The sequence below is a fragment of the Bos grunniens genome, chromosome 15, assembly GCF_055505025.1.
Source record: "Bos grunniens cultivar Pamir isolate PY7600 chromosome 15, Bosgru_T2T1.0, whole genome shotgun sequence".
Taxonomy (NCBI): Eukaryota; Metazoa; Chordata; class Mammalia; order Artiodactyla; family Bovidae; genus Bos; species Bos grunniens.
This window is the reverse complement of record NC_141179.1, coordinates 3,652,675-3,796,853: the sequence shown is the minus strand read 5'-3', so window position 1 is coordinate 3,796,853 and position 144,179 is coordinate 3,652,675. Positions and strand designations below refer to the sequence as shown.

Here is a 144,179-nt window from a genome sequence, read left to right as displayed (position 1 = left end):
CGGAGTTCACTGAGACTCACGTCCATCGAGTCAGTGATGCTATCCAGCCATCTCATCCTCTGTCGTCCCCTTCTCCTCTTGCCCCCAATCCCTCCCAGCATCAGAGTCTTTTCCAATGAGTCAACTCTTCGCATGAGGTGGCCAAAGTACTGGAGTTTCAGCTTTAGCATCATTCCTTCCAAAGAAATCCCAGGGCTGATCTCCTTCAGAATGGACTGGTTGGATCTCCTTGCAGTCCAAGGGACTCTCAAGAGTCTTCTCCAACACCACAGTTCAAAAGCAGCAATTCTTCGGTGTTCAGCCTTCTTCACAGTCCAACTCTCACATCCATACATGACCACAGGAAAAACCGTAGCCTTGATTAGATGAACCTTTGTTGGTAAAGTAATGTCTCTGCTTTTGAATATGCTATCTAGGTTGGACTTAACTTTCCTTCCAAGCAGTAAGCGTCTTTTAATTTCATGGCTGCAGTCACCATCTGTAGTGATTTTGGAGCTCAGAAAAATAAATTCTGACACTGTTTCCACTGTTTCCCCATCTATTTCCCATGAAGTGATGGGACCGGATGCCATGATCTTCGTTTTCTGAATGTTGAGCTTTAAGCCAACTTTTTCACTCTCCACTTTCACTTTCATCAAGAGGCTTTTTAGTTCCTCATCACCTTCTGCCATAAGGGTGGTGTAATCTGCATATCTGAGGTTATTGATATTTCTCCTGGCAATCTTGATTCCAGCTTGTGCTTCTTCCAGTCCAGCGTTTCTCATAATGTACTCTGCATATAAGTTAAATAAACAGGGTGACAAAATACAGTCTTGACATACTCCTTTTCCTGTTTGGAACCAGTCTGTTGTTCCATGTCCAGTTCTAACTGTTGCTTCCTGACCTGCATACAAGTTTTTCAAGAGGCAGATCAGGTGGTCTGATACTCCCATCTCTTTCAGAATTTTCCACAGTTTATTATAATCCACACATTCAAAGGCTTTGGCATAGTCAATAAAGCAGAAATAGATGTTTTTCTGGAACTCTTTTGCATTTTCTGTGATCCAGCGGATGTTAGCAATTTGATCTCTAGTTCCTCTGCCTTTTCTAAAACCAGCTTGAACATCAGGAAGTTCACGGTTCACGTATTACTGAAGACTGGCTTGGAGAATTTTGAGCATTACTTTACTAGCGTATGAGATGAGTGCAATTGTGCAGTAGTTTGAGCATTCTTTGGCATTGCCTTTCTTTGGGATTGGAATGAAAACTGACCTTTTCTAGTCCTGTGGCCACTGCTGAGTTTTCCAAATTTGCTAGCATATTGAGTGCAGTACTTTCACAGTATCATCTTTCAGGATTTGAAATAGCTCAACTGGAATTCCATCACCTCCACTAGCTTTGTTCGTAGTGATGCTTTCTAAGGCCCATTTGACCTCACACTCCCGGATGTCTGGCTCTAGGTCAGTGATCACACCATCATGATTATCTGGGTCGTGAAGATCTTTTTTGTACAATTCTTCTGTGTATTCTTGCCATCTCTTCTTAATATCTTCTGCGTCTGTTAGGTCCATACCATTTCTGTCCTTTATCGAGCCCATCTTTGCATGAAATGTTCCTTTGGTATCTGATTTTCTTGAAGAGATCCCTAGTCTTTCCCATTCTGTTGTTTTCCTCTATTTCTTTGCATTGATTGCTGAAGGCTTTCTTATCTCTTCTTGCTATTCTTTGGATCTCTGCATTCAGATGTTTATATCTTTCCTTTTCTCCTTTGCTTTTCGCTTCTCTTCTTTTCACAGCTATTTGTAAGGCCTCCCCAGACAGCCATTTTCCTTTTTTGCATTTCTTTTCCATGGGAATGGTCTTGATCCCTGTCTCCTGTACAATGTCACGAACCTCATTCCATAGTTCATCAGGCAGTCTATCTATCAGATCTAGGCCCTTACATCTATTTCTCACTTCCATTGTATTATCATAAAGGATTTGATTTAGGTCATACCTGAATGGTCTAGTGGTTTTCCCTACTTTCTTCAATTTAAGTCTTCATTAAGCAATATGTAATATCTTCATAAGATTAAAAATAATAAAATTAAAAAGGCCTGCTATATTAAGCTCATGTTAAATAGCCCTGTTTCTTTTTTTTGCATTCTTCCTACTCTCATCCTTCTTTCTAACTTTTCCTTATTCAAATAATAGCCTGAGTAATCTTAAATTGAAATACAAAATCCTTAACAGAACTTCCTGACTTCTCTAGTGAATACTGTTCATTTTACAATGATTTTTGTTGCTGCTTTTGTTTGTTTATTTTAGATTCTTTTCCCACATAGCCCATTACAGAGTATTGACTAGAGTTCCCAATGTTATAGAGCAGGATTTTATTAGTTATCTGGTTTATATACAGTTGTAGAAGGAAATAGCAACTCACTCCAGTACTCTTGCCTGGAAAATCCCATGGACGGAGGAGCCTGGTAGGCTACAGTCCCTGGGGTCGCAAAGAGTTGGACACGACTGAGCATCTTCACTTTCACTATCACTTATTTACAGCAGTGTGTGTATGTCAGTCCCAATTTCCCAATTTATCCCTCACCCATGCTTATCTTCCAGTAACCATGTTTGTTTTCTACATCCAGAATTCTGCTTCTGTTTTATAAATGAATACTATGTACCTGTTTTCAGATTTCACATCTAAGTGACATCATATGATATTTATCTTTCGTGTCTGAATGTCACTCAGTATGAAAATCTCTAAAGTCCATCCCTGCTGTGACATATGGTGTTATTTTGCTCTTTTTTATGACTGAGTACTATTCCATTGTATATATATGCACCACATATTCTTTATCTGCTGATGAACGTTTAGGTGGTTTACATGTCCTGGCTATTTTAAGTAGTGCTGTAATGAACACTGAGGCACATGTATCTTTTGCAATTATGGTTTTCTCCAGGTATATGCCCAGAAGAAGGACTGTTGTGCCAGAATGTAGTTCTATTTTTAGTGTTTTTTAAGGAACCTCCATACTGTTCTCCACAGTGGCTATACCAATTTATGTTCTCACCAAGAGTATAGGAGGGTTCCCGTTTCTCCACACCCCTTACAGCATTTATTCTTTGGTGATTTTTTGATGATGGCCTTTCTGAATGATGGGAGATGATACCTCACTGTAGTTTTGTTTTGCATTTCTCTAATAATTAGTGATGTTATTTTTTTTTCTTTTATATGCTTTTTAGCCTGTATCTTTAATCCAATTTTAGCCTGTATCTTTAATCCAATTTTCTGTTGATGCACATGGCTGTGTTTCCTCCCTGTTGTTTGACCTGGGGCCAAACTATGGTGCAGGTAATGAAGATAATGGTGATCTCCCTCAAAATGCCCCATGCATGCACTGCTGCATTCAGTGCACCCAAACCTGCAGCAGGCCACTGCTGACCCACACCTCTCCTGGAGACTCCTGGACAAGTCTGGGTCAGTCTCTGTTGGGGGTTACTTCTCCTTTCTCTTTGGTCCTGGTGTACACACGGTTTTGTTTGTGCCCTCCACGAGTCTGTTTTCCCAGTCCTGTGTTGGTGGCTTCATGGTGGGGTTAATGGTGACCTCCTCCAAGAGGGCTTATGCCATACCCAGGTCTACTGAACCCAGAGTCCTTGCCCCTGCAGCAGTCCACTACTGGCCTGTACCTCCACAGGAGACATTCAGACACAGTTCTTGCTCAGTTTTTGTGGGGTCTCTGGATCCTGGTGCACACAAGGTTTGTTTGAGCACTCCAAGCATCTCTGGCATGTATGGGTTTTGATTCTAAATGCAATTTCGCCCCTCCTACCATCTTTCTGGGGCTTCTCCTTTGTCTTTGGATGTGGGGTATCTTTTTTTGGTGGGATCCAACATTCTCCTTTCTACAGTTGCTCAGCAAAGAGTTGTAATTTTGGACTTCTCACTCAGCAGTATCCCAATCCTTTGTGGGCTCTTTGTAGCCCACCAGACTCTTCTGTCCATGGATTTCTCCAGGCAAGAATACTGGAATGGGTTGCTGTTTCCTCTTCCAGGGGATCTTCCTGACCTAGGAATTGAATTCACCTTCTTGTGTCTCCTTCACTGCATGCAGATTCTTCACCACTGAGCCACCAAGCTTCCCAGGTGGCTCAGTGGTGAAGAACCTTCCTGCTCAAAAGCTTACCACATAGTGCAGAATCTTTCTGCCAATGCAGGAGGCATAGAAGACATGGATTTGATCCCTGGGTCAGGAAGATGTCCTGGAGGAGGTAATGACAACCCACCCCAATATTTTTCCTGGGCAAATCCTATGGATAGAGAAGCCAGGTAGGCTACAGTCCAATGAGTCACAAAGAGCCAGAACACTACTGAGCACACACACATGCACATTGAATTATAACTAAGCAGGAAGATGTCTTTAATCTCTGTATTCCCAATATCTAGAGTGATACCTGGTAGATTTAAAATACATAACACCTCATTAATGAATATTTTCACATACTTGAAGATAGCTGCCAACTATTTTCTGGTTTTACATTTTCCCCTAGGCAAGCAACCTTCTCCTCTTCCTAATATTTTTGCATAAGAATTTCATCATTGGAGATCAAAATGGTGGAAGAGTAGAAAAACTGGGGCATGGAGCTCATTTCTGCCCACAAATACAACAAAGATACATCTACTAATCGAACAATTCTCACAGAGGACCAGCTGAACACTTGTAGAGGACCTTGGACACCTAAAAGGAAAAAAAAAAAAAAAATCCCAGTAGGATGAAAGAAGGAAGAAGGGGAAAAGAAGAGGAGATGAAGAAGGATCAAAATGGCACCTCTGCAGAGGGAGGGTAGCTGAAGGTGAGGACAGCTTCCTGCATCAGAAGAAGCCCTTAACCCCTAACCGGATCAGTTGGGACAAAAGGGGAGCTTTGAGGGTTATCAGAAGAGAGGGAAACAACTTAGATTGGGAGTCAGGACAGAGTGATACCTACACAGATGGTCTGCACTACAGTCCTGCACACCCCAACCTTTAGACAGGTGTCTACCTGTGCATGTAAGACTGGGTGTTGGAATGTGTGGTTTAGAGATTAAACCCAGGAAAGGAACTGCTGTTGGCTGGAAGAATACAGTCTGAGGTGACAGAAGTGAGGAAATCTACAACCAGGAATGTTTCTGGAGAAAACCCAGACAACCATAGATGCAAAGTTCCATTATTGAATGACACATAAGGAAGATAACTGTCATTGCAGCCTGTCTTTCCACACACTGGCCTGTTACTTCTCAGGCACTAGGAAGTGCCCACACCAGAGCTGACTCTTGCATGCCCATGACCACTGGCTCCTCAGGTGACTGTCACCACCAGGGCTCCTAAGACATGGGCTGTTATGCTGTTTCCAAGCATTCAAAAAAATTGACAGATTCTTAGAAAGTTACAACCTTTCAAGACAACCAGGAAGAAACAGAAGGTGGGATCAGACAAATCACAAATACTGAAATTGAAATTATGATTAAAAACTTCCAATAAACTAACATCCAGGACCAGATGGCTTCATAGGTGAATTCTATCAACATTTAGAAAAGAGTTAACACCTAACTTCTTCAAACTATTTCAAAAATTGCAGGAGAAAGAACACTCCCAAGCTTATTCAACAAGGCTACCATCACCTTGATCTCAAAACCAGAAAAAGATATCACATACACAGAAAAAAAATTACAAGCCAATATCACTGATTAACATGGACCCAAAAAATTCCAAAAAATAATACTAATGAACCAAATCCAGTAGCACATTAAAATGATCATACACTGGGGCCAATTCAGATGTATCCCCAGGATGCATGGATTCTTCAACATACATAAGTCAATGAATGTGCACCACCATATTAATAAACTGAAGAATAAAAAACAATCATCTCAATAGGTGTATGAAAATCTTTTGAGAAAATCCAAACCCACTAGGAATTAAAAACTCTCAAGAAAATGGACATAGAGGGAGCCTACCACAACAAAACAAAAGCCATATATGAAAAACTCATGGAAAATATCATTCTCAATCATGACAAACTGAAAGCATTTCCTGTAGGATCAGGAACAAGGCATGAATATCCACTGTCTCCACTTGTATTTAACATAGTTTTGGTGTTCCTAGCCATAGCAATCAGAAAATAAAAATAAATTTTAAAAAATCCAAATTGGAAAAGAAGCAAAAGTGTCATTGTTTGCAGATGATATGGTACTATATATAGAAAATCCTAAACATGCTCCAAGAAAGGTACTAGAGATCATCAATGAATTTGGTAAAGTTTTAGAATACAAAATTTATACACAGAAATCCCTTGTATTTCTACACACTAACTACAAAAGATTAGAAAGATAAATTAAGGAAATGATCCCATTTACTGACAAATCAAGAAGAGTAAAATATCTAGGAATAATCCTATCTAAGGAGGCAAAATACTTATACTCAGAAAAATATAGACACTAATGAAATAAATCAAAGACAACACACACAGATGGAGAGACAGACCATGTTCTTGAATTGGAAGAATCAATATTGTCAAAATGACTACACTATCCAAAGTAATCTATAGATTCAATGTAATCCCTATCAAATTACCAACAGCATTTTTCACAGAATTAGAACAACAACAAAAATTGCAACTTATATGGAAACAAAAAAGACATGGCCAAGGCAATCTTAAGGAAAAACAAAAACAAACAACAAAAAAGAAAGAGCTGGATAAATCAAACCCTTGACTTCAGACTATACTAGAGATCTCTAGTAATCAAAGTAGTATGGTACTGGCATAAAAAATAGAAATATAGATCAGCAAAATAGGATAGAAATTTCAGAAATAAACCCATGCACATTCAGCCACCTAATCTATGACAAGGAGGCAAGAACATATTACAGGAAAATGACAGTCTCTTCAATAAGTGGTGCTGGGAAAATTGGATAGTTACATGTAAAGGAATACAATTAGAATATTCTCTGACACCATTCACAAAAATACATTCAAATGGATTAAAGACCTAAATGCAAGACCAGATACTATAAAAGTCATAGAGAAAAATATAGGCAGAACACTCTTGGACATAAATCATGAGATCTTTTTTTGATTCCCTTTGAGACTGAAAATAACAACAAAAATAAACAAGTGTGATCTAATTAAACTTAGCTTTTGTACAGTAAACAAAACCATCAACAAAGGAAAAAAAAATGAAAACCCAGAGATTATGAGAGAAAATCTCTGAAGAGGAAGCAACTGAGTGATTAATCTGCAAAATATAAAAACAGCAGATGAAGTTCAAAAAAAAAAAAAAAAATCAGAAAGTGTGCAGAACACCTTAATGGACACTTCTCCAAAGAAGACATATAGATGGCCAAAAGACACATGAAAAGATGCTCAATATCACTATAGAAAGGCAAATCAAAACTTGATTTTGATTTGCAATGAAATATCACTTTACGCCAGTTGAGATGGCTATCATTAAAGAATCTACAAACAATAAATTCTGGAGAGGTTGTGGAGATAAGAGAACCCTCCTACACCATTGGTGGGAATGTACATTGGCAGAGCCACTATGGAGAATAGTATTGAGATTTCTTCAAACACTAAAAACAGAACTGTCATATGATCCAATAATCCCAAATCTGAAGATATATTTGGAGAAAACAATAATTCAGAAGTGTTCAGTGCAACACTATTTTCAATGGCGAGAACATGGAAGCAACCTAAATGTCTGTGGATAGAGTATGGATAAAGAAGATGTGATACATATATAGAATGGAATATTACTCAGCCATAAAAAAGAATTAATTCAATTTTGAATGACAATGGATATATCTAGAAATTGTCATATTGAGTGAAGTAAGTCAGACAGAGATAGACACATATATGATATCACTTATATGTACAATCTAAAGACATGGTACAAATGAACCTATTTACAAAACAGTTATTGAATCACAGATGTATATAAAAAACTTGTGATTCCCAGAAGGGAAAGGTAGGGAGTGATAAATTGGGAGATTGGGATTGACATATACACAGTACTATATATAGAAGAGATAACTAATACAATAACTATAATACTGCATACAGCACAGGGAACTCTACTCAATACTCTGTAATGACCTATATGGGAATAGAATCTAAAAAAGTGTTGATATATATGAATGCATAACTGAGTCACCTTGCTGTACAGTGAAACTAACACAACACTGCAAATCAACTATACTCCACAAAGTTAAAAATAAACAAGTAAACATTAGAGAATGAACTTTTGATGAATGGGAGTTGAGGGGAAGGGTGGTGGGAGATTGTGACTAACATGCACACATTGGTATATTGTAAGTGGATAACCAACAAGGAGAGGGAACTCTGCTCAACAAAGAAAATGGGAAAAGATTTTTTAAAAAGAATAGATAAATGTATATATAATAAATAAATAATATCACATCAAAAAAGAATGATTCCATTCTTTTAATCAAAAAATTCATCAAGTTATCTATGTCTCTACCCACCTACTTGTTTGTCCCCTCCTTCTGAAAAGAAAGGTAATTCTTCCTCTGATCTGAGGGTGATACCACCGCTTACACTCTGAGTCCCATTCTGTCTCACACACAGAAATTTTACTCAAGCATTTATTCCACCACGCTTTCTACAGTGTCAGTTTCTCCCTCTCTCCCTTCTGTGTCGTTCCCATTGGCATATCAACATGCTTTAGTGTTAATTTTATCCTTTGAAAGCACTTTCCCTTGACTATGTTTTCCCTCCAGTTATTTCCCATTGCTCTGCTCCTCTTCTTAACACAAGTCCTTAAAGGCATTTTCTGTTTTCACGGTTTTTGTTTTTCCAACTCTTATTTTTTTTTAAATGCAAAAGAATGACCATTATCTTCACCAGTTAAATAAAAATACTTGCTATAAAGGTTACCACTGACTACTTTTTGCTTTCTTAGCATTTAACATGGTGGGACACATCTTTCTCGAAAAATGCTCTCTACACTTCTGTGATGCTGCATTTTTAAGCCATTCTTTCTAAATCTGTCTGTCTACATTGCTGGCTTTTCCTCTTCTGTCAGACATCTAAAAGTGAGATTACTTATATTGGAGCCTCTGTTTTTCTTTATCAACCTCTCCTTAGGTGGCCTCTTTTAGGTGGTACCATCATCTTAATATTACCTACATGCTGATTCCTCCATGATTTCACTAGTTGTATATCATTTGTTTATTCAACATTTTCTCTTGGATGTACCATTTTCTAAACTAAAGATACATAGAAGGACTTCTGATATCGTCTTCTATAAATCTGATTTTCCTAAGGTTTCTCTCACCACAAGTGTGCTCTGCCTCAGTAATTAATACATTTCACCCAGTTGCCAAGCCAAAAACCTAGAATTATTTTTGATTCCTTCATCTCTTTGTTATCCCACATCCAATCCATCTGTAGTTTCTATTGACTCTTTTTTTTTTTTTTGAGGGGGGGGGATATTCTCTTTAATTTTTTTAAGCTGAAATGTAGTTGGTTTACAATGTTGTCTTAATTTCTGCTGCATAGCAAAGTGATTCGGTTACACATCTATATATTTTTTTCACTTTCTATTCCATTATGGCATATCACTCTTATCTCCAATAACTACTTGCTATCATCTTTATTACTACAACCCCAACCTAAAAGCTGTTATCTCTTAACTGAAACATTTAAATAGCTTAGAAGTAGACTTTCTGATTCTATGCATATCACTACTTTGCTTAAATAATTTTAATGGATTTCTATTGCAAATAAAATCCAAATTCTTTCTCATTCTCTGCTGTGCTGCTGCTGCTGCTAAGTCGCTTCAGTCGTGTCCGACTATGTGCGACCCCATAGATGGCAGCCCACAAGGCTCCCCCATCCTTGGGATTCTCCAGGCAAGAACACTGGAGTGGGTTGCCATTTCCTTGCCCCAAATAGTATGGCAGTCTTTCTCTGACTTTTTAACAGATTCTCCACCCAGTTCCCCCTCATTTCCTGGTCTCCAGAAAAACTAGCTTTTCCTGGCTCATAGCCTTTGTTCTTGCTTTCTCTTTCCACAGAATGCTTTTACTTTAAAACTTGACACAATTCCCTCTCTGTTATTCAGGTATATATACTGAAATATCACCCCAAAAAGTTCTCATAACTGTTCACTCTGACTCATGTGAGTGCTTCCCCCCAACAGTATCTGTTTCTATAGTCTAATCCTCTTTCTTGTGTACATTCCCTCAAAATATACTGTTTACTTTTGCATGTTTATTGGATAGCTACATCCACTACACTGTATGAAAGCAGAAAATTTATCTTGCTTACTGCTATAAACCTACTTTATAGATTTTCATTTAATATATAAATATATAATGTATCAGTACTGTTCAGTTCAGTCACTCAGTCAAGTCTGACTCTTTGAGACCCCATGGACTGCAGCATGTCAGGCCTCCCTGTCCATCACAAACTACCGGAGTTTACCCAAACTCATGCCCATTGAGTCGGTGATGTCATCCAACCATTTCATCCTCTGTTATCCCCTTCTCCTACCAACTTCAATCTTTCCCAGAAGCAGGGTCTTTTCAAATGAATCAGTTTTTTGAATGAGGTGGCCAAAGTATTGGAGTTTCAGCTTCAACATCAGCCCTTCCAATCAATATTTAGGACTGACTTCCTTTAGGATGGACTAGTTGGATCTCCTTGGAGTCCAAGGGCCTCTCAAAAGTCATCTCCAACACAACAGTTCAAAAGCATCAATTCTTTGGCACTCAGCTTTGTTTATAGTCCAACTCTCACATTCATACATGACTACTGGAAAAACCATAGACTTGACTAGACAGACCTTTGTTGGCAAAGTAATGTCTCTGCTTTTTAATATGCTGTCTAGGTTGGTCATAACTTTTCTTCCAAGGAGCAAGAGTCTTTTAGTGTCATGGCTGCAATCACAATCTGCAGTGATTTTGGAGCCCCCCCAAAAATAGCCTGTCACTTTTTCCACTGTTTCTCCATTTGCCATGAAATGATGGGACCGGATGCCATGATTTTAGTTTTTTGAATGCTGAGTTTTAAGCCAGTTTTTTCACTCTCCTCTTTCACTTTCATCAAGAAGCTCTTCAGTTCCTCTTCACTTTCTGCCTTAAGGGTGGTGTCATCTACATATCTGAAGTTATTTATATATCTGTCTGCAAACTTGATTCTACCTTGTGCTTCATTCAGCCCAGCATTTCACATAATGTACTCTGCACATAAATAAGCAGAGTGATAATATGCAGCCTTGATGTGCTCCTTTCCTGATTTGGAACCAATTTGTTTTTCCATGTACAATTTTACTTGACCTGCATATGGATTTCTTAGGAGGCAGGTAAGGTGATCTGGTATTCCCATCTCTTTAAGAATTTTCCAGTTTGTTGTGGTCCACACAGTCAAAGGCTCTAGCATAGTCAATAAAACAGAAGTAGATGTTTTTTTGGAACTCTTTCACTTTTTCAATGATCCATTGGATGTTGGCAATTTGATCTCTGGTTCCTCTGCCTTTTCTAAAAGCAGCTTGAACATCTGGGAGTTCACGGTTCACATATTGCTGAAGCCTGGCTTGGAAAATTTTGAGCATTACTTTACTAGTGTGTGAGATGAGTGCAACTGTATAGTAGTTCAAGCATTCTTTAGCATTGTCTTATTTGGGGATTGAAATGAAAACTGACCTTTGCCAGTTCTGTGGCCACTGTTGAGTTTTCCAAATTTGCTGGCATACTGAGTGCAGCACTTTCACAGTATAATCTTTTAGGACTTAAAATAGCTCAACTGAAATTCCATTATGTCCACTAGCTTTGTTTTTATTGATGCTTCCTAAGGCAGTTTGACTTCACATTACAGGATGTCTGGCTCTAGGTGAGTAATGACACCATCGTGATTATTTGGGTCGTGAAAATCTTTTTTGTGTAATTCTTCTGTGTATTCCTGCCACCACTTCTTAATATCTTCTGCTTCAGTGTCACTATAAATCCAAAGAAAAATCTAAAATCACCAAGAAACTTAAGATCATATGTCCAGATTTTCTATATTTTCCCATTCTCCAATAAGTTGTAATATATTATCTAAAGCACTTTGTTACTGCTGGTGGTGCTAAGTTGCTTCAGTGTGTCCTACTCCATGCAACCCCATAGATGGCAGCCACCAAGATCTTCTGTCCCTGGGATTCTCCAGGCAAGAATACTGGAGTGGGTTGCCATTTTCTCCAAAAGCACTTTGTTAGCATACTCATTACTGTGCTCCAAGGTGCCATCCTTTATGATCTGAGTAAATTAGTCATTTCTGATGTGTGCTTCTTTCATGGCTCCTTCTCTTTTCTGCTACACTTTCCTCCTGAGCTGTTACTGAAGCATAGTCATAAACAACAGAAAAACTGGAACAACTCCCCAGCAACTTCCTGGGCAGTGAAAATGAAAGCAGTTGCTTTCTTTATTCTCAGTGGACTAGTATGCTGATATTAACATAGCAGTAAACTTAACTGCTCAAATTCCCTTGCTCTTTGCTTGAATAAAATATGATTTTTTCCTCTGATATTTAGCTTCTCTCCTTTAGAAAACAGAAAGTGAATACTTTCTTTTCTCCTTACTGTAACAAAGTTACCAGAATGAAATATATACATGCATATTTACAAACAGGCATAAATACACACACAGAGGCATAAACTTAAGTTTCTATATTCTGCCTTCCAGTTTACTTTTAACACAATAAGTCAAATCAACCTTATTTGTCACTATGCCACCTCTTTGCCACTAAATGGTAGGGATGCCTCACTTTACTGATGCCTGCTCAACCCCAGAAGTGAAGTATGAACTTGGAAGACTTTGTGGGGGAAGGGGGGGGGGGGCAAGAAACTGACTGAACTGCCAAACAGTTTTAAAACTTCAGATAAAGAATCTCTTTACTTCTCTCCTCATCTGCTATTTGTCAGTTCTAGTTATTGTTTATCCATGAGATTCGTGTGTATATTTTTATTTACTAAATACACAAAGGACCCTTTAAAATTTCTTAGAATAATTGATAGATGTTTATTTGAAAATTAAGCAATAAAAATATTGTGAAATGCAGTAGATACAACTTTCTTAATTTCATGCTACAAATATATAATACTATAAACATATAGCATAATAATATGTTCAGTTTGCATCTTTGTGAATATTTTCTATAATTTTAAAAAACACATAATACAATACCAATTTTATTGATAGCTGCAATCATTGGCTTCTTTGTATCCATGTCTTTTGCTCTGACTCCAGACTGGCCTTGTAACTTGGTTTTGGCCAGCATGATGTAGCAGAGGGACACTGTGCGATTCTGAGCCCAGGTCTTCAGAAGCATTGTGCACTTCTCCATCTTGGATACCTGAACCTCCATTTGAATAAATCTGGCCTAGATTAGTAGAGAATAAGAAACATGATGTGGCAGAGAACACACTTGTCTCAGCCAAGGTCATGTTAGACCAACTTTAAACTTTCCAAAATCATATGCTTTCCAAAAATATAAGTGGTCCCACCAGTGTCAGTAGACATGCTTGCACTATGTGCAAATGATTTCAGACACATGAATAATCCCAGAGATAGGAAACACCCAGTTAACTGGTCAACTCTTGAATAATAGTCAGTGCTTATTGTTTTAAGCCACTGAGTTTTGGGGTAGTTTGTTACTCAGTAATAGATAACTGACAAACATATATTTACCCATAACTTCCTTTCCATATTATTAATAATTGTTTTTTAAAAATTTGACAGTGTATGAAAAAACCTTAAAAAAGTCAGTTCATTAAGAACTATCTCATTTTTTATGGCTATACCATATTTAAGTGTGGATAAATTATCATTTTAAAATGTTTTATCAAATTAAAGAATACCTAAGGCAACTATCCCAGTAGTATAGGGTTAAATAACAACTATATTCTCCAGTACATCTCTCATCTCTCCCCGTCTTATATCTGTATCCTATATGTCACTTTCTTAGATTATGTGTTTTGTTATTTCCTAGTGATAATCTTCAGAATTCTCTATAACATGAGAATTTTTGTTTATCTGTTTTATCATCTGTTTTCTTATAAATCAAATACAAAAAATGATGTAGATTTCCTCATGAAAACTGAGATGCTGCTCACTCACACCTCCCCATTCATTGTCTATTCTACCGAATATGTGATGATACCATAACTTCAGTTCTTTTAATTCATTTTATATTAAATTATATATTAACCCTCATTTCCACTTTCATCAGTACCACTTCGTTCTCTTCTACGTAAATTGAAGATAGTTGCCCTCATACAATTTCCTACATCTTTTCTCACCTCCAGTCATACCAGTATCTTTAACCCAGATTTTTATTTAATATTATCAACTTCTTAATATTTTCATTTTCTTCAACATCCACAACCAAATCTTCTGAGCTTTGTCCATATGATATTAATAACTTAATGGTAAAGAACCAATGAAAAATATTTGCATTATTTTTGGCTATATACACATTACAATCTATCTGGAAAAGTGGTATGCTAGAACAACATTTCCTTCTCTTTGGGCCAAATCTCCCAAATAATTTCACCCCAAAGAATGAAGATCTACTGACTTACAATTACCTAGTATTCTATACTTGGCCTTTACTTCTATAATTCTATCTAATGCTAAGCCATCACTTTTTTCATTCTATTTTCTCACTCTTACCTACTGAAGTATATTGTTTAACAATAGTGCCATTGCTTTCTTATATCATTGATTTTCCCACTTAATCATATCATTACCTATGTGTGCTGAATTTCTCAGTCATGTCTGACTCTTTGTGGCCTCATGGACTAAAGCCTGCCAGACTCCTCTGCCTATGGAATTTTCCAGGCAAGAATAATGGAGTGGGGTTCCATACCCTCCTCCAGGGAATCCTCCTAACCCAGGGATTGAACCTTCATATCTTACACTTCTGCCTTAGTAGGCATATTCCTTATCAGTAGCACTGCCTGGGAAGCCCAATCATCATCACTCTATCTATAAAAATGCATTATAATATCTTTTATTAAAAAGAATCCTCTTGATCCTAATTGCCTATAGCTCCTCTAAAAACATTGCCTGTCTTTGAGATCTCCAAACGTACTTTATTCTATCTTGAACCAACTCCAATCACCCTTTTGTCTCTAGCTCCCTACCAAACAGTTCCTGTTAATTTAACCAGTGATTTGTCAAATTAAATGTTTAATCCCCAGTAGCTTTTTTAACCTATAGAAGCATTTCAGAGTAACATTTGAAGATATTCTAGAAACTCTTCATTCATTTACCTTTCAAATAGCAACCCTATCTTGATTCTCCTGCTACTTCACAGGCTGGCTACTTTTCCTAGTAACCCTTGCAAAGTTAACTAATATCTTTAGTCTTTGCTCTGTTTTTTCTCACTTATTTAGCAGCCTCCTCTAGTGCCTTGGTTTTCATTGCTATTTTAAATAGGAAAGCTCTAGAAATTTTAATGTTCAGCCTATGCTTGTTCCCTGAATATCACATAGCCAGTATCAACAGGTATCCATTTGAATGCTGGGTAAATACCTAAATATTTTGTTTTTAAACTTTTTGTTTTATATTGGGATATATATAGTTAACAGTGTTGTGATAGTTTCAGGTGGACAACAAAGGGCCTCCACCATACATATATACGTATCCATTCTCTCCCAAACTGCCCTCCCAATCAGGCTACCAAATAACATTGAACAGAATTCCTTGTGCTATTCAGTAGGATCTTGTTAATTATCTATTTTAAATATAGCAGTGTGTACCTGCCCATCCCTAACTCCCTAACTATCTCTTCCCATGTTTCCCTCATGGCAACCATAATTTTTACCCCCCTCTGTGTCTGTGAGTCTATTTCTGTTTTGCAAACAAATTCAGCTCACATGCTCGTGCAACCCACATCAAGTGGTGGCTGAGTGCCCAGGTGATGGCTGCATTGGTGGTCCTTATGGAGAGGACTGGGTTGAAAGCCATGAGGACACTCTGAGGGGACTAATACAACATATCACAGGCAGAATGGGAGAAACCCAAGCTATGGGGATGCTAGAGAAACAAGAGCAAAGGACCTTCCCCCTGGGAAGGCTCTCACACAGCACTCTGACCCCTGGCACACTTACAGAACAAAGGGTCATGTCCTAGCAAATACCAAAGGAGAGTGAGTCTGCTGCCATTTACAGCCCTCCCTGGAGGCAGAGAGGCAGACGTGCAACAGCCAGGGGTGGAAGGCAAGGAGCTGCTACAAACTCAGCCCTAGAGACTGTATGTCCCGCCAAACTGTGAGCAGGCCGCCAGTTGTAACCACGTCTTATTGGGATCTTTGACAGTTCATATCTACTGAGAGTGTCACAGACTGAGACCTTGAGGAGATGCACAGCCCACCTGTGCCCTTTTAGCATACCTGGGAGCCTGAGGGGCTTGGACCTGGGAGGTTCATGCTGCCTTGGGCTGTGGCCACTCCTGTGTGTTCCATCCACTTCAGGCACTTCCTACACATGCCAGAGGTGTTTGTTTGCAGTTTCTCTCCTTCTCCACAGCACACCTGAGAAAGTGAGCTCAAGTAAGTGATCATTCCCCCAACCCCCTTTGGTATCAGGGCAGAGATCAGAAACTGGAGACTTGCAAGCAGAGGACAACCCAACCGAAAAAGAGGAGGGGGAATGGCCCCAGAAGCAGCAGGTGCAACAGATTAAAATCCTTCAGTTGAGCTGAGACTGTGCATTTGAGGAGCAACTGTAGACACTGAGAACAAGTACATGCCAGAACAAGAACATATCTGACACTGAACTGACCCCACACTGCCCACAACAGCTCCAGAGATTTTCCTAGGTATATATATTTCATTATCATTATTTTTTAATTTTATTGTTTTTAATTTCTTTAATTTTTATTCCATTTTTTCTCTTTGCTTTTTTCCCCTTTTTCACCACCACTTTTTCTTTTTTCCCTCATATTGTTCTAATATGGTTTTCTATTACTCCTTTAACTTTTATTTTTATAGCCTACTTTTATCTTTCTTACTATTTTTAAGTAAATTTCATATATATATATATATTTATTTATTTTTGTGTCAAAGTTCTTTGATATTGTACTTCTGAGAGTCTAATTTTCATTGTAGGTTTTTAATTTTTGCTTTGTTATCTTCTGTTATTAATTTTGTATCTTTAAGAGTTTAATTTTTATTATCTTTTTTTACTTAGGGATTTGATTACTGGCTTGATTGTTGTCTTCACTTTTGACTCTCCCTTTTCTCCTCCTGGTCACCTCTATCCCCTTCCTCCTTCTTCTCATCTCTATATAACTGTATGAATCTTTTTAGGCATTCCTGGCTATGAAGAGTTATTTCACCATTAACCTAGGGGTTTTGTCTTCTGTGTTGTGTGGATGGAGAAGTCTTGATGGAACTGTAAGTGGTTTGAACTGAAACTCAGGTACAGGAAGCTCAACTCCAGAACTTCATATAATTACAGAACTCCTGACCCAGGGAATATTAACATATACAAGAGCCAATCCAAAATCCTCCATGCCTACACTGAGACCAAACACCATCCAAGAGCCAGCAAGCTCCAGTGCAAGACACCCCATGCTAATCCTCCAGTAAAAAGAGAAACACAACCCTGGACATTAAAAGAAAGGATTCCCAAAACCACAGCAAACCCAGAGACACTCCAAAACTCTCTACTGGACTCTACACTTCCCTGCAAAGAGATGAGATCCAGCTCCATCCACCAGAACACAGAAACAAGTTCCCCTTAACAAGCCACTGGTCAAACGCTAAACACAGGGAACAGACTCTACAATTAAGAGGAACTACAAGCTTCTAGCCTGCAGAAAGGAGACTCTAAGCATAGAAAACTAAACAAAATGAAAAGGTAGAGAAATACCCAGCATGTGAAGGAACATGATAAAGCCCCCCAAACCAAACAAAAGAGGAGATAGGGAGTCTACCTGAAAACAGTATTCAGAGCAATGAGAGTAGACATGATCTAAAATCTTGAAAACAAAAGGAGAGAAAAATAAATGAACTAGAATCATGGATTGAGAAGATGCAAGAAATGTTTAAAAAGGATCCAGAAAAAATAAAGAATAGTCAATCAGTAATGAACAATGCAATAACTGAGATTAAAAACACTCTTGAGGGAACCAACAGTAGAGGAACTGAGACAGAAAAAGGATAAGTGAGCTGGAAGATAAAATGGTGGAAATAAATGAAGCAGAGTGGAGAAAAGAATAAAAATAAAAGAGGACAGCCTTAGAGACTTCTGGGACAATGTTAAGCACCCCAATATTCGAATTGTAGGCATTCCAGAAGAAGAAGACAAAAAGAAAAGGCATAAGAATATATTTGAGAAGATAATAGTCAAAAATTTCCCTAAAATGGGGATGGAAACAGCTGCCTAAGTCCAAGAAGCCCAGAGAATCCCATATAGGATAAACCCAAGGAGAAACATGCCAAAACACATATTAATCAAAATAGCAAAAATTAAACACAAAGAACAAATATTAAAATCAGCAAGGGAATAGTAACAAATAACATATATAGGGATCCCCATAGGGAAAACAGCTGATCTTTCAACAGAAACCTTGCAGGCCAGAAGGGAATGGCTGCTGCTGCTGCTACGTCACTTCAGTCGTGTCTGACTCTGTGTGATCCCATAGACGGCAGCCCACTAGGCTCCTCTGTCTCTGGGATTCTCCAGGCAAGAATACTGGAGTGGGTTGCCATTTCCTTCTCCAATGCATGAAAGTGAAAAGTGAAAGTGAGGTCACTCAGTCATGTCTAACTCTTAGCGACCCTATGGACTGGAGCCTACCAGGCTCCTCCAGGCAAGAGTACTGGAGTGGGGTGCCATTGCCTTCCCCAGAAGGGAATGGCAAGATACACTAAAAGTGAAGAAAGGGAAAAACCAACAACCAAGATTACTCTACCCAGCAAGGATCTCATTCAGAGTCAAAGGAGAAACCCAAAGCTTTATAGACAAGCAAAACCTAAGAGAATTAAGCACTACCAAAACAGCTCTTCAACAAATGCTAAAGGATCTTCTCTAGACAGGAAACACAGAAAAGTTTTATAAAAAGAATCCAAAACAATAAACTAAATGGTAACAGGATTATACATATCAATAATCACTTTAAATACAAATGGGTTAAACTATAAACACACCAACTATAAGACAAAAAATGGGTGAATGGATACAAAAACTAAGCTCCTATATATGCTGTCTACAAGCAACCTACCTCAAACTTAGGGACACATACAGCCTAAAAATATGACTAGCAAAAGATATTTCATGCAAGTGGAGACCAAAAGAAAGTTGGAGTATCAGTATTCATCAGATAAAATAGACTTTAAAATAAACACCATTATAAGAGATAAAGAAAAAACACAAAATAATCCAGACATCAATCAAGAAGATACAGCTATTATAAACATATATGTACCCAACATAGGAGCACCTAGGTATGTAGGGCAAATGCTAACAAATATTAAAGGGAAAATGGCAGTAATACAATAATAGTGGGGGCTTTATTTAATACACCATTCACATTAATGGACAGATCATACAGACAGAAAATTAACAATGAAACACAAGTTTTAATATATTGAACCAGTTAGACCTGGGCATAATTGAAATCTCTGGGCATTTCAAAAAATAATGAATTTCAATTTTTCTCAAGCACACATGGAACATTCTCCAGAATAGATCACATTCTAGGCCACAAATCTACCCTTCATTGTTGTTGTTTAGTTGCTCAGTCATGTCCAACTCTTGAGACCTCATGGACTGCAGCATGCAAGGCTTCACTGTCCTTCACCATCTCCTGGAGCTTGCTCTAACTCATGTCCATTGAGTTGGTGATGCCATCCAACCATCTCATCCTCTGTTGTCCCATTCCCCGCTTGCCTTCAATCTTCCCCAGCATCCAGATCTTTTATAATGAGTTTGCTTTCGAAAACTGTGACTTAAGCATTAGAGCTTTAGCTTTAGCATCAGTCCTTCCAAAGAATATTCAGGACTGATTTCCTTTAAGATAGACAAATTTAATATCCTTGCTGTCCAAGGGACTCTCAAGAGTCTTCTCCAACACCACAGTTCAAAAGCATCAATTCTTTGGCACTCAACCTTCTTTATGGTCCAGTTGCCACATCCATACACGACAACTTGAAAAACTATAGCTTTGACTATACAGACTTTTATTGGCAAAGTGATATCTCTGCTTTTTAATATACTGTTTAGGTTTATCATAGCTGTTCTTCCAAGGACAAGCATCTTTTAATTTCATGGATACAATCACCATCTACAGTGATTTTGAAGCCCAGGAAAATAAAGCCTGTCACTGTTTCCATTGTTTCACCATCTATTTGCCATGGAGTGATGGGACCATAAACCATGATCTTCACTTTTTGAATGTTGAGTTTTAAGTCAGCTTTTTCATTCTCCTCTTTCACCTTCATCAAGAGACTCTTTAGTTACTCTTCCCTTTCTGAAACAAGGTTAGAGTCATCTGCATACCTGAGGTTATTGATATGTCTCCTGGCAAACTTAATTCCCTTGTGCTTCATACAGTCTGGCGTTTCTCATGATGTACTCTGCATATAAATTAAATAAATAGAATGAAAATATACATGTTTTACATACTCCTTTTCCAATTTGGAACCAGTTCTTTTTTCCATGCCTGGTTGTAACTGTTGCTTTTTGACCTGTATACAGATTTCTCAGAAGGCAAATAAGGCATCCTGGTAGTCTCATCTCTTTAAAATTTTTCCACAATTTGTTCTGATCCACACAGTCAAAGGCTTTAGTGTAGTCAATGAAGCAGAAGTAGATGTTTTTCTGGAATTATCTTGCTTTTTCTATTATCCAAAGGATGTTGGCAATTTGATCTCTGGTAAATCTATGGTATTTTTTTTTAATGAAATAATTTCAAGCATCTATTCTGATAAGAATTCTGTAAGATTATATATCAACTACACACACACACACACAAATACTGTAATAAACACAAACATATGAAAGCTAGACAACACGATTCTGAATAACCAATAGATCACTGAAGAAATCAAAAAAGAAAATAAAAAATATTCATGGAAACAAATGATAATGAAAACAAGATGACCCCAAATCTGTTGGATTCAACAAGCAGTCATAAGAGGGAAGTTCATAGCAATACATGTCTACCTCAAGAAACAAGAGAAACATCAAATGAAAACCTAACCTTAAATTAAAAGCAACTAGAGAAAGAACAACAACAAAAAATAAACTTAGTAGAAGGAAAGAAATAATAAAAATCAGAGCAGAATTCAATGACCAAGAAATGAAGGAGACTATAGCAAAGGTCAGTAAAGCTAAAAGATGGTTCTTTGAGAAGTTAAACAAAATAGACAAACTGCCAGAATCACCAACAAGAAAAAGGGAGAAGACTCAAATCAATAAAATTAGAAATGAAAAAGGAGAAATTACAACAGCCAACACACAAATACAATCATAAGAGACTACTATGGGCAACTATATGCTAATATTATGGGCAACTTGGGAGAAATGGAGAAATTCTTAGAAAATTATAACTTTCCAGAACTAAAACAAGAAGAAATAGAATATGTGAACAGACCAATCACAAGCATGGGAATCAAAACCATACTCAAAAATTTTCCAACAAACAAAATCCCAGAACCAGATGGCTTCACAGGTGAATCCTACCAAAAATTTAGAAAAGTGCTAACACCTATTCTACTCAAACTCTTCTAGAATATTGCAGACTAAGGAAAAATCCTAAACTCATTCTATGAGACCATCATATTGATACCTAAATCAGACAAAAATGCTATAAAAAAGGAAAACTGCAGGCCAATATCACTCATGAACTTAGATGTCTCAAAAAATTCAAAACGTCAAAAAATTATAGTAGACAGAATCCAAGTACATATTAAAAAGCTCATATATCATGACCAATAGCTTTATTCCAGGGATACAAAGATTCTTCAATATTCACAAATCAATCAATGTGATACTGCATGTTAACAAATTGAGGGATAAAAGCCGTGATTATTTGAATAGATGCATAGAAAGCCTTTGACAAAATCCAACACCCATTTATGATACAAAATTCTATGAGAAAGTAGGTGTAGAAGGAACATAAATCAACGTAATGAAAGCCATATATGACAAACCCAACAGCAAACATTATTCTCAATTGCAAAAACTCAAAGCATTTCCTCCAAAATCAGGAACAAGACAAGGGTGACCATTCTCACCACTACTGTTCAACATAGTTTTAAATGTCCTAACCAGGGAAGAAAAAAAAATAGTAAAATGAATCTAGATTGGAAAAGAAGTAAAACTCACTGTTTCCAGATGAGATGTTCTTTACACAGAAACCCCCAAACATGCCACAAGAAAACCAATGAATACATTAAAGTTGCAGGATTAAATGAGTACACAGAAATCCCTTGAATTTCTATATGCTAACAATGAAATATCAGAAAGAGAAGTTAAGGAAACAATCACATTCACCATTGCAAAGAAAAGAATAAAATATTTTGGAATAAATTTACCTATGGAAACAAAAGATCTGTATCAGAAAACTATAAAACGCTGATGAATGAAGTCAAAGATGACACAAATAGATGGAGAAATATACCATTTTCTTGGATTGGAAGAATAAGCAAAATGAGTATTCTACTCAAAGCGATCTATAGATTCAGTGCAATCCCTATCAAATAATCAATGATACTTTTCACAGAACTAGAAAAAATAATTTCACAGTTTATATGGAAACACAACAGACCCTGAATAGCCAAAATAATCTTGAAAAAGAAGAATGCAACTGAAGGGAAACAATCTTCCCTATTTCAGGCTATAATGCAAAGCTACGGTCATCAAGACCATATGTTACTGGCACAAAGACAAAAAAATATGGGCAAACGGAACAAAGTAGAAAGCCCAGAGATAGGTTCAAACACCTATGGACACTTTATCTTTCACAAAATAGGCAAAAATATTCAATGGGAAAAGACAGTCTCTTCAACAAGTGGTGCTGGGCAAACTAGTCAACCATGTGTAAAAGAATGAAACTAGAACATTATCTAAAACCATACACAAAAATAAACTCAAAATGGATTAAGGACTTAAATGTATGACCCAAAACTATAATTGTTAGGAAAAAACAGGCAGAACACTCTGAAATAAATCACATCACTATCATCTATGATCTACCTCCCAGAGTAATGGAAATAAAAACAAAACTAAGCAAATAGGACCTAATTAAACATAAAATTTTTGCACAACTATAAGCAAGGTGAAAAAAACAGGCCTTGGAATGGGAGAAAATAATAGCAAACAAAACAGCTGACAAAGCATTAATCTCCAAAATATATGAACAGCTCGTACATCTAAATACCAGAAAAGCAAACAACCCACTCAAAAAAAGGGCAAAAGGCCTAAACAGACATTTCTCCAAAGAAGAAATACAGGTGACTAATAGGGACACAAAAAAATTATCAATATCACTCATTATTATAGAAATGTAAATCAAAACTCCAGTGAGGTATCATCTTGCATCAGTCAGAATGGCTGCTATCTCATCAAAAAGTCTACAAACAATAAATGCTGGAGAGGGTGTGGAGAAAAGGGAACCCTCTTACACTGTTGGTGGGAATGCAAATTGGTGCAGCCACTATGGAGAACAGTGTGAAAGTTTCTTTTAAAAAACTAGGAATAGAACTGCCATATGACCCAGCAATGACACTGCTGGGCATATACCCTGAGGAAACCTGAATTAAAAGAAACACATGTACCTCAATGTTCATTGCAGTACTATTTACAAAAGCTATGACATGGAAGCAACCTAGATGTCTATCAGCAGTTGAGTGGATAAGGAAGTTATGGTACAAATACACAATGGAATATCACTCAGATACAAAAATAAGTGTATTTGAGTCAATTCTAATAAGTTGGATGAATCTGTAGCCTATTATACAGAGTAAAGCAGGTCAGAAAGGAAAAGACAAATACTGTATATTAACACATATAAATGGAATTTACCACTGATTCCACATTCAGGGCAGCAGAGGAGACATAGATAAAAAGAACAGATTTTTGGACTCAACTGGAGAAGGTGAGGTTGGAATGATTTGAGAGAATAGTATTGAAACATAAACAGTACCATATGTAAAATAGATGACCAGTGTGAGTTTGATGCATGAAGTAGAGCAGCCAAAGCTGGTATACTGCGGCAACTTAAAGGGAAAAGGTGGGTAGAGAGGTGGGAAAGGGGTTCAAGATGAGGGGGACACATGTATACCTATGGCTGATTCATGTTTATGTATAGCAAAAACCATCACAATATTGTAAATTAATTATCCTCCAATTAAAATAAACAAATTAATTTTTTAAAGTATTTGGTTGTGTTTTGAAAACAAGATTGCTATTAAATGTTGTATATTGATCTCAGTTCTTGCAAATTAGAGGTTTATATTATTCCTTTAAAACATTTTCAATGAATAAAATCATATTTTCAGAAACAGTGATGGCTTTGTTTCTTGAGCTTCAAAAAGTTTTAGTTTATATTTTTAGCATGCATTTTATTATCTTGAAATCTAGTGCAAAATTGAATAGAATTTTTTAATCTCTTATTTTGATGAATGCTTCCATATATATTTTTATTAAACTATAACTTCATTCCCAGAGTAATTACTAGCTTATTAAAAAAATATCAGCAATGTTTCCTATTTGACTGGAATTGCTTTGCTAACATGTTGTTTATAATATTTACATCAATGCACCTGAAAAATCAGCTTGTATTTTTCTAACTTTGCCTCTACTTCTCTGGTTTTGTATCAGTTTTGTTAGTTAGTTTAGTTGCTAAGTTGTGTCTGACTCTTTGGACCCTATAGACTGTAGCCTGTCAGGCTCCTCTGTCTATGGGATTCTTCAGGCAAGAATATTGGAGTGGGTTGCCATTTCCTTCTCCAGTCAGTTTTGTACTAGCCCTGAAAAGAACTTAAGAAGTTTATTTCTCTTTTTATTATTTGGAAGTATTTATATAAAATTGAGCTTATCAATTCTTAAAAGCTTTGTAAGACACTTCTCTACAATCCTTTGGGTCTGTTCTTTTTTTTTTTTTTTCCAGTAAATATAGCAAAGAAAATTCACTGAATTTATTATTTATTGATTTATTTGTCTTTTCATTTCTTTATGTCCTCATTTGCTAATTTACTTTTTCTAGAATTCCATCACTGTTATGTACTATATTTTCTTGTGATTTTTCTGTGTTTATGTTGATCTCTATTTATTATATCTCTTTATCACTAATATTGTCTTTATGCTTATTCTATTTTTTCATACTCAATCCTGGTGAATGTCTGCTATTTAATGAGTCCATTTTAAAGGAAGAGGTGTGCTTAGTGGCTCAGATTGTAACAATCTTCCTGCAATGCAGGAGACCCGTGTTCAATCCCTGGATCAGGAAGATTCCCTAGAGAAGGAAATGGAAGTACATTCCAGTATTCTTGCCTGGAAAATTCCATGGACAGAGGAGACTTGCAAGCTACTGTCCATGGGGTCACAAAGAGTTGAATAGGACTGAGTGATTAACACTTTTACTTCATTTTTAAAGGAAAAGTTTTTTTCTTTCTTTTCTAAGAATCTGCTCAAAATTTGTGTTTTGTTCTGTTACTGTCTCATTATATATATATTTTTCTTTTTAATCTTTATAATTTACTCTTCTATTTTCTTAATGGTTCAGCATTTTTCTGACTTCTCAAGTTGAGTACTTAATTCATACTTTTTCCTTTCTTATTTTACATCTGTATGTATATTTATGTTTATATATGCATATACTATGTGCATGTGTTTTTATTTCTAATTATGTAGAAATTTGTTGCAGTCTTTATGTTACTGGGGTTTTAACATCATCATGCAGTAGTCAGAGAAGAAAGTTTGTCTCTGTATATTTTTGGATCATTGTGATGCGTTTTTGTATGTTTTTGGGTCTTTGGTTCCAAGTGGAGAAGTGAGGGACAGAAATATATACATCACAAGTCTTTGTACTGTTAGTTAAACATTACAATTCAAATTTCAGTTAACCCTTATAATTGAAAACCTGTACAATTTCAGTCTCTCCTTTTTTAGAGAGGTAGTGTGGTGCAGTGGTTAACAATCCAGATTTCAGAATAAATCTGGTTGCACTCAAATCCTGGTGTGGCCACCTACTTTATGTGTCACTTTAGGGACATCATTTAGGCTCTATTTTCTTTTGTTTCATTATTTATAAAATAGAAATATTAATAGTGATTACTTCATAAGATGGTTGTGAGGATTAAAGTAGTGACTTAAATATAAAATATCCCTTACAGTAATCAAAATCTTTCAAAGAATTCTGACAAACAATAACAAATATTACTTATCATGGTAGTATTTGATATCTAGAGAATCATTTTATTTGTAATACAGTTCAGCATGTCCTGATATATCTATTCAGCATTCTGCATGTATGTAATTGAAGTGGTACATCTCCTTAGTCAGTGGCTCAGATGGCCATGTTGCTAAAATTCCTCTACTGACATTCACTTTCCAGAAAATTTAACATTTTCTTTCCCATTGCTGACATTTCCCACACTCTTGGATGTTCTGTATCTAATAATGTCTGTCTTTCTATACAAGCACACCCAATTATACCATCTTAAATCAAAGGCCCAATTTATTTTAGACAATTACCAAGTGTTTGCTAAATAACAAAATTTTCCTGAAGCTTGGAAATCTGGAATGAAAAATCATCAACAAGAAAGCAAATTTATTTATGGATAAGAAGAAAGATACATAGGTACCATAACAACTTTCTGAAAAAAAATTGAACTTGACCTATGATGTTGGTTAAATAATAAATTAGAAATATTCTTCCAAATCATTCTAGTTGCAAGGTTTGATGAGTGATCAAAGGAGCAGGTGACCCAGTTTTTGGTCCTTGTCTCCAGATGTGCACCATCTCCTTTCACCCTGCTGCTGAGGGCAAGTCATGACTAGTTCTCTTCACTCAGTAAAGTGCAGGCATTATATGCAATATAACAAGAAAATCCAGTTTTCTTCTTCTACTTTATTTCCATCCATTCATTGTTTTAATTGAAATTCTATTCTTTCTTAGAGGACCCCAAAGAACAGTTCATATGTTTTCACTTTAATTGAAAGACAAAAGATTAAACATGGATGCTGTGCTGATAAAAATGCTTCTTGAAGCTGATAAATGGTTGAATTTCCTGTGATTTTCTGGAAAAGAGAAAAAGAACAGAAAATCAATATAGTAATCCCTGGAAGCCTTCAATTGAATTCTTACTGTGATTCTTTTTCTTATTTTCTTCCATATGCTTTTGCTATTTCCCCTACTTTCTGTTGGTGACCTTTGTAGCTATTTAGCAATAAGCAATCAGAGTGATCTTTGTAAAGTCTGAGTGAGATTTTACCATTTTCCTGAATTTCACTCTGCCATTTCTCCCACTCACGTTCTCTAGCCAGCTGTCTTTTTGCAGCATCTAACCAGCTTAAGCACATATCTGCCTCAGGAGCTTGCTTCCTGTTTCTGCTGTTGGGACGCATTTTCCACATAGAACCATGAGGTTCATCCCCTACTCTATTCGTTCTGATTTCAAATCATTTCATCACTCCAAACCAGCCTTTTCAAAGTGACCTATCTATAACAGTACAGGATCTATCTTTTTATGTCTTTTTAGCCTTTTTTATTTATTTATTTTCCCTTAGCTCATATCACTCTCTGACATATATCTACTTGCTTGTGTATTTAGAGTCTGTCTCCACTCACTAGAGTATGAGCTTTCTGAGAACAAGGATCCCATTTATCTTGTTCACTGGTATATTCTAAGCATCTATAATAGAACTTGGAACATAGTAAGTGCTTGATAAATATTAGTCAAATAAATAATTCAATCCCCAAATGTGGTTCCTAAAGGCTAATTAGAAACTAAAAGTTATTCTGCTGAAGTATCCATGGATTTATGTAACCAGAATGTCAGAAACCAGGAGTAGAAGATGGTAGGTAAATATTTCTAGCATTGAGATGAAGTTTACAATAAAATATAAGCTTTTTAAAACTTTATTTATTTATTTTAATTGGAGGCTATTTATTTTGCGATATTGTGGTGGTTTTTGCCATACATTGAGATGAATCAGCGACAGGTGTACAAGTGTCCCCCAATCCTGAACCATCCTCTCACTTACCTCCCCACCCCACCCCAGAGTTGTCCCAGAGCATGAGCTTTGAGTGTTCTGCTTCATGTATTAAAGTTACATTGGTCATCCTTTTTACCTATGGTAATGTGCATGTCTCAATGCTATTCTCTCTTATCATCCCACCCTTGCCTTTTCCCACAGAGGCCAAATATCTGTTCTTTACAACTGTGTCTCTTTTGCTGTTTGCATTTAGGGTCATCATTACCATATTTATAATTCCATTTATCTGCATTAACACACTGTATTGGTGTTTCTTTTTCTGACTTACTTCATTCTGTATAATAGGATCCAGTTTCATCCACCTCATTAGAACTGACTCAAATGTGTCCTTTTTTATAGCTGAGTAATATTCCATTTGCACATGTACCACAACTTGCTTATCCATTTGTCTGCTGATGGACATCTAGGTTGCTTCCATGTCCTGGCTACTATAAACAGTGCTGTGATGAACATTGGGGTGCATGTCTCTTTCAATTCTGATTTCCTTGCCGTGTAAACCCAGCAGTGGGATTGCTGAGTCACATGGCACTTCTATTTCCAGTTTTTTTAAGGAATATCAACACTGTTCTCCATAGTGGCTGTACTAGTTTGCATTCCCACTAACAGTGTAAGAGGGTTCCCTTTTCTCCGCACCCTCTCCAGCATTTATTGTTTGTAGCCTTTTGATGATGACCATTCTGACTGGCACAAGATGATACCTCATTGTGGTTTAGATTTGCATTTCTCTGATAATGAGTGATGTTGAGCATCTTTTCATGTGTTTTTTATCTATCTGTATGGCTTCTTTGGGGAGATGTCTGTTTAATTCTTTGGCATATTTTTTGATTGGGTCATTTATTTTTCTGGTATATAGCTTCATGAGCTGCTTGTATATTTTGGAGGTTATTTCTTTGTCAGTTGCTTCATTTGCTATTATTTTCTCCCACTCTGATGGCTGCCTTTTCACCTTGCTTATTCATTCCTTTATTGTGCAAAAATTTTAAGTTTATTTAGGTCCCATTTGTTTATTTTTATTTCCATTACTCTTGGAGGTGAATCATAGAGGATCTTGATGTGATTTATATCAGAGAGTGTTCGCCTATGTTTTCCTCTAAGAGTTTTATAGTTTCCAGTCTTACCTCTAGATCTTCAATCCATTTTGAGTTTATTTTTATGTATGGTGTTAGCAAGTGTCCTAGTTTCATTCTTTTACATATGGTTGGTCAGTTTTCCCAGCACCACTTGTTAAAGAGATTGTCTTTTCTCAATTGTATATTTTTGCCTCCTTTATCAAAGATAAGGTCTTCACAGATGAGTGGACTTATCTGTGGGATTTCTATTTTGTTCTATTGATCTATATTTCTGACTTCGTGCCAGTACCATACTGTCTTGATACCTGTAGCTTTGTAGTATAGTATGAAGTCAGGCAGATTGATTCCTCCAGTTCCATTCTTCTTTCTCAAGATTACTTTGGCTACTTGAGGTTTTTTGGTGTTACCATACAAACTGTGACATCATTTGTTCTATTTCTGTAGCTTGATATGGATTGCATTGAATCTGTAGATTGCTTCAGGTAGTATGCTCATTTTCACTATATTTATTCTTCCAATCCATGAACATATATACCATTTATATAGTGGTTTTCCCTAATTTCTTCAGTTTAACTCTGAATTTTGCAATAAGAGGCTCATGATCTGAGGTACAGTCAACTCCTAGTCTTGTTTTTGCTGACTGTATAGAGCTTCTCCATCTTTGGCTGCAACGAATATAATCAATCTGATTTTGGTATTGACCATCTGGTGATGTCCACATGTAGAGTCTCTTGTGTTGCTAGAAGAGGGTGTTTTCTATGACCAGTGCATTCTCTTGGCAAAACTCTGTTAGCCTTTACCCTGCTTCATTTTGTGCTCCAAGGTCAAACTTGCCTGTTACTCCAGGGATCTCTTGACTCCCTACTTTTGCATTCCAGTCCCCTCTGATGAAAATGACATCTTTTTTTCGTGTGTTAGTTCTAGAAGTGTTAACTAACTAACACTTCAACTTCAGCTTCTTTGGCATTAGTGATTGGAGCATAGACTTGGATTACTGTGATATTGAATTGTTTGCCTTGGAAGCATATATAGATCATTCTATCATTTTTGTGATTGCACCCAATACTGGATTTTGGACTCTTTTTGTTGTCTATGAGAGGAGGACCCAAATGCATATATAGAGAGTAAGCAAATAACAACATATTACCAAATTATATCAACAAGGAATACCAACTTACTAATTGACAACTAAAGCAATGAGCTGTCTTTGGTCCTCACTATTAATATCATTCTCCTATTTCTTTTGCCTGCCAACAACATCTCTTGACACTTACTATTTTCAGTTGCCAGGAAAGAGGTAGAAATATCTTGTCATAGAGAGTCGTTCAACAGTGGGCATCTGGGCTTTAACATTTGGTTTTTCAAATGATTGTTGTACCTAAAAACAAAAAGAGATTCTAGATGATACATATCTCTTATGCATCTCAGAAAATGTTTTGCAAAATAAGCCAAAGATTTTTTTTGAATGAAGGGTGCTCCTAGGATTGATGGAACCAAGCCCTTGGATATTTTAACTCCTTGTTGCTGCTATTCTACCTCTTAGATATGACACCCAATGTCAGAATAGTCTCTTTATCTCAAAATACATACCTAAGTCTCTCAGTCATGTCAGACTCTTGGTGGCCCCACAAAATTTTTGTCCATGGAATTTGCTAAGGGAGAATGTGATAAGTGCTATTCCCTTCTCCAGGGGATCTTCCTGACCCAGGGATGGAACCTGGGTCTCCTGCATTGCAAGCAGATTCTTTACCCTCTGAACCATCAAGGAAGCCCTATGCCTAAACTAAGTATTTTCAAATTTCATTTTCTCTACTTTCCATTTCTGATCTATAGATTTGATGATTAATTATCCCTTGGTGTTTTTTTCATGAGAACTGAAGCTCAGAGATCCTCTATCTTCTACCTCCAATAAGTCTAACTCTTCAATTTAATATTGCAGGGTTTTGTCCTTAAGGTCTGAATGATGAGCAAGATTCACAGTCTGAACACTAAGTTGATATTTGGGCCTTTTTTTTTTTCCCCCATAGATTTATCAGTGAAATCCTACTTACTTAGATCCACTATTTCTAATCTTTTCTAAGGAATTCCCTTGAAAATGTACTGTTTAAATCTTATTCTTTCAATAGGACTTAACTTCCTATGTTCTTATTCACTGAGACCCTGACTCATTTTATGTTACAATTTTCTCCAATTCATGAAAGGTATATTCTTTTTTTTTTTCCTACAGAAGTATTATTATTCTCTACGGTTTTAGTTTAAAAACAACCACAGTTTTCCATGTTTGTACCAATAACTTTCTTACTGAAAAAAGAGGAACATTTATTCACACACTCATGCATTTATTTCTTCAATGACTATTAATTCCTACCTGCTAGCATGTTGAGTATTCAATAAATCCCAGGTTTCATGAGCTTGCATTCAAGTAAGTAAATGAAGATAGCAAACAAACAAATATATATTATTTGGGTGGTGGTAAGAGTTATGGAGAAAAATAAACTAGGAAGGAGGGAGGAAATAGGGAATGTCCTGAGTTGGGGAATGAGAATCAAGCGTTCCCTTTTGGACCACTATATTCAAATAATTTTTTTCACCTCTGTTCTCTTTCAAATGTCCTTACTGTTCAGTCACTAAGTCATTGATATTCTTTGCAAGGTGTTCACATTTCCTAGGACCTTCTCCTCATGGATCCTATCACACTTGCATTACACTGTGTTTGTTGAAATATTTTTTAATGCCCATCTCTCTCATAAGAATGTAAGTTCTAGGTAGCCTTATATCACATGAGTCTCACTTACACCTGTGTCACAAAGATATAACCCATTACTAAGTAAACCACCATATATATATATATACTACATATATATTATATATATAATATATATATTTAAATGAAGCAGTGAAAATTAATCCAATATACTTTCCATTCTTTGAATTATAAGAAACTTATAGCCCATAAGATACAAGCTCATATTTTGTAGCATTTTGTTCTTCTGTGGTGCATTAATGCAGTCTTTTTGTAAATTGTATATTAAATACATGAATTACAGAAACCAAGTGCTACTCTACTTTTGTGTGCCTGAAAAAATCTTTTATTGTCACTTGAAAGGCAAATAATATTTAAGTTTTCCTTAACGAATTAATGATTAGAAAAGATGAACTTACCTTCCTAAATACTTCCTCAAGATGACAGCACCAAGCATATTTTTGGAAGCATGTGATGAGTCGTGTAATGAAGAGAGAACCTTTTTTTATGTCTCTCCAGGACACATTATCTATGATGATAAGAAGTGGTAAGCCTTGGGCTGTGGTGTTCATAATTTTTTTTTTCTTACTTTTTTTTTTTTTTGTCTTTTAAAACAAAAATGTATCTTGGGAATTATCCTGACATATTTAGGAGAAGAACTTACAACCTTCCATTAACTCATTTTCCAAAAGAAGTTCAACTAAAGAAGCAGATTATCACAACTTAAGTTCATTTCATAGAGATTGCATTGTCTTTTGGAGACTGACTCTCTACTATGTGTTTATGTTTATCCACTTGGCTTTGAAAAGAGGCTTGAGAGATGATTGTAATTATCCTATTTTACAGAGGAAGGAATACAGGTTCAGAAGGAAGAATTTCTCCATATTCATACAGGTGGTTGTTTACAGATTATAAATCATGATGTCTTTCACAATATAGTGAACAAAATAAATGAATGCTGCTGCTGCTGCTAAGTCACTTCAGTCGTGTCTGACTCTGTGTGACCCCATAGACGGCAGCCCACCAGGCTGCCCCATCCCTGGGATTCTCCAGGCAAGAACACTGGAGTGGGTTGCCATTTCTTTCTCCAATGCATGAAAGTGAAAAGTGAAAGTGAAGTCACTCTGTCATGCCCGACTCTTAGCGACCCCATGGACTGCAGCCTACCAGGCTCCTCCATCCATGGGATTTTCCAGGCAAGAGTACTGGAGTGGGTTGCCATTGCCTTCTCCTAAATAAATCAATAGATCTAATGAAACTTTTGGAAGGGAGGAATATGTTTTTGGTATAGATAGTGGTAACAGATAGTGGTATAGATAGTGGTATATACTTATCTCCTAACTCATTAAACTATATACATTAAACATGTACAGCTTTTTGTATGTTAATTATGCCTCAATAAAGTGATGAATGATTAAAATCTTCAAGTTAGAAATGCTCAGATACAAGGCCTCTCAAGATGATTATGTAGATTTGAAGAAATAAACGCTCTTCTCTTACTAGTAATAAGCCCCATTTTATCATTTGCTTCTTCCTCTAAAAGGATATGCACCTACTTGCTAGTGCATGTTTATGGTGCTGTTCTAAGAAGCACCAGATGAGAAATAATAGATAACATGAGTTGGAGTTGATAGTTTTTCAGAAAGGGCAGTCAGTCCTTAGATCCCAAAAACACTATACTCAAAATGTTACACGAATTTAATAGAAAACTGAATCAATAATCTGTTTGTAACCAGTGTGATAGTAAAGGGATTATTTTGTATTAGGTTGTTCTAATGGTTATGATACTTTTGGCTATAAAGTACAACAGATAATAAAAATAAATTTTTAAAAGTGAAGAAAAAGTAAAACATTTGACAGTATTCAAAATTTGTATCAAATCATTCTTACTCTTTTTTTTTTTTTTTTTAGGAATCATTCAGAGATAGCCTTAGACCCACAAATCCCTGTCTGCAACTGAAAGATACATACGTGGAGTTGAGGAACAGAAAGCAATGAAGTCCTTCTCTACATGGGTCTTGTAAACAGCATCCTCTTCCAGGTTCTCGGATGACTGTGAAAAGCTGTCTGCCAAGGCTGGTGGAGAGTCACTGACCCACAATTCCCCACGATTTGCTGTAGAGACATCAACTTTCTTCACACTGTCTCCCTCAGTGTGACTATTGCAATTACCTCATTATTTTACAATGTTTATTCTAACTAGTATTATACACAGAAGTACACACACAAATACACACAAGTGAGTGCATCTCCACCCAACACTGTCTTTTTCTTATGTCATTGAGCAATGTGCCAATTAATAGTAAAAACATGGTAAAACTGGAGGAATACATTTGCTGAGAGTAACAAAGGAGTTAAAGCCTTATCTGCATAATCTCAGAGCATATTTATCATTTTATAGCTAAATTATTTCTACTTTTCAACTTTAAAAACTGCTCTAAAAGTTAAAATGGCAATTGGGAGTCAAAAAAAAAGAAGAAGAAGGAAACAAAAGCATTTCCCTGAAATCCCAAGTTCCCTCATCTCCCAAGTCATTTCCATTTCAATAATCTATGAGGAAAAAAAGGAAAATGTATTGCTATTATTAATATCCCAACTTTCAAATGAAGTTCCTCTCAAGCCAGAGAACATCAAAATGTCTGTAAAAATTTACAAGCAAAGCAATCATTTAAATGATTTCATTCCAAGGTTAGAATATTTATGTCTAATTTTTTGAGGATTCTAGTGATCTCCTTAATCACTTACTTTAAATTGAATTTTTCAGTTAATTTATCAGAAATTTATCATCTAACAAGTCTCATGAGATCAGCCCCCTAAATGGAATTTCCTAATAATTCAATTTAGTTTAAGATTATTTCCCCTAGAAATAAAACATGCACTACAAACACCTTTATGATCTTTATGAACTTTGGATTTTCATCTCACAACTCACCACCTCTGCAGGCCTGGACAATGATGACTTTAGGTTTGTCCTTTAGACTGAGGCAATTACGGTTGTTGAATGTCCGGAAGATGGTATCATAAGGTAGCACATCTGGTTCTTCCTCACTGTGCATAGTCCCGCAGATCCCATCCAGGATGCCATGAGACATGAACACCAAGAATGTACTGTCTGAGGATTTGTGCTCTTCACGTGCAGCAAATTTCCACAGCACTGATTCCATGTCCTGAAAAGACCACAAAGTCTTATTTCAATGGGACAAGCATTAAAATTAAACTGACCTCCTATTTTTTATGATCAGTATAAGAAAGGTCTGCAACATTTCAGTCACAGTACCTTTACATAGTGGATACTCAATGATAATTTTATTTTTGTTTCTATAATGGATCAGTAGATTCAAATTTTGGTCCTGATATAACCTGTCCTCTTAATACATTTTACATTTGTTTATTGTCACTATATACTTTCCCTTTCAACTCTTTCCTTTCTCTCACTACTTAATAAGAAACTTGAATAATAAATGTATCAAACCATTTTCCTTCTAAAACACTCCCCATCATACTTAGAATAAAATAAAACTTCTGACATGAGCATACTTCTCCTTCTGACATTCTTCCTCCTCCTCTGGTTACACTGATCTTTTCCTACTTTTCATGTAACAGTTTCAAATTCAGTTCAGACTTTTCACTTGTAGTCATGCCTTCTTGGAATATATTTAATTCACATCTTTCTAGAGCTATCTTGTCTCTGATAGTCATGTGTCCAACAGCATATTATCTCTTCACAGATGTTTTTCTTGGTCAAGATGGAAACATTATTACTTATTATTATGTTATCAATAAAACAATCAAACATTATTACTCCCCATTCACCAATGTATTATTTTGTTTCCTTTTTTTCCTTTTCACTTTCTTTTCAATCTCAAAGACATACAGATACATCAAATTTCTGAAATGTTCTGTTTTGCTTATGGTTTGATCATTCCCTACCACCCAGCAAGTTAACCTACATCAGTGTGAGCTGGGAACCTTCTGTCTCATTTACTGACCCATCCCCCATGCCAGTATAGCCTTTGCCAGAGTCAGGATTCAGCATTTATGTGAATGCTGTAAATAGCAGTTCACTCCTGCTAGCATTCTTTACTCTAGAATTTTCTGGGAAATACTAGGGCTGAATCTCAACCTTCACACTTCAGAATTGTGTGGGTATACATGCCCATCAGTTTTTTTGTCAGGTTTTATGGAATTAAGGATATTTGAAACTCTAAAGAGACACAGATTTCACCTGTCTTAATATTTACTTTACAACACACATTCACACACTTAGACACACACATGCACATAAATGAGACCTATGATTATTAAAGCATTTGCTTGTATTGTAAAGTTCCCTTGCTAGTAGGAGGATCCATATGTATTGGATATGTGTTGAATATGTGTGTGTCAGGGTAGGTGAGGGACCCTTACCCTGGCTGTGAGTTTCTCTTCCACTTCCACAGTGTAGCCAAGACCCTCAAGCAGCTGCTTCATTCCAAGGATGTCAAGGGCAGCCCCATTCCTGGGAGGCAGATGATCAAACTCTGTGTTGCATATGATGAGAGCCAGACGAGTGCGGTCCTTTCTCTCCTTGATTGGATAGATCTACAGAAAATTGATATGCAATGAGTTTGATTTACCTAAATCTCTCTTAAACCTTCATATACCAATCACTGTTGCTATTAAGGGCTTGCATAGTTGTCTCCTCTCCTATCCTATACCAGAAGACACTGTCCTTCCTCTTTCTTACTTAATGGATTAAATTGACAATAGAAAAAAGTACAAATAGGAAGTGAATTGTCTTTCAAAAGCCCAGAACAGGATCCAAACATATTTGTAATGTTTACTCAAGAATCTTGAGGAGACTAGAACAACTCCTACCCTCTCCTTCTCGTCTTTCTTCTACACCTAGTCAAATCTTTCTAAATGTTCAAGATTCAGGTCAAATTTTGTAAAAACTAGGAGATATTTGCCATTGGCTCCAGCTAAAAATAAATACACCAAAGATTATTTGCCTTAGGTAACATTATTTTGTTACTATTTTTAATACTAATTTATTATGTTTTGCAGATGTTAACATTTTTTTTAACTAGAATGCAACCAATTATTACTCAGTCACGTTATTTCATAAATATTTTGATTCTGTGACTACAGCTAAAATTCTAATAAATCCCAAATATATTTGACAACAAATAAATGAAAAAATGACAGACATATTTTATCATAGGGAAAGAGAACTGGAATTTGTGTGAGGCCATGTGATTTCCTCCTGCTCAAAGTATTTATAAACAAAATTACCACTGTCCCCACCCTGCTGTTCTGTAACTAGCGCTTTAAGAAATTATGTATTTAGTGAAAGCAGTTGCTTCTCTTCCTCCCTTTCATGTACAGAACACAGCACCTCTCCAGCCCTTTCTTTACACAGTTTCAGGAATTCTTCATGAGGGCAAAGCTTGAGGGTAGCTGCAGATCCCACTGACTCATCTGGTCCAGCCACAGTTTCCTCAGGAGCTGCAGGATACATCACATGATATAATTGGTAATATATGTCCTTGTGACCCAGTTATCACCAAAGAAGACTGACAGAGAGGGGACAGTCTGGGGAAAAGATTTTAACACATTTGGTGATAGGAGATAGATGTATTATCACTGGGAAAGAAAGGAGAAATACTTGGTAGTAAAAGCAGAGCTACTAACAAATGCAATAACATATTCTGATATTGTGAAAAAAATAACCTTGATGATTTGGGATCAAATAACTTTGTTTCTTACTGAACAAAACAATTTTATTTTTCAAATAGTTTTATTCTAAGGTATTAATTATCTATGTGGACTTTCTGTTGTCTGAGCAAGAGCACATTGACTAAATATTCATCAGTATTATCTATTATAAATATAATTGAATCACATGTGCAATTTTAAATTTTCTAATGCCCACATTAAATAAATATAGTATCAATTAATTTAAAAATTAACATAATATATCAAAATTTTATCATTTTAATGTGTTACTAGACACAATTTATGCACATAAAAGCTAAGTCCGATATCCCAAGTCCATTCCTAATTCACACAACAAATACAGACACATACACCCCCAAATACTTAAAGGAATCTTGAATCTTGTATCACCCAGGTATTTTTTTTTCAACCTCAGCATGAGTTCTTAACCTTTCCAGAGAAAGTGAGCCTCAAGGATTCCTCATCAAGCTGTGAATTCAACTATTTAAAAGAGAAATGCTGTCTATTAACCATAGTACTGTACCCAGTGTCAAAAGGACAAATTTGTCAGAGATTCTACATTCTACATACTCTGAATGTCTGCCTCCAAATGCTGAATAACCAGCACTAGGTTTTCAACTCATATAGAGTAAATAACTTCTCCCTCTTGGAAATGATTGTTTCTGACTCATTCTGCCTTAATCCTTTGAGAAATGTAATATTTTCGGAAACTGGTTGGCCTCATTTGACTAAGATTGTGCAAGAGACTGGGAAAGTCCAAAGCCCTTCCTTTGAGAGGGAAGGAAGAGTGTCCTCATAAGCAAAAACCCGAAGAGAAATTTATCAAGAACTAATATAACAAGGTTTTTGTCTATGAAAGGAATAAACCTCTATGTTCATATACATGAACTAATCAATTTTTTTCTTATTAATTTGATATACATTAGAAAGCCAATATCATCTTCTATAATTATTTCATTTATTTTTTCCATTACTTTTTAAATACTGTTTTTTAAAATGTCTTTCTAAAAAGTATGCTAAAAATCTAAGCTCTGGAGAGGAAGCAAAGGGTACCAAACTCTCTGAACATTTATTTTCATAGATTATGTGAACATATCTACCTATTTCAGAAGATTCTGCCAATGTGAAGATGTCTGGGGTCCTGGGATAGTCTCTGGTCAGAAGGCATGTTTTGTCATTGAAAGTCTCCTGTTTTCAGGTAACTTACAGGTTTGGTGTACTCTCAAATTCAACAAATGTTATCTCCTAATGGCCATTATGTGTCTACATATAGAGGCAGCATTTACAAATAAAACTGAAAATTAGACTTTCTTATATCTAATAGTAAAATTAGCATGAATCATTTCAATACAGTGTAATAAATATAGTGTAGCCTGCTGTCCAAAGCCCATGGGCCTGACAGAACAGCAAAAAAAAAAAAGAAAAAGAAAAAAAAATTAGGAGTTTAGATAAAAAATTTTAATATCTCAGTTTTATCTGTTATCTAATGGTGTGCTGAGGAAATCTCTTAAACTGAAACAAAAATAAAGATACTGATACTAGATAAGACAAGCCATCTCCCTTGGCAAGTTAAGAATTTGAAAAAAAAAAAAAAAAGAATTTGAATAATTATCTTCCTGACTAAATAGCAGTTCCTGGTACATAGTCTGTATGAAAGTGAAAGTGTCACTCAGTTGTGTCCAACTCTTTACTACCCCATGGACTGTAGCCCACAAGGCTCCTCTGTCCATGGAATTCTCCAGAAAAGAAAATTAGAGTAGGTAGCCATTCTCTTCTCCAGGGGATCTTCCTGATCCAGGGATCAAACCCAGGTCTCCTGCATTGCAGGCAGATTAAGATAAAATAAAATAAAACAAAATAGGAGATAATTCAACAAATGGAAATCAGAATTGAAGTAATGGGAACTTCAAGATAATTTTAGCAATTGCAGGATCCAGAACAAATCTTCAACTGAAATAACATATCCTCTCAGAAGAGTCTGTGGCAGACAGGAGGCAAGTATAGACCTATTTGTTAAAACAAATAGCTTGGATTCTTCTTATCTCCCAACCCATTTCCTCAATACTATGCTAAGAACCCTCTATGCCCCAAAGGCCTAATATTCTAATATTGCACATTCTAATTGCCCAACTTACTCAGCTTCCTGATCTCCTAGACCAGGGTACTCTAGGTGTCCTAGGACTCTTCTGGAGGTTCCATGTACAGATAGAACTCAGGGGATGACTGGATACTTCATGAAAGGGTCTGCACCTGCCTCCTGCCTGCCACGGATTCTGCTGACAGGTTATTTCAATTTAAGATTCATTCTTGTTTCTGGGATTGCTAAAATCATTTTGAAGTTCCCATTATTTCAACTCTGATTCCTATTTGTTGAATTATCTCTGATTTTGTGTTGCCTTATTTTATCTTATATTTTCTATTCTTTTCCATCCTGGCTTATTACAGGATTTGAGTATAGTTCCCTGTGCTATACAGTAGGTCCTTGTTTATCCATTCTATATGTAATGGTTTGTATCTACTTAACCCCAAAATCCCAGTCAATCCTTCTCCCACACCTCTCCCCCTTGGAAATTACAAGTCTGCTCTCTGATTTTGTTTCTAAATCCAAATCATTTTTATCCCATCCCAGTTTAAGAGAAAATAATAAACTTGCACAAGGACCAACTTAAATATTAATGATAACATCTTGGATATCTATTAGAATAGTATGTACTTCCTGCTGGTGGTAGCATCCCTTCTACACAGTGAAAAGTTAAGTTAGGTCGCTCAGTCACGTCCAACTCTTTGCGACCAGGTGGACTGTAGCCCACCAGGCTCTTCCGTCAATGGAATTCTCCAGGCAAGAATACTGGAGTGGGTTGCCATTTCCATCTCCAGGGGATCTTCCCAACCCAGGGATAGAACCCAGGTCTCCCGCATTGCAGGCAGACACTTTAACCTCTGAGCCACCAGGGAAGGGCTTATTAAAAATACTTAGTTTCTCTAGTGAGGTCTCTACAATTGTGTGGCATTTCATTTATTACATCTTGATATTATTGATAAGCTCCAGTATTCTGGGCTGGAATTTCAGGTTAAATTATACCAAATTGAGTCCATCACTGGTGAACTTGGACCTGAGGATGTTTAGACTCTAGCGATATTTAGAATTCAATTAAAGTGAAGTTTTGAAAGAGGTTAAGATATTGGACACTTTATAGACATTCTCCTATTTTGTATACTCACAGGAATACATAAGCCTTGTAAAGGTATAAACATTATAAGCTAGAGAATAATTATGATAATTACTATTTATTACATGGATGAATCCAACTTTTATTATATGCCTTATAATATGCTTTATATATATGGTATATCCTTGGTACTCTGCTAGGAGCTATTATTCATTGGTGAAAAAAAAAAAAGTGAGCTGGATTAAGAAACTCAGTGGATTGTAGTCTTATTTAATGAGATAGGGGATGGAAGTGGAACAGATTTGATGGGGAGAATTAAGTATTTCATTTTTTGTATCTTAGCTTGTGAAGTCCATGGAGCAGTCAAGTGGAAATGTTGAATATGAAGCTAGAGCTAATCATATCTGGAGCTCAGAGGAGAATTCCAGATGGGAGCTAAAATATTAGGAATTGTCAGCCCATACCTGCCATTATGTTCCTGGCCTTACAAAATCTGTGACAAGGTTAGTGAAATTCTTCCCATTTCACAGATGCTCATATTGATGTTTATGAAGGATAAGAAACTTGAATGAAGACACATAGTGTCCAAAGTGACAGAAACCTAAGTTCAGGTTCAGATATTCCTTATTATAAAGTCTCTGTAGCTATCTCAATGAACAACCTAAACAGAAGACTCAGCTTCCCAGCTAATTGGAAATTGGACGCCCTCCCACAAGTGACAAAGTGGCCTCTAAAAGGGCAATGATAGATTTAATGAAAATTATACATTAGTAATAGGAGGATGAGGGAACTATAAACGACAGTGGAACAGCCTTAGAGTCAAGTAGATTCTAAAAAAATTAAGATATCCTTTGTAAAGAATTTCAGTCTTACCTTTTATACTGGTGGAATTTTTGTCTATGTTTAGGAAAGTTTGAACAAAGACTTGACCTGCCTCTTGGTTTTTCTGTCGTATAGAATCAACCAAGACCCGGGCTTTGTCTTGAAGTTTGGCATCATAAATTTTTTTCTTCTCCTCTTCCTCCAATTTCAGGACATTTTTTTCCACAAAGTCATCCAAAAGGCCAGAAATGAGTTCTTTGCCCAAAGATTCCAACATCTTAAGTGGGTTTTTGTTGTGTTTGTCTTCTGTTAGAAATACAAAGCTTCAACTTGATCTTGTCTCAAAATATTCAGAACTGAAAACAATCTGGTGGTTGATCTTTCAATATTATAGATTAGCCTGACACCAGGTTAATTTATTACTGTCTGGGATAATTTGAATTTTTGTCGGGAAATAAAGAAGTCAAATTACTAAATATTTTGTTGTAACACCATAGATATTATTTGAACATGTAGTGTATAGGAAGACAGAATATCTCACCAATCCTTAATTAAACCTACAAGAGAGTTATACAGTCCATCTAGAAATAAAGCTAACCTTGACACAAAATGACATAGTCTAAAAAAATTCACCAAGACATTGAACAAGAACTTTGGCCCAGAAGCATCAGCCTCATTGTTTATTTTAGCTTCAGGTATTCTTTCAATAAATGTATATTGGACAACTTTTATGAGAAAGAAACATGGAAATTAACAAAACATGAATAAAAAGTTTCCTAAAATCTGTTCACTTAATAATAGCTAACATCTCTTAAAAGATAAGTATAAAGCAATAGAAAATATTATTTACAAGTATACTAAGTAATTTATGAATATGAATATAATAGACACTCATAATCATCCAAAGAGATGGTTAATACTTTCCCTATTTTACAGATCATTTAAATAAAATGCTGGATCACATTTCTGTTCTTATGCCATATTCTATAAATTTAACCATAGCACAGCTTCAATAAATACAATTGATATTAATTAAGTCCCATTGGTCTCAAGTGCTTCATATGAATCTTCTCAAAGGTAATAAAAATTTCATGTAATAAATATTTTAAAATTTATATTATATGGTAAAAGAAACAAGCACAGAGCAGTTAGTTAAATATTTGACCAAAATTGTGTGAAGAGTAGCCATGTTAGTAAGAGGGCAGAGAGGGATTCAAAACTCAGAGGTTCAGAATCCAGAATCACAACTCTTAAATCATCAAACTACTTTACATGGTACTTGGGAAAGTGAAAGTGAAAGTTACTCAGTCTTGTCCAGTGTCTGACTCTTTGCTACCCCATAGACTGTATAGTACATGGAATTCTCCAGGCCAGAACACTGGAGTGGGTAGCCTTTCCTTCTCCAGGGGATCTTCCCAACCCTGGATTGAACTTGGTAAAGAGGTATTTAAGAGAACAGAAAGTAATTCAGGGACTCAGAAAAGACTGGACAAATTTCTTCAGGTGAGGGCGCAAAAGGCTGCTTCTCAGAAAAAGTCACAGTAACACTGGTCTTAGAGTACAGCAGACAGGTCATAACAGAGAATTTGAAGAATTACAAACAACATACAATTAATGTATGAGATGTTTACTCTGATGGGTTTCTGGGATTCTATTTCATTTATTTCTGCCCTCAACAAGGTTGAATGTTGACTGAATGAGTGGTACTAGGAGAAATACAGTAAACGATTAAAGATTTGTATAATTTTGGCATTACATCCGCTTATTATCTACAAGTACTCATGGCTTCAGTTATTGGCTTTAAATAATAAATTAATTATTCAAATAAATAATTTCTGAATTTATAGACCAGCCCAAAGATGGATCTCAATATTAAGGCTCATATAGTTATTTTTTCTCTGTATACCACAAACTCATAACTTCAACTTTTAAAAGCTGAACTGTTCATTTTTCATCACCTATACATACTAGTAAATGATATCTTACAGTCCAGTATACCAAATCAGTAAAAACTGGTGATATTGAACCTCTTCTACCATCTGTATTTTATTTTCCATCTCACATCAAACTGTATTGATTTTATGTACTAAGTATTTGAAGAATCTGATGGCTTTTCCTTTTCTAATAGTTCAGTACTCCAGTTCAGGCCAATATCTTTTCTTTTTAAATTACTCTAAGAATCAGATAAGTCTACTCTTGGACCTTTCTAATCAGTTCTTCACAATGAAGCAGAGTCAAAGTTCTAAAGATCATTTGAATAGATTTCACTGTGAAATGTCTCAGCTTAATGTAATCTAGGTTTTCTTGTTCAGCCTCACCCTCTGCTACCATACCCAACTTGCTCATTATATTTTGAACACTTTGCTCTTCATTCAGGTTCTAGAAAGTTATGTACAGTTTCTCACACCCAACATTCCTTATTCCTTTCTTTTTATCTTCAGGTCTCAAATGACATGCCATTTCCTTTTGGAAATTCTCCCTAATGCTTCAAACTAGATGGAGTGTCAGAGCTATATGCTCCCAGAGAAACTTGTTTCAACCTAAAGTAGCATATTTTTCCCCTATAGTTGTGTACTATTTAACAATGGCAACCAAACTCATTAGTGTATTGAATCACTCTACTAGTTTTTTTTTCAGTTTCTCATGTCTATTATCTAATGATGTCCTGATTCCAATTCAATATCCAGTGAAGTCATCCTGCCTAGCTAAAGATGCAGCCATGAGCGTGAATTTAAAATACTACTCCCCAGCCAAATGCTGTATTAGTATCCTGAAGAAGACACTAAGAAGATACTAGAAAACAGTCAATTCTCACATTTTAGGAGCTTAAATTAAACATGTGAAATGAGACAGAAACCTGGAAATAATTACCCTACAGGGAAAATGAAAGAAATAAAGAAACACAGTAGCAAGAAAGTATGAGTGGGGTGAATGCAATAAACATTTTTTAAGGAAACTGAAATCTTGCTTTAGAGAGATTAATGGAAGGGTGAATAAATATTAATATATTTTGAAAGGTACGAAAACCTGCCTGACAAGTTCAGACATTTTTGTTTGTTTGTTTGTTTGTTTTAATGGTAGTAAGGATCATTGCAATTAACTGAGTAAGAAAATCTAAGTTTAGATATCTAGAGCATAAGAACTGAAAGATAATGATCTCTTCTTTCCTAACAATGCTAATCTGCAGACAAACCTAATGCAGATACATAAGAATCATTTGTAGATCTTTAAAATATTATAAATTACAGCCTATTCATGATTGAGTAATTCAAGGTTGGGGGGGATAATCTAAATGTGTTAATGTCTACAGATTATTTAGATGTATTGTAAAGTTTAGAAATCATTGAATTAATTGAACCTCTTCCTTTTCAAACGAAGAAAATGAAGCAAAGAAATGATTTAAAGTACTTGAATATTAGCTGCATAAATAGCATGAATAATAGCTGCATAGATAGACTCCATTTCTTACACTCTTCAGCTTCTGTGTGTAAGATATGTGACCTGAAAGCAATATGCAAGATGGATTGGAAGATTAAATTCTGGAGAGAAGGAGACCAGTTAAAAACTGTGAGAACAGTCCAAGAAATAGTGTGCATGAGTAGTTAGCACCAGAGCTAGAAATGAGGAAAAAATGGAGTCACTTAATAAAGACCAAGAGCATAATTCAATATAGGAGATGGCAAGGGAAGGTGGGAATTCAAAGACTCACTTATCTGATCATGGAGAGAGTTTTATGGAATCAAGAGGAAGCCTAGAAGATATCATACAGTGTTTAAGAATTTTCAGAGTTTTCTCACATATAAAAATGTACTGTATTTGTCTTTTCCCACCCCTCATTTTGATTATCAGAAGCTGTAAAAACAGAATTAACTGCTTCCTGGCTCTGGGCTATCTGGAGATCATACTCTCCTTCAGTCTCTGAGGCAGAGTTCCCAGTTTAAGCTACACAGACCTAACAGGAAGAATGTAACTTTCACGGAATCTGCTCACTTCTCTTTTGTATATTTCTGTCTGTCACAGAGCAATTAATAAAGTGTTTTCTAAGACTCAAGTGTCTGACCCCTAGCTAGGAAAAAGACCCCTACTCACCAGCCATAGATAATAAGCTTAGTATCTTCCTACTGCCTTGAAGGAGCACAGTCTCGAAAATGAAAGTTACTGGGCATTTCCTCAGTACAGGGGGCTGGGACTTCTAACCACCGATTGGGAAATTCTTGTTCGGAACTTCCGGGTTCACTGTCGGGAAATCCCCTGTAGTCAGCAAATGAACCTCCCAACCCTTTGGGAAGAAATGTTTATTCATTTTGGAAGAAAAAAATTGAAATGACCAAACATTTTCTGATCTATGTTGGCACCTCTGTTTTGTTTTGTTTTCCCTTTCCTCAGTCCCCTACATCTTGTTTTCTTTGTTCTTCTCTCTCAGATATCTCAATGTTTAAAGGACTTAAAACTAACAAGTCCCATTTCGTTTCAGGATAAGGATTATCTGAATAACTTTTGCTTCCTTTTTAACTGTGCTAATAATGGCAATATCATCTCCTCTCTGTCTCCCTTTCCTTTTAAATATTTATTGGAAATAAATTCTGAATGCTTGTCTTGATTTCATGCTTTTTTTTTTTTACTGCCTAAGCTTCCCTAACATTTAATTTTTACTGAAAGTGAGAGTTCCTCTTTTTGTTATATCTGAACAAAGACTGACCACAGAAGCACTGCCAAGATGTAGTACAATGATCCTGTGATAACACAAAAGAGATAGATTCAGTTAGTGAAAGAAAAGAAAAATTGTGACGTGCTCAACTTTGAAGATTTTTAAAAGGTCAGAAGTTCTAGGCCCATCCATGTTGCTGCAAATCATACTACAGAAATAAGTCAGATAAGAAATACAAATATCATGTGATAACACTAATATTTGGAATTGAAAGACAGTGATACAAACAAATTTTTTTATGAAACAGAAACAGAGTCACAGATGTAGAAAATAAACTTATGCTTACCAAAAGCAAGCAGGGGGGAGGGAAAATTAGGAGACTGAGATTAACATATACATAACTATACAAAAAATAGATAATTAATACAAACCTTTTTATAGCACAGGGAACTCTATGCAATATTCTGTAATAACCTATGTGGGAAAATAATCTAAAAAGAGTAACTATATTATGTGTATAACTGATTAATTTTGCTATACACCTGAAACTGACAGAACATTGTAAGTCAACTATACTCCATATATATGTGGAGCCTGTTAGGCTGCAGTCCATGGGGTCGCTAAGAGTCGGACACGACTGAGCGACTTCACTTTCACTTTTCACTTTCATGCGTTGGAGAAGGAAATGGCAACCCACTCCAGTGTTCTTGCCTGGAGAATCCCAGGGATGGGGGAGCCTGGTGGGCTGCCGTCTATGGGGTCACACAGAGTCGGACATGACTGAAGTGACTTAGCATAGCATAGCATACTAATAAAAGTTGGAAAAAAAATCCCATTAAGTATATACTTGACAAGTCCAAATAAAACAAATGGTCAGAAATTAATCTTCACTTTTAATGGGTTAGGATTAGAAAGGGCTCATATGTGCAAATGAAAGAGTAGTTTTTCCAGTCATTTCTGGGTATAACCTTGCTAAGTAAAAATATTATCCCAAACTCATAGGAATACTTTTGCATGCATCTCACCCTAGCATTTATTTATAGGGTGTCATGCACTACATGCTGATTGTTTCATGTTTGTTGACTGTCTTGTCTTCTCAATGAGACTGTAAACTACTAGGTACCTAGATATACAATTATTTTGTGTTATGAAATGCTTTAAGGAAGGGCTAGAATTGTGTAAACAGTAGTCATGACTTTGTCAGTGATAAACTCTGAGATTTTGGATAAGTTACTTATCACATTACCTTCTCTGAATATCTCCTGTTGAGCTCAAAATTTGTTGAGGTCAGGTACCTACTGTAATTTATATCTGTATCCCTAAAGCAGAAAATCTAGCAAATGTTTTCTAGAAAGAATGGTGTGAGTAGCAAGTTCAATTCTTATGAAATCTGAAGACTTCAAATCTATTACTTTCTCCAAATTCCATCTCCCTACCTTCTCAGAGTAGTAAAAAAGAAACTGATGACCTTTCATTTCTATTTCTAATTTATTGAAATGTTTAAAGAAATGTCTGTTTTCTGCCAACAGGATTCCGAAGCAGTTATAGAATGACAGAACTCCTGGCTTCCTATGGAAAAGGAAGAGAAAGTAAAACAAGCATTAAAAAAGAATTCTGCTAAAATAAATGCAAGTTATAAAATGACTCCACCAAGTGATTACACACACTCCTAAGAATGAAGAACCCATGTTATGTCTCAATATTGCCCTGCTGAGGCAAAGGAGAGGAACGTCTAAAACTGAGCTTTCATCATCTTCTGGCCAAATCTCAATCTATATCAACTAACCTTGAGAAATGGCCATCTACCTCTGCAGAACCTTGAGGGAAGTGCAGTGTGCCCTGTACTAACCAGCAGAAAGGCTTTCAATATCCTTCCATTATCCCCTGTTTATTATACTAGACCTTGAGATCTTCACTAGGGGGTAGTTCAGCGCTCGTCCCGCAATTTTGCCCCACCCTTACCACATACACATCTATCCTTACAACTTACTTACTTTAATATCCTGGAAAGAGGTAGAAACATCTTGTCAAAGTCACTCTTTCAGCAGTCGGCATCTGTACCTTACCATCTGGCAGCTCAAATGAAAATCGAACCTAAAAGGAAAATAAGTTCTATAGATTCCACCTCTCTCCCGCCCCCGCCCCGAGTGAAAGGATTTTCACTTACGTTGGAAAAATAGTAGCAAAATAAATGATTAAAACAAAAAGATTTTCCTTTATACAAATCAGTAATATGCATGTCAAAGGATGGACTGACATGCTTTAAAATCTACTAAATCTAATAGTTTTGGACATTAGTAAATTAGAGTCCACTCATTTGTTTATTCAGGAAAGAGGGATGTTAAATGATTTTCTGGGGGTTGTTTTCTAGATCATAATATCTTGGAACTGGCTTCCGGGTTGGCTGACTCACCAAAGAAAACCTCAAAACTCATTTGAAAAGAAAGACATTTTTAGAAGAAAACATATCCAGAGCTGCTCCTTAGGTTGCCAGTTAGAATAGATAGGGAGGTAGCATTTCAGAAGTATCTTGCACATACCTTTCGGAAAATTTCCTCCAGGTCACAGGACCAGGCATATTCTTGAAAAGTTTCGATGAGTTTAATAATAAAAAGAGAGCCGAATATGGGATGTCTCCAGGAAACATTATCTGTGAAGAAAACACATTTCAAATTTCATGCAAGCTCTCTCACTTGGCTACAGAAATGGAGTCCTAGGATTTCTGTTTCAACTAAAGCAGACTGTTGAGTTTATGCTATTTCTTACAGTCTGTATGCCATCATTAAGTGACTCTATTCAACATTCAGTGTGTATATTTTCAGTGACACTTGACAGTTTTTAAAACCATATGAAGAATGCTGTATATGGTACAGACGTTATGCAGGATAATCTTTGAGGTTCAAAGAACCACAAATATAGTAGAGAAGGAGAGAAAGGCAGGTTGGAATGGAAGGGAGTGACTGGGCCTTGAGGAACAAATACCAGAGTGTGGACCCCAAGAGTGCCACTGACATACTTGATTTAAGTTAATTATACACTCTGAAATGCAGGCCTCGACTGTAATAGGGAAGGTAATAATTTCTGCCCCCAACATACATTTGCATATTAGATGTAATATGCATTACAAGGATCTGGAAGAATATACAAATGTAGTACCCAGTTTCGGAGAAGGCAATGGCACTCCACTCTAGTACTCTTGCCTGGAAAATCCCATGGACAGAGGAGCCTGGTAGGCTGTAGTCCATGGGGTCGCTAAGAGTCGGACATGACTGAGCGACGTCACTCTCACTTTTCACTTTCATGCATTGGAGAAGGAAATGGCAACCCACTCCAGTGTTCTTGCCTGGAGAATCCCAGGGATGGGGGAGCCTGGTGGGCTGCTGTCTATGGAGTCCCACAGAGTTGGACACAACTGAAGCGACTTAGCAGCAGCAGCAGTAGTACCCAGTTTATACAAGGAATTCATATTAATAAAATTTCTTTAAATTTATCTACCTTGTGATTTAATTAAAATCAAATAATATTGGTCATAAAGCATTTAGACAAAGAAATTACTAATTAAATATGAAAATGTTACCAACAGAAAAGAAGTCCATACTGAGAAAAGGCTTAAGAGGGAAAGATCATAAGACAAAACACTCTCATAGAAAAGATATATTAAAAAAAAAAAGAAAAGATATATTAAAAAAATAGTTATACAAAATAGTAGGACTTAGAAGTTATAAAGCCATTTTTAAATTATGCAAAGGAACATATAGGAAAATTATCAAAACATTTTAGCCAATAGAAATGGTAATAAAATGCATAATAGTAATAGATTAAAATCCTATCTAAAACTACAGCTGTCTTAATGAAGATGGCTTCAATTAAAGGAAGTAGGTGGGAGAGAATTGCAGGCCAATATATCTTCAAGTTCTTAGTGAAATTAGTTAGAGAATGGTTACTTTTCTTCATAAGAGTACTACAATGGAATTAATACCAGAGGATAAAAAGCTAGATTTACTCATAGAAACTCAAGGAAATTAACTGGAGTTTCTACGAATCATGTGGAAAGGAGTATGAGGAAAGTGAAAGAAAGTGAGACAAAAATCAACAAGACAGATGTCAAGAAGCCAAGGGGCCTATAAAGATTATAACACCTAGATGTAAATCTCTGTGGAAGACTGGGATCATTTTTTTTTTAATAGCTACATCTAGTAACGATAACCCCGTATGTGAGACACAAAAGAGACACAGATGTATAGAACAGTTTTTTGGACTCTGTGGGAGAGGGAGAGGGTGGGATGATTTGAGAGAATGGCATTGAAACATGTATAATATCATATATGAAAAGAATCGCCAGTCCAAGTTCAATGCATGATACTGGTTGCTTGGGCTTGGTGCACTGGGACAACCCAGAGGGATGGTACGGGGAGAGATGAGGGAGGAGGGTTCGGAATGGGGAACATGTGTATACCTGTGGTGGATTCACGTCGATGTATGGCAAAATCAATACAATATTGTAAAGTAATTAACCTCCAATTAAAATAAATAAATTTATATTTTAAAAAAAGTCTGTTAAATACACTCAAATTATAAATGTATGGAGGCTTTCCCTAGTGTCATTGTTTTCACTTTTGAAAAAAAAATTGATTTCTATTCTTTTTTTTTTTTTAATTTTAATTCTAATTTTAAAATGAATCCACCACAGGTATACATGTGTTCCCCATCCTGAACCCTCCTCCCTCCTCCCACCCCATACCATCCCTCTGGGTCGTCCCAGTGCACCTGCCCCAAGCATCCAGTATCGTGCATTGAACCTGGACTGGCATCTCGTTTCATACATGATATTTTACATGTTTCAATGCCATTCTCCCAAATCTTCCCACCCTCTCCCTCTCCCACAGAGTCCATAAGACTGTTCTATACATCAGTGTCTCTTTTGCTGTCTCATATACAGGGTTATCGTTACCATCTTTCTAAATTCCATATATATGCGTTAGTATACTGTATTGGTGTTTTTCCTTCTGGCTTACTTCATTCTGTATAATAGGCTCCAGTTTCATCCACCTCATTAGAACTGATTCAAATGTATTCTTTTTAATGCCTGAGTAATACTCCATTGTGTATATGTACCATAGCTTTCTTATCCATTCATCTGCTGATGGACATCTAGGTTGCTTCCATGTCCTGACTATTATAAACAGTGCTGCAATGAACATTGATTTCTTTTTCATGAAAAATTGATTTCTATATCAATATATGGTCAACACAATGCAAAAGCATGCTGTCTCCTGAGAGATGGTAACTCATTATAGAAAAAAATCTGTAAGTTAAACTATTTTATCAGGGGCAAATCTTTAGGCTGGAAGTAATCAAGAGAATCTTAATGTCCAAGAAATTCCAAACTATAGTGGATGACTTTTATTCAAACCTGGATATGGAAAGTAACTCAAGGTAAAAGCTTGAATTTAAGCTACAACTATTAATAAAACATCATTAATAGTGACAATAATTTAAAGTGTGCTTTATTCTATGTCATGCTTACTTAACATTCTGTATTTATTATTAAAATGCTTTCAGACTTATGACAATGACACATGTATTCGTATATATTAGTGAGGAATTCAAAGAAAGCCCAGAGAAGCTAAATAATTGGAACTAATTTACAAAGTACTAAGTGACAGAGTCATAATATAATTGACAGTACTCATAATCCAAAAACTTCTCCAAGCTAGGCTTCAGCAATATGTGAACCGTGAACTTCCAGATGTTCAAGTTGGTTTTAGAAAAGGCAGAGGAACCAGAGATCAAATTGTCAACATCTGCTGCATCATGGAAAAAGGAAGAGAGTTCCAGAAAAACATCTATTTCTGCTTCATTGACTATGCCAAAGCCTTTGACTGTGTGGATTATAATAAACTGTGGAAAATTCTGAAAGAGATGGGAATACCAGACCACCTAACCTGCCTCTTGAGAAACCTATATGCAGGTCAGGAAGCAACAGTTAGAACTGGACATGGAACAACAGACAGGTTCCAAATAGGAAAAGGAGTACATCAAGGCTGTATATTGTCACCCTGCTTATTTAACTTACATGCAGAGTACATCATGAGAAACACTGGGCTGGAAGAAGCACAATCTGGAATCAAGATTGCCAGGAGAAATATCAATAATCTCAGATACACAGATGATACCACCCTTATGGCAGAAAGTGAAGAGGAACTAAAAAGCCTCTTGATGAAAGTGAAAGAGGAGAGTGAAAAAGTTGGCTTAAAGCTCAACATTCAGAAAACGAATATCATGGTATCTGGTCCCATCACTTCATGGCAAATAGATGGGGAAACAATGGAAACAGTGTCAGACTTTATTTTTCTGGGATCCAAAATCCCTGCAGATGGTGATAGCAGCCATGAAATTAGAAGATGCTTACTCTTTGGAAGGTAAGTTATGACCAACCTAGATAGCATATTGAAAAGCAGAGACATTACTTTGCCAACAAAGGTCCGGCTAGTCAAGGCTATGGTTTTTCCAGTGGTCATGTATGGATGTGAGAGTTGGACTGTGAAGAAAGCTGAGCACCGAAGAATTGATGCTTTTGAACTGTGGTGTTGGAGAAGACTCTTGAGAGTCCCTTGGACTGCAAGGAGATCCAACCAGTCCATTCTGAAGGAGATCAGCCCTGGGATTTCTTTGGAAGGACTGATGCTAAAGCTGAAACTCCAGTATTTTGGCCACCTCATGCGAAGAGTTGACTCACTGGAAAAGACTCTGATGCTGGGAGGGATTGGCAGTAGGAGGACAAGGGAACAACAGAGGATGAGATGGCTGGATGGCATCACTGACTTGATGGAAATGAGTTTGAGTGAACTCCGGGAGTTGGTGTTGGACCAGGAAGCCTGGCGTGCTGCAATTCATGGGGTTGCAGAGCGACTGAACTTAACTGAACTGATAATCCAAAATCTAGGTTTAGAATCATTCAGTTTTTTCCTGTTTCATAAACTCCACACTTCTGTTTAAAATACCTTTACCACAGGGACTCAGTATACTTTGTTTGCTTTCCTGCCTCTCCCCTTTTATAAATATTCTTCTATAAATACATGTCTAGGCAAATTGAAATGTTAAGTGATGTCAACATGTGGACCTATCTATTTATTCCACAGAGTACAAAAATAATTTTGCAACATGGGAGTTTACTAAAATAAATGTATATTTACTTGGTTTCCATGGATAAGGAGAAATGAAGGTGTAACTGAGAGGAAGACTTGAATTAGTCTTCAAAAGTCTTATGAAAATTTTACCTGTGGTGGATTCATGTTGATATATGGCAAAACCAATACAATATTGTAAAGTTAAAAAATAAAATAAATATATTAATTTAAAAAAAGAAAAATTTAACACAGATATCCATTCTCTAATGTATTGATGCGAATTTCTGCATTGGTAATGCTCATAAAGGTGTTTTACACAGATACTCATTACCTGGTGTCGAAGAGCAGAAAGCAATAAAATCCTTCTCTATGTGGGCTTTCTTAATGGCATCAGACTCAAAATCTTCTGGGGCCACTAAGGAACAGTTTCCAGAAGCTGCTACTGAATCGTTTACCCATACCATCCCTTGCTTCTCTGAAAAGACAAGATTTGGTTTCTTGTTACTGCCAATAACCAAGAAAACTTTCTCCACTAAACATCTGTTCAACCATTTACTGATTTGTCAATAACTTTAATTCAGATACAGATGCACATATATATCTCAAAAACTATCTTAACAACTCTTGTCTCTCCTAACCCTCAAATTAATTCTTACAACATCAAAGTCTTAAGATTAAAAGTGATATTTCAGTTGAAAAAGGAACAAACATCTACCAACCAGTCATATAATTCACAGAAGCTATAATCCCTTTTGTAATGTCAAAGAATATCTACTTTTACCAAACAGGATGGTAGCTTTTCTTTGACATTGAAGAGTAAACTCAAAGGAATGGAAAAATACTGGACACACACAGATAATGAAATCAATACTTCAGGGCCCTGTGTTCTGACAGACATCAGCACTCACCACCACGGCAGGCCTGGATAATGATCACCTTGGGTTTGTCCTTCAAAGCTGGGCAGTTCCCGGTGTTCAAAATGTGAAAGATGTCATCAACTTTTAATATGTCTGGGACTTCTTCAGAGTATTTCTTCCCACAAATGCCAGCCCGAATTCCATGAGACATGAATACCAGAAAAGTACTGTCAGAGGTCCGGTGCTCTGAGTGAGCAGCAAATGCCTTCAGTTCTAAAATCATTTCCTGGAAGAGACATATTAATACCACTGGTGTTGAACTATGTGACTGGTTATCATGGCAGCTTAGAATCCAATAAAGAGACACTCTTGAATGATATGAAAATCAATGGAATACAAAAGGAACATTTAATTTTCAATTCATGGAAAGGTGAAAAAAGAGTTTCAGGGTGTAATTAAGGGATTTCTAGTGCAGAGAAAGGGACATTGATTATTTATTTATTTTTGTGGCCATAGACATATAATTGAATTAATGGAACATTTTCCAGGTAAAGGTTTCACCAGACTCTTGCTAAAAGATTCTAAGATAGAAGCATGAAATACCCTACAAGAACAAATTTGAATTTTAGACTATCAAGAGATTAAATTTCTGGTGCTACAACCAATCTTTCTAACATTCTTTAGGAGTAAAGGCCATGACCATTGTCTCTACATTATGACAAAATTTACCGAAGCAGTGAGATTTTCTTTCACATCCACCTTGTATCCCAGACCTTCTAGTAGCACCTTCATATTTCTGGTATCAACATCAGCTCCATCTCTTCTGGTAAGATTTTCAAACTCTGTGTTGCAGATAATAAGGGCAAGACGTGTGCGGTTCGACCTTTCCATTATTGGGTAAATCTGTAAGAAACACAGGTTGAACAAATAGCCTTGTCCTCTCTAATTAAATATTCATCTTGAGGATTTAACAGCTTCTCTTCCCTTATTTCGCTACAGAAACCCAAGCTCTTGAACCATAGGTAAAAATAAAGAGGGGAGAATGAGTCCTACCATAGGAGTGGAATGAAATCTGCGAATGTCCAGATGTCAGCTGAGCACTTGATTTTAATTACTTTTGAGAGGTAGGACTGAGGGAAATGAGCAGAATTAGGGCTACAATGACTCAATTTTAAAACTGATTCCTTGACTTACTGCTTAAGACACATTATTTCACAACTATTGCCTCAGTGTTATGATCTTTAAAATGGGCTATTTTGAGGGTTCAAGGTGTTATTATATGCAATATCCTCCAAACAGTGCCTGCCTCATATTATGTAGCTGTTTTTATTATTTTAACTGTTTTGTTTTTACTATTATAACTATTTTCTCAGGGGATCAGACTAAACTTGAAAATCTCTAAATAAACCAGGGAAATAGGAATTCTTTATGTAAGGGAAGAAGCAGGATGGTTTTCCAGAACCTGTCAAAGAAATTAGCTCTAAGAAAGAACCACTGCAGTTTAGAATTTTCTCCAGTGTGTCTTTCACCCAGATCCTTATGTTCCAAGCATAGCACCTCTCCTGATTTTTCTTTCCGTATTCTTTGGGCTGTTTCTGGGGGGCAAAGCTTGAGGTTCCTTCCTGGTCCTGAAGATGCAAGCTTAACTGGGTTATCCAGCATTGCCTGAGGAGCTGCAAGAGACAAAAAACATTATGAATAATGGCATTCCTGAGTATCCCATTTAGCGTACCTCCCAGAATCACCTGTGCATGAAGCCATGGAGGAAGGCATTAATCCTTAAGAAGATGATCCTGGTTACTCCTTACACCATTGAAAGCAACTCTGCTAAAGAAATATATTCCAAGTCGGAGATTTCCAGGGTGTGATACAGGCATCACATCCCTTCATCACTTAGAATTAGCATTTTACAAATGCTTTTAATTAAAAAGCAAAAGGGAGTTTTTCAAGACCATGCATTATAACACTCCCAGAAAACAGTATGTTAGATAAAAGAATTAAGCTATAAATATATTTCAAATAATTGAAATCTGAGATAACTGAAGTTGGCCTTAATGAATATATTTCAATGATTTGAAAATTCATGTTTATATATCTATTTATTTGCTTAACAGTTGAGAAAGTAGGCATTAGAGACTGCAAGGAATGAAGGAAGGTAAGAAGGAAAAGCCTTTGTCCTATACTTTAGGATCTCATTACTGTGTGTACATATAGGGAGAAAAAGAAGATATTGATACATGGACAAAAATGAATATGAAATAGAGTAATAAATCAAGGTGTACACCTAGAGGAATCCATACCACTAAATATTGATTGCACAAATATATGAAGAAGAATTCTCACAGTGGCTTATGTGAGAAAAGACTTGGGAGTTTATTTGATCACAAATTCAACATCATCCAATAATGTTACACATTTTCTAAATAAATAATGTAATCTTTGCTTCAAAATAGAAATAATTTTTATTGATGTTGAGATATTTTAGAAACTAAACTGTCAAACAAGAAAATTATATTCAATTTTGACAAAGAACTTGTAGAAACTGTAGTATATTCAGTTAGGTAAACTGATGTAGAGTGAAGTTCATTGACTACGGAGAAAGTAAGAGATAGTTAGAATGGATATAGTTGGGAAAAAAACTATAGAAATCATTATCACGTGGAAAAAATATTGCATTTCTTAAAAAAGGAGCCTGAAGAACAATAGAAAAATTATATAAATATTTGGACTATATTAGAGCTATATTATTGGAGAAGGAAATGGCAACCCACTCCAGTGTTCTTGCCTGGAGAATCCCATGGATGGAGAAGCCTGGTAGGCTGCAGTTCATGAGGTTGCACAGAGTCAGACACGACTGAAGTGACACAGCAGCAGAGCTATATTATATTATATATATTAGACTATATTATAGCATTTGGTTATATAATGAGTGTCCCAGATGACAAGAACTTTCTTGTCATCTGCGACCAAGGCATTCCTTGTGCTACCTTCAGTGCTATGTTGAATGAAAAGTTTTGTGTTTAAATTTTGTGGCTGAGACTGGTTAAATCTTCAATAAGACAATTCATTCTTTTTCCTGAAAACACAGCTAATCTATATAGCTAACAAGTCCAGTGATTAGGTATGGCCATATAACTAAGTTCTAGATTATAGAATGAAAGCTGATATACTATGTTATTCATCCAGACCAAGCCTAACAAAATCTCTTACAAATGATCCTACATATTCCTTCCAATGCCATTAATTTGATTGTTATTACCTCAATCATTTTGGCATTGTATGCTGCAGATATCAGAGCCATAGCCTGAAAGAGACCTAGATATCTAATTACCACCTGAAGGAAAGCTAAATCTGAAGAAAAACAAATGCCCATTTTAGAAATTCCTTGAATTGGAACAAAAGTTTCTATCATATCTAGCTATTATAAATATTTATCTCTGTTATAATATCATGTCACTGCCAGAGATATGTGTAGTGTCATTTTCATCCCCAAATTTTTGGCTGGCTTTATTTTGATGGTGGAGTTTCTTAAATGCCTATCCACTCACTATTCATATATTCAAGTAGTTTTAAGAAAAGAAGAAATCTTGCTTGTTTTATTCATTACTTTCTAAATAGTCCATAGAACAGGGTCTGTAGCACAATTGGCACATGCAAATATTTTCTAATGATTCTGCCCAAATTATTCAGTGAAATAGTCTTAACAAATATTAGTTGCATATATATTACAGGTTTACAGGTGAAATTCTATTAGAGGTGATCTATAAGCAAACATGTATGTTCAATTTCCTCATAAAGCTGAAAGTGCTATGAGGGAAAATAATGCATTTATTTTTAAAATTACAAGAAAAATATAGTGAAGTTATGACTGGAGAATTATGAAACACTCTTGGAATAGGGGCTCTGAAATCTAATAGTAGAAGTAGAAATGCAGAAACCAATCAGAATTTGTGAGAGGAAAATAAAATCTGGGTGCTGCTGAAATGTTGGAAGTCAGGGAGAAGAAATGGTCGAAGATAATTTCAGGTTTCTGGTTTGAATAACTGGGTGCTAGTGGTACCATTAATCAAGACAGAGGAAAGTGGAGGAGAGCCGAGGTCAGGGAGACATGGCAAGCTATCTCAGTTCACATGGTTGAAACTGACTGCAGGAGATGAATGCACATGTTCAGTGGATGCTTGAATAGCAAAATGTGGCACTCAAGTGGTTATTCAGGATTTGAGATACAGATTCAGAACTGTTAACATGATAGTGAAACTGTAGAAACAGCTTCTGCTAAAGCAGAATAGATAAAGAAGAGAAAAATGTATAGAATAAATCTGTAAATAAACCCATGGTCCTCTCACCCTGATTCATCCCATTAATCTGTAGTTAATGTCAAGGAAGGTGGCATTCAAAGAATGCTATTGCCTTGAGAGTACCATTACCTGGAAAAGGAGGGACCACTGCTTGGGGTTTTTGTCTAAGATAATTTTCAGACTGTGAACCTGAGGAAAGACAAAGGACATTAAAATAGTTACAATCTCTAAAGACTCTTACCCCAGTGTACTGGCTGCTCATTACTAAAGATACCTTCTATAGGTTTTAATCCTGCTCAAGATGTGACTCACCTGGAGCCATACTTATCACTGGGAAACAAAAGCTTCTACACGTGAACGACTGGACTTGTTAACTTAAGTAGTGGTAGAACAAAAGTGTCTGGAAGTGACTTCTTTAATTTATACTTTCTATGATGAAAATAAAATTGAAACAGCATCAGCTATAGAATCACATATATCTTAAGGTGGCTCCTGAGGTAATCAGTACTGCCTAACGAATGTGTATTCAAAGTGAAGTTGTCTAATTCAGAGTTGACCCGGACTTTGGAGAAAACTAACACTAAAAGGCATCTGTGCTTGGACACTTAGCCATGCCAAGATCTATCACAACAAAATGAGAAGGAAATTGAGGCCTATCCCCAATCAGTGTTAAGTGAATTTCCTAAGTCATATAACAAGAAGGTGGTAGAGCCAAGATTTGAATACAAAAATGTCTTGATTATCAATACTGGCCTCTTAATCACTAAGCTACTCTCTAGCCCACAAAGGGTTTTATACAATTATGCATATGACTGGAGCCCTGACCACAACCTGTAATCTGCACTTGTCTTACTCAATCAAATCTATCAATATGTTGTCTGAGGTTGCTAGACATTATGATTGTCAATTTCAAGCACAAGAATTGAAATTAACTTTATTTAAGGTTTTATAAATATCTCAGTGTAGCACAACCCACCTCAGAAACATATTCTAGAAACTTAAGTATCAGCATGAACCAATACTACTCCAAGTCATAGTACCTACTAAAGACAAGATTTCCATAGACAAATAATGGGCCATGTCTCTCCTGTGAATGGAGGAGAGCCTTAGGACATCCCACAATACTGCAAGTCCAAGACATAGGCTAAAATTTGTCCCATCCTTCCTATCTAGACTGCTGGACTAAATTAACCATTGATAAATTCAAGAACATTTTCTGGAGGAGGGCTTGTTATTGCCGTAGTTTATATGTCAAGAAATGTTTTTAGGTGTGTCCTCTTAGAGCAAATTTAAATATTATATCCAATTATCATACACTTGGGTCCTGAAGCAACTGCCAAATAGATGAGGAGGAACCAAAGCCTTTACAACCTTGACTGAGGAGGTATCATCCAACATCTGGAGAAACAGATTCCAGGAATTAGAGTTATCACAATGAGTTGCACAAGTGCTTCTAGGGTTCAAGGACTGTGAGTTAAATATGATAAGGAAGAAAAAGTTTTGACAATTATATAGATATTCTAAACCCTTATTTTTATTGACTGTCTTTAATTCTTGGAGGTGGGAGTTAATCTAAAAAATGTATCAAAAAAAATTCAACAACAACAACAACAAAAAAACATTTGCTGTCACTCAGAGGGGCACAGGCTCCTCTCAGTTCCTGAGGGACAAATGATGTCTTGTTTTCAAATAACATCTACTTTCCTTGAATGATTTTAGAAGCACAAAAGTGAAAGTTGCTCAGTCATGTCCGACTCCTTGCAGCTCCATGGACTGTACAGTGGGTAGATTTTCCCTTCTCCAGGGACTCTGAGCAGCTCAAAAGAAGCCAATAACTAGAAGCCCATCAGAGCTGCAGTCTTTTTTTGTGTGGAGAAGCTAGGGAACCATAGAAGGGGCAGCTCGGATGGCTGAGCCTGGACTGAGTCTTCAGGAGACAGAAAGAGAGGCGATGAGCCTCCCAGAATGGTGCACAGTAGAGTGCACAATTCTACTTGAAAGAAAATGCAAGGGGGCAATGAAAAGCAAGAGTCCACTTAAAATCTCTACTTTTCTGTAAGCAATTAATTTATTCTCTGAGTGTTCCATTCTCCCTGAAATATATTTTATTTCTCTTGGAGAGCAAAATTTTGGAGCGACATTATGCAAAGTATTTGATTACAGAGTTTAAACCTGTCAAATGACTACACATAGGTTTCTAGGGACCTTTAGACTATAACTAACTTACTAGATAAATCAATAGAGTACCTTGCAAGGATGGCTGGAGAATACAGTATGAAACTTTTCAAGGTTGTTCTCATGAATTTCAACAAATGAGCTACAACATACTCAGGATAGGAAATAAGCTTTAATCAAAAGAGAGACACTAAGGCCAAAAAACAGGACCAAAGAAGAAAAGAGACAGGGGGCATGCAATATGAGCACTGAAATACCTGAAGCCAGAGGTAAGGAAGTGGTCTGCAAGCTAATATGACCAATGAAGAAGTCAGATATTAGGTCTAATGACACAGGGCTTACATGAACTTCAGTCTGAGTCACAGACCCTTACCTGAAGTGAGCCCCAGTATTCCTGCCAGGTGGGAGTCTTCTTCACAAATATGGCTGATGCAGATTTGGCATGCCCGAGGTCCTTTACGAATAACAATGTCTATCAAAACTCGGGCTCTATCCATAGCTGTATCATTTTCATCTCTTACTTTTTCCATCTCCTCCTGGTTCAGCACTCTTTTTTCTAATAGCTCATCCAGCAAGCCATTTATCGTACCCTTGCTCACTGAATGAACAAACAGCTTCCTCTTCTCTTTCAGAAGCTTGTCTGTTGGAAACAAAAGAATGCCTCAAGTCATGAAAACAACCTCACTTTCCTTTCATCTCAGCAACTCAGAATAGCCTCGTTCAGATTTAATCAATAAAATGTGCCTTCCCACACAGTGTGGTAATCCTGAGGACGCTCACACCTCATTCCTCCTTCAGTATCATCCATGTGCTGACAGAGTGGCCCAAAGAATGAGATATACTACCGTCAAGATAGTACCTGAAAATCCTATGTTAACATGCTTCATGTTGATACAACTGTGCATAATAAAATAATGAAACAGTGATTTTCCATTTCCTTTGGGGAGAGCTGCTGGAACCCATTCTGTGCCAATTCTGCACCCTCTGTCAGAATTCAGTTAAGATTGCAAAATGACAGCCGGAGAGCAGCCAGTGAAGTTTGGTTCCTTTCTGTCCCTTACTGTTCCGCACCCCTTTCATTCTCTTTGCCCCTACCTGTCCCTCTCTTTGCACAAACACTCCCTCTTTGCACATTCATAGAACTTAATTATGGTTTCTGTAAGAGCCAGCCCCTTCCAAAACTATTCTTTCAAGAAGCTGTTTTCAGTAAAAAAAAAAAAAAAAACTCACCGGCCATGGCTTCCCCTTCTTAGCCTTGGTGTGTTATGAAACTGAAATCTTGTTCCACCTTCCTTTTCAACAGGGTGTGTACATATTGTGAAATACCCATGATGCATTTATATATATATGCATTTATTTTTGTTCTAAAGAGATTATCAGATAACTCCAACTTAGATCACATCAGGGATTGTATCCCTGGGAAATTTCCTTCACCACAATTTGAATCAGGTCAGGGTAGGCAGGAAATGAGGCTTACAGAATAAGAATATAATGAAGAAGTATATATACAATTAAATTCACACAATAATTAAGTGTAATCTGCAAAGCTAACTCATCCTTTGGTATCGTCATTCATTTAGGCTGCTGTAACAAAAAGTCACAGACTGGATATCATATAAACAAGAGAAATCTATTTCTCCCACTTTCAGAGGCTAGAAGTAAAAGATCAGGGTGCCAGCAGGGTTGGATAGTGGTGAAGTTCCTTACTTGGGTTGCAGACTGCCAACTTCTCACCATGTCCTCACATGGCAGAAAGGACAAAGTGTCTCTCTGATCTCTGACAGTGCACTGGTCTTGCCATGAAGGTTCTGCCCTTATGATCAATTCAACATCTAAAGATCCTGCCTCCTAATGCCATCAGCTTGGGCATTAGGTTTTGAACATGGGGATTTTGCACATTCATTATATAGTCTCTGGAGAAGTTAAACTACTATGACCCATTCCCCCCACTCCATGGCTCTGGATTGTGTCCTGGGGGCTATGTGTCCCTATGAGCTTTTAGGAAGGAAGCTTCCTAAAAGTTCTAATGAAAGAATTCCCTACATGTTCTGCTTTTAGGAAGGAAATATTTTTCACTGGAATCAAATGTAACACTCTTCCTTTTTAAGAGCCTCTGTTTTTAAGAACACTGTAGAGATAAAAGCACAAGCTTTGCACTTAGAATCTGAGACTTGGCATTTTAACTCTCTGTTCTTGGGTAAGGTATTGAACTTTTTCATGCCTTATTTCCTTTATTTGTAAAATACTTTAATTAATAGTGAATGCCTACATGGATTTGAGCATTAACTGAATGAAAGTGTGGAAACTTCATACGACATTTCCTGACACATGATAAGCAGACAATAAGTGGTGTTATTCTTTTTAATGTAAGTATTTCACACTAGAAAAATAGCCAAGCTTAATTATCTGCAGGTTTTCTTTTTAATTTTGTCTTTTGTACATCTCACTTATTCATTCATTTAGAAAATATATATGGATAGCCTTCATATCAAACTGTCCTAGCTGCCAGAGTTGAGACAAAACAGACGATGGTCCCTTGCCCCTATGTCCTCACATTGAATATGAAAAGACAAACATGAAACTCAACATGTGTAACTAGGATGTTCAGAATGTTAGACGCAGTAAGTACTAAAGAGGATAAATTAATTAGGGAAGTAGGTTATGAGTTTTGGAAAACTAATCAATACTGAAAACAGTGGAGTCTGGAAAGGCACAAGAAGTCATTGCTTTTGTAAACACATGTACAAATAATTATCCCAGAAATAAACTCAATGTGGCCAATTTGTTTTACATATATTTGATGAAAAAAGGCTAGTAACAATGCACAGATATTAGGCCTTCATGCTTATCACTTTACTTACTGAAAATACTTTCAGGGAATATAAATCGGTAGAACCACTATGGAGAACAGTATGGGGATTCTTTATAAAACTTAAACTAGAACTACCATATGATTTGGCATACAGTCCTGGGCATATATCCAGAGAAAACCATAATTTAAAAAGTTACCTGCACTCCAATGTTCATTGCAGTGCTATTCACAATAGCTAAGATATGTAAACAACCTAAGGGGTGGGGGGAAAGGATGGATAAAGATGTGATACATATAAAGACATGCAGACAACCTAAACAAGAAATGGATACAGATGTGGTACAAAGGTGATGAAATATCACTCAACCATAAAAGGAATGATACAGTGACATTTGCAGCAACAGGGATGGACCTAGAAGTTATCATATATGTAAAGGAAATCAGACAGAGAAAGACAAATATCATTTGATACTACTTATGTGTGGAATCCTTAATGGGCCTTAGGGAGCATCACTGCAAACAAAGCTAGTGGAGCAGATGGAATTCAGCTGAGTTATTTTAAATCCTAAAAAGATGATGTTTTAAAGTGCTGCACTCAATAAGCCAGCAAATTTGAAAAACTCAACAGATGCCGCAGGACTGGAAAAGGTCAGTTTTCATTCCAATCCCAAGAAAGGCAATGACAAAGAATGTTCAAACTACTGCACAATTGCACTCATCTCACATGCTAGCAAAGTAATGCTCAAAATTCTCCAAGCCAGCCTTCAACAGTTCGTGAACCATGAGGTTCCAGATGTTCAAGCTGGATTTAGAAAAGGCAGAGAAACCAGAGATCAAATTGCCAACATTTGATGGATCATAGATAAAACAAGAGAGTTCCAGAAAAACATCTACTTCTGCTTTATTGACTATGCCAATGACTTTGACTGTATGATTCACAACGAACTGTGGAAAATTCTTAAAGAGATGGGAATATCAGACTACCTTACCTGCCTCCTGAGAAATCTGTATGCAGATCAGGAAGAAATAGTTAACTAGATATGGAACAACAGACTGGTTCCAAATCAGGAAAGGAGTACATCAAGGCTCTATACTTTCACCCTGCTTATTTAACTTCTATGCAGAGTACATCATGAGAAACTCCGGGCTGGAAGAAGCACAAGCTGGAATCAAGATTGCCAGGAGAAATATCAATAACCTCGGATATGCAGATGATAGCACCCTTATGGCAGAAAGTGAAGAAGAACTAAAGACCCTCTTGAGGAAAGTGAAAGCGGAGAGTGAAAAAGTTGGCTTAAAGCTCAACATTCAGAAAAATAAGATCATGGCATCCTGTCTCATCACTTCATGGCAACTAGATGGGGAAACAGTGGAAGACTTTATTTTTCTGGGCTTCAAAATCACTGCACACGGTGATTGCAGCCATGAAATTAAAAGATGCTGACTCCTTGGAAGGAAAGTTATGACCAACCTGAACAGTATATTAAAAAGGAGAGACATAACGTTGCCAACAAAGGTCCATCTAGTCAAGGCTATGGTTTTTCCAATTGTCATGTATGGATGTGAGAGTTGGACTATAAAGAAAGCTGAATGCTGAAGAATTGATGCTTTTGAACTGTGGTGTTGGGGAAGACTCTTGAGAGTCCCTTGGACTGCAAGAAGATCCAACCAGTCCATCCTAAAGGAGATCAGTCCTGGATGTTCATTGGAAGGACTGATGTTGAAGCTGAAACTCCAATACTTTGGCCACCTGATGCGAAGAGCTGACTCACTTGAAAAGATCCTGATGCTGAGAAAGATTGAGGGCAGAGGGAGAAGTGGATGACAGAGGATGAGATGGTTGAATGAAATTACCAATGCAGAAAGCTGAACACTGAAGAATTGATGCTTTTGAACTGTAGTATTGGACAAGATGCTTGAGAAGCCCTTGGACTGCAAGGAGGTCCAATCTGTCAATCCTAAAGGAAATCACTCCTGAATATACATTGTATAGCCTGATGCTTAAGCTGAAACTCCAATATTTGGCCACCTGATGTAAAGAACTGACTCCTTGGAAAAGACCCTGATGCTGGGAAAGATTGAAGGCAGGAGGAGAAGGGGACAACAGAGGATGAGATGGTTGTTTGGCATCACCAACTCGATGCACACGAGTTTGAGTAAACCCCTTGAGTTGGTGATGGACAGGGAAGCCTAACCTGCTGCAGTCCATGGTGTCGCAAAGAGTCACACATGACTGAGCAACTGAACTGAACTGAACTGATATGTGGAATTTAAAACTGATACAAATAAACATTTCCAAAACAGAAACAGCTTGGAAAGTAAACTTATTGTTTATCAAAGGGGAAATATGAGGTGCAAGGATAAATTAGGAATCTGCTGTTATATGTATGTGTGTGTTTGTGTGTGTGTATGTGCGTGTGAAAGCTGCTCAGTCGTGTCTGACTCTTTGCTACTCCATGGACTGTAGCTTCCCAGGCTCTTCTGTCCATAGAATTCTCCAGGCAAGAATACTCAAGTGGTTTGCCATCCCCTTCTCCAGGGATTCTTCCAGGCCCAGGGATTGAACAAGGTCTTCAGCATTGCCGGCAGATTTGGCAGCTTCTTTACCTTTTGAGCCACCAGGGAATCCCAGATACATGTATGCTGCTGCTGCTGCTGCTGATGCTAAGTCGCTTCAGTTGTGTCCGACTCTGTGCAACTGCATAAACGGCAGCCCACCAGGCTCCCCAGTCCCTGGGCTTCTCCAGGCAAGAACACTGGAGTAGGCTGCCATTTCCTTCTCCAATGCAGGAAAGTGAAAAGTGAAGTCGCTCAGTCGTGTCCCGTGTCTGACTCTTAGTGACCCCGTGGACGGCAGCCTACCAGGCTTCTCTGTCCATGGGAGTTTCCAGGCAAGAGTACTGGAGTGGAGTGTCATTGCCTTCTCCGAGATACATGTTTATGTATAACTAAATCACCTGAAACGAATGCAACATTTAAATAACTATACTCCAATATCCACCTGGAGAGCTGCCAGAGAAAACTCTCGCAGGCGCCACCAAGGCCGAGGCCAAGGGGCCATCGACCCACCTAGCAGGGTAGCGCTGCGTCATGTCCCTGCACCACTGCCGAGGGCACCAGGCCCACTCACCACTGTAGTGCGCCTGAAAGCCACCAGGCCAGAGCACAGGAAAGAGTACAGCCACCCGGCTCAGCAGCTGCAAACAGGGCCAGGGGCCAGGCAGGGCCTTGGCTTCGGGCTCCTGGCTAAAGCAGAATCTGAAGCAGCATATCTCCCGGGCTGCGTCCTCCTGGCCCACAAGCCTTTTTGGAGCGGCCAAGAAGAGCTATCCCACATCCGAGGTCAGGGGCAGCAGCCAAGAGGAGCAACCCCACATCCAAGGAGCGGTAGCTGCACGGGCGCAGGAGGGCCGAGAGGAGCTACTCTACATTCAAGGTCAGTAGGGGTGACTGTGAGAGGATACCCTTGTCCAAGGTAAGGAGCAGCAGCTGTGCTTTGCTAGAGCAGCCCTGAAAAGACAGCCCACGTCCAAGGTAAGAGAAACCCAAGTAAGACGGTAGCTGTTGCGAGAGGCATCAGAGGGCAGACACACTGAAATCATAATCACAGAAAACTAGTCAATCTAATCACATGGACCACAGCCTTGTCTAACTCAATGTAACTAAGCCATGCCGTGTGGGGCCACCCAAGACTGGCAGGTTGTGGTGGAGAGGTCTGACAGAATGTGGTTCACTGGAGAAGGGAATGGCAAACCACTTCAGTATTCTTGCCTTGAGAACCCCATGAACAGTATGAAGAGGCAAAATGATAGAATACTGAAAGAGGAACTCCCCAGGTAGGTAGGTACCCAATATGCTACTGGAAATCAGTGGAGAAATAACTCCAGAAAGAATGAAGGGATGGAGTCAAAGCAAAAACAATACTGAGTTGTGGATGTGACTGGTGATAGAAGCAAGGTCCGATGCTGTAAAGAGCAATATTGCATAGGAACCTGGAATGTCAGGTCCATGAATCAAAGCAAATTGGAAGTGGTCAAGCAGGAGATGGCAAGAGTGAATGTTGACATTCTAGGAATCAGCAAACTACAATGGACTGGAACGAGTAAATTTAACTCAGATGACAATTATATCTACTACTGTGGGCAAGAATCCCTTAGAAGAAAGGGAGTAGCCACCATGCTCAACAAAAGAGTCCTAAATGCAGTACTTGGATGCAATCTCAAAAACGATAGAATGATCTCTGTTCGTTTCCAAGGCAAACCATTCAATATCACAGTAATCCAAGCCTATGCCCCAACCAGTAATGCTGAAGAAGCTGAAGTTGAATGGTTCTATGAAGACCTACATCACTTTTTAGAATTAACACCCAAAAAAGTTATCATTTTCTTTATAGGGGACTGGAATGCAAAAGTAGGAAGTCAAGAAACACCTGGAGTAACAGGCAAATTTGGCCTTGGAACACAGAATGAAGCAGGGCAAAAGGTAATAGAGTTTTGCCAAGATAATGCACTGGTCATAGCAAACACCCTCTTCCAACAACACAAGAGAAGACCCTACACATGGACATCACCAGATGGTCAACATCGAAATCAGATTGATTATATTCTTTGCAGCAAAAGATGAAGAAGCTCTATACAGTCAGCAAAAACAAGACTGGGAGCTGACTGTGGCTCAGATCATGAAATCCTTATTGCCAAATTCAGACTTAAATAGAAGAAAGTAACGAAAACCATTAGACGATTCAGGTATGACCTAAATCAAATCCCTTATGATTATACAGTGGAAGTGAGAAATAGATTTAAGGGACTAGATCTGATAGATAGTGTTCTTGATGAACTATGACATTTTGAGGTTTGTGACATTGTACAAGAGACAGGGATCAAGACCATCCCCATGGAAAAGAAATGCAAAAAAGCAAAATGGCTGTCTGGGGAGGCCTTACAAGTAGCTGTGAAAAGAAGAGAAGTGAAAAGCAAAGGAGAAAAGGAAAGATATAAGCATCTGAATGCAGAGTTCCAAGAATAGCAAGGAGAGATAAGAAAGCCTTCCTGAGTGATCAATGCAAAGAAATAGAGGAAAACAACAGAATGGGAAAGACTAGAGATCTCTTCAAGAAAATTAGAGCTACCAAAGGAGCATTTCATGCAAATATGGGCTTGATAAAGGACAGAAATGGTATGGACCTAACAGAAGCAGACTATATTAAGAAGAGGTGGCAAGAATACACAGAAGAACTGTACAAAAAAGATCTTCATGACTAAGATAATCACGATAGTGTGATCATTCATCTAGAGCCAGACATCCTGGAATGTGAAGTCAAATGGGCTTTAGAACGCATCACTATGAACAAAGCTAGTGGAGGTGATGGAATTCCACTTGAGTTATTTCAAATCCTGGAAGATGATGCCATGAAAGTGCTGCACTCAATATGCCAGCAAATTTGGAAAATTCACCAGTGGCCACAGGACTGGAAAAGGTCAGCTTTCATTCCAGTCCCAAAGAAAGGCAATGCCAAAGAATGCTCAAACTACTGCACAATTGTACTCATCTCACATTCTAGTAAAGTAATGCTCAAAATTCTCCAAGCCAGACTTCAGCAATACGTGAACTGTGAACTTCCTGATGTTCAAGCTGGTTTTAGAAAAGGCAGAGGAACCAGAGATCAAATTGCCAACATCCGCTGGATCATCAGAAAAACAAGAGAGTTCCAGAAAAACATCTATTTCTGCTCTTTTGACTATGCCAAAGCCTTTGACTGTTGTGGATCACAATAAACTGTGGAAAATCCTGAAAGAGATGGGAATACCAGACCACTTAACCTGCCTCTTGAGAAACCTATATGCAGGTCAGGAAGCAAAATTAGAACTGAACATGGAATAACAGACTGATTCCAAATAGGAAAAGGAGTACATCAAGGCTATATATTGTCATCCTGCTTATTTAACTTCTATGCCGAGTACATCATGAGAAACGCTGGGCTGGAAGAAGCACAAGCTGAAATCAAGACTGCTGGGAGAAATGTCAATAACCTCAGATATGCAGATGACACCACCCTTATGGCAGGAAGTGAAGAGGAATTAAAAAGCCTCTTGATGAAAGTGAAAGAGGAAAGTGAAAAAATTGGCTTAAAGCTCAACATTCAGAAAACTAAGATCATGGCATATGGTTCCATCACTTCATGGGAAATAGATGGGGAAACAGTGGAAACAGTGTCAGACTTTATTTTTGGGGGTTCCAAAATCACTGTAGATGGTTATTGCAGCCATGAAATTAAAAGACACTTACTCCTTGGAAGGAAAGTTATGACCAACCTAGATAGCATATCAAAAGCAGATACATTACTTTGCCAACAAAGGTCCATCTAGTCAAGGCTATGGTTTTTCCAGTGGTCATGTATGGATGTGAGAGTTGGATTGTGAAGAAAGCTGAGTGCAGAAGAATTGATGCTTTTGAACTGTGGTGTTGGAAAAGACTCTTGAGAGTCCATTGGACTGCAAGGAGATCCAATCAGTCCATTCTAAAGGAGATCAGTCCTGGGTGTTTTTTCGAAGGACTGATGTGAAATCTTAAATTCCAATACTTTGGCCACCTCATGCAAAGAGTTGACTCATTGTAAAAAACTCTGATACTGGAGGGGTTGGAGGCAGGAGGAGAAGGGGATGACAGAGAATGAGATGGCTGGATGGCATCACCGACTCAATGGAAATGAGTTTGAGTGAACTCCGGGAGTTGGTGATGGACAGGGAGATCTGGCGTACCACAATTCATGTGGTCGCAAAGACTGAGCGACTGAACTGAACTGAACTGAACTGATACTTCAGTATAAAATAAAATTAGATTCAAATTTAAATGAGATACTCTTGGAATTATTATCTTACTAAAATAATGACCCAGAGTTACCAAAACGTTCAGTGTGTCTGTGCCTATGCATGTAATATCGAAAGTGAATATTGATAACTTTATCACTATTGTTTTAAAGCTCTGTACAATTAAAAACAAACTTGCTTTTTAACATATGGGCACCAGTTTTGCTCCCTTTAGTCTAGGCTGTATCAAACATTTTATTAGAATAAAATTTACCATGTAGATTTTAATCCAGGGTTTCCTCAGTGTAATTTTTATTTTTTCTACTTTGCTTTCTTATTCAATCTAATTGCAGCACAATCTTGTGCTCCTTGACATAGGGAGACATGTTGCAGAGTAGTAAGCAGAAACTGCATGAACATTTATTCTAGTCAACATTTGTATTTATTTGTTTAGTTATTTCTTAATTACCTTAAGGGTTTAACATGAGGGTTTCTTCACAAGCCAGGGACACACGTCACTGAGTGGAAGCATGCTGATGTGGCATCCAAGCCACAGATACTCTTGAGAATGTAGATATTCTCAGATATTCTCAGATATGCTTGATAATGTAGAACTCTTAGAACATAATCTATTTGATGATTCCATTGACTCACATAACATGGATCCACTGTTGTCTCAAAAAGGAAGATTCAAAAAACTCGAAATGCCTCAAATGCCCATTATAAGAACATGTCTGAGTAAACAAATTGCATTTTATGCAAATACTGGTATACTACTCAACAATAAAAAAATAATAAATTACTGATACATGCAGAACCATGAATGAAAATTTTTATAACGAAAATAACACTTATATAATATAATATATACCTATGATTTCAATCACATAAAGTTCTAGAATAGAGAAAACTAATTTGCTGTAATAGAAATCAAATCACTAATTGCCTGAGGATGGGGTGGAAGGAAACTGAGTGCAAAGGGCGTAAGTCGACTTTATAGGGCAATGGATGGAAATGTTTTGCATCTTGATTGGGATGGTGTTATATACTATAATATATATTTGTCATTAACAATCACACTTAAAGAGTGTGATTAAAAGAGATATACTTTATTTTTATATAAATTGTACTGCAAAAAATTGAATTCTAAAAACTGAAATCAGTTGTTGTAATGATAGACTAGAAAACATTTTCTTTTCTTGTTTTTCTGCACATACTCTATCACGCTCCACAAAAGTAGGAAAAAAAAAAAAACTGGGAAAAGAAAGAGGTTCCTATACTGACTGAAATGGAATTATCTACAATTGGATTAGGATTTGTAGACAGAAAGGAAATAATTCATGGGAATAATTTCTAGAGATGATCAATTTAGAAACTAGGATATGTTCCTAGATAATAGCAATGCTTCTGCTGCTGCTAAGCCACTTCAGTCATGTCCGACTCTGTGCGACCCCATGGACGGCAGCCCACCAGGCTCCCCCATCCCTGGGATTCTCCAGACAAGAATACTAGAGTGGGTTGCTATTTCCTTCTGCAATGCGTGAAAGTGAAAAGTGAAAGTGAAGTCTCTCAGTCATGTCCAACTCTTCGTGACCCCATGGACTGCAGCCTGCCAGGGTTCTCCGTCCATGGGATTTTCCAGGCAAGAGCACTGGAATGCATAGAATTTTAAATATATAAAATCATCTTAAAATAAATTCATATAGCAGTCTAGTTGTAAGTAGTGTTTTAAAGGAAGCATATTGATTTTAAAATTCTCCTGTGATAGCGTGTGCAACAGTATCATTTTAATAAAACTAGTTAACACAAGAAGCTTCTACACAGAAGACAGAAGATCCCTGTGCTTGTGTTCTGGTTGTGCCATTTTTATCCCTTAGAAATCCATTTTCCCTCTCAGTTTATCTTTCTCTTTTCTTTATATTTCTAGGACCTTGTGATTAATACATATTAGACCAGTAATCAACATAACATGTTATTTTATTTATTCTTTGCCTAAAACTTTCCCTTCTATATAGCTTATTGAGATTCATTAGCCTTGGGATCAACTTCTATTTATTAGCTGTCAATCTTGGATATTTATGTAATACTTTTTATTTTTGGTTTTCTCATATGTATAGAGACGTTCATAATTATTAGTATTTTGTATGATAGCATAGTATGTGTAAAAACTATGCTACAATGCCTCCCATCTACAGTAGTCATGAACTATATATCAAAAGCAAAGTAATGTCAAAATACACTAAATTATTCACATGCTTTATTTTATAGCCTGTCATAGCAACTGTATAAGTTAGGTTAAATAAGCATTGACTCTATTCTATAAACAAGAAAATCATGTAAACAGTTGATTCAGAGACTTGACAATAAATTGTAGAACTTGAGTGACAAGCCAGCTTTCCTTCCCATTCAATACTTGCTCTATGTGATGTATTTTGCTCTAACGTGGACTCCTTGGGAAATATGGACTATAAAAGCAGAGGATAGAACTATGACCTTATTCTTATGGGACTGAAGATAATTTTGGGAGATTAAATTATCACTTATAAGTGATAATAAATGAGGGCATAAGTTAAAATACTTGGCTGTATCAAAAAAGAGTCAATTATATATGGCCTAGAACATTCAGGGCAGAGTGCACAGGCTGGAGAGAGAGAGTTTTCAGATTGGTAATGGAGGAGAGAGAATAAATAGCTTATTTATTAAGACATTACTGTGTTTCAGGTACCAAGATAGGTCCTTTCAAATCTTGAACAATACTGAAAAATTATTGCCAATTTTAAAGATCAGAAACTGATGTTCTGAGTAGATAGATATCTTTGTCAATAGCAGAGCCCATGAGTAACAAGTTAATTTGATTTTTTAACTCTGAAGTCCATGATTTTTTTTGAAAAACTATAAAGAGTAGAAATGTGAAAACAGGGAAATCCAATGAAGAGAGGAATGTTAGTCATTCAGTCATGTCTGATTCTGCAACCCCATGGACTGTAGTGCACCAATTCCCTCTGTCCATGGAATTTTCCAGGCAGGAATACTGAAGCTGGTGGCCATTCCCTTCTCCAAGGCATCTTCCCCACGCAGGGATCAAACCCGGGTCTCCTGCTTTGCAGGCAGATTCTTTACCATCTGCACCACCAGGGAAGCCCAACCCAATGAGGAGAAAAACATAAATAAAATTTCAAGTCCAAAATCAAGAAAGAAGGGAATTTTTTTTAAAAAATTTGTATGAATCAAAGTTTTTTTTGTTTTTTTTTTGATAAGCATGAAGTGTATTTTGAGAAATAGGCTGAATCTAGATATGATGATTTATAACACTCAGCCTCAATGGGGAATTTAAACTCATGTGATAGGCAATAGAGAGCCAATGTAACTTGTTGAGTAAGAGAGTCACATAAGCACACCTCCAAAGTAGTTATTCTGTATTGAATACTTAAGGAGAAATAAATTTGGAATGGGTACTTAATCTACATTGGTTCTACTAGTGAAGACTCTTGAAAATACTGATATTCAAGTTTACTTCATATTATTGAATCAAAATCTCTAAGAGTGAGGCTCAGAGTTATGAATATATAAAAATAATCCTAGATGATTTTGATATATATCCTCTATTGAATAGCACTACTCAATGTCCTAATCTAGTATCAAAAATAAATAGAAACTCTCTGAGACCCCCACATTTTACAGCATTAAGAATTTAATGGTACCTGTTTTTTGAGACATTGCTGCTCACATATGAATCAGAAGATGGGCCTTGAGTAGCCAGGGCATTCATGCCATGAGTTGGGATGGGAAAACCTGGGAGTTAGGTTTGGCTGTGAAAAGAAGCTGTAAATGTGAAATGGAGTGGAACACCAAAGTGCTTGCCTGGACTGGCAACAAACATGAGTGTGGTCTTCTTGTATCAGATTTCTATTTCAACAGTATATGAAAATACTGACTTATAGAACCTCTACAAGGTACCCAAGGGCCAAATCTTTGAGGAGGAATGTATGAGGCCTTATAAATGATTTTATCACATGACAGCAAAAGTAGAAGGAATTCTTTTCCAAGTTTGGCCATCAAATTGTCTATTCAAAATAGGAAGTATACTGACAGGTGAAGTTTATAAACTCACCAAAAAGCAAGTCACTGTGAGACTATATATCAGCAGATACAAGAAACTGCAAATGTATGTTCATAAGAATATGAAGATGCTGGACTAATATATATAGAGCACAGAATGGAAGTGTATGAGACAAACAGATAAAGGTGGGGAAAGTGATTATTTTATAATAAGGAATAATCCGAACAACTGGTGATGCCATTCAACCTTCTCATGCTCTGTTGCCCTTTTCTCCTTCTGCCTTTAATCTTTCCCAGCATGAGGGTCTTTCCAATGAGTTGACTGTTTGCATCAGGTGGCCAAAGTATTGGAGCTTCAGCTTCAGCATCAGTCATTCCAATGAGTCTTCAGGGTTGATTTACATTTAGATTTACTGGTTTGATCTCCTTACTCTCAAGGGTCTTCTCCCGCACCACAGTTTGAAAGCATCAGAGTTCATGGACATGAACTTGGGCAAACTCCAGGAGATGGTGGGAGACAGGGAAGCCTGGCATGCTATAGCCCACAGGGTCATGAATAGTTGGACACAACTTGGTGACTGAACAACAATAAATCAGAAAAATTTCATTAAAATGAAATATATATGAGCCATGTATCAATTACAATTAATAATAGATAGTTTAAAAGGAAGACATACAAAATTCATGAAAATATAAATGATCTGGAGACACACAGTTTATTCAGAATACAATAGAAAGAGAGGAGGAGCTAGAAAATTTTAAATAAGGATTCAGAGATAAGAAGCATTGAATGAGAAATTCTTACATATATATATATATATATATATATATATATATATATATGATTAAAATCCTAGAAAGTCATAATTGAATAAATGGAAGAAAGAAGATATTTAAAAATATTTTTTTCAGAATGAAGGACAAATGAATCCACTGGATGAGGAAATGTGACATGCCTCAGACTGGATAAATCCAAAGAATAACTGTTTATGACCTTATGACAACCCTGTAAACTAGGCTTATGGGTTGAATGGTATATCAAAGAAATATATATTGCAGTTCTAACCGACAGAAGGTGGGTGCTTTCATTTGGAAAAAGTATTTCTGCCAACGTATGTAGTTAACATGAAATCATATTGGATTAAGGTGGGCATTTAATTCAATATGACTAGTGACTTTTAAAAAGAAAGGAGACTCAGGGACAGAGATAGACAGAACACATGAAAATAGAGATACACAGAGAGGAGGCAGAAGTAACATACTGAAAGCAAAGATTAGCATCATGCACCTGTAAACCAAGGAACACCAAGGGCTATCATAAACACCCAGAAGCTGTCAGGGAGAGCATGGCTCTTCTGGCGCTTTGGCTTCAGACAGGATCCAAAAGTGTAAGAGACTAAATCTCAGTTTTGAGCCTCCTTGTTTATGATACTTTTTTAGAGCAACCATAAAATTAATATGGGCATTGTTGATTCCATTTTACAAAAATGGTGGCTCTCACAGACTCCATCATGAGCACAGATTTTGAGATTTTCTGACTTTCACAGATATACTTTCTTTTGACATTGGTTATTTATCAGAAATTAAAACTTAAAAGGGCTTCCCTTGTGCCTCAGATGGTAAAGAATCTGCCTGCAATGTGGAAGACCTGGATTCTATCTCTGGGTTGAGAAGATCCCCTGGAGAAGGGAGAGGCTACCCACTCCAGGGTTCTGGCCTGGAGAATTCCATGGACTGTATAGTCCATGGGGTCTCAAAGAGTCGAACATTTGAAAACTTAAAAGATTTCAAATAAAATTGTGGAATGTAGTCCTCCCTTACCTGAATTTACACAGAATAATTACCTGGAACACAGTCCATACTGTTACATTTATATGTTCTCCCATTTTCCCTATTCTCACCTAACCTGATTACCTTAATTTGTGCTTCTTGCCAAGCCCATGGCCTTGTTTCATTTGTGGCCTCTAATGTGGTGATTAAAGACCGACCAGAGTTTGGACTCAGCCATACTTAAAAATATCAACACTTCACATTGATGTAGTGATCTGTGTGATAATTATTCAACTCAAGTCTAAATTCCCCTATTTGTAAACTCTGCCTTGGATAAGTTTTTAGATTAAATTTAATGTTGAAAACGAGTATTACCTGTTGAATAGTGTACACCCAGTAGTGTAATTACTACCTTAACATATTTTTGCAAGTAACCATAAGGCTAGTGGAAACTGAGAAGTGTCATAAGAGAAAGGTTTCTGCAACAGGAATGCAGTATATTTCTGCAAAGAGTTCAACAGTGGAAAACTACATCTGTTTCAAGGGTAAAGGAGGGCAGTATGGAGAGACATGGAGATTATACTGACTAAAACAGAAGAAAAAATATATTTAAGACATAAATAGTATTACATAAGTTTCATAAGCAAAGTATCCAGTATTAATTTCCACTAAAGTTTGAGGAAATAATTATCATCGCATGCCATAGCCCTTTGTCTGATCTGGTCTGAATGCTATTATGATGGAGAGTTTCTTGCATGTGGCTAGTGTTCCACATCAAGCCACTGTGTATCAGTTTTTTTTTTTTTTTTTGCTATCTGGAAATATTCACCAAAGGACTGAGGGTTGCTCAGCTGTGAGCATGTACATTCAGGAATTTGGGAGTATATAAAAGTCTGCTCCCCCAAAACTTCAACAGATGGAGGACAGTAGTTGGTGATAAATATATCTAATTTTCCATCTTCTCAGAAGGCAGATACTACAGGATCCCAGACGACTACCCAGGAAGAATGAAATTCAGTTGTTCAGGATAGTAACTAATCCATTAATGCAAAAATTTCAGGTGATTTTCTTTTTCTTTTTTTTTTTTTTTACCTTTCATCTCCTTTTCCCACTCTGCTTCCAGGGGCGTCCAAATTAAGAAAATACTTTTGTCATCATCGTCATCATCCTTGCTGATGTTCTGAAAATATTAATTCAGCATTTTCTGTATGGAAAGCACTATGCTTAATTTTCTACATGTTTCATCTCATGTAATTCTTACTACATTGAGACTGATAGTATTGTCTCACCTTACAGACAAAAATCTGTAACTAAGGTTAGTTACACATATAATCACATATCCTATAAGTTGCATTTGTATTATATAACCAAATTATTTTAACTCCCTACATTTAATCTAAATAGAATACAAGGTTCATTTATTTTAAATAGCCTGTGCATCAACTATTTAAATTTTAGAGCCCAAAACTATGTTCCTGATGTTTCTTATCAGACCTATTCTCCACTGTTCTCCAGGATATTCATTAACTAACTTTAAGCAAAGCTAGCATCACCAGATGGTCAACACTGAAATCAGATTGATTATATTCTTTGCATCCAAAGATGGAGAAGCTCTATACAGTCAACAAAAACAAGACCAGGAGCTGACTGTGGCTCAGATCATGAACCCCTTATTACCAAATTAAGACTTAAATTGAAGACAGTAGGGAAAACCACTAGACCATTCAGGTATGACCTAAATTAAATCCCGTATGATTATACAGTGGAAGTGAGAAATAGATTTAAGGGCCTAGGTCTGATAGATAGAGTGCCTGATGAACTATGGATGGAGGTTCGTGACATTGTACAGGAGACAGGGATCAAGACCATCCCCATGGAAAAGAAATGCAAAAAAGCAAAATGGCTGTCTGGGGAGGCCTTACAAATAGCTGTGAAAAGAAGAGAAGTGAAAAGCAAAGGAGAAAAGGAAAGATATAAGCATCTGAATGCAGAGTTCCAAAGAATAGCAAGAAGAGATAAGAAAGCCTTCTTCAGTGATCAATGCAAAGAAATAGAGGAAAACAACAGAATGGGAAAGACTAGAGATCTCTTCAAGAAAATTAGAGATACCAAGGGAACATTTCATGCAAAGATGGGCTCGATAAAGGACAGAAATGATATGGACCTAACAGAAGCAGAAGATATCAAAAAGAGTTGGCAAGAATACACAGAAGAACTGTACAAAAAAATCTTCACGACCCAGATAATCATGATGGTCTGATCACTGACCTAGAGCCAGACATTCTGAAATATGAAGTCAAGTGAGCCTTAGAAATCATCACTACGAACAAAGCTAGTGGAGGTGATGGAATTCCAGTTGAACTATTTCAAATCCTGGAAGATGATGCTGTGAAAGTGCTACACTCAATATGCCAGCAAATTTGGAAAACTTGGCAGTGGCCACAGGACTGGAAAAGGTCAGTTTTCATTCTAATCACAAAGAAAGGCAATGCCGAAGAATGCTCAAACTACCACACAATTGCACTCATCTCACATGCTAGTAAAGTAATGCTCAAAATTATCCAAGCAAGGATTCAGCAATATGTGAACCATGAACTTCCTGATGTTCAAGCTGGTTTTAGAAAAGGCAGAGGAAGCAGAGATCAAATTGCCAACATCTGCTGCATCATGGAAAAAGCAAGAGAGTTCCAGAAAAACATCTATTTCTGCTTGATTGACTATGCCAAAGCCTTTGACTGTGTGGATCACAATCAACTGTGGAAAATTCTGAAAGAGATGGGAATACCAGACCACCTGACCTGCCTCTTGAGAAATCTGTATGCAGGTCAGGAAGCAACAGTTAGAACTGGACATGGAACAACACACTGGTTCCAAATAGGAAAAGGAGTACCTCAAGGCTGTATATTGTCACCCTGCTTATTTAACTTCTATGCAGAGTGCGTCATGAGAAACGCTGGACTGAAAGAAACACAAGCTGGAATCAAGATTGCCAGGAGAAATATCAATAACCTCAGATATGCAGATTACACCACCCTTATGGCAGAAAGTGAAGAGGAACTCAAAAGCCTCTTGACGAAAATGAAAGTGGAGAGTGACAAAGTAGGCTTAAAGCTCAACATTCAGAAAACGAAGATCATGGCATCCAGTCCCATCACTTCATGGGAAATAGATGGGGAAACAGTGGAAACAGAGTCAGACTTTATTTTTCTGGGCTCCAAAATCTCTGCAGATGGTGACTGCAGCCGTGAAATTAAAAGACGCTTACTCCTTGGAAGGAAAGTTATGAGCAACCTAGATAGCATATTGAAAAGCAGAGACATTACTTTGCCAACAAAGGTCCATCTAGTCAAGGCTATGGTTTTTCCAGTGATCATGTATGGATGTTAGAGTTGGACTGTGAAGAAGGCTGAGCACCGAAGAATTGATGCTTTTGAACTGTGGTGTTGGAGAAGATACTTGAGAGTCCCTTGGACTGCAAGGAGATCCAACCAGTCCATTCTGAAGGAGGTCAGCCCTGGGATTACTTTGGAAGGAATGTTGCTGAAGTTGAAACTCCAGTACTTTGGCCACTTTATGCGAAGAGCTGACTCATTGGAAAAGACTCTGATGCTGGGAGGGATTGGGGGCAGGAGGAGACGGGGAGGACAGAGGATGAGATGGCTGGATGGCATCACTGACTCGATGGACATGAGTCTGAGTGAACTCCGGGAGTTGGTGATGGACAGGGAGGCCTGGCGTCCTGAGATTCATGAGGTTGCAGAGTCGGACACGACTGAGCGACTGAACTCAACTGAACTAAGCCACTACATAATCCCTCAAGTATTTGTCTTGTCCGTTTAGTCACACAGCAAGGTTTCTGTTTTATGAGTTTTAATTTATTTTTGTCTAAGGGATGTCTACATATTCCTCTGTTATTATTTCACTACTCTGAAGAAATCATTAAATGACAGGTAAATTGTCTGTGGTAGATATGTATAGAATTATTTTCCATTGACAGTGAAACTGGAGATAACACAGGGTGGCATATATAAAACAATATGCAAAGCATTCTGTAAAAACTAGGCACATTTCAGCTATTAGATCACTTCAGTTCAGTTCAGTTGCTCAGTTGTGTCACACTCTTTGCGACCCTATGAACTGCACCACACCAGACATCCCTGTCCATCACCAACTCCTGGAGCCTACCGAAACTCATGTCCATTGAGTCGGTGATGCTATCCAACCATCTCATCCTCTGTTGTCCCTTTCTCCTCCCACCTCAATCTTTCCCAGCATCAGGGTCTTTTCCAATAAGTCAGCTCTTTGCATCAAGTGGCCAAAGTGTTGGAGTTTCAGTTTCAATATCAGTCCTTCCAATGAACATCCAGGAATTATCTCCTTTAGGATGGACTGGTTGGATCTCCTTGCAGTCCAAGGGACTCTCTAGAGTCTTCTCCAACACCATAGTTCAAAAGCATCAATTCTTCAGTGCTCAGCTTTCTTTATAGTCCAACTCTCACATCCATACATCACTACTGGAAAAACCATAGCCTTGACTAGATGGACCTTTGTTGGCAAAGTAATGTCTCTGCTTTTGAATATGCTGTCTAGGTTGGTCATAACTTTCCTTCCAAGGAGTCAGCATCTTTTAATTTCATGGCTGCAATCACCATCTGCAGTGATTTTGGAGCCCCCGAAAGTATAGTTAGCCACTGTTTCCACTGTTTCCCCATCTATTTGCCATGAAGTGATGGAATCTGTTGCCATGATCTTAGTTTTCTGAACGTTGAGCTTTAAGCCTCTATGTATTGCATGACTCTTTTCCTCCTACTCTTTTTTGATTTATTGTAGCCTGGAAATTGGTGACCTCAACTCAGAAAAACTGTCTAGAAAAGTATGCCCTTGAGATTGAAGAGTAGAAAGCAAGAAAAAACTTCCTCCCATGGACTTTGTTAGTGAAACTATTTGGGTCCAGCAAAGAAGTAATCCCAGATACTACAGTGACATTTTTCACCTGTATATGTTCTCACAGAAAAAATTGCATTTATTGCTAGTAGTAACTAAAAAAGAAAGAAAGAAAGAAAGAAAATGTCATTGTAGTCATCCTTTTATCCATATATATATATGTATATATATATATATATATAATCTCATAATCTCCATTATTATACCCCACCTCTCTCTCTCTCTGTGTCTCTCTCACATATACACAAACAACATATACATATTTGTTCATTCACAAGACACTGCCCCCACCTTCCCACTAAAAGTCAAAGCTGTCATTTGCTTCCTCTTAAAAGAAACTAATTTTGCACAATAGGATTTGAAACCGATTAAAAAAAATCTCATCATTCAGCAATAAAATATTGTATTTAACATTCACCTCCAAGTTTTTCAGTCACTTAATAGTGAGATAAAAGCAGTAAAAAGGTAAGGTTCCAAGAGTCAATTAACACATTTTCTGACCTTTGTCAGTCTGTTAAGTACCACTGAGTCCATGAAAAACATCAGGTAACAAGGAAATTTGAAATTCGATATACCTTGCACTAAAGCAACATAGCACTCACTCAATAGTAGGCCTAGATGATGATGTTCCATTTGTCTTTAAAATTAAGAATAGTTCCATTTGGCTCATAACTGGAAGGCAGTGATGCAGCAATGCCGGGGTCCAGCCCCGGTTGGATCCAGGGATTCCCTTGGGAGGATGGCAACTGCGAAAGAATAGATAAAAGGAAAGAGATAAGAAAAGAATAAAAAATAGAGGCGAGAAAAGAGGCTGATATTCCTTGGTTTATGCAGAAAGCCAATAAAGCCCCAGCTCGGGTCTTGCTCTGTTCACGTAGGCCGCAGGTGCCCTCTCGAATCGCGGAAGGTGCCCCATCTTAGGCACCTTCTCGAGTGGGTCTTAGAAGCCTAGGCAGGAAAGTGAAAGCAGAGGGCTCTTGCGCTCTAGGGGATCAGCCTGAAAAGGAAAAAGAAAGAGAAAGAAGGACATGGGAAGACCAAGCTTCAGTGAGCAAGGTCTGCACTATATTTTCCAAAGTATTTATACTTTGAGTTGTGCATACAGGATAATGGGGGAAGGGATAGAGTCATGCAAGGTCAGCAGTCCTTGATCCTTATCGAAGCCAGGCTTTCTTCCTGCAAACTTATCATATGCAAAAGTTTTAGGTGATTTACATTATCTTCTGGCCAGGAGGCCTGTTAACATTTTATGACCTTTCTTCAGAAAACTTATTTTTCTCTAAAGGTGATTATTCTAAAGTCAGGTGCCACCCTCTGAAAGCATTAGATAAAGTTGTATTCCTATAGGGCAAAAGTGTGGTGGGCTATAACAAGAAAATAATTAACTCAAGGGTCTAAGGTTACAAACATTAAATCTACTACTTACATTTCTATACACCAACTATATTAATCAATACATTCCCAGGGACACAGTAGGTAAGGGATATGGAAACTTGGCAGCAAGCATTAGCTCAACAAAGAAATCCTCTACTAGTTCTATTTTAACAATTTAAACTCTCTGAGAAGCTCTGCATTGTTAGAATATCTTAAGCTTCCCATGCCTCTCATGGTTGGGAGGCTGTCAATCTGAACAAACCTGTCAGGCAAGCTAGACAGTCATCAGAGTGGTTTGAATTGAAACACACCTATTATGCCCAGGAGACTTATTAACTAGAGTTTTAAGTTGATTTTCTTACAGAAAAAGGTGGTTGGGGATAGCCCCCTGTTAATGTCAGAAGAGTTGGTGAAAGTCGTGAAATAGTAAAACAGACAGATTTTGGTTTTGGGGTAGATGCTCAGGCAGGTCCAGGGGGCCTCTTGAGTTCTGATTCGCCTTTGCATGTCAGATCCTCTCCGCATGACCTTTGTCATGGGTGGGAACTCCCGTGCTGGCTCCCGGCACAGCAATATTAGAACATTCACTAGATCCTTGATAGTTAAAAGTTTGCGTTTATTCCGAAAGTACTGGGATTACCTATAGCTCACAAGAAATGCTGAATCTCAGTCCTACTTAGACTCATTGAATTTGAACTTTCCTTTTAATAAGACCACCAGGTAACTGCCTTAAATGTATTTGTGCATTTAAGTTTGGAAACACTGCTTTAAGTGCTTCTTCCCTTTGACACTCTCTGAGCTATTATAAAATATAAATACAAGAAGAGTTACCAGAAGCAATCCAAGGTTCTGGGCAGGCAGCAAAAATTTTAAACTAAAATCATATTTTGAAACGATTAAAAAACCACTGAATTTGGATTCATTTGAAGTACAGCTTAAACATTAAAGAAATTAATAGTAAATTAATCTTAAATTAGAAAATCCTTTCCTTTACCTTGAAGATTCCACTTACGTATTTTATCATTGATGATCAATTGTATTTCTCATTAAAGAATTCAAAAGACAAAGAGCTAATTTGTTTTAGAGTTTATTGGGATGAAGCAAGAAATAACAAACTTGGAGGACTGGCAAATTTTCTTCTAGTCAAGAAGGTTAAACTGTTTGCTATTCTCTGCAAAAATAAAAGGAGAGAAGAACAGTTTGACAAATGCTATTTTAAGCCATTTCCTGAAACAATAATAGCCTTATCATGTGTATTGTTAGCTTCCAATCACCAAATATGTCTTTTTTTGATCAAGAATAAAAAATTGCAAAAGGACTTTTGTAGTGCAATATGGTAACATTACTCTCAAATGACTAGGAATGATCAACAAATCTTGAGCTAAGTGATAATATGTATTCTGCTAGACTGATCATTTCTGTGACTGAATGATGACAGATAATAGGAATCAAAAATTAGATGTTTAGTAATTGAGATGTTGAGTTAATTTCATAACCTAAATTTTAAGAGTGTTAATAATTCAAAGTATACTAAAATATATGTAAGTTTCTTAGATGAAATGGATATTTTGAAATTAATTAACTATTGACTGAAATCAACATACATATTCAAAAAAGATTTTGACTGCAAAGAAGTTTGGCTTAGCTTAAGAAATTGAAGAAAGTGTTTGAATAGTAATGTAGTAGTGAGGTAATATTATATCTTGTACTCTAGTCATTTATGCAAGTTGTCAATCACAGTGATTGATACCAAAAGACTTTGTGAAATCTCTAGGCATTGCTTAAGAAGTCATAATACTCCAGATAAGTGCACATTCAAGAGTAGCTACAGTCTTATGGACTCTGTGGGAGAGGGAGAGGGTGGAAAGATTTGGGAGAATGGCATTGAAACATGTAAAATATCATGTAAGAAACGAGTTGCCAATCCAGGTTCGATGCACGATACTGGATACTTGGGCCTAGTGCACTGGGATGACCCAGAGGGATGGTATGGGGAGGGAGGAGGGAGGAGGGTTCAGGATGGGGAACACATGTATACCTGTGGTGGATTCATTTTGATATTTGGCAAAACTAATACAATTTGTAAAGTTTAAAAATAAAATAAAATTTAAAAAATTAATTAATTAATTAATTTAAAAAAGAGAAAATTAAAAAAGAAAAAAAAAAAGAGTAGCTACATTGAAATGGGTAAAAATTTCAATGAAATGTCGCATTTTATCCATGATAGCACTTACTCAGAGTAGACACACCTCAGTGTGATTGGAAGAAAACTTGCAGCTCATAGGTTGGATTATCTATCAAATGTGAAAGAGAAGACTGGCAGGTATATCTAACATTATGACTTATTAAGGCACTTTCAAGGGACTGTTTTTCCATCTCATTTGATTTGGAGAACTGACAGGGAATCAGCATACTTTGGAGGCTTGAAGGCCACTGAAAATAGAAAATCTCAACACCAGAGAACTTGCAGGAGTGCAGACAGATACCAGAAGGAAGAAGAAATTATGATCTCTTGAAAAAGAATCCAGTAAATTTCTCTAATTGGGAAATTATGTACTTAACCCCCAATAAAACACATCTCCAGAAAAGGTGTGAAGCCCCTAGAATTTCTAGAACAGCAACAACAAAAATCTCTAAAATTGACTCCTGAAAAAAGAAAATCTATAAATTACCTGACAAAGAATTCAAAATAACTATCTTAAAGAAGTTCAGTGAGCTAAAATAAAACAAAAATTGAAAACTAAATAAAATCAGGAAAATGATGCATGAACACAATGAGAATATTAACAGATAGAAACTATTAAAAAAATTCTGAAATTAAAGAATAGAATAACTGAATTAAGAAAGTCACTAAAGGGATTTAAGGCAGATTTGATGAAAGAGAAGAAAGAATCAGCAATCTCCAATACAAGTGATTTGAAATTTTCAAGTCACAGGAGCATAAAGTGGAAAAAAAAAAAAGATTAAGAAAGCCAAAGTTACTTATAAAAAAACCACCAAGTAGACCAATATACAGATTATGAGTCCCAAAAGAGAGAGGCAAAGGGGCAGACCATTTATTTGAAGAAATGTGGCTGAAAATCACCCTACCTAAAGAAGGAAATGGACATCCAAATTCAAAAATTTCAATGGATTCTAATTAGGATATGTCCAAAGAGAGTCACACCACCCTTATGGCAGAAAGTGAAGAGGAACTCAAAAGCCTCTTGATGAAAGCGAAAGAGGAGAGTGAAAAAGTTGGCTTAAAGCTCAACATTCAGAAAATGAAGATCATGGCATCCAGTCCCATCACTTCATGGGAAATATATGGGGAAACAGTGGAAACTGTGTCAGACTTTATTTTTTGGGGCTCCAAAATCACTGTAGATGGTGACTGCAGACATGAAATTAAAAGACCCTTACTCCTTGGAAGGAAAGTTATGAGCAACCTAGATAGCATATTGAAAAGCAGAGACATTACTTTGCCAACAAAGGTTCGTCTAGTCAAGGCAATGGTTTTTCCTGTGGTCATGTATGGATGTGAGAGTTGGACTGTGAAGAAGGCTGAGCGCCGAAGAATTGATGCTTTTGACCTATGGTGTTGGAGAAGACTCTTGAGAGTCCCTTGGACTGCAAGGAGATCCAACCAGTCCATTCTGAAGGAGATCAGCCCTGGGATTTCTTTGGAAGGAATGATGCTAAAGCTGAATCTCCAGTCCTTTGGCCACCTCATGCAAAGAGTTGACTCATTGGAAAAGACTCTGATGCTGGGAGGATTTGGGGGCAGGAGGAGAAGGGGAGGACAGAGGATGAGATGGCTGGATGGCATCACTGACTCGATGGACATGGGTCTCAGTGAACTCCGGGAGTTGGTGATGGACAGGGAGGCCTGGCCTGCTGTGATTCATGGAGTTGCAAAGAGTCGGACATGACTAAGCAACTGATCTGATCTGAAAGAGTAACACAAAACACATTATAATCAGATGGTCAAAAAAAAGACAAGTAGAGGATATTGAAAGCAGCAGGATAAATTTGACTTATCATGTATGAGGGAGGCTCATAAAATTATCAGTGTATTTCTCATCACAAACTTTACAGGCAAGATGGTGGTAGAATGACATATTCAAAGTGATGAAAGAAAAATAATTGTCAAATAAAAATACCATTTCTGGTAAAAAAAAGTCTTTTAAAAATGAGGGAAAAATAAAAAGTTTCTCAGATAAAGGAAAGAAGCTCACTGTTACTAGACCTGCCTTATAAGAAATGCTAAATAATGACCTAGGAGGTGTAGTACCATGATTTTCCTCTTAGTGTTCTGAAAGTCAGAGGTCATTCTACTTTGACAACCTACTTCACTGAACTCTGAAAGAGTTTGGCAGGCTGATTCCTTTAAGAACAAGAGTTATTTATACTTATCCTGTGCCCAGTGTCATTCTCAGGTGACCCATAGCTTCACATTCATGAAGATCAGCAACGTAATAGTGGAACGCAAGCAGGATTCCTGATTCCTCATGATCATGACCTTTCATCTCCAAAATGCTGTGTAAGACTAAGTGAGCTCCTTTCCTTTCTCCCACTATTCTGTTTCAACCTCAGAGCTGCTCACGTAAAACTTCATCAAGCCTAGTGAGGAGTGCAGCCCTCTCTGGTATTATTCCTCCGTACAACCCCTCAGACTGAGGAAGACTGAAGTCTCTTCATGTTTCCTTTGGACACGCAGTTGAAATGGGAAGTGATACAGCCCTATCTCTTTAGGCAGGACTGGTGCACATTGGAGAAGGAAATGGCAACCCACTCCAGTATTCTTGCCTGGAGAATTTCAGGGACAGGGGAGCCTGGTGGGCTGCTGAGTATAGGGTGGCACAGAGTTGGACACGACTGAAGTGACTAGGCAGCACAGGTGCACATTGAGAAGTAATGATTACACCATTCTGTGTATATATTTATCATTATCATTTCCTAAGAATTTTTTAATTATTGCAACTTCCCAAGACATTATCAGGTCAATAAACCTTGGATTATGGTGTGAACTATGCCTGTAGACACCTGCTTCAACTTTCCTTAGAGAGTGAGAATATAAAACAAATGAAAAAGCACATATAGTTAAGTGTATACAATAAAAAATCTTCAACTCATTGAGGTTTAAATAGAAAGTAAAAGCAGAGTAAATGGAAGTTTGGCCACCTAAATGAAATACTAAGACTTCTTCTTTCAAGTTACAGTTAAAATACACATAACATACTTATTTAACTTATATGCACAGTACATCATGAGCAACGCTGGGTTGGAGGAAGCACAAGCTGGAATCAAGACTGCCGGGAGAAATATCAATAAACTCTGATATGCAGATGACACCACCCTCATGGCAGAAAGTGAAGAGGAGCTAAACAGCCTCTTGATGAAAGTGTAAGAAGAGTGTGAAAAAGTTGGCTTAAGGCTCAACATTCAGAAAACTAAGATTATTGCATCAGGTCCCATACTTCATGGGAAATAGATGGTGAAACAGTGTCAGACTTTATTTTTCTGGGCTCCAAAATCACTGCAGATGGTGACTGTAGCCATGAAATTAAAAGACGCTTACTCCTTGGAAGGAAAGTTATGACCAACCTAGATAGCATATTGAAAAGCAGAGACATTACTTTGCCAACAAAGGTTTGTCTAGTCAAGGTTATGGTTTTTCCTGTGGTCATGTATGGATGTGAGAGTTGGACTGTGAAGAAGGCTGAGCGTCAAAGAATTGATGCTTTTGAATTGTGGTGTTGGAGAAGACTCTTGAGAGTCCCTTGGACTGCAAGGAGATCCAACCAGTCCATTCTGAAGGAGATCAGCCCTGGGATTTCTTTGGAAGGGATGATGCTAAGGCTGAAACTCCAGTGCTTTGGCCACCTGATGTGAAGAGATGACTCATTGGAAAAGACCCCGATGCTGGGAAAGATTGAGGTGAGAGGAGAAGGGGACGATAGAGGATGAGATAGTTGGATGGCATAACCACATTAATGGACATGGGTTTGGGTGGATTCCGGGAGCTGGTGATGGACAGGGAGGCCTGGCGTGCTGCAGTTCATGGGGTCGCAAAGAGTCGGACACGACTGAGCAACTGAACTGAACTGAACATAAAACTGATAATCTGAATCAGTCTTTTTGTCCATTTCAGTGACATGAAGTATATATACTCATCAGATAAGATCAGATCAGTTGCTCAGTCGTGTCCGACTCCTGCGACGCCATGAATCGCAGCACGCCAGGCCTCCATGTCCATCACCAATTTCCGGAGTTCACCGAGACTCACGTCCATCGAGTGAGCGATGCCATCCAGCCATCTCATCCTCTGTCGTCCCCTTCTCCTACTGCCCCCAATCCCTCCCAGCATCAGAGTATTTTCCAGTGAGTCAACTCTTCGCATGAGGTGGCCAAAGTACTGGAGTTTCAACTTCAGCATCATTCCTTGCAAATAATTCCCAGGGCTGATCTCCTTCAGAATGGACTGGTTGGATCTCCTTGCAGTTCAAGGGACTCTCAAGAGTCTTCTCTAACACTACAGTTCAAAAGCATCAATTCTTCAGCGTTCAGCCTTCTTCACAGTCCAACTATCACATCAGTACATGACCACAGGAAAAACCATAGCCTTGACTAGACGAACCTTTGTTGGCAAAGTAATTGGCTTTTCAATATGCTATCCAGGTTGGTCATAAATTTCCTTCCAGGGAATAAGCCTCTTTTAATTTCATGGCTGCAGTCACCATCTGCAGAGATTTTGGAGCCCAGAAAAATAAAGTCTGACACCGTTTCCACTGTTTCCCCGTCTATTTCCCATGAAGTGATGGGACCGGATGCCATGATCTTCGTTTTCTGAATGTTGAGCTTTAAGCCAACTTTTTCACTCTCCACTTTCACTTTCATCAAGAGGCTCTTTAGTTCCTCTTCACTTTCTGCCATAAGGATGGTGTCATCTGCATATCTGAGGTTATTGATATTTCTTCTGGCAATTTTGATTCCAGCTTGTGCTTCCTCCAACCCAGCATTTCTCATGATGTACTCTGCATAGAAGTTAAATAAGCAGGGTGACAATATACAGCCTTGAGGTACTCCTCTTCCTATTTGGAACCAGTCTGTTGTTCCATGTCCAGTTCTAACTGTTGCTTCCTGACCTGCATACAGATTTCTCAAGAGGCAGATCAGGTGGTCTGGTATTCCCCTCTCTTTCAGAATTTTCCACAGTTGATTGTGATCCACACAGTCAAAGGCTTTGGCATAGTCAATCAAGCAGAAATAGATATTTTTTGGGAACTCTCTTGCTTTTTCCATGATGCAGCAGATGTTGGCAATTTGATCTCTGGTTCCTCTGCCTTTTATAAAACGAGCTTGAACATCAGGAAGTTCACGGTTCACATATTACTGAAGCCTGGCTTGGAGAATTTTGAGCATTGCTTTAATAGCGTGTGAGATGAGTGTAATTGTTTAATAGTTTGAGCATTCTTTGGCATTGCCTTTCTTTGGGATTGGAATGAAAACTGACCTTTTCCAGTCCTTTGGCCACTGCTGAGTTTTCCAATATTGCTGGCATGTTGAGTGCAGCACTTTCACAGCATCATCTTTCAGGATTTGAAATAGCTCAACTGGAATTTCATCACCTCCACTAGCTTTGCTCCTAGTGATGCTTTCTAAGGCCCACTTAACTTCACATTCCAGGATGTCTGACTCTAGGTCAGGGATCACACCATCGTGATTATCTGGCTCGTGAAGATCTTTTTTGTACAGTTCTTCTGTGTATTCTTGCCATCTCTTCTTAACATCTACTTCTGTTAGGCCCATACCATTTCTGTCCTTTATCTAGCCCATCTTCGCATGAAATGTTCCCTTGGTATCTCTAATGTTCTTGAAGAGATCTCTAGTCTTTCCCATTCTGTTGTTTTCCTCTATTTCTTTGCATTGATCACTGAAGAAGGCTTTCTTATCTCTTCTTGCTATTCTTTGGAACTCTGCATTCAGATGTTTATATCTTTCCTTTTCTCCTTTGCTTTTCACTTCTCTTCTTTTCACAGCTATTTGTAAGGCCTCCCCAGACAGCCATTTTGCTTTTTTGCATTTCTTCTCCATGGGGATGGTCTTGATCCCTGTCTCCTGTACAATGTCACGAACCTCATTCCGTAGTTCATTAGGCACTCTATCTATCAGATCTAGGCCCTTACATCTGTTTCTCACTTCCACTGTAGAATCATAAGAGATTTGATTTAGGTCATACCTGAATGGTCTAGTGGTTTTCCTTACTTTCTTCAATTTAAGTCTGAATTTGGCAATAAGGAGTTCATGGTCTGAGCCACAGTCAGCTCCTGGTCTTGTTTTTGCTGACTGTATACAGCTTCTCCATCTTTGGATGCAAAGAATATAATCAATCTGATTTCGATACTGACCATCTGGTGATGTCCATGTACAAAGTCTTCTCTTATGTTGTTGGAAGAGTGTTTTTGTTATAACCAGTGCATTTTCTTGGCAAAACTCTATTAGCCTTTGCCCTGGCTCATTCCGTATTCCAAGGCCAAATTTGCCTGTTACTCCAGGTGTTTCTTGACTTCTTACTTTTGCATTCCAGTCCCCTATAATGAAAAGGACATCTTTTTCAAGTGTCAGTTCTAAAAAGTCTCGTAGGTCTTCATAGAGCCATTCAACTTCAGCTTCTTCAGCATTACTGGTTGGGGCATAGACTTGGATTACTGTGATATTGAATGGTTTGCCTTGGAAACGAACAGAGATCATTCCGTCGTTTTTGAGATTGCATCCAAGTACTACATTTTGGACTCTTTTGTTGACCATGATGGCTACTCCATTTCTTCTGAGGGATTCCTGCCCTCAGTATTAGATATAATGGCCATCTGAGTTAAATTCACCCAGTCAAGTCCATTTGAGTTCACTGATTCCTAGAATGTTGACATTCACTCTCACCATCTCCTGTTTGACCACTTCCAATTTGCCTTGATTCATGGACCTGACATTCCAGGTTCCTATGCAATATTGCTCTTTACAGCATTGGACCTTGATTCTATCACCAGTTACATCCACAGATGGGTATTCTTTTTGCTTTGGCTCCATCCCTTTATTCTTTCTGGAGTTATTTCTCCACTCATCTCCAGTAGCATATTGGGCACCTACTGACCTGGGGAGTTCCTCTTTCAGTATCCTATCATTTTGCCTTTTCATACTGTTCATGGGGTTCTTAAGGCAAGAATACTGAAGTGGTTTGCCATTCCCACCTCAATTCTTGGAATCCAATAAAAGACTCCTTTAAACCTAGCCTTTGATTCATTATGGTTGTCTGGCTAGTCCCTGAGAATAACAGAGTAAGTAAACTTTGTTTCATATAGGTACCTTACTCTCTTCTCCTCAGTTTAAAAAGAAAGAAAAAAAAAAAAAGAGTTTTTGCCTCCTTTGAATAATGGAGGAAATGCTTTCTTTGTTTTGTTAATATAACTAGTGTTTTCTTACAGTGAAGAGGACTAGGTGAATAACAGAACAGCATGAGGCCTGCTGACATGTTGCTGACTGGATTGAGTAAAGGAAATGTCCTTGTCAAAGATCCAGAGCTCAGAACAAGCGTCAGTTTCTTATAGCAAGTGTGTTGCAGATCACCAGGGAAGCACAAGAATATTCTCAAGCTGGAGAATATTGATAACCATTTCTCCATTAGCTTACTTTCTGGGGACAAGCATGTCACCCAAAAGCCACAAATGAGTTTCCACAAAGAAGGGAAAAGATCTGGACCGAATACATATTTTGACTTTACTTACTATAAAATGTGAGTCCCCTTCATGGTTTACTGCTTGTCATGGTAAAGGGGCTTGAGTAACTTAATGAAGCTATGAATCATGCCATGCAGGGCCACCAAAAGACAGATGGGTCATAGTGGAGAGCTCTGAGGGAACCTTGTCCACTGGAGTGAGAATGGCAAATCATTCTAGTATTAATGCCATGAGAACCATATGAACAATGAAAAGTGAAAGTGAAAATCACTCAGTTGTACCCAACTCTTTGCAATCCCACGGACTGTTAAAGTCCATGGAATTCTCCAGGCCAGACTACTGGAGTGGGTAACCTTTCCCTTCTCCAGGGGATTTTCCCAAACCAGTGGTCAAACCCAGGTCTCCCATGTTGTAGGTAGATTATTTACCATCTGAACCACAAGGGAAACCCAAGAATACTGGAATAGGTAGCCTGTCCCTTCTCCAGGGGATCTTCCCAACCCAGGAATCGAACTGGGGTATCCTGCATTGCAGACGAGTTCTTTACCAAGTGAGTTATTAAGTAATCAGTACACAAAGGCAAAAAGATATGACGCCAAAAGATGAGCTCCCAGTTCTGACGGTGTCCAATATTCTACTAGGAAAGAGCACAAGCAATTAACAACAGCTACAGAAAGAAAGAAACAGCTGAATGAAAGGAGAAATGATGCTCAGTTTTGGATATGTCTGGTGGTGAAAATTAAGTCCAGTATTGTAAAAAAAAAAAAAAAAAAAGATATTGCATAGGAACCTGGAATGTTAGGTCCATAAATCAAAATAAACTGGACATGATCAAACAGATGGCAAGTGTGAACATCCACATCTTAGGAATCAGTGAACTAAAATGAACAGGAAGGGGTGAATTTAATTCAGATGACCATTTTATCTACTACTTTGGGCAAGAATCTCTTAGAGAAATGAAGCAACCCTCATAGTCAGTCTGTAAGAGTCCAAATTGCAGTACTTAATTGCAATCTCAAAAATGAGAGAATGATCTCAGTTCATTTCCAAGGCAAATCATTCAACATCAGAGTAACCCAAGTCCATGTCCCAAACACTGATGCTGAAGAAGCTGAAGTTGACTGGTTTTATGAAGACTTGTAAGATCTTCTTGAACTAACACCAAAAAGAGATATCATTTTCATCATAAGTGATAGGAATGCAAAAGTAGGAAGTTAACATATGTAGAGAGTAACAGGCAAGTTTGGCCTTGGAGTAAAAAATGAAGCAGGACAAATTCTGACAGAGTATTTCCACAGAAAACACTGGTCATATTAAACACCCTTTTTCACCACACAAGAGATGACTCTACACATGGACATCACCAAGTGGTCAATACCAAAATAAGATTGATTATATTTTTTGCATATGAAGATGGAGAAGTTCTATATAGTCAGCAAAAACTAGACCTGGAGCTGACTGTGGCTAAGATCATCAACTCCTTGTTGCAAAATTCAGGCTTAAATTGAAGAAAGTAGGGAAAACCACTAGGCCATTCATATATGATCTAAATTAAATGTCTTATGATTATATAGTAGAGGTGGTGAATAGATTCAAGGGTTTAGATTTGGTAGACAGAGTGCCTGAAGGTCTATGGTCAGTGATTCTAACATTGTACAGGAGGAAGTGACCAAAATGATTCCCAAGAAAAACAAATACAAGAAGGAAAAGTGGTTATCTGAGGAGGTCTTACACATAGCACAGTAAGAAGAGAAGTGAAAGGCGAAAGAGAAACGAAAAGATACAGCCAACTGAATCCAGAGTTACAAAGAATAGCAAGGAGATATAAGAAAACCTTCTTAAATGAACAATGCAAAGATATAGAGAAAGACGATAGAATAGAAATGACTAAAGATCTCTTCAAGAATATTAGAAAGATCAAGGGAATATTTCATGCGATCATGGGCACAATAAAGGACAAAAATTGTATGGACTTAACAGAAGCAGAGATATTAAGAAGAGATGACAAAAAGACACAGAAGAACTGTACAAAGAGGTCTTAATGACCCAGATAACCATGATGGTATGATCACTAACTTAGAGCCAGACATCCTGGAGTGTGAAGTTAATTGGGCCTTAGGAAGCATTATTGCAAACAAAGCAAACATAAGCAAACAAAGCTAGTGAAGGTAATGGAATTCCAAATGATCTATATCAAATCTTAAAAGAAAGTGCTGCTAAAGTGCTGTGATAGATATGTAAGCAAATTTGGAATGTTCCACAGTGGCCACAGGACTAGAAAAGTCAATTTTCATTCCAATCCCAAAGAAGGACAGTGCCAAAGAATGGTAAAACTACTATATAATCGTGCTCATCTAACATATTAATAAGGTTACCCTCAAAATTCTTCGAGCTAGTCTTCAGCAGATGTGAACCAAGAACTTCCAGTTATACACCTAGATTTGAAAAAGGCATAGGTTCCAGAGATCAAATGGCAACATTTGTTGGATCATAGGGAAAGCAAAGGAATGTTAGAAAAAATATCTACTTCTGCTTCATTGACTACACTAAAACCTTTGACTGTGTGAGATGCAAAAAATAATAATAATAAATAATAATAATAAATAAAAATAAAAAAAACAATTGTGTAAAATTCTTAAAGAGATGGAAAAACCAGACCACCTTACCTGTGTCCTAGGAAACTTTTATGTGGGTAAAGAAGCAACAGCTAGAACCTTACTTGGAACAACTGATGGGTTCAAAATTGGTAAGGAGTAGGATGAAGCTGTATATTTTCACCATTTTATTTAACGTCAATGTAGAATATTTGTGCAATGAGAACCCCATGAAAAGTATAAAAGGCAAAATGATATGACACCAAAATATGAGCCTCCAAGGTTGAAAGGTGTTCAGTATGCTAGTGGGGAAAGCAGAGGGCAATTACTAATAGCTCCTGAAATAATGAAGTGGCTGGGCCAAAGTAGAAACAACCCTTAGTTGTAGACATGTCTGGTGGTGGAAGTAAAATCTGATGCTGTAAAGAACAACACTGAATAGGAACCTGGAATGTTATGTCCATGAATTAAGGTAAATTGGACATGGTCAAGCAAGAGATGATGAGTAAACATCGACATCTTAGAAATCAGTAAACTAAAATGGATGGGAATGGGGAAATTTAATTCAGATATCAATTATATCTACTACTGCGGGCAAGAATCCCACAAAAGAAATAGAGTAGCCCTCAAAACCAACAAAAGTGACCAAAATATAGTACTTTCTCAAAAACAAGAGAATGTTCTTAGTTTATTTCCAAGGCAAACTGTTCAACCTCACAGTAATCCAAATCTATGTTGCAACCACTGATCCTGAAGAAACTAAAGTTGACTAGTTCTATGAAGACCTACAAGACCTCCTAGAACTAATAACAACAACAAAAAGATGTCTTATTAATCACAGGGGATTGGAATGCAAAAGCAGGAAATTAAGAGGTACCTGGAGTAATAGGTTAGTTTGGCCTTGGAGTACAAAATGAAGCAGGGCAAAGGCTAACAGAATTCTGCCAAGAGAATGCACTGGTCATAGCAAACACACTTTTGTAACAGCACTAGAAACGACTCTTCACATGGACATCATCAAATGGCCAATATAAAGACTCAGAGGAACTGCTAAAAAAAAAAAAAAAAAAATCAGATTGGTTACATTCTTTGCAGTTGAAGACGGAGAAACACTATACAATAAGCAAAAACAAGACCTGTAGCTGATTGTAGCACAGATCATAAGCTCCTTATGGCAAAATTCAGGCTTAAACTAAAGGAAGTGGGAAGACCACTAGGCCATTCAGGTATGACTTAAATCCCTTTTGATTATACAGTGGAGATGATGAATAGATTCAAGGGATTAGATCTTGTAGACAGAGTGCCTGAAGAACTATGGACAGAGATTCATAACATTGTACAGGAGACAGTGACCAAAACTATTCCAAGAAAAAGAAATGCAAGATGATAATGTGGCTGTCTGAGGAGTCTTTACTCACAGCCAAGGGAAGAAGAGAAGTGAAAAGCAAGAGAGAAAGGAAAAGATATACCCAATTGAATGCAGAGCTCCAGAGAATAGCAAGGAACATTAAGAGGGGCTTCTTAAATGAACAATGCAAAGACATAGTGGAAAACAATAAGATGAATTAGACTAGCTATCTCTTCAAGAAAATTAGAGATATCAAAGGAACATTTCATGCAAGGATGAACATGATAAAGGATAGAAATAGTAAGGATCTAACAAAAGCAGTAGAAATTAAGAACAGGTAGCTTCCCAGATGGTGCTGCTGGTAAAGAATCTGCCTGCCAAGGCAGGAGACACAAGAAATACAGGTTTGATCCCTGGGTCAGGAAGATCCCCTGGAGAAGAAAATGGCAACCCACTCCAGTATTCTTGCCTGGATAATTCTATGGAGAGAGGAGACTGGCAGGCTATAGTCCATGGGGTCACAAAGAGTCAGACATGACTGAGTGACTGAGCACACATATACAAAAAACGTCTTAATGAGGCAGATAACCACGATTATGTGGTCACTTACCTAGAGAAAGACATCTGGAGTGTGAAGCCAAGTGGATCTTAGGAAGCATTACTATGAACAAATCTAGTGGAAATGATGGAATTCCAGCTGAACTATTTCAAATCCTAAAAGATGATGCTGTTAAAATTGCTACAGTTAACATATCAGCAAATTCGGAAGACTCAGCAGTGGCCACAGGATTGGAAAAGGTCAGTTTTCATCCCAATTCCAAGAAAGGGCAGTGCTGAAGAATGTTCAAGCTATCAGATAATTTCTCTCATTTCCCATGTTAATAAGGTTATGCACAAAATCTTTAAAGCTAGGTTTCAGCAGTACTTGCAGATGTATAAGCTGGATTTAGAAAAGACAGGAACCAGAGATCAAATTGCCAACATTCGTTGGAATATACAGAAAGCAAGGGAATTCCAGAAAAGCATCCACTTCTGCTTCATTAACTAAGCAAAAGCCTTTCACTGTGTGGATCACAAAAAACTGTGGAAGATTCTTAAAGAGGTGGGAATACCAGATCATCTCACCTGCCTTCTGAAAAATCTTTATGTGGACCAAGAAGCAACAGTTTGAATATTACATGGAAAAACTGACTGGTTAAAAATTAGGAAAGGAGTGCTACAAGGCTGCATATTTTAAATCAGTTTATTCAACTTGTATGCAGAGCACATTGTGTGAAATGTCAGCCTGGATGAGTTACAGGCTGGAATCAAGATTGCTGGGAGAAATATCAACATCCTCAGATATGCAGATGACACCACTTTAATGGGAGAAAGCAAAGAGGAACTAAAGAACCTCTTAATGAAGGTGATAGAGGACAACAGAAAAGCTGACTTAAAACTCAACATTCAAAAAACTAAGATCATGGCATCTGATCCCATCACTTCATGGCAAATAGAAGGGGAAAAAGTGAAAGCAGCAACAGATATTCTATTATTGGGCTTCAAAACATTGTGCAGTCATGATATTAGAAGATGCTTTCCTCTGGAAGGAAAGCTATGACAAACCAGGATAATGTCATATAAATAGATGCATAATTTTTCTGCATAAGTCTGTGTAGTCAAAGCTGTGGTCTTTTTAGTAGTCGTGTATGGATGTGAGAGTTGGATTATAAAGAATGATGAGTGCCAAAAAATTGATGGTTTTGAATTATGATGCTTGAGGAGACTCTTGAGAGTCCCTTGGACAGCAAGGAGGTCAAACCAGTCAATCCTAAAGGAAATCAACCCTGAATTTCATTGGAAGGACTGATGCTGAAGCTGAAACTCCATTACTTTGGCCACCTGATGTGAAGAGCCGACTCATTGGAAGAGACCTTGATGCTGGAAAAGATTGAAGGCAAAAGAGAAGAGGGTGGCAGAGGATGAGATGATTGGATAGCATCACTGATTCAATGGACATGAACTTGGGCAAACTCCAGGAGATATGAGAGACACGGAGGCCTGGTGTTCTGCAGTCCATGAAGTGGCAAAGAGTCAGACACCACTTAGTGACTCAACAACAACAACCCTAGAGTAAAGTAAGAAAATAATAAGATTAATGGCATACCTGATACTGAGTCAGAATTAACAGCATTCCAATAGACATCTATGTTATACATTAAGCAACTTTGGATAGATAGCTCTGCTTATTCAAGAAGAATTGTAGATTTATAATCATAAAGATGAACATTGGAAAGAGGCTTGAATATTCCATTTACCATCTATTAGCCAAGTCAGCTTAATTTCTTAACATCTCTTTTCTTCAGTTTCCTTAGTTGAAATGGGAGGACAGAAATAGCACCTCCCTCATTGATTTTTGTGAGCATTCAGTGAGTTAATACATTAGAAATGTTTAGAGCAGTGCCTGCATATATTGTTTTATTTTAATGTTAGCATTATCATTATTAGGCTACTCAAATATCATGTGGACTCAGAAAACAATGGAATCATAATTAGATCTTATGTACACATGTGTGTGACTGTGAGAGCTAAGTCACTTCAGTCGTGTCTGACTGCTTGAGATGCTATGGACTGTAGCCCACCGGGCTCCTCTGTCCATGGGATTCACCAGGCAAGAATAGCAGAGTGGGTTGTCATACCCTCCTCTAGGGAATCTTACTGACCCAGGGATCGAACCCTCATTATCTCCTGCATTGTCAGGCAGATTCTTCACCCCTCTGCTACTTTGGAAGCCCATATACACATGCGTTCAGTTAGTTCGTTTCATTTCAGTCACTCAGTCGTGTCCGACTCTTTGCAACCCCATGATTTGCAGCACACCAGGCCTCCCTGTCCATCATCAACTCCCAGAGTTCACTCAAACTCATGTCCATCAAGTCGGTGATGCCATCTAGCCATCTCATCCTCTGTCGTCCCCTTCTCCTCCTGCCCCCAGGCCTTCCCATCATTAGGGACTTTTCCAAAGAGTCAATTCTTTGCATGAGCTGGCCAAAATATTGGAGTTTCAGCTTTACCATCAGTACTTCCAATGAACACCCACGACTGATCTCCTTTAGAATGGACTGGTTGGACCTCCTCACAGTCCAAGGGACTCTCAAGTGTCTTCTCCAACAGCACAGTTCAAAAGTATCAAATCTTTGGCACTCAGCTTTCTTCATAGTCCAACTCTCACATCCATACATGACCACTGAAAAACCATACACTTGACTAGAAGGACCTTTGTGTAGTTTATATTAAATCACAAAGAACAAATATTATTGACTTGACTTTGCTCTTGCAGATTGAAATTAGTTATTTTAGTCTAGAATTCATCACTGTCTTTAATTCTTGGGATTACTGAAACAATCCTCAATTTTTGCCATAGGCTCCCTTTGACTTTTTATTTCATTGTGACTTCATCCATTCCTATGATGCTAAAATAATAGTTCCCAATTATATGTCTCTAATTGTCTTGATGTCCAGTTTTATGTAGCTCAACCATGTTTTAATATCTGCTCTTGTATACATAATCTCATCAGATCAGTCACTCAGTCATGTCTGACTCTTTGCAACCCCATGAATCGTAGTACGCCAGGCCTCCCTGTCCATCACCAACTCCCGGAGTTCACTCAGACTCACATCCATCGAGTCAGGGATGCCATCCAGCCATCTCATCCTCTGTCGTCCCCTTCTCCTCTTGCCCCCAATTCCTCCCAGCATCAGAGTCTTTTCCAATGAGTCAACACTTCGCATGAGGTGGCCAAAGTACTGGAGTTTCAGCTTTAGCATCATTCCTTCCAAAGAAATCCCAGGGCTGATCTTCTTCAGAATGGACTGGTTGGAATTCCTTGCAGTCCAAGGGACTCTCAAGAGTCTTCTCCAACACCACAGTTCAAAAGCATCAATTCCTCAGTGTTCAGCATTATTTATAGTCCAACTCTCACATCCATATATGACTACTGGGAAAACTATAGCTTTAACTAGATGGACCTTTTCTGGCAAAGTAATGTCTCTGCTTTTTAATATGCTGTTTAGGTTGGTCATGAGCTTCCCTGGTGGCTCAGATGGTAAAGCATCTGCCTACAATGCAGGAGACCCGGGTTCAATCCCTGGGTTGGGAATATCTCTTGGAGAAGGAAATGGCAACCCATTCCAGTATTCTTGTCTAGAAAATCCCATGGATGGAGGAGCCTGGTGGGCTACAGTCCATGGGGTTGCAAAGAGTCAGACACAACTGAGCGACTTCACACACACACACACACACACACACACACACACACACACACACACAGGTTGGTCAGGTTGGTCATAGCTTTTCTTCCAAGGAGCAAGTGTCTTTTAATTCCATGACTGCAGTCACCATCAGTGATTTTTGGAGCCCCCCCCCCAAAAAAAAAATAAAGTCTCTGTTTCCATTGTCTCCCCATCTATTTGCCATGAAGTGATGGGACTGGATACCATGATCTTAGTTGCCTGAATGTTGAGTTTTAAGCCAAATTTTTCACTCTCCTCTTTCACTTTCATCAAACTGCTCTTTAGTTCTTCTTCATTTTCTGCCATAAGGGTGGTGTCATCTGCATATTTGAGGTTATTGATATTTTTCCTGGCAATCTGGATTCCAGTTTGTGCTTCATGCAGTCCAGCATTTTGCATTACGTACTACGCATAGAAGTTAAATAAGCAGGGTGACAATATACAACCTTGTACACACTCCTTTCCCAATTTGGAACCAGTCTGGTTTTCCATTTCCAGTTCTAACTGTTGCTTCTTGACCTTCATTCAGATTTCTCAATAGATGGGTAAGGTGGTCTGGTACTCCAGTCTATTTAAGAATTTTCCACAGTTTTTTGTGATCCACACAGTCAAAGGCTGTTTCATATTCAGTAAAGCAGAAGTAGATGTTTTTCTGGAACTCTCTTGCTTTCTCGATGATCCAGTGGATGTTGGCAATTTGACCTCTGGTTCCTCTGCCTTTTCTAAATCCAGCTTGAATATATGGAAGTTCATGGTTCAAGTACTGTTGAAGCTTGGCCTAGAGAATTTTGAGCATTTCTTTGCTAGCATGTGAGAAGAGTGCAATTGTGTGGTAGTTTGAGCATTCTTTGACATTGTCTTTCTTTGGGATTGTAATGAAAACTGACCTTTTCCAGTCCTGTGGCCACTGCTGAGTTTTCCAAATTTGCTGGCATACTGAGTGTAGCATTTTTAAAAGCCTTATCTTTTAGGATTTCAAATAGCTGAACTGGAAGTCTATCACCTCCACTAGCTTTATTCATAGTGATACTTCCTACAGCCCACTTGACTTAACATTCCAAGATGTCTGGCTCTTGGTGAGTGATCACACCATGTTGTTATCTGGGTCATGAAGATCCTTTTTGTATAGTTCGTCTGTGTATTGTTAGCAGTACTAGATAATTTTATCTCATGTTTCTGCTTCTTAATAAATAATGCTACTCTTCACTCATTTGCCCAATTGAAAACTTAGAGGTCTTCTTTGATTTCAGTATTTCCCTCATTGTCTATTCATTTCATCCTCCTCCAACATCCATTTTACCAGCATATTCCATTAAGTCTACCATCAAAATGCATCTTATTTATCAGTTCTCCCTTCCCTACTTCTACTTTCCCATTCCCATAACCCATAGTCTCTCATACTAATCACTGAAATAGCCTGAAAGCTTACCTCTGTCTATCTTTTCTTATCCTACTATTTTCAACTGCTGCAATGGTACCCATAAAGATTTTTAAAAAGGTGTATAAGACTCACTTTCCTCAATTCTTAAGCCCATTCATAGTACTTTTGCTCTTGGTTCAATGTCTTTGAGAACAAAGATCCTACAAAACTATCAGTGTAAATGTCCTAAAGAATAAAACTTAAATGACAATCATAGATATCCATCAAACAGTTTTACATCTCCTTCTTTAAGGAGAAACCTAGGGTGTCAGAGATTTCTCTGTGTTCACAATTAAATATGTCTTCTAGGCAATTATATTGGCACTGAATGAAACATTCCCATAGTTTTTCATTCTACTTAAAATTATATCCATTTGACTCTAACATGCTATTTGAAGACTTACATGATAAAATCCCTGCCTAAACTTTGAGTTTATTTCATACTTGCTTAGCAACATGTATAATTTTTGTGTGTGTTTTGTAAACACTTCATAGTGTTTCCTTGAGATCTTTGTACTTATTGTCCTCTGTATTTATGTTTTTATTACCCTAAATCTATAAAAGCCTTAATTTTATTACTCATATAATTTTTATAACTTTGAATGCTAGTCCGGGTAGCCTTTCAGTCATTTTCTATCCTAATATATCCACTTATCTTTTGTTTTTCCTTCATAATACTTGTCAATATCTGAAAATACTTTTTAAAATGTCTAATTGCTATCCCCTTCCCTTTACTGTGTAATATCCATATGAGTTTTATTTTAAAATTACATATGCCCACGATGAAAAATACTGTTTGGCAGTAGTGACTCAAAGTTTTTGTTGAGAAAAAATTAACCTGTGTTAGGTTAAGAGTTGTGGGCTTTGGCCTCAGGAAAGTGAAACGGCAAAGTGTTTTAAGATATGGAAAGACATTTTATTGAGTACCTTATTTTGTAACTGGTACCCTATCAGCATTCCTATTTAGTATCTTTTATGAAGAAAAGCATTTGGATATCTCACAGTGAAGACTATGAGAAACATTTCTAAGATTCTAATTGTAAGAGAAAATAGTAATAAGTATTACAATCTGTTTATGCAGAAGTGGTAGAATGTTGGTCCTGTCATTTTTTGAAAAATTTAAGTTGTATATTTTGTGGGAGTGGACATGTTGCTAGATAAGTGACTTAAAAGCACATCCAAATCAAGTAAGCAGAGAGGAGGGGAGGGGGGAAATGCTCCCAATTTCAAGAGCTTTCATGAACATCAAGGACCAAAATAAAGGTCTTTGCCTTTAATTTATTTAGGGAGATGAAAATAGTCTTCCACATTATTTCTGAAGGATTGAATTATTATTCTCTAATATCTTCTTCAAAGAGTAAGGTATGGTCTAAAAGTAAAACAGAGACCCTCAAAGATTTTGCAATGACAAAACAGAGGAGAACAGAAAGAGCAGGCCAACATGAGAGCAAGCCAAAGCACATGAAGGGAGCCTGAGGATAAGTAGATAAGAAGCTAAGAGCTCATGAGTCATTTATTAACTGGCAAGTGAATAAGAACGCAGATATTGGGTACAAAGATACAAGGGCAGGTTGAGATACCCCTTAAAGAGAATTGAGGAATCTTACCTGAAGAAAATCCCAACTTTAAGCAAGGGTGGAATCACTCTTGCAGATTTGGCAATAAATTTGGCTAGCATGCAGGACACTGGAAATCACAAAGTCACTTAAGACCATCACTTAAGACATGAGTCTCAGCTATAGTTATAATATTACCCATTTTCCCTGTTTCTGTCTTCTCTTGATTCAACATGTAACTTCTCAACCAGTGAGTTATTGTGTTCTCATATACTGAGTCAACAAATACTTATATTTTCTCCATTAGTCTCTTATCTGTTGGAAACATAGAAATGTTTGGACTTATAATCATCTTAAGAAATAGCACTCTATCACCTCAGTAATTGAAATTGTTTCTTCTCCATTCCTTCTTTAATGGCTAGAGTACCAAGGAATGGTTTGTTTACCGTATCCAAGATCCCTTTCATTCTTTCTAAGCTCATGGATGGCCATATCCATAACTCTAACCCAGCTAAATCAAAAGAAGTCTGTACTTATCCAAATCATTCCCCTTGTTCTGCTTTGGTGAGTTATCAGACGGGGCACAAGGAGCTTTGCCTGTACTATTGCTTTGATGTATATAGACATGAAAATCAGAATCAATAATGCTCCTTGAATTGGAAGCTCAGGGTCTTAACCACTAGACTGCTAGGGAAGGCCCATGTGGCTCTCTTCTTATAAGTCAGGAAAAAAAAAAAATCAAAGAAAAGATCCTTAAAGCAATCAGGATCTTCCTGTCAAAGCAGGAAATATTCACATCTTGGCACATAACTACTGTTTTGCACATGTGGATGACTATATATATATATATATATATATGTATGTACACACATATGTATGCATATAACATATAATTTTAAAAATGATACTCTGTTCTCATGTCTCAGAGGTTCTTCTTATGAAAGAACAAGGTAGCATTTCATAGGTTGCTTTTCCATTTTTGCAATTCTTTCCCTTCCCATGAAGATGTTTTTTAGTTTGTTATTGTACCACGCAATTATTTTTGCCTTTGTTGTTCGTGCTTTTGGTGTCATATTCACAAAATCATTCCAAATACTCATGTCAAGGAATTTTATTCCTATGTTTTCTGATAGGAATTTTAGATCTTACATTTAAGTCTATCTGTTATGAGTTAATTTGTATTAGTAGTGTAAGATAGGAGCACAATTTAATTCTTTTGTACATGAATATTCAGTTTTCCCCACACTTTATTGAAGATGTTATCCTAATCCCGTTGAGTATTCTTGACTCTTTTATCAAATATTATTTGACTATAAATACATGAGTTTATTTCTGGACTCTCAGTTGTATTGCATAGGCATATTGGAGAAGGAAATGGCAACCCACTCCAGTATTCTTGTCTAGAGAATCCTGTGGACAGAAGAGCCTGGTGGGCTGCTGTCCATAGGGTCCCACAGAGTCAGACATGACTGAAGCAACTTAGCATGCATGCATGCATGCATTGGAGAAGGAAATGACAACACATTCCAGTATTCTTGCCTGGATAATCCCAGGGATGGAGGAGCCTGGTGGGCTGCCGTCTATGGGGTCGCACAGAGTCGGACACAACTGAAGCAACTTAGCAGCAGCATGTCTGCTTTTATGGCCAGTGCCATACAGTTTGGGCTACTAGAACTCTGTAATACAGTTTGAAATCAAGAGGTGTAATCCCTACAGCGTGGTTTTTCTCAAGGTTGTTTTTGCTACTTGGAGTTTCTTATGGTTCCATATGAATCAAAGTGGTTAATATCTAAAATACATGAGGAACTCATACATCTAAACAGCAAAAACACAAGTAATATGATTAAAAAATAGCTAAAGGACCTAAATGATTTTTCCAAAGAAGACATACAAATGGCCACAGGTGCATGAAAAGGTGCTTTAAAACACTAATGGTCATGAGAATGAAAATTAAAACTTCAATGTGGTATCACTTTTTTTCTCCTGGAATGGCTACTATCAATATAATAAGATATGACCAGAGTTTTCCAGCATGTGGAGAAAGGGAAACTTCATGCACTGTTGGTGAGAATATAAATTAGCACAGTCATTATAGAGGGGCTTCCCTGGTGGCTCAGATGGTATAGCATCTATCTGAAGTGTAGGAGACCTGGGTTCAATTCCTGGGTTAGGAAGATCCCCTGGAGAAGGAAAAGGCTACCTACTCCAATATTCTAGCCAGGAAAATCCCATGGACAGAGGAGCCTGGTAGATTATATTCCATGGGGTTGCTAAGAACTGGACACAACTGAAGGACTAACACTTTCACTTTTTCACTCTATTTAGCATAGAAATGGAGAAGGCAATGGCACCCCACTCCAGTACTCTTGCCTGGAAAATCCCATAGATGGAGGAGCCTGGTAGGCTGCAGTCCATGGGGTCGCTAAGAGTTGGACACGACTGAGCGACTTCACTTTCACTTTCCACTTTCATGCATTGGAGAAGGAAATAGCAACCCACTCCAATATTCTTGCCTGGAGAATCCCAGGCATGGGGGAGCCTGGTGGGCTGTCATCTCTGGGGTTGCACAGAGTCAGACATGACTGAAGCGACTTAACAGCAGCAGCAGCAGCAGCATATAAATATCAAAACAACTATGAAAACAACTTATAAGATGGAATCTTTATAAAAAAAACCTGCTACTCAATACCCAGAGGAATAGGAAGGGCTGTTATATTAATAGTTTCCCTCTATAGATGCAAGTTGATTCAGAGGCTCCACTTTTAGTACAAAGCCAAATTCAATACATTTCCCTTTTATTAATAACTTACTTCTTTTTAATCATAGCCCATGTCCTAAATGCTAAATTTCTGAGTCAATAAATTAAGGAGAGTAAGAGTGTAGTAAAAAGTCACTAGTAAATGAATTATAAGATTGCTGTATTCCAGCTTTATTCTTTCTACTAACTAAATGGTCATTAACAAGTAATTTAACCTTTCTTAGTCTCATTTTCCTAATAACAAATAAGGGTATCTTATATACCACCAATTCATGGAGTTTTTGTGGAAAACCACTAAGATACTTTCCAGCTAACAATATTTAACAAATAAAAATACATGACTCACTGTTAACAACATCCCAAATATTCCATGGGGCATATTTTTCTAAATATTTGGAACTTCTTTACAGAAAAAAATAAAGATTATATGTTATTTAACTGAGATTTAAATTTAATTTTTTTTCAGTTTTTATCTGGAAACACAATCAACATTTTGAGCTAGATAATTCATTGTTAGGGGGCTGCCCTGTGTATTGTACAATGTTTAGGAACATTTTTCACTTTATCCACTGGGTACCAATATCTCTCCCTTCACTGTGACAATAGAAATGTCCTTAGATATTTCCAAGTATACACTGCCATCCTTCCCTTCATGATGAGCTTCTCTAAATTTTGAGTTAAGGATAAAGCCTCTGCTCTTTCCTTACAATTTATATCATCCTAGGTTTAGATATAGTTGCTTTAACTATACACTGGGGATACTGATAATATAAAGATTCCCAAAGGCAATGCCAAATACTGCTCAAACTACCGCACAATTGCACTCATCTCACACTCTAGTAAAGTAATGTTCAAAATTCTCCAAGCCAGGCTTCAGCAATATGTGAACCATGAACTTCCTGATGTTCAAGCTGGTTTTAGAAAAGGAAGAGGAACCAGAGATCAAATTGCCAACATCTGCTGGATCATGGAAAAAGCGAGAGAGTTCCAGAAAAACATCTATTTCTACTTGATTGACTATGCCAAAGCCTTTGACTGTGTGGATCACAATCAACTGTGGAAAATTCTGAAAGAGATGGGAATACCAGACCACCTGATCTGCCTCTTGAGAAATCTGTATGCAAGTCAGGAAGCAACAGTTAGAACTGGACATGGAACAACAGACTGGTTCCAAATAGGAAAAGGAGTATGTCAAGGCTGTATATTTTCACCCTGTTTATTTAACTTATATGCAGAGTACATCATGAGAAAAGCTGGACTGGAAGAAACACAAGCTGGAATCAAGATTGCCGGGAGAAATATCAGTAACGTCAGATATGCAGATGACACTACCCTTATGGCAGAAAGTGAAGAGGAACTAAAAAGCCTCTTGATGAAAGTGAAAGTGGAGAATGAAAAAGTTGGCTTAAAGCTCAATATTCAGAAAATGAAGATCATGGCATCCGGTCCCATCACCTCATGGGAAATAGATGGGGAAACAGTGGAAACAATGTCAGACTTTATTTTTCTGGGCTCCAAAATCACTGCAGATGGTGACCGCAGCCATGAAATTAAAAGACGCTTACTCCTTGGGAGGAAAGTTATGACCAACCTAGATAGCATATTCAAAAGCAGAGACATTACTTTGCCAACAAAGGTTCGTCTAGTCAAGGTTATGGTTTTTCCTGTGGTCATGTATGGATGTAAGAGTTGGACTGTGAAGAAGGCTGAGCGCTGAAGAATTGATGCTTTTGAACTGTGGTGTTAGAGAAGACTCTTGAGAGTCCCTTGGACTGCAAGGAGTTCCAGCCAGTCCATTCTGAAGGAGATCAGCCCTGGGATTTCTTTGGAAGGGATGATCCTAAAGCTGAAACTCCAGTATTTTGGTCACATCATGCGAAGAGTTGACTCACTGGAAAAGATTCTGATGCTGGGAGGGATTGGGAGCAAGAGGAGAAGGGGACGACAGAGGATGAGATGGCTGGATGGCATCACTGGCTTGATGGACGTGAGTCTCAGCAATCTCTGGGAGTTTGTGATGGACAGGGAAGCCTGGCGTGCTGCGATTCATGGGGTCACTAAGAGTCGGACATGACTGAGCGACTGATCTGATCTGATCTGATCTGGATTAAATAACAAAGTTTATTTAATGACCTTGGATATAGTGGTAAGTGTTTTTACATTTCAATTAGGTGCTAATATGCATAATGATCATATAAGCTGGTTGATATTAACTCCATTTTAAAGATTACAAAATCAAGCTGAGGAACAGAGAAATTAAGCAACTTGTTCAAGGTCTTACAAGCAAGTAAATGGCAGAGCCAGAATTCAAACCCAGTTGATTTGGTAGCAGAATCTAGTTCTTCAATATGCGAGATTGCTTCTCAGAAACCATGTAGATAACATGACAGACATCTGCCACTTAGTAAGAGATTAACACGTTCTATTGACTGTTAGAATTTGATTTGTGTTATTCTTTTATACAACTGTGAAAGCACGTGTTGTGCTATATGGTTTCTTTTGTACTTTTATAAATAGTGTCCTTACAACTACTTTGTACACTAGAGAGAGGGCAAGTAACAGCATCTTTATTTGATGAATAGTGAGCCCACATACTGGCCAGAGAGGTGAGATGAGCCTGAATGAGAATCCAGTTTTCTCACCCCTGGGTCAGCTTTCTCTCATATCAAAGTCACTTCTCTACTGAGCGTTGTGCCAAGTCCCCTAAGAAGACAAGGAAGGTAATATTAACAGACACTCTGTTTTCAAAAGGCTTAAGACAGACTGGAGGACAACAGCCAAAAAAAAAAAATCCTATGTGACAACAGAAGAGAACAGCGAATGCCTAAATGGTAGGACAAACCAGGAGTGCTGTAATGGATTTAAAGTGCTCTAGCCAAAGAATTGATGCTTTTGAACTGTGGTGTTGGAGAAGACTCTTGAGAGTCCCTTGGACTGCAAGGAGATCTAATCAGTCCATTCTAAAGGAGATCAGCCCTGGGATTTCTTTGGAAGGAATGATGCTAAGGCTGAAACTCCAGTACTTTGGCCACCTCATGTGAAGAGTTGACTCACTGGAAAAGACTGTGATGCTGGGAGGGATTGGGGGCATGAGGAGAAGGGGACAACAGAGGAGATGTCTGGATGGCATCATCAACTCGATGGACATGAGTTTGAGTGAACTCCTGGAGTCGGTGATGGACAGGGAGGCCTGGCATGCTTCAATTCATGGGGTCGCAAAGAGTCAGACACAACTCAGTGACTGAACTGAACTGAACTGAAAGCTTTAAAAAAAAATTGCAGAGTTTTGGATGCACAGATTTTTTTTTAAGTCCTGTATTTAAAGGGCACCTACTAAGTATCAGACATTGTGGTGAATGCTTTATATACAGTCAAGTATTATTAACTAACAAATCTGTGGAGAAATGTTAGTGATGTATCTTAGTTATGACTGGATTAAAGCTCTCATTTACAGATCACACTGTTAATATCTGTTAGAAATCAATTTAAATTCACTCTTTTAGTTTTAAAACCTGAGCTATTTCATGTGCAAACACAAGAGAGGGAAGGATATTGTATACCCAGAAGAGCGTATAATTTGAAAGCACAGAAATCAGAGTGACAGACAGAAAAAAAGACAGACTTGGGAGAGGGAAATCTGTTTCATTTTAACAGAGAATGCTTGTTATACAGCAAAACAAAAACAAACTTATCTAGAAATTGTTCTCTTTAAAAAAAATTTATTTTTGTCTTTTCCAGAAGGTCATATAAATGAAATAATACAATATGAAGCCAGGAGAGTTTGGCTTCTTATACTTATCATAGTGCTTTTATAATGTATCTGTGTTGTTAGGAGCAGAAATTAGATTAGTGATTGCCAGGAGCTGGAAATGTAGGCAAGGTATTGCTTGCAAAGAAGGGTGAAGGGACTCTGATGTGATGGAAATGTTCTATATCTTATCTTGATTGTGACTGGTTGTGGTTACCCAGACACATACAACTGTCAAAACTTGTCAAACTATTACACTTAAAAATGAAATTTATTGTATGTAAATTTATACCTCAATAAATCTGACTTAAAAGTAAAATAAATAAATAAATAAATAAATGAATTTATTACTAACTGATACTTTGTGTTGTTTATGTATTATCTCTTTCTATCCAAAAATGTCTCTTGGAAAGAGTGACCTTTTCTATCTTCTTTGTTTCTATGTCCACATAATCTAAAATAATGGTTTTACTCTAGAGGGCAATCAGTATATATTGTAAAATATGAGTGTGTTATAGACTGAAAGGAAGAATAAATGTCAGACATAGCAGATTTGTGAATAAAAATAGCTTAGAAAAATATTTCATAGCATAGGGTAATTAATTTAAAATATAGCATTAAACATGAAAATACATGTAGGAAAGATACATATGAATTATTGAATTTAGTCATAACACATTATTCTACTTATTTTTATTCATTAAATACATATTTATAGAGTACATAATAAATATGAAGTACTAAATTAATATCTATGGATTCAATACAAAAATAAGATACTGTTCTTGTCAAATACTTTTTACTGATTACTTGAGGAATACCAACATATGAGTGATTCATAGTTTTTATAAAATTGAAATGCATACAAGGTGGGGCAGATAATACTCAGGATCAATTGTTCCACTGCTTTATGAAGAAATTTTGCAACAGCTTTTGTGTAAAATACAAGTTCTGTACTATCTTAGTCTCATAAATTTAATTCATGCTAGGACAACTCAATAGCATTTTAGGTTCTATTAATCTTAATTCACTTAAAAATATTTATTGTGACCTTACCTACCAAATATTATACATTGTTTCAGTAGCAATAGCATTAATTATAGAATCTTGGCTTCATAAAATTTACATTCTAGAGGGAAGAAGACAGCTAATACATACATGAGATCTTCAGTTTTAATAAAATATATATTTCCTTGTTTTGTGGAAAAGGCCTAGAAGCCATGATAGTATCAATGACAACTGCTGGTGTCCAGATATAATTTCTAAATATTATTTTTTTTTTAAAAAGGATGAAGACAGTTCTATTTCCAGTTTTTTAAGGAGTCTATTATACAGAGTGAAGTAAGCCAGAAGGAAAAACACCAATACAGTATACTAACACATATATATGGAATTTAGAAAGATGGTAACAATAACCCTGTGTACGAGACAGCAAAAGAGACACTGATGTATAGAACAGTCTTATGGACTCTGTGGGAGAGGGAGAGGGTGCGAAGATTTGGGAGAATAACATTGAAACATGTAGAATATCATGTAAGAAAAGAGTTGCCAGTCCAGGTTCGATGCACGATACTGGATGCTTGGGGCTAGTGCACTGGGACGACCCAGAGGGATGGTATGGGGAGGGAGGAGGGAGGAGGGTTCAGGATGGGGAACACATGTATACCTGTGGCAGATTCATTTTGATATTTGGCAAAACTAATACAATTATGTAAAGTTTAAAAATAAAATAAAATTTAAAAAAAAAAGAAAGGAAAAAAAAAAAGGAGGAAGAAACCTTGGAGAAATAGTTTATTCCAGGTCATGGGCAGAAAATGTACAAAATGAAGGTAGGATGTCAAGGAAAAAATAGAATCTCTCACTAAGTCATTTTAAAGACACAGGAAGCCAACTCCCACTAACCAATTTTTGTTTCAGAAATTATGTCTTTAAATGATCAAAAAGCACACAATGTATTTAAAAAAGCAGTATGCTTTTATTGGAAGATGATTGCTTTACAATGTTGTGTTGGTTTCAGCCATACAAAAATGCAAATCAGTCATGAGGATACATACACACACACATATACATATATATATATGTATATATATATATGTGCCACCTCCTCTTGAGCCTCCCTGGAGTACTAGAAACAAAGCTCTCATTGAAAGTTAAAATTGCTAGGATAGTTGTTAATTATTCTGAAATTTGATAATTAAAGAGAAATTAATTAACATTTTATCTTCTTTTTCCCATATGAATTATATTTTAAGATAGCCAAATTATGCCTAATACATGAGGGGAGACTCATACTAGGAAGAATTCACAGACAGGTGGAATCAAGATGGAGTAGTAGGAGAGCAGTTAGCTCATCTCCCTTCATGAATACATCAAAATTACAACTACACATAGATCCCCTGGAGAACTGAATGGCTAGGGACTGGAATGTAAAATAGGAAGTCAGAGATACCAGGTGTGACAGGCAAGTTTGGTGATGGAGACCAAATGAAACAGGAAAAAGACTAACATAGTTCTGCCAAGAGAGTGGACTGGTCATAGCAAACACACTCTTTGAACAACAGAACATGGACATCACCAGATGGCCAATATCAAAATCATATTGATTATATTCTTTGCAGCTGAAGATGGAGAAGCTCTATATAGTCAGCAAAAACAAGACTGAAAGTTGACTGTGGCTCAGATCCTGAACTCCTTATTGCAAAATTCAGACTGAAATTGAAAAAAGTAGGGAAAACCAGTAGACCATTCAGGTATGACCTAAATGAAATCACTTATGATTATACAGTGGAAGTGAGAAACAGATTAAAGGGATTAGATCTGATAGACAGAGTGCCTGAAGAACTAAGGATGGAGATCCAGGGCTGTACAGGAGACAGTGATCAAAATCATTCCCAAGAAAATAAATTCAAGAAGCAAAATGGATGTCTGAGGAGGCCTTACAAATAGCTGAGAGAAGAAGACAAGCTAAAGGCAAAGGAGAAAAGGGAAGATATATCCATTTGAACGCAGAGTTCCAAAGAATAGCAAGGAGAGATAGGAAAGCCTTCCTCAGTGATTACTGCAAAGAAATAGAGGAATACAATAGAATCGGAAAGACTAGTGATCTCTTTGGAGAAGACAATGACATCCCACTCCAATACTCTTGCTTGGAAAATCACATGGATGGAGAAGGCTGGTAGGCTCCAGTCCATGGGGTCACTGAGAGTCAGATATAACTCAGTGATTTCACTTTCACTTTTGACTTCCATGCATTGGAGAAGGAAATGGCAACCCACTCCAGTGTTTTTGCCTGGAGAATCTCAGGGACAGAGGAGCCTAGTGGGCTGCTGTCTATGGGGTCGCACAGAGTCAGACACGACTGAAGTGACTTAGAAGCAGCAGAGCAGCAGAGATCTTTTCAAGAAAATTAGAGATACCAAGGGAACATTTCATGCCAAGATGGGCACAATTAAAGACAGAAACAGTATGGACCTAAAGGAGCAGAAGATATTAAGAAGAGATGGCAAGAATACCCAGAAGAACTATACAAAAAAACATCTTAATGACACAGATAACCACAATAGTGGTTATTTATCACTAACCTAGAGTTAGGCATCCAGGAATGTGAAATCAATGGGCCTTAAGAAGTATCACTATGAAAACGCTAGTGAAGGTGATGGAATTCCAGTTGACCTATTTCAAATCCTAAAAGATGATGCTGTTAAAATGCTACAATCAATATGCCGGCAAATTTGGAAAACTCAACAGTGGCCACAGGACTGAGAAATGTCAGTTTTCACTCCAATCCCAAAGGAGGGTAATGCCAAAGGATGTTCAAACTATTGCACAATTGCATTCATTTCACACAGCAAAGTGATGCTCAAAATTCTTCAAGCTACATGAACCAAGAACTTACAGATGTTCAAGCTGGATTTAGAAAAGGCAGAAGAACCAGTGATCAAATTGCCAACATCCACTGGATCATCGAAAAAGCAAGAAGAGAATTCCAGAAATACATCTACTTCTGTGTTATTGACTACACCAAATCCTTTGACCTGTGGAATGACACAAACTGGAAAATTCTTAAAGATGTGGGAATACTAGTCCATCTTACCTGCCTCCTGAGAAATCTGAATGCAGGTCAAGAAGCAGCAGTTAGAATCAGACATAGAACAATGCACTGCCTCCAAATTGGGAAAAGAGTATGTCAAAGCTGTATATTGTCACCCTGCTTATTTAACGTAAATGCAGAGTAAATCATGCAAAATGCCAGGCTGGATGAAACACAAGCTGGAATCAAGCCTGCAGGGAGAAATATCAACAACCTCAGATATGCATATGACACCACCCTTATGATAGAAAGCAAAGAGGACCTAAGTGCCTCTTGATGAAGGTGAAACAGGAGAGTGAAAAAGCTGGCTTAAAGCTCAACACTCAAAAAACTAGGATCATGGCATCTGGTCCCATCACTTCATGGCAAATAGAAGGGTAAAGAATCAAAACAGTGACATACTTTATTTTCATGGACTCCAAAATCACTTCAGATAGTGGCTGCAGCCGTGAAACCAAAGTATGCTTTCTCCTTGAATGTAAAACTATGACCAACCTAGACAGCATATTAAAAAGCAGAGACATTACTTTGCCAACAAAAGCCCATCTTGTCAAAGCTATGTTTTTGCCAGTAGTCCTTTATGGATGTGAGAGTTGGACCACAAATAAAGCTGAGCACTGAAGAATTGATGCTTTTTAACTGTGGTTTTGGAGAAGATGCTTGAGAGTACCTTGGGCTGTAAGGAGATCCAAGCAGTCAATCCTAAAGGAAATCAGTCCTGAATATTCATTGGAAGGACTGATCCTGAGGCTGAAGCTCTAATACTTTGGCCATCGGATATGCAGAACTGACTCATTTGAAAAGACCCTGGTACTGGGAAAGACTGAAGGCAGGAGAAGAAGGGGACAACAGAGGATGAGATGGTTGGATGGTATCACAGACTCAATGGATATGAGTTTAAGTAAGCTCTGGGAGTTTGTGATGGACAGGGAAGCTAGTTGTGCTGCAGTCCTTGGGGTTGCAATGAGTCAGACATGACTGAACCACTGAACTGAACTGAACAACTACATACAAATCAACCAATGAAACAATTATCTTTAAAGCAGGACAAGAAAATTTTTAAACATAAAATTATCTCTCTAGCCACTTCCCTGGTGGTCCTAAGAATGATATATATGAATTATTGAAGACTCCGGTTTCCACTGCAGGCAAAGTGGTTTAGATCCTTGGTGAGGGAAGTTCTGCATGCAATGATGTATGGCCAAAAAAAAAAAAAGAAAATTGTCTCTCTGCCCATTTGAACCACTACTCCATCACCTTTAATGTGCTTGTGAATATTCATTATACATATATATTTATAAGTTGAATCCCTTAGAAGACACAAGAATGCCTATACACTGTGGGGGAGGGGGAAGCAATTTCCTTTTGGTGTCAGTAAGGTTAACATTTCTTGAGATGGATGAAACTGGAACCTATTATACAGAGTGAAGTAAGCCAGAAAGAAAAACACCAATACAGTTTACTAAATCTTGTAGGAATCATGACAACCCACTACTTAACTTGCTGGGTTATGTAACCTGTCAATACGTTACTTTGATATATAACTCTTTGTCTTGGAAACTTAGATAACTGTGCCTTGTTCTCTAATAGGTAGAACAGTGCTCAGAGCTTTCTTAAATAGTGTTTTACCAATTATATTTCTCATGTTGGCTTGAATAAAACTTTCCATGTCTTTCTTTGATTATTCATTAAATTTTGTTGACACAGCTGTCACTGAAAATGATCTGAAGCAGAACAGCTCTTCTACAACAATGGCTGTATAGACAGAACCACATGGAGTCTAGTAGGAGGGAAGGAAAAGTCATGTAGTTGACCTCAGTCCATGCAGGTGACCCTGAATAAGAGAGAGGTATTACAGCCTTGGGGCATCGTCTCTGGCGAGTGAAGGATTTGAGCCATGTCTTAGGTATCTCAGTCCTGAAGTCTGAAACTGGGTAGACAAACAGCCTTACTGATTTGAAGTCCAGTGGGGCTTACTGGAGAATTGTAAATAACCAAGACAACTGCTCTTAAAGTGCATTCACAGAGTTGCTTCTCCTTGTCCCAATGTAGAAAAAGCAGACTGAAAACCACCTTGTGCTCTGCCTAACTTTCTATCACCACCCCAGGACATCCTCCAGAGTGAAACAGCTTCTGGTCCAGACTCTCCTGCTCATGCACTGCTCCCTGTTAGTTCTGTGGCTACCATTGCCAGTGACAGTGTGAAATACTGGAGGGAACAGAGCCAACTCCTGCCCCAGCCCTGTTTCTGACCAGAGCAGAGGCAGCCATTGCCAGCACATGCATTAGTGCACCCACACTGGAGGAAGCAAAACTAGCTTCAGGCAGAGGGTGCCATTACTGACTTGCAGGTCCATGCAGAAACTTGGGAAGGAGTGGAAGCAGCACCAGGGAAGAGCTTACCATTGCAGACACACATGTTCATGTCCTCATGTGGAAAATGGCAGAACTAGTTCAGCTGTATGCATCCAAATCTCTGGCCCCAATATAGCCTCTACCCAAGGTGTGTACATGGGGTAGCAAAAAACCGGACATAACTGAGCAACTAACACACACATACACACCAGTTGTGTATTCAAGGGAAACAGTGAGACAAACTAAGAAGTGCAGCCCCAAGACCACAGACCTGGCTATGATCTGAATCGAGGTAAACATCATCATCAGTTCAGTTCAGTCACTCAGTCATGTCCGACTCTTTGCGACCCATGAATCACAGCATGCCAGGCCTCCCTGCCCATCACCAACTCTGGAAGTTCACTCAAACTCACATTCATCGAGTCAGTGATGCCATCCAGCCATCTCATCCTCTGTTATCCCCTTCTCCTCCTGCCTGAAATCCCTCCCAGCATCAGAGTCTTTTCCAATGAGTCAACTCTTCGCATGAGGTGGCCAAAGTACTGGAGTTTCAGCTTTAGCATCAGTCCTTCCAAAGAACACCCAGGACTGATCTCCTTCAGAACGGACTGGTTGGATCTCCTTGCAGTTCAAGGGACTCTCAAGAGTCTTCTCCAACACCACAGTGCAAAAGCATCAATTCTTCGGGGCTCAGCTTTCTTCACAGTCCAACTCTCACATCCACACATGACTACTGGAAAAACCATAGTCTTGATTAGATGGACCTTTGTTGGAAAAGTAATGTCTCTGCTTTTGAATATGCTATCTAGGTTGGTCATAACTTTCCTTCCAAGGAGTAAGCATCTTTTAATTTCATGGCTGCAATCACCATATGCAGGGATTTTGGAGCCCCAAAAAATAAAGTCTGACACTGTTTCCACTGTTTCCCCATCTATTTCCCATGAAGTGATGGAACCAGATGCCATGATCTTAGTTTTCTGAATGTTGAGTTTTAAGCCAACTTTGTCACTCTCCTCTTTCACTTTCATCAAGAGACGTTTTAGTTCCTCTTCATTTACTGCCATAAGGGTGGTGTCACTGCATATCTGAGGTTATTGATATTTCTCCCGGCAATTTTTATTCCAACTTGTGCTTATTCCAGCCCAGCGTTTCTCATAATGTACTCTGCATATAAGTTAAATAAGCAGGGTGACTGTACCACAATATACTCAAAAAACTGAACTTCTTCAGAGATCCTGTTCTAGCACCTTGGGACCAATCCTTGTGCCCAATAAGCCAATGAGCATAGGATAAGCCCTCACTACCACTGGCTCTGTCTACAGTTTCTCCAAACCCTGCCCTCCATCAAAAGGAGGGTATCCATCATCCATGGGAAAGATGCAGGCCATGCTCACTTTAGAGTCAGCTCTCACATCAATCCATAAGGCACACACAGATCACCTAGGGACACTCCAAGGCAAACCTTCAAGACTAGCATAAATAGCTATTCACCTAATTTCGTAGAGACAGAGAAAATTAAACAAAATGAGAAGACAGAGAAACATGTTTTAAAAGAAAGAACAAGAAAAAACCCTAAGGAAACAGAGATAATTTGCCTAGTGGAGATTTAATAATAATAATAAGACTGCTAACTGAATTAGAGAAAAGGATAGATAAACACAGGGTTAAAAGACAGAACTAGAAAATAGATGCATTCAGAGCTGAATAACACAATAACTAAAACAAAAAAATAAAACAGAAGAAAATAACAGCCTTAATAATACACTTGTGCTCATAAGAGATCTGGAAGAAAAAATAGTGGCATACACCTAATAAAAATAACAAAAATAAATATTTTTTATAAAGATAATAGTTTATGGAACCACTGGGATAACATCAAACATACTAATACATATTGTAGAGTCCCGAGAGAGAGAAGGACATTGAAAATATGCTTGATAAAATTATGGCGGAAAACTTTCTGATCCTGGAGAATTAAATAAAATGACTCTTAATTTAAAACAAGCATAGTTACAGATGAACATTTATGAACTCCAATGTAACCACAAATCAAAAAGCTATAATATATACACAAATATTGATATAAACATATTTTAGTAATAACATAATAGTAATATAAACATAACATACTAGTAATATAAACATAATATTAAAGAAAATAAACTACAAGGGAATAGATTAAAATAAGAAGAAAAATACAAAGAAGTGTTACATAATCAGCAAAAAAGTAGTAAAATGTCAATAAGTGCATATTTATTAAAAACTGTTTTAAATGTCAATGGAATAAATGCTCCAAACAAAACCACAGGTGATTGACAAGGAAAAAACAAAAAGCAAACAAAAGCATTTTCTACATTTTACCTACAAAAGACTCAATTAAGATCAAGAGAAACAGAGAGATTGTTAGTGAGGGAATAGAAAATGTATTCCATCCAAATGGAAATTAAAACAAAGAAATTCTTAAATCAGAAAATGTAGACTTTAAAACAAAGTATAAAAATTCAAATACAATATTATAGGTGTTATCTGACAGTAAGCTTTCATGCCTTGGTTCTTCTCCATAAGACCTTTAAATTTACTAGAGACTCAATGTGGAGAGGTAAGATATGATGGCAGGGAGTAAGACCCTGAGATCAGTTTTTCTCATGGGCACACCAAAATCACAATTATCTGCAAAATAACCATTCATGAAAAGGAACAGAACCTACCAAAAATATCTAGACGTTGTGATATAAAGAAGCTACCATAAAATGTGTAGGAGGGATACACTTGCAAAAGTCCTATATATCCAGGGAGTAAGTGAAAGTGAAGTCACTCAGTCCTGTCCAACTCTTTGCGACCCCGTCGACTGTAGCCTACCAGGCTCCACCGTCCATGGGATTCTCCAGGCAAGAATACTGGAGTGGGTTGCCATTTCCTTCTCCAGGGGATCTTCCCTGACCCAAGGATGGAACCCAGGTCTCCTGCATTGGAGGCAGATGCTTTAACCTCTGAGCCACCAGGGAAGTGATATATCCAGAGAAGTGACCCACAAAAAGGAGAAAAACTACACTGCAGAGCTTCTCCAAAACGTGTTAGAAATCTGAGCGCCAGGTTGGGGTCAGTTGGGGGTCCTGCATTCGGAAGATGAGCTGCCAGAGTGTTTGCCTTTGAAGGCAAACAGACTTAATTTTGAGAGTCCCAGTTGGCTCAGGGAAATAGAGATTTCACTTAAAGGATGCACACAAAATTTCACATACTTTGGGAAACAGAACAGAAAGAGTAATCTGAGAGGAGCCCGATCAGACCTACCTCTTGATCTTCAAGAGTCATCTGGAAAAGCAGGAGTTGACTGCAGCTCACTGTGAGAATTAGACATTGGTAGATGTTATTTCTGGCAGCACTTTCTACCAAGTGAACACGGGAGCTAACAAGTGCCATTGTGTAATCCTCCCTCTAGCTTATTAACAGAAAGATCTGGCCCCACCCAACAGCCTGTAGGTGCAAGTGCTAGAATGTCTCAGCATAAAAATTTAACTGGGCAAGGATACAGCCCCACTGAATCATTAAGCAGGATGACTTAAGACCCCAGAGTCAACTGTTGCCTCTGCTTACCAGAGGGCTCAGGATCCAATTCCACTCACTGTTGGGCAGGCACCAGTCTCAGAGTCTCGTGAGCCGTAGGTCCTGCCTGCCCTTCCCAGGGAACCTGCTATAGCTTCTAGATGAGCCTCACCCAACAGGGGCAAACAACAGACTCAAGAAAACCACAAACCTGCAGGCTGCTGACTCAGCCTGACATTTAGCAGGCCAGATCCTGCCTTGGGATGAGTTGGGCCCTGGCCCTGACAACTAGCAGAACAACACAAGTTTTGGGACACCCCAGACTATTTATGCTATACTGATAAAGGCAAACATATAGTAAATGTAGAAAATCACTCACAAAAAGCTATTATGCCAAAAGTAGCTAAATCGTTGTTATCCAGAGTAAGAAATTAAGAGAGACAAAAAACAATTAAATGTAAAATATGTTACGAAAAATAGTAATCATGAGTGGAGGAGAGAACAAATGCAGGACTGTTAAAATGTGTTATAAAGTAAGAGAACAGCAACTTAAAAGAAACTATATATGTGGTATATATTATATACCAATAGTCTAAAATAGATATCCACACAAAAATGAAAAAGACATCTAAACATAACCCAAAAGATTCATCAAATTACAAGATAAGAAAACGAACAAAAAATAGCAAGGAAAACAACCCCAAAACAATTATCAAAATAACAATAAAAGGATACATATCAATAATTACCTCAAATGTAGAGGGACCAAATGAATCAATCAAAGAATACAAAGTGACTCAATGGATACAAAAACATCTATATATTTACTGCCTACAAGAGACTCACTTCCGATCTAAAAACATAGGCAAACTGAGAGAAAAAGAATGAAAAAGGATATTTCATACAAATTGAAATTGAAAGAAAGCTGGAGTAGCAATACTTATCCCAAAGAAAATAGACATTAAAAAAAATACTGTTACAAGAGATAAAGAAGGGCATTATACAACAATCAAGGGATCAGTTCAAGAAGATGATAGAACTAATATAAATGTATATGCAGCAAACAAAGAAACACTAAAATACATAAAACAAATATTAATAGACATAAAGGAAGAAACTAACAGTAATGCAATAATATTAGTGGAATTTAACAATCGACTTTCGTCAATAGATAGATCAACAATACAGAAATTCAGTTAAAAAAAGAAAAAAAAATAAGAACATCAAAAGTTACATTAAACCAGATGAATTTAGTAGATATATGTATATAGAATACTCCATGCAAAAGCACCAGAATACATATTTTTATAATATGCACATAGAGCATCCTCCATGATAAATCATGTTGGGCTGCAAAACAAGCCTTGACAAATTTAAGATTTAATCAGATCAAGTACTTTCCCAACTATAATGCTATAAGACTAGAAATTGATTACAAGAAAAGTAATTCAAAAATCACAAATATGTGGAGGCTAAACAATATGCTACTTAAACTATCAATAGATCACTGAAAAAACTAAAGGGGAGATAATACCTGGAGAAAAATGAAAAGAGAACAATCCAAGATCTATGGAGCATAGGAAAACAGTGTCTCCTAAGAGGAAACTTGATAGTGACCTAAGCATACCTCGGGAAGCAAGACAATATTGAACAAATGACCTAACCTTACATCTAAACAACAGTATCCAAAGTTAGAAGGAAAAGGTGAAAGTGAAGTCTCTCAGTTGTGTCTGACTATTTGCAACCCCATGGACTGTAGCCTGCCAGGCTCCTCTGTTCATGGTATTTTCCAAGCAAGAGTACTGAAGTGGGTTGTCATTTCCTTCTCCAGGGGATCTTCCCGACCCAGGGAGTGGAACCAGGTCTCCTGCATTATAGATGGATGCTTTACCTTCTGAGTCACCAGGGAATCTGGTAGAAGAAAAGAAATAAAAATCAGAGGAGAAATATATGAAAAGGAAACTAAAAACAATAGAAATGATCAATGAAACTGTCATTTGACAAGATAAACAAAATAGATAAACATTTAGCCAGAAAAATGAAGAAAGAAAGAGAGGGGGCTCACAGCAATAAAATCAGAAATATAAAAAAGAAGTTTCATCTAATATCCCAAAAGTTGATTTAAGAGACTATTATGAACAGCTATCTGCCAATAAAATGCCAACCAAAAATAAATGGAAAAGTTTTTAGAAATGTTCACTTTCCCAAGAGTGAACCAGGGAGAAATAGAAAATATGAAATAAAAACAAACAAAACAATTACCAGTAATGGTATTGAATCAGTAATTTTAAAACTTCCAAAAAACAAAAATCTAGGACCAGATGGCTTCACAGTTGAATCCTATTAAACAATTAGAAATAAATTAACGTCGATTCTTCTCAAGCTATTCCAAAGTATTGTTGAATAATGAACACTTCCAAATTCATTCAACTATGTCAGCATTACCCTGATACCAAAACCAGACAAAGATATCATTAAAAAACAAATAAAATAACAGGCCAATATATTTGAAGAATATAGATGCAAAATCCTCAACAAGTTATTACCAAGCCAAATCTAACAATACATTAGAAGAATCATATACCTTAATCAAGTGAGATTTATCCCAGCAATGGAAGGATTTTGCAATATTTATAAATGAATTTATATGATATATCACATTAATAAATTAGATAATACACATTATATGATCAATTCAATAAAAATGGGAAAAGCTTTAGACAAAGTTCAATATCCATTTATATTAAAACTCTATCTAAAGGGGGTACTTTAAAAGGAGAGGGGCTGTTCTAAATCAAAGAAGAATTTATAAAAAATTTAGATATATCCAGATACAAACAGTATGCCTGATTTAGATTCTAATTTATATAAACCAGTTATAAAAATGCATTTTTCAAAATAAATAATGAACTGACTATAACTTAAAGAATTAAATAAATATTTAAACTTTACATCTACCTGCTTTGAAAACTTCTATGGACTTTTAGACATTTACATACCTTGAAGGTTTACGTTTGAATAACTGTAATTATTGTTTTGACTATTTGTGCTTGTGTGTGTGTGTTAATGATAATGCACTGACAATTAGCAACCTAATATACATATATATATATTTTTTCTTTTATATAGTTTTGCTAACTATCTCTAAAATGTCTTGGATAGAAAGTATTTTGTAAACATAAAGATTTTCCTGGATGATACTTATTTTCCCTACCTCAGACATGGAAGTAGCCAACCTGCAAGGAACTTTGATTTCTTTATGTAGAGACTAGTATTAGAGACAAAAATATCACAGCTGTGGATTTATTATCAAACATCTGTTCAGATATTTGTTATAATGTTTTACATGATATTCAGGGTAGAATGAAGTATGGTATATCAGCTATTCCTGAGATTAAATTTTCTTCTTCTTCAAAAGAGCCAGAATTTCACATTCATGTTCCAATTTAATCCTATTTCTTTTGATCTTGTTCTAATATAAGAAGTAATTTCCTCTTTTTTTGCTTTCTTTGATATATCAAGTTACGCTGATATATCATATTAAGGCATATATTTATGCTGGTGCCTTCTCCCAAACTTAGGAGTATTGATTTATTTATTCACTGATTTCCTTATTTACTATTTTCTTTCTGGCTTAACCATCTCAGAAAATGCTAACAAATTTTACATATACAGGTGATATTTTCCCCCTCATGATTGCTTAAATACTAATGCTTAAAAATAAAAATAGATCTCAACCTCCCTCTAAACTTAAAAAAATTTTCCAGAAACAGAAATCACCTAAATTGCTACAATTTCCAAAAACTTAAACCAAATCAATGGATAAGATGAAACAATCAAATACAAGACTTTGAGATTTTGTAGAAAACAGTCTTTTAAATGAGTGCAACTTTCTGACTTTCTAGCTAGTTTGCCTGAATATTTCACTCCACTAAAATCAATTGGGTAAATGTATTTATATTTTATTTTATTATGTGTCCCATATATTAAAATATAATTAATAATGACATAATGTATACCTAATGATCATAATAACAAGAAGGAAAACCATCTTAATCTTCTCAAATTTGACTAAAAAATTTCAACAAAATACTTTCTGTGATCTGAATATTCCATAAGGTCCAGTTCAAAAAAGAGAGAGTTATACATGGAAATAACATATTGATAGGGAATCCAGTATGCCTTGCTCTCTGCCTGAGTCTATGTTGGGGAATGATCAGTTATCCTCTTCAACTAAGAATACAGTATTTGGAAGTACTTCTCATCTGGTATTTCTTTTCTGGTATCATCTCTGTTGGGACTCACGCTTTCCTATCCTTCTGGAAGTCAGCAGCACAATTTCTATCAGTTGTGAACGATGCTTTATCCAATTCCTCAATGCTTTCTCTTAGCTTAATTGTATCTGGACTGTCTGGACAGAGTTTGGCCTAAGGGCTTCATCACCTTGACTCTAAGATCCACTCTCCTTATTTTCCCAATGCCAAAAGTATTCATATCACATTAAGTAATCTTGATATTTTATAAATAAATTTATGTATGTAACTGAACATGTATTGTGCCATTTGGGTTTTCTGTCTTCAACTCTCATTAGAGATTATCAATTTCCCCACTCATTGTGCTAGTCAAACTATTAATAGAAGCCAGGACATTGTGCTTGGGTTTGCTTGTCTTGGCTAAGCCATCTTCATTTGTCCAAGGAGATCAACTGAATGGTATGTGTGAGCAGTTGTCAAATTCTGCTGATCCACTAATAACACTCCTTCAGAAACAACTTTCAGGTTCTCAGGTCTCCCTCTGAACATCACACTCTTCTTTTCACAGACTTTCAACAGCACTTCTAAAGTGAATACTAAATGGATTCTAAAGGGAGTGGCTTCATTATTATTACACTGCCAGGGGCACTCTGTAGTGTTGCTTTCTAAGAGAACTGTTCTAGATGAATGGAGAGAGATAAAACATGGGCTTTAGATATGAGGCCCATGAACTGAGTCAGAACTCACTGGAAGTAGGGAGCTACACAAAGCAGGCTTAATGCAGTATATCTATGTGAATCATTCTTGTACCTCTTATCTGTGAGTTTTCCCATGACAGTCTCTTCCAAATGTCCTGTCAAGAGGTAAGAGAGATACTAAATTCCTTACACCACTGCCCCTCTTTCTTCAACCTTACATTACCAAGTGTAAAGGCTTTAAGCTGAGAATTTAGAGACTTTTGTTGAAGGAATAATAAGACTGTGTAGGGAGACAGGCTTTACTGGAAAACTAATGCAGCCCAATTGTTCAGGGTCCAAGCAAGGCTTTAGCAATATGTGAACCATGAACTTCCTGATGTTCAAGCTGGTTTTAGAAAAGGCAGAGGAACCAAAGATCAAATTGCCAATATCCACTGGATCATGGAAAAAGGAAGAGAGTTCCAGAAAAACATCTATTTCTGCTTGATTGACTATACCAAAGCCTTTGACTGTGTGGATCACAATCAACTGTGGAAAATTCTGAAAGAGATGGGAATACCAGACCACCTGACCTGCCTCTTGAGAAATCTGTATGCAGGTCAGGAAGCAACAGTTAGAACTGGACATGGAACAACAGACTGGTTCCAAATAGGAAAAGGAGTACGTGAAGGCTGTATATTGTCACCCTGCTTATTTAACTTCTATGCAGAGTACATCATGAGAAATGCTGGACTGGAAGAAACACAAGCTGGAATCAAGATTGCCAGGAGAAGTATCAATAACCTCAGATATGCAGATGACACCACCCTTATGGCAGAAAGTGAAGAGGAACTAAAAAGCCTCTTGGTGAAAGTGAAAGTGGAGAGTGACAAAGTTGGCTTAAAGCTCAGCATTCAGAAAACGAAGATCATGGCATCTGGTCCCATCACTTCATGGGAAATAGATGGGGAAACAGTGTCAGACTTTATTTTTTTGGGCTCCAAAATCACTGCAGATGGTGACTGCAGCCATGAAATTAAAAGACGCTTACTCCTTGGAAGGAAAGTTATGACCAACCTAGATAGCATATTCCTAAGCAGAGACATTACTTTACCAAAAAGGTCCATCTAGTCAAGGCTATGGTTTTTCCAGTGGTCATGTATGGATGTGAGAGTTGGACTGTGAAGAAGGCTGAGCACCAAGGAATTGATGCTTTTGAACTGTGGTGTTGGAGAAGATGCTTGAGAGTCCCTTGGACTGTAAGGAGATCCAACCAGTCCATTCTGAAGGAGATCAGCCCTGGGATTTCTTTGGAGTGAATGATGCTAAAGCTGAAACTCAAGTACTTTGGCCACCTCATGCGACGAGTTGACTCAATGGAAAAGACTCTGATGCTGGGAGGGATTGGGGGCAGAAGGAGAAGGGGACGACAGAGGATGAGATGGCTGGATGGCATCACTGACTCGATGGACGTGAGTCTCAGTGAACTCTGGGAGTTGGTGATGGACAGGGAGGCCTGGCGTACTGCAATTCATAGGGTCGCAAAGAGTCGGACACGACAGAGCAACTGACCTGAATGGAACCTGGCCTTGGCTTTGCTTTCTTATCCAGATTCAAGTTTGGTTCAAACTAGCAAGTACTTTTCTTGTCTTTGCCATTGATTCCTGAGTCTCCTTTGAACAATCTCAGGAGAAGAAGGTGCGTGGGTATCTTCAACTTCATTCAGAGTCTTGCTTCTTCTCTATCGACATATTGCTGTCTTAAAATTGCAAAGAGAATTACAATGCGTACTAAAAGATAGGTATTAACAACAAGCTCTTTTTAAAAAGCTAGTTAAATATTTTTATTATTAATTTCTTTCCAGATCAGTACTTTCTGAGAGGAATACCAGGATGATTCTGATGCAGCCCTCTGTTTTGGAAACAGTCTATGCCTGGAAACTTAACACTTCAGAAGTAGAATTATCTATTGTTAAAATCTAATTGTAAGAAATATACAAATCTGCATTCCATGTCTGTTCAGTTCAGTTCAGTCACTCAGTCATGTCTGACTCTTTGCGACCCCATGAATTGCAGCATGCCAGGCCTCCCTGTCCATCACCAACTCCTGGAGTTCACTCAGACTCATGTCTATCAAGTCAGTGATGCCATCCAGCCATCTCATCCTCTGTCATCCCCTTCTCCTCCTGCCTCCAATCCCTCCCAGCATCAGAATCTTTTCCAATGAGTCAACTCTTTGCATGAGGTGACCAAAGAACTGGAGTTTCAGTTTTAGCCTCAGTCCTTCCAATGAACAACCAACACTGATTTCTTTTAGAATGGACTGGTTGGATTTCCTTGCAGTCGATGGGATGCTCAAGAGTCTTCTCCAACACCACAGTTCAAAAGCATCAATTCTTCGGCACTCAGCTTTCTTCCCAGTCCAACTCTCACATCCATACATGACCACTAGAAAAACCATAGCCTTGACTAGACAGACCTTTGTTGGCAAAGTAATGTCTCTGCTTTTGAATATGCTATCTAGGTTGGTCATAACTTTCCTTCCAAGGAGTAAGCGTCTTTTAATTTCATGGCTGCAGTCACCATCTGCAGTGATTTTGGAGCCCAAAATAATAAAGTCTGACACTGTTTCCGCTGTTTCCACTGTTTCCCCTTCTATTTCCTAGGAAGTGATGGGACCAGATGCCATGATCTTCATTTTCTGAATGTTGAGCTTTAAGCCAAATTTTTCACTCTCCACTTTCTCTTTCATCAAGAGGCTTTTTAGATCCTCTTCACTTTCTGCCATAAGGGTGGTGTCATCTGCATATCTGAGGTTATTGACATTTCTCCTGGCAATCTTGATTCCAGCTTGTGCTTCTTCTAGCCCAGTGTTTCTCATGACTGTTAGCTTTTTAATTTCCATGTTTTTCAAGTTGATACCCTAATTCACAAATAATGTGTATGTTATGTATTATCTTCAGGAGTACTTAAAATATTTCAGATAACTAATTTCTTTTTAGGCATTCTCTGAGTTAAGTAACCTGTCATGTTCAAGTCCACCTAGTAAGTAAGATGTGAAAATGAAAGCAGAAACAATGGTCATCTGACTCCTGGTCAGTGTTTTTCTACAATTCTGAGGTTTACTTTAAAACTCCTAGCCTCTCCATTTGCTAGTTTAGTAAAGATGCTCAGATTTAAATGGATTCTCTTGTTAGAGCCACCATTATTTTTCAAGGATAAGTCACAGCTAAGACTATTATTTCTTGGGACTGAGAGCAAGAGAAGTACTAGAGGAACTGACTTTTGACATGCTGGAACTAAGTTCTTGGTGACAATATTCAAGTTGTGACAATTTTGCTGTTTTCTCACTTCAAACTCAGCCCTGAGGTATAAACTAAACCTGAAAGTTATTGAGTAAACAGTTCTTAATTCAGTTGGATTTGAATTATAAATGGCCACAAATGGTTCTTTATTATTATTTTTTCTAGAAACTTAGAGTACAATTCATAAAATGATCAGTAGCCTCTAATGAAGTATGCTTTCTGTTGGCTAATGAGCTGCAATTGGCTGACACCTCTCAGTTAGTCCAGTAAGTACAGAAGGGAAGTGCCGAGGACCAGCCCCGGCTGATCCAGGGTATTCGAAGGGGAGACGGCATCGGCGACTATTTATATGCTAATTAGAGATATAGAGAACAATAGAATGAGGATAGCTCAGTAGGAAAATTCAGTGGAGAAAAGAAGCTGAGTAGCTTGGTTTACGCGGGAGACCAATAAAACTTCAAGACAAGAAGTTTGCACCACTTACGTAGGCCGCAGGCGCCCTCTCGAATAGCGGAAGGTGCCTCACCCTAGACACCTTCTCGAGTGGGTCTTAGAAGCCCAGGCATAATTAGTAAGCGTGGTGGGTTCCACGCTCCAGATGGAGACTCAGCTGGAAGTTAAAAGAAAGAATGACATGGGGAGACCAAGCGTTGGTGAGCAAGGCCCATAGCTTTATTTTTAACAGGGGCTTTTATACCCTAAGTTACACATAGAGGATAATAGGGGAGGCAAAATCAGCAGTCTTTGGTTCTTATCAAAAACCAAGGTTTCTTTCCTGCAAATGTATCGTATACAAATGGTTTAGGTGATTTACATCATCTTCTGGCCAGAAGGCCTACTAACATTTTATGACTCTTGACAAGGACTTATCAACAAAGACTTATTTTCTCTAAGAGTAATTATTTCAAGGTTTGGCACCATCTTCCAAAGATAAAATTGCATTCCTATAGGGCGGATGTGTAATGGGTTTACAACAAAGAAAGAATTTATTACCTTAAGGGTCTAAAGTTACTAACACCAAGGCCACTACTTATTTTTTCTATACACCCACTATTAATTGATACATATTCAAGGATACAATTCAGGGGATGTGAAAACTTGGCAACAAGCATTGACTCATCAATGAAATCCTTTACTAGTTTATTCTGACAGTTTTTAACTCTCTGAGAGGCTCTAAGCTATTTGAATATCTTAAGCTTCCCATGCCTCTCGAGGCTGGGAGACTGTAAACAATCGTATGCATAGCTGCAGGAGTCCGGGTAAACTTGTCAGGCGAGTTAGAGAGCCATCAGAGGGGTTTGGATTTAAACACTCCTAATTGCCCAGGAACTTTATTAATTGGAGTTGTAAGTTAACTCTTTGACAGAGAGAGAGCGAGATGGTGGTAGGGGACAGCCCCCAGTAAAGTCAGAGGTGAGAGCACAAAGCAATAAAGTAGGCAGACTCTGGTTTTTTGAGGGAAAATGCTCGAGAATATCCGGGGGGACTCCTGAGGCTCGATCCCGCCTTTGCGTATGCCGAGCCTCCTTCCTCATGACCTTTGTCACGAGTGGAATGCCTCACCGGCTCCCCGCAGGGAAGGAGTTAGGTTAGAGTTCTACCTCTCTCTTAGAGATGACTAAAGCAAATGCACCCTGTATCAATCAGAATACACACTGAGTGGAATGATGAAGTCCAAATAGCAGTGGCTTGAACAAGCTAGAGTTTTATTTCTCTCTCAGTTAAGAGGCTAAGCAGTTTCAGATTAAGTATTCCAAAGCTGATACATCAGGGTGTTCGGGATGCAGGCTAGCTCCATCTTGTCATGGTTGAAAATGATTGCTTCAGCTTATGTCAACTTCCATTCATTCCATTCTGAAGGAACAGAACAAGGTAGAGGGGAGAGTATATTGCATTCTTTTTAAGTATACGAACAAGAACTAGCTCACATAAATTTCACTAACTTCCCTTTGTATAAAACCTAATCATCTGGCCAAAGCTAGCTGCAAGAGAGCTGGCAAGAAAACTAAACAAACAAAAAATACAAAGTTTAGTTGGACTGCCATTTGCTCAATTGAAAATTCCATTATTATTAAAGGGTGAGAGATGGATATTGGAATGATCATCACAGTCTCTTTCATGGCCTCTAAAAGTGCCTAAAAACTTACCCTTCACAATTTTAAGGGGTAGTAAGCTATAAAGCAGCCTTGTAACCCAAAGAAATCTTCCTATGTACTCTCATTATATCAGTTCTGGTCTCATTCCCATATTCTGTATGAACTAATAACCATGTCCTGATTCACCCATTATTCTGACGTCCTCCTAGAAAAGCATGAATTTTTCACTATCAAAAGTATCTCAGTTTGGCAGATAAATGATATATTTACTTTATCAGGGGCCCTTGTACAACATCCTGCCTTATATTCCTCCCCTCCCTCCCCAGAACCCAAGCTGTGAAAGAAAACTAGATTAGCCATCTATAGAAAAAACAAAAAATGAGGCACAAACTCCAGCTCCTACCAGAGAAGCATGACCTTTTTGTCAATAAAAATCTCCTTTTATAGTTCTAGAATTAGCAGAAGCCCTTGCACACATTAGTAGGCATCAGAGGCCCCATCGTTAATTTTTTTTTAAATTTTTTTCTTGAGATATAAAAATTGCCAAGTTTTAAGAAGGTAAGGCTTACATGAAAACTTTTACTGTATTTCTTCTTTCAAGTTAAATAGCTGGTGTAGTACATTTCTTTCTGACATCTACATTCAGTGTTAAACCTGTGAACTGTCACCCATTTGATGAAATATTCTTTAAATAACACCAGACCAAAAGATTCTATATATGCCATTTATAACTAGAAGTTTGTTTCATTATAATCTTGTCATTACTGCTGTACCACCATAGGAAGCTTTTGAACTATCAAAGTTAGTCTGTGAACATCATCATCACTGAAACATTTTCTCATATAATGTTGGGAACCAATGTCAGAATAAAAGCCAACACACATAACAGAAAAATTGGAAGGAAAAGATATATCCATCTTCCTGACCTCAGCTCTCAGCTTAGGAAAGTGACCAATGTAAAAATTGATGTGTTTATCTTTTCAAGTAGGGCTATTGAAGACAACCAAGATTAAGCCTTTGAGATATTCCCAAGACTTTGAAAAGGGAGATATTCTGGACAGAAAATAAATATTGAGCTATAAAACAAGAGAAAGAGATCTTAGAGGAATGTCACAGGACAAAACCCCTGCATAGATCACTGCCTTGTCTGGACAAAAGGGTTTGCATACCTTAGTGAAGCTATGAGACATGCAGTGCAGGGCCACCCAACGGATGAGTAATAGTAGAGAGTTCTGACAAAATATGGTCCACTGAAGGAAGGAATGCCTATCCACTTAAGTATTCTTGTTTCAAGAAGCTCATGACAGTATGAAGATGAGCCTCCTAGGTCAGAAGGTGTCCTATATGCTACTGGAGAAGAAGGAAATTACTAATAGCTCCAGAAATAAGGAAGCAGATGAGCCAAGGCAGAAACAATGTTCAGCGTGGGTCTGTTTAGTGGTGAAAGTAAAGGCCAATGTTGTAAAAAAACGATAATGCATAGTAACCTGGAACGTTAGTACCATGAACCAGGATAAATTGGATGTGATCTAACAGCTGGCAAGAGTGAATATCAACATCATCAGTTCAGTTCAGTCGCTCAGTCGTGTCCGACTCTTTGTGACCCCATGAATCGCAGCACGCCAGGCCTCCCTGTCCATCACCAACTCCCGGAGTTCACTCAGACTCATGTCCATCGAGTCAGTGATGCCATCCAGCCATCTCATCCTCTGACGTCCCCTTCTCCTCCTGCCCCCAATCCTTCCCAGCATCAGAGTCTTTTCCAATGAGTCAACTCTTCACATGAGGTGGCCAAAGTACTGGAGTTTCAGCTTTAGCATCATTCACTCCAAAGAAATCCCAGGGCTGATCTCCTTCAGAATGGAATGGTTGGAACTCCTTGCAGTCCAAGGGACTCTCAAGAGTCTTCTCCAACACCACAGTTCAAAAGCATCAATTCTGTGGCGCTCAGCCTTCTTCACAGTCCAACTCTCACATCCATACATGACCACAGGAAAAACCATAGCCTTGACTAGACGGACCTTTGTTGGCAAAGTAATGTATCTGCTTTTCAATATGCTATCTAGGTTGGTCATAACTTTCCTTCCAAGGAGTAGGAAGGAAGGCATTCCTTCCTTCATCTTTTAATTTAGTGGTTGCAGTCACCATCTGCAGTGATTATGGAGCCCCAAAAAATAAAGTTTGACACTGTTTCCACTGTCTCCCCATCTATTTCCCATAAAGTGATGGGACCGGATGCCATAATCTTCATTTTCTGAATGTTGAGCTTTAAGCCAACTTTGTCACTCTCCACTTTCACTTTCATCAAGAGGCTTTTTAGTTCCTCTTCACTTTCTGCCATAAGGGTGGTGTCATCTGCATATCTGAGGTTATTGATATTTCTCCCAGCAATCTTGATTCTAGCTTGTGCTTCTTCCAGTCCAGCGTTTCTCATGATGTACTCTGCATAGAAGTTAAATAAGCAGGGTGACAATATACATCCTGACATACTCTTTTTCCTATTAGGAACCAGTCTGTTGTTCCATTTCCAGTTCTAACTGTTGCTTCCTGATCTGCATACAGATTTCTCAAGAGGCAAGTCAGGTGGTCTGGTATTCCCAATGCTTTCAGAATTTTCCACAGTTTATTGTGATCCACACAGTCAAAGGCTTTGGCATAGTCAATGAAGCAGAAATAGATGTTTTTCTGGAACTCTCTTGCTTTTCCCATGATCCAGTGGATGTTGGCAATTTGATCTCTGGTTCCTCTGCCTTTTCTAGAACCAGCTTGTACATCAGGATGTGCATGGTTCACATATTGCTGAAGCCTGGCTTGGAGAATTTTGAGCATTACTTTACTAGCATGTGAGATGAGTGCAATTGTGTAATAGTTTGAGCATTCTTTGGCATTGCCTTTCTTTGGGATTGGAATGAAAACTGACCTTTTCCAGTCCTGTGGCCACTGCTGAGTTTTCCAAATTTGCTAGCATACTGAGTGCAGTACTTTCACAGCATCATCTTTCAGGATTTGAAATAGCTCAACTGGAATTCCATCACTTCCACTAGCTTTGTTTGTAGTGATGCTTTCTAAGGCCCACTTGACTTCACATTCCAGGATGTCTGGCTCTAGATGAGTGATCACACCATCGTGATTATCTGGGTCTTGAAGATCTTTTCTGTACAATTCTTCTGTGTATTCCTGCCACCTCTTCTTGATATTTTTTTGCTTCTGTTAGGTCCATAGCATTTCTGTCCTTTATTGAGCCCATCTTTGCATGAAATGTTTCGTTGGTGTATCTAATTTTCTTGAAGAGATCACTAGTCTTTTGCATTCTGTTGTTTTCCTCTATTTCTTTCATTGATCACTTAGGAAGACTTTCTTATCTCTTCTTGCTATTCTTTGGAACTCTGCATTCAGATGTTTATATCTTTTCTTTTCTCCTTTGCTTTTCACTTCTCTTCTTTTCACAGCTATTTGTAAGGCCTCCTCAGACAGCCACATTGCTTTTCTGCATTTATTTTCCATGGGGATGGTCTTGATCCCTTCCTCCTGTACAATGTCATGAACCTCTTTCCATAGTTCATCAGGCACTCTATCTGTCAGATCTAGGCCCTTAAAACTATATCTCCCTTCCACTGTATAATTATAAGGGATTTGCTTTAGGTCATACCTGAATGGTCTAGTGGTTTTCCCTACTTTCTTCAATTTAAGTCTGAATTTGGTAATAAGGAGTTCATGATCTGAGCCACAGTCAGCTCCTGGTCTTTTTTTCTGGGGACTGTATAGAGCTTCTCCATCATTGGCTCAAAGAATATAATCAATCTGATTTTGGTGTTGACCATCTGGTGATGTCCATGTGTAGAGTCTTCTCTTGTGTTGTTGGAAGAGGGTGTTTGCTATGACTGGTGCATTTTCTTGGCAAAACTCTATTAGTCATTGCCCTGGTTTATTCCGTATTCCAAGGCCAAATTTGCCTGTTACTCCAGGTGTTTCTTGACTTCCTACGTTTGCATTCCAGTCCCCTATAATGAAAAGGACATCTTTTTTGGGTGTTAGTTCTAAAAGGTCTTGTAGGTCTTCATAGAACCGTTCAGCTTCAGCTTCTTCATCATTACTGGTTGGGGCATAGACTTGGATTACTGTGATAGTGAATGGTTTGCCTTGGAAATGAACAGAGATCATTCTGTCGTTTTTGAGATTGCATCCAAGTACTGCATTTTGGACTCTTTTGTTGACCATGATGGCTACTCTATTTCTTCTGAGGGATTCCTGCCCGCAGTAGTAGATATAACGGTCATCTGAGTTAAATTCACCCATTCTAGCCCATTTTAGTTCTCTGGTTCCTAGAATGTTGGCCTTCACTCTTGCCATCTATTGTTTGACCACTTCCAATTTTCCTTGATTCATGGACCTGACATTCCAGGTTCCTATGCAATATTGCTCTTTAGATCATCAGACCTTGCTTCTATCACCAGTCACATCCACAGCTGGGTATTCTTTTTGCTTTGGCTCCATCCCTTCATTCTTTCTGGAGTTATTTCTCCACTGATCTCCAGTAACATATTGAGCACCTACTGGCCTGGGGAGTTTCTCTTTCAGTATCCTATCATTTTGCCTTTTCATACTGTTCATGGGGTTCTCAAGGCAAGAATTCTGAAGTGGTTTGCCATTCCCTTCTCCAGTATAAATAAAGTGGGTAGGAATGGGAATGGGCAAATTTAATTCAGATAATATTCTTTCTACTGCTTTGGGCAAGAATCCCTTAGAAGAAATGGAGTAGCCTTCATAGTCCAAAATGCAGTAGTTAAGTGTAATCTCTAAAATGACAGAATAATATCAGTTTGTTTTCAAGGCAAGCCATTCACTATCACAGCAATCCAAGTCCATGCCCAAACCACTGATGCCAAAGAGGCTGCAATAGACAAATTCCATGAAGAATTTCAAGATCTCCTTGAACAAACATGAGAAAGATGTACTTTTCATCATTGGGGATTGGAATGCAAAAGTAGGAAGTCAAGATATACTTAGAGTAACAGACAAGTTTGGTCTTGGAGTACAAAATGAAGCAGGGCAAATGCTAACATAGTTCTTGTTGTTGTTGTTGTTGTTATTTGTTTTTCAAGAGAACACACTGGTCATAGCAAACACCATTTTCCAACAACTCAAGAGATGACTTTACATATGAACATCACCAAATGGTCAGTACTGAAATTGGATGGATTATATTCTTTGGGGCCAAAGTGGATAAGTTCTATATAGTTGGCAAAACACAAGAACTGTAGCTGGCTGTGGCTCAGATCATCAGTTCCTTGTTGCAAAATTCAGGCTTAAATAGAAGAAAGTAAGGAAAACCACTGGCCATGCAGGTATGGTCTAAATCAAATCCATTATGATTATATAGTGGAGATGATGAAAAATTCACGGGACTAAATGTGGTAGACACACTGCCTGAAAAATTGTATACAGAGGTTCCTAACACTGTATAGGAAATAGTGATCAAAACCATTCCTAAGAAAAAGAAATGCAAGAAGGAAAAATGGTTGTCTGAGGAGGCTTTACAAATAGCTGCAGAAAGAAGAGAAGTGAAAAGCAAGGGAGAAAGGCAAAAATACAAACAACTGAAAGTAGAGTTCCAGAGAATAGCAAGGAGAGATAAGAAAGTCTTCTTAAATGAACAATATAAAATAGAGGAAAACAGTAGATTGGAAAGACTAGAGATCTCTGAGAAAATTGGAGAGATCAAGGGAATATTTTTTGCAAGGATGGGCATGATAAAGCACAGAAACAGTAAGGGTCTAACAGAAGCAGAAGAGATTAAAAAGCGTTGACAAGAATATACAGAAGAAATATACATAAAGATATTAATGACCTAGATAACCAAGATTTTGAGGTAACTCACTTGTATCCAGACATCCTGGAGAGTGAAGTCAAGTGGGCCTCAGGAAACATTATTGCAAACAAAGACAGTAGCGATAATGGAATTCCAGATGATCTATATGAAATGCTAAAATATAATACTGCTAAAGTGCTGCATTCAACATGTGAGCAAATTTGAAAAACTCAACAGTGGCCACAAGACTGGAAAAGATGAGTTTTAGTTCCAATCCCAAAGAAGGTCAATGCCAAGAATCTTCAAACTACTGTTTTATTGTATTCATCTCACGTGCTAGTGAGGTTATGCTCAAAATCCTTTAAGCTAGGCTTCAACAGTATTTGAACTGAGAACTTCCAGGTATACAAGGTGGATTTGGAAAAGCCATAAAAACCAGAGATCAAATTGCAAACATTCGTTGGATCATAAAGAAAGCAAGGGGTTTCGGAAAAGCATCTAATTATCTTCATTGACTGTTTGAATCACAATAAATTGTGAAAATTCTTAGAGAGATAGAAAAAGCAGACGACCTTACCTGTCTCTTGAGAAATTTGTATGTGGGTCAAGAAGCAAGAATTAAAATATTACAAGGAACAGCTGAGTGGTTCAAAATTGGTAAGGAGTAGGACAAGGCTATATATATTCACCATGTGTATTTAACTTCTATGCAGAGTACATCATACGAAATGTCAGGTTGGATGAATCACAAGCTGGAATCAAGATTGCCAGGAGAACTATCAACAACTTCAGATATGCAGATGACACCACTCTATTGGTGGAAAGTGAAGATGAACAAAAGAGTCTCTTGGTGAAGATGAAAGAGGAGAATGAAAAAAGCTGGTTTAAAAATAAAAATTTAAAAACTAAGATCATGGCATCCAGTCCAATCACTTCACGGCAAATTTAAGGGGTAAAACTGGAAGCAGTGACAAATTTTCTTTTCTCGGGTTCCCAAATCACTGCCGATGGCCTGCAACCATGAAATTAAAAGACATTTGTTCCTCGGAAGGAAAGCTATGACAAACCTAGACAGCATATAAGAGACAGCAAAAGAGACACTGATGTATAGAACAGTCTTTTGGACTCAGTGGGAGAGGGAGAGGGTGGGATGATTTAGGAGAACGACATTGAAACATGTATAATATCATATATGAAAAAAAATAAAAAAAATAATAAAAATTTTAAAAATTAAAAAATAAACAGGAGAGATATTACTTTCCCAACAAAGGTAGTAATTGTCAAAGTTATGGTTTTTCCAGTAGTCATGTATGGATTTGAGAGTTGGACCATAAAGCAGACTAAGCACCAAAAAATTGGTGCTTTTGAGGTTTGGGGAAGACTCTTGAGAGTCGCTTGGACAACAAGGAGATCAAACCAGTTAATCCCAAGGGAAATCAACCTTGAATATTAACTGGAAGTACTGATGCTGAAGCTGAAGCTTCAATACTTTGGCTGCCTGATTCAAAGAGCCTTGCTGTTGTTGTTGTTCAGTCACCTGTCACATCACTCTGTGAATCCACGAATTGCAGCATGCCAGGCTTCCCTGTCCTTCATCATCTCCTGGAGCTTGTTCAAACTCAAGTCCATTGAGTTAGTGATGCCATTCAGCCAACTCAGCCTCTGTCATCCTCTTCTCCTCCTGCCTTCAATCTTTCCCAGCATAAGGGTCTTTCCTAATGAGTTGACTCTTTGTATAAGGTGGCCAAACTACTGGAGCTTCAACTTCAGCATAGGTCCTTCTAATGATTATTCAGGATTGATTTCCTTTAGGATTGATTGGTTTGATCTCCTTCTCAAGAGTCTTCTCAATACCACAGTTCAATGCATCATCCTTTGACACTCAGCCTTCTTTATGGTCCAACTTTAACATACATACATGACTACTCTAAAAACCTTAGCTTTGACTAGACAGAACTTTGTTGGCAAAGTAATGTCTCTTATTTTAATATGTTGTCAAGTTTGCCATAGCTTTTCTTCCAAAAGACAAATGTCTTTTAATTTCATGGCTACAATTACCATCTGCAGTGATTTTGGAGCCCAAGAAAGTAAAGTCTGTCACTGTTTCCATTGTTCCCACATCTATTTATCATGAAATGATGGGATTGGAGGCCATGATCTTAGTTTATTGAATGCTGAGTTTTAAGACAGCTTTTTCACTCTCCTTTTTCACCTTCATTAAGAGGCTCTTTAGTCTTGCTTTGCTTTCTGCCATTAGGGTGTCATCTGCATATCTGAAGTTATTGATATTTCACCCTGCAATCTTGATTCCAACTTATGTTTTTCCAACTCAGCATTTCACTGATATACTTTATATATATGTTACATAAGTAGGGTGAAAATGTACAGCCTTTACATACTCCTTTCCCAATTTGGAATCTGTCTGTTCCTCCATGTCTGGTTCTAACTGTTGTTTCTTGACCTGCATGCAGGTTTCTCAGGAGGCAGGTAAAGTCTGGTATTCACATCTCTTGAGAAATTGTTCACAGTTTGTTGTAATCCCCACAAAGGCGTTAACATAGTCAATGAAGTAAAAGTAGATGTTTTCTGAATTCATTTGCTTTTTCTATGATCTAACGGATGCTGGCAATTTGATCTCTAGTTTTTCTGGCTTTTCTAAATCCAGCTTGAACATCTGGAAGTTCTCAGTTCATGTACTGTTGAAGTCTGGCTTGGAGAATTTTGAGCAACACTTTGCTAGTATGTGAAAGGAGTGCAATCCTGTGGTAGTTTGACTATCTTTAGCATTTCCCCTCTTTGAGATTCAAATGAAAATTGACCTTCTCCAGTCCTTTGATCACTGCTGAGTTTTCCAAATTTGCTGGCATATTGAGTGTAGCACTTTAGCAGCAGCATCTTTTAGGATTTGAGATAGCTCAGCTGGAATTCTGTCACCTCCACTAGCTTTGTTTGTAGTAGTGCTTCCTAAGGCCCACTTGACTTCACATTCCAGGATATCTGGCTCTAGGTGAATGATCACACTATCATGGTTATCTGTGTCATTATGATCTTTTTGTATAGTTCTTCTGGGTATTTTCCCACCTTTTCTTAATATCTTTTGCTTTTATTAGATATACTCTTTCTGTCTTTCATTGAGCCCATCTTTGCATGAAATGTTCCCTTGGTATCTCTAGTTTTCTTGACGAGATCCCTAGTCTTTCCCATCTATTGTTTTCCTCTATTTCTTTGCATTATTCATTCAGAAAAGCTGTCTTATTTCTCCTGTTCTTCTTTGGAACTCTGCATTCATATGCTTATATCTTTCCTTATCTTCTTTGCCTTTCATTTCTCTTCTTTTCAGGAACCAAGGCTTCCTCAAACAATCATTTTGCCTTTTTCTTTTCTTCTTCTGGGGGATGATTTAAATCACCACCCCCTGTACAATGTCATGAACCTCGGTTCATAGTTTTTCAGGCACTCTCTCAGATCTAACCCCTGAATCTATTTGTCACTTTCACTGGATAATCATAAGGGATTTGATATAGGTCATGACTGAATGGCCTAGTGGTTTTGCCTATTTTCTTTCATTTAGTTCTGAATTTGAGCCACAGACAACTCCCATTCTTGCTTTTGCCGACTATATACAGCTTCTCTGTCACTATATACAGCTTCTCTGTCTTTGACTGCAGGTGTTCAGCTTGCTCAGTGGCTTTATAGTGGTGCTAATCATGACATCTCCCAAGAGGACTTATGCCACATGCTCTGACTCCCAGGTCTCCTGCAGCCAGAGCCCGTCACTGCAGCAGGTCACTGCTGACCTTTGCCTCCACAGGGGACACTCAGTCACTCACAGGCAGGTCTGGCTCAGTCTCTTGTGCAGGTCACTGATTCCTTGCCTTGGTCCTCGTGGGCACAAGGTTTTGTTTGCACCTTCTGAGCATCTACAGTAGGTCTGAGATTTGATTTTAAATGCAACTGTGCTCCTCCTATCTTCTTTTTGGGGCTTCTCCTTTGCCCTTGGATGCAGGCTATGTTTTGGGGGAGGGATCCAGCATTCTCCTGTTGATGGCTGTTCAGCAGCTAGTTGCGATCTTGGTGTTCTCACAGGAGAGATGAGTGCATATTCTTCTACTCTGCCATCTTGCTCTTGAACTAAGAAATATTGAAGGTAAAAGGAGAAGAGGGTGGTAGAGGATAAGATGGTTAGATAGCATCACCAACTCAATGGACATGAATTTGAGCAAACTCTGGAAGATAGTGAAAGATAGGAAGCCTGGTGTGATAGAGTCCACTGGGTGGCAAAGAGTTGGACACAACTTAGCGATTGAACAACAACACTAGCAGCAAAAAGCACATGGGGCTTCTTATCCCAGAACGTTGTCAGATGCAGGAACTTGGGTTTGAGCATAAGGAATATGAGACTAAATTGAGATACTGGATGATACGTGAGTTGACAGAATATTAAAACCAGATATTGGGCTGTATGATACAGTGTCTATTTCATCCTAGGTTTAGAAGAATATATTGAAGTGTACTGGGAAATAATTCTAGGTTGTTGAGTCTATGGCCTACTGTACTTGATAAATTGTCTGGCCTGATACTTTTCCAAATGATAGCATCAATTAGAGGTCAAGTGAAGTCCATTGCTATATAATTTTTATTTCCCTTTTTGTCTACTCCTCCTAACTTAACACTCTGTCCTCTAATAAGCCACTGCTTATATCACTATTAACTCTATAAAAATGACCTTATCTGAAAGAAATAAATTGCCAAAAGTTATGAGAATGTTGGAAAGTGTCATCCAATCCCCTCATATCATGGTTCAGAAATCTCACAAAAATGACCTATTAGTATTTGATTTTTTCCCCTTTTATTCTCTTTTATTTGGACAACTCCTATTCTTTGTACTCTAATGCTGTCATAACCGTTAACATGTGAACTCCTCTTCTTGGTCTCCCAAAGTGGGTCATTTAATTAGTTTTTTTTTTTTTTTTTTAATGCAGCAATTTTTTTTTTTTTTTTAATGCAGCAACTAACTTCCACTTCAGAGAGCCCTCAGCTCATAACAACCATTACTATCCTCCTATAAGAGGTGAAAAAATACCCAAAGGCCTTCCTAATGAGTCCAACAGTCCCTGGTGTTCTCTGCATGCAAATAAGATGACCTCAGTCAAACTTGATTCATTCAAGAAAAAAAAAAAAATCACAAAACAAGCAACATGCATTAATAAAGACCAGACTCCTTCCGGGCTTTGTATCCTCTTTCAGAATCCCAGGAGGATACTTGGCTCATTATCCTATCCTTCAATAGCCAAAGGAAGCAGAGTCTCCAGCTCAAGAAGCAAAGTTGCTCAGGCAAGTTTCTTCCATATCTCTGTCCCTCTCTATTCTATTCCTTCTCTCCAACTATCAGCAACTTTAGAATGATTATTTTCTAAAATAGACATTATCTTTCTCAAAGATGTCCTCAAATAACACTTTTTAGATGGTAAAATCTCATTGTTCATAGTATTCCATTCAAGATTTTGGAAAAGTAAAAGAGAAATTAAGGAAAAGTGTATTGTCCTTTCCTTTTTCATCTCAGGGCATTTAGATTCTCTTACTATTTCATTTTTGGCTTCTTGTGGGACAGAAATTTAAGCAAATTCATATGAACTTCCTAATTACATTCAACATGTTCCTTGTCTTTACTGAGGCTCAAATTTATGCAGTGTAAGATTGTCCTTGGCAAAGGATAAAACACCTCTGCACACTTGTACATCAGAAATGTCCTTAGATGTGCAGTTTTTCAGTCTTTTTCCCTGATAAGGGTTCCCTTGTGTCTCAGCTGGTAAGAATCCACCTGCAATTTGGGAGACATGGGTTCAATCCCTGGGTTGGGAAGAGCGATTGGTGAAGTGAAAGGCTATCCACTCCAGGATTCTGGCCTGGAGAATTCCAGTGACTGTATAGACCATGGGGTTTCAAAGAGTTGGACACTACTGAGAGACTTTCACTTGCATTTTCCCTGATAAGGTAGAAGTTCACTTTTAGACTTTTTCCAGTGAGAGAGAAGAGAGGGCTGGGGGATGCATAGACCACAAGAGACTCTCATTGTATGCTAATTAATTAACCTTACACATGGGGGGAAAACTGAGTTGAGAAATTGAAGACATGGGAAAAGTATAATATTCTTGGTTTTTGTACTAAAAGGTTAGGCTTGACAAATATGATTGACCAGTGCATCTTGACAAACAAACTGACTATATGGCTGAATGTAACTCAAGAAATATGGAACTAGAGGGAGGCTTTAAGTGGCAATTCTAAGTGATTGTGGTTATTGTGTGAATAACATAGGAAAGGAGAAGTCTAGGAAATTAGACTTCAGAACTTCTTTGTTTCAGTGGGTGAGACATGTTAAACCTCAAGATTAATGGGAAAAGGAAGATCTGAATGTTGCCCATGATTTTCCTACTTTTGCATTTCAGTCCCCTAGGATGAAAAGGACATCTTTTTTTGGTGTTAGTTCTAGAAAGTCTTATAGGTCTTCATGGAAACATTCAACTTCATCTTCTTCAGAAGTAGTGGTTGAGACCTAAACTTGGATTACTATGATGTTGGATGGTTTCCCTTGTAAATGAACCAAGATCATTCTGTTGTTTTTAAGACAGGGAAGCCTGGTGTGCTGCAGTCCATGTGGTAGCAAAGAGCTAGACACGACTGAGTGACTGCACAGCAACATGATGTTCATGGCCATAACTATCTTACAGACAACTAAATGCACTTTCAGCCAATTGAGAACATAAGGATTCATCCTGTGGAAGTATATTGGACTGAAAGGCTAATAGTACTTTCTAGAGGAAAATCAGTTAACTTGCTTGATTGCCAACTCTGCACTGCTCACTGCTGTAACTCCTTTGTATTACAAATGTGATTTTTTATTCATCTCAGCTTAATATAAATTGAGATGTTGACAAGTTTCTCCAAGAAAATAAATGAGTCATGATAAACCTCTTCCTGCATGAAGATGAATGTGGAGTACATAACCATTATCTGAACAGGATGTTTCTTTAAAAAACATTTGAGATTGCACATTTCAACCCTATTTGGATGGCAACTGAATAGTTCTGGCAAAGGAATATTTTCTGCTATGCTTCTCAGCAATATTTTCAGAAGTCAGGAAATTAAATACTTTGACAACAAATGCCAAAGGATTGTCTTTCTTTCTCTACTTAGACATAGTGACCAAACTCTTAGTCTTTTGCCCTTGCTTGTATTACCTGGTTGAATGTGCTTTAACTTTGTACTGTGTGGTTTGTTCAATTTAAAAAGTGACAACCTAAAGTACAGAAGGCTGTGATGAAAACCATCCCCAAGAAAAATAAATGCAAAATATGCAAAATCATTGTCTGAGGAGGGCTTACAAAAAGCTGAGAAAAAGAGAAGTGAAAGACAAAGGAGAAAAGGAAAGATACATCCATCTGAATGCAAAGTTCCCAAGAATAGCAAGGAGAGATAAGAAAGCCTTCCTCGGTGATCAATGTAAAGAAATAGAGGAAAATAATCTAGTGGGAAAGACTAGAGATCTCTTCAAGAAAATTAGAGATACCAAGGGAACATGTCATGCAAAGAAGGACACAATAAAAGACAGAAATACTATGGACTTAACAGAATTAGAAGATATTAAGAAGAGGTGGCAAGAATACACAGAAGAACTATTCAAAAAAGATCTTCATGACACAGATAAACACAATGGTGTGATCACTCATCTAGAGCCAGACGTCCTGGATTGTGAAGTCAAATGGGCTTTTGGAAGCATCACTACAAACAAAGCTAGTGGAGATAATGGAATTCCAGCAGAGCTATTTCATATCCTAAAAGATGCTGCTGCCAAAGTGCTGCACTCAATATTTTAGCAAATTTGGAAAACTCAGCAGTGACCAATGGGCTGGAAATGGTCAGTTTTCATTCAAATCCCAAATAAAAGCAATGCCAAAGATTGGTCAAACTACCACACAATTGTACTGATCTCACACACTAGCAAAATAATGCT

General features: G+C 37.6%; 2 protein-coding genes and 1 long non-coding RNA gene across 8 annotated transcripts; all 3 read right to left on the bottom strand.

The window, feature by feature from the left end:
* Nucleotides 1-12,997: 12,997 nt before the first annotated feature.
* On the bottom strand, nucleotides 12,998-17,559 carry LOC147357262 (uncharacterized). Its single transcript, XR_015141417.1, has 2 exons — nucleotides 16,398-17,559; nucleotides 12,998-13,382 (listed from the first exon to the last, which is right to left on the bottom strand). It is a non-coding gene; the product is annotated as an uncharacterized LOC147357262 (long non-coding RNA).
* Nucleotides 17,560-26,677: 9,118 nt separating this feature from the next.
* Nucleotides 26,678-45,909, bottom strand: LOC147357261 (caspase-13). Of its 3 annotated transcripts, none has more exons than XM_086338250.1 (9): nucleotides 45,849-45,909; nucleotides 41,811-42,065; nucleotides 37,427-37,536; nucleotides 36,457-36,630; nucleotides 34,982-35,216; nucleotides 34,021-34,164; nucleotides 32,469-32,578; nucleotides 30,581-30,684; nucleotides 26,678-27,258 (listed from the first exon to the last, which is right to left on the bottom strand). In XM_086338250.1, the coding sequence occupies exons 1-8, from the start codon at nucleotides 45,853-45,855 to the stop codon at nucleotides 30,586-30,588; spliced, it is 1,134 nt and encodes a 377-aa protein (XP_086194376.1). In that variant the 5' UTR covers nucleotides 45,856-45,909; the 3' UTR covers nucleotides 26,678-27,258; nucleotides 30,581-30,585. The 3 variants fall into 3 exon arrangements, with proteins under 3 accessions (XP_086194376.1, XP_086194377.1, XP_086194378.1); XM_086338251.1 differs by having other exon boundaries at nucleotides 41,811-42,062; XM_086338252.1 differs by lacking the exon at nucleotides 41,811-42,065.
* Nucleotides 45,910-47,876: 1,967 nt separating this feature from the next.
* Nucleotides 47,877-119,840, bottom strand: CASP1 (caspase 1). 4 transcript variants are annotated; one of them, XM_086338246.1, is made up of 11 exons: nucleotides 119,778-119,840; nucleotides 81,861-82,004; nucleotides 61,241-61,507; nucleotides 58,822-58,881; nucleotides 55,952-56,067; nucleotides 55,124-55,297; nucleotides 54,446-54,680; nucleotides 53,869-54,012; nucleotides 48,948-49,057; nucleotides 48,402-48,501; nucleotides 47,877-47,976 (listed from the first exon to the last, which is right to left on the bottom strand). In XM_086338246.1, the coding sequence occupies exons 2-10, from the start codon at nucleotides 81,889-81,891 to the stop codon at nucleotides 48,403-48,405; spliced, it is 1,236 nt and encodes a 411-aa protein (XP_086194372.1). In that variant the 5' UTR covers nucleotides 81,892-82,004; nucleotides 119,778-119,840; the 3' UTR covers nucleotides 47,877-47,976; nucleotide 48,402. The 4 variants fall into 4 exon arrangements, with proteins under 4 accessions (XP_086194372.1, XP_086194374.1, XP_086194373.1 ...); XM_086338248.1 differs by lacking the exon at nucleotides 81,861-82,004 and having other exon boundaries at nucleotides 119,778-119,835; XM_086338247.1 differs by lacking the exons at nucleotides 81,861-82,004; nucleotides 119,778-119,840 and adding an exon at nucleotides 62,098-62,176.
* Between the last annotated feature and the right edge of the window lie 24,339 nt (nucleotides 119,841-144,179).

Excerpts from the sequence above, each read along its gene's own strand:
- CASP1 (XM_086338246.1), bottom strand. The coding sequence starts at position 81,891 with ATGGAACATCATCATCTAGGCCTACTATTGA. Across the intron at positions 56,068-58,821 it reads AGTGGTCCCTCCTTTTCCAG|CTCCTCAGGCAATGCTGGAT; the intron begins GTAATGGTACTC and ends TGTCTCTTGCAG. Across the intron at positions 49,058-53,868 it reads TTTCTGCTCTTCGACACCAG|ATAATGTTTCCTGGAGACAT; the intron begins GTAATGAGTATC and ends TTTTCTTCACAG.
- LOC147357261 (XM_086338250.1), bottom strand. Across the intron at positions 35,217-36,456 it reads AAGAGAAACTCACAGCCAGG|GACATGGAATCAGTGCTGTG; the intron begins GTAAGGGTCCCT and ends TGGTCTTTTCAG. Across the intron at positions 30,685-32,468 it reads TTGAGGAAGTATTTAGGAAG|GTACAACAATCATTTGAAAA; the intron begins GTAAGTTCATCT and ends TTTTGTTTTTAG.